The following is a 139,452-nucleotide window of genomic DNA, read 5'->3' on the forward strand; positions in this document are numbered from 1 at the left end:
ACAGGAGGAAAATGATTAATTTTCGTGCAACTCTGAAATTTGTAATTTTCCATATTCGTTTTAATCAACTACTCATAACGAAAAGATCTGATTATAATCTCTCGCTCTCTTCCTTCGTAATCATTTAAAAATTTGAACATTTTCTTGTAAAATAATTGATCAATACAGTAAATGTAGAAAAAAAAACATGCATACTTTTGTGTTAAAAAATACTATGTAGATTCTCAATAAATGAATGCCTGTTTCAGAAATAATGTTAAAAGGAGATAAAAGAGAAATGCGTTTAGTTATTATAAGTGAATTCAAGAAAATTTTATTATAGACCTGTTTTATATGTCTTTTCTTTAAAACAGTCCAATTCTTAGAAATATTCTACTTCTAAGGTCTGAGAAAGATTCAGCAAGTTATTTGTTTCCGTCATGCATAAGTAATTCTTATAGCTCGATAGTTAACTAGAGCAGTTGGTAGAAGTTGTCATAAGTAATTTGTAATTGGAAACAAAGTTTTAATTTTTTATGGAATATTTACAACATCAGATAATTTTTCTTCTTTAGCACACTGAATATAAAAAAAACTTCTGTTTAAAACACTGTGATCGGTTCAGAAAAAAAATTTCACCAATAGTAAAGAGCCACAGCACGTCGCCAGAACTGAAACTTTATGGTGCTCTGGACAAAATATTTTGCGGGTCCTTTAAATAATCTCGTTATGGGGGAGTCATAGTAAGATTAGATTTTCGTCTAAATATGAAAAAATCAGTTAACAATTTTTTTTTATTTATTTCTAAGAAGGAACAACTTTTTCATAAATAAATTCAATACTATCCTTTAATTTTTTATCAATGCTGTATCAGGTGAGGAAATTTTAAAAGTGTTTATGAACCACGTTGAAAAATTAATCCAAAAATGCACTGTATATAATACATTGTCCTTGAATTCTTTAAAGTTTCCTTGATGAAAGGTGGCATAAGTTTTATTACAAATTTTTCAATTATGTTTTATTCTTCTAAAATATTTTACAAAATACTTATATATATGTCTAAAAAGGATAAGGCATAACTTCGCCATGTTTTCTTTTTTTTGCTGCTTTAATCACTTCGATTTTCACCTTAGAGTTCAAAATAAAATTTAAAAAAAAATATTACAAGACCAATTTTTTGGAAAGGAATGCTGTATTTTTAAAATTTTTTTTTGGTCTTCTTTATTTAATTTCCTAACATTTCCCTGATTTTTATTATTTTTTTTCAGATACATAAAATTCCCAGTTCTTTTTGGCCACAATGATTACAATTTTTCATAATTTCTACAGTTCCCCCATTTATTTTATGTTATGGCGTTATTGTCATTTATTACTACAGATTTTCACATAGCCTTTAAAATCTGAGTGTTTCAATATCACATTATAGCCTACCGCTAATTTCGAGCCACGCATTTGAATGATCACTTGTAGTCCTGCTCGATTGGCGACGATTCTACCTTGACGCCACCGTGTCGATCGCTTTTTCGGCAGCTATTGCAACAATATATACTACAGTAGATAGTATTTTTCTTAAAAAAATCTCTATGTTTGAATATGTCATCATAACGTAATGTACCAGGAATTTTAAATCACGCACTCGATTAGCGACGATTCCACCGTAACATCATGTGGCTTTGTCGATCGCTTTTTTGGCAACTGCTGCTACAGATTAACAGGTCCCGCGTAAGACATGGGTCCTAATAGATCACCCAAGTCAAGCATCAGTCAGTGAACGAGTGGGTGACCACTTTGATCAGACTATAAAGGGACCAAGTGTGTGTGGTATTGGGCCTCGTTAAACTGTTCTACCATTAAGTGCTAGACTTTGAGAGCAGGTCAAGCTACTAAAGCGGGGAAGCCATCCCCTCTGCAGAGGATCAAAATTGCGATGTCACGTCTACGGACAGGGTGCGTAGCCAAATTATTCAACAAAAAATAAGCAAGCACCTTTTAAGCACTCAAAAAATAGTTTAAGTACTTGCACTTTTTAAAAACGCTACGCACCCTGTATGGATTATCCTCGACCATCAACAACAGCCCAAAGTGCAGCTCTATAACTACATATTAACAGATGTCTCTCCAAAATCTCGATATTTTAATGTGCTATTAAAATGTACCGCGAATTTCGAATATCTCATTTGAATAATAACATGCAATGCACTCGAATAGCGACAATAACACTGTTCACAATGTGATTTTGACGATCGCTTTTCTTGGCAAATATTGTTACAAATTTCCAGTTTTTTTTTTTTTAAATTCTCAGCGTTTTAAGACAGTTTAACGTATCGCGAAATGTCGAATCCTGCAATTAAATAATCCCTTTTTTAAAGCATTCGACTATAGACGATTCCACAATGAATTTTGCGAACAGCTTTCTCAGCAGTTATTACTTCAGATTTTCAAATAATTTTTAAAATCTCTGTTTCATTCCGATATTATTTTGTCCGACAAATTATACATCTTATTTCGCGATTCTATAATTTAGACTTCTTGGAAATCTATTCCCTTTAGAAGCCATGCTTAAATTATAATCTAATATCGCAGTTATAGATCTAATAAGCTTAAGAATTAAAGCTAATAAGCTTTATAATCAGAACTACTACTGATTATAACTTAACATCATCAACTACTTCCGATTATAACTTGAGCATATTAGAATAGTTATCTAATATGCTTAAGTTATAATCATAAAAAGTTGATGATGATGTGAAAGTGTAATATTTTTAATACAGAAAATAAATCTGATAAAAAAAAATTCTAAATTTTGAAATCAAATTTTTGTAAAAAAAATTATTTTAATATCATATCATGGTACTTTTCATTTGCCAGTGACGCATTTGTCAAGTTTGTCTACCCCTTAGGATGGCCCTGCATACAGCAAATTTTCCAGTATAAAGACTTGCAGACAAAGACAGATTTAACAAGTCAAATATTTTTTTACTTGGCGATAATTTTTTTTACCCTCTCACCTTCTGGAGCTACTTCAGTGTTGTACTGGACTGCAAGACGCCTTATATCTGAGAAGACGATGGCGGGGGTAATTTAAAAAAATATATATATATATTTAGATTTTCTACATTAGAATTTGTTAAAATGTCTCAAATCTGCAAAAATATTTTTAAAATTAATGATATTTGATTATTATTGTTTGAATATATATCAACATTTATTCCAAGTTCTAGAAATCATCCATATTTCCAAAATCCATATTTTTTTCTTACATGCCAATTGTTCATTTAATTGTATGTGTATCAGTAATGCTAAAATCTTCAGCTTTTAAAGTTTCTGTCAGTAATTTGACTTTTACCATAGAAATTTTTTTTAACATAATATGGATTTTAAAATCAAATGCCACAATTTTTCTTTGTAAAAAATAAATTAGGAAATATTTTTTCAAATTCGGGTATAATGTCACTTGTTCGATTCTAGAGAACTTACAAAAATCTAGAGAACTTAATAAAAATTTCATAAAGTAACAAACTTGCTTTTACAAATTTGAATTGAGCTGACCGCCAGGCTAATCATAGATTTTTTAATAACTGCCGTAAAAATGCTTATAAATGAAGCTGATGTGTGTCAGCATAGTTGGGAACTGAGCTTTTCAAAGAATGGTTACTTAAATATCATTATCATGAAGAACATCGCTATTTCAAAAGGACCATAAAAACAAAAAAAAACTGCCGAGAAAACAGTTGAAAAACAGTGTGGATGAACAATGAAATAGTCTCGAATAAAGAGCGTCAAAAAGTAATAACTTAAATTAGAAATTCAGGTATTGCAAAAATGTCACATTAATAGAGATTTGAAAAATCATGTAGAAATCACCCAAAAAGATTAACAATTGCCGAAAAATGACAGATTATTTAAATTCAAACTTAGAATATTGCAATAACATTGTATTAGCAACATTGGAATTTGGAAAACCATATAAAAAGGATCACAAAAACGAAAAATAACTTCCGAGAAAACAATCAGAAAACAACATGTATTAATAATTGAATAACGTGGACTAATAATGTAATATAGAATCAAATATAAAGCAAAAGTGAATGAATAGTTTCAACTTGAGTGAATAATATCAACTAAAAACTCATGTGTGGTAATAATACAGTTTTCAAGATATAAGAATTTGAAAAACCTCTTGGAAAGGAGCTAAAAATCAAAAACAAGACCTATAGAGGTGACTAGCAATTTTTGCTACTGCATACTTCTCCAACTAGCTTTTGATTTTTTAACTAACAATTTTCTGCTAGTCCACGAAATCGCGCCCTTCTCATAGTATATACTTTATAACTTATGAAGAACTACTAAGTTGCATACAAAATTTTTGGTTGGTTAATAAATTAAAAAGAATTTACTACAAAAATATTTTATTACCAAACTATACATAACTTATATTATTACTTATTTAAATAAAAATATTTGAAGAAACATTTTAAATTTGGTCTGCAGAAAGTCCACAGTGATTTAAACACACACAGCGATGAAACCTTAAAAACAAAGTTTTGAAATAAATATAAGATTACCTTTTTGTCTATGAGAAAATTTTATAATTGAATCAAAACAAATAAGTTAAATTATAATTATATTCCATTGGAACATAAAACAAATTAAGTCAGAGGAAAGATATTTAAAGGAGAAAAAAATTCAACCTATACAGTAAAAATGAGAATGTTACATATAGGGGTATAAAGCATTCCAAATTAATATTTCACTAAGAAAAAATCAACTAACAAACAGAATTAAATGCTAAATTTTCAAAGCACAATTAAAGCAGAATTACAAAAATTAACATGAGAGATATAACTGAAAGACTACTTCCGCGATTATTAATAAACTAACCAGTAATTAATAAAAATACTTTGTGGTTTCAAGCAACAAACTACTTTTCATACCTTTAATTTCGTCATGATGAATGATTAACCCTAATATTGATTCATGCAACATATATTTTTCTCAAAACATTGATTTGTGACTCTTAGCATGTATAAATATATTTTTGACAATGACCTAAAAAACATATATTAAGAGTTGAGTTACATAATATTGCCAAGTTAAAGTTCATTTTCGAAAATTCTTACACATTTACATAGTCTTGGGACGAACTGTTTATAAATCTTTTCACTAAATTCTAAATGGCTTATAATATTCATTCATTGATAAATTGAAAAATCTTTTAGATATATATAAATAAATTAGAAAGCATTTCAATTTTGAAATCAAAAGTTTACACAGTAATAAATTATAATTCCAAGAAAAATTGTAAGAAATGCAAATGCTCCCAGCTGACGTAATGAATATTCTTTACGAGTTTTAAAAGTTTCTGTTTGTTTCTTTCTTCTCTTCTTTTTTCCATCTGTTTTTCTTAGAAATTCTTTGAGTTCATTTTCTTGTTGTCGTTTTCTTTCTGCATCAATTTCACTTGCTTTTTTCATCTCTGATTCTTTTATTAAATTTTGATATTCAAAGCATTCTTGGTCACAAATTATTTTTGATTCATTATTTATGAGAGAAGAGCAAATAACTTCTTTCTTTATTCGTTTACATGGACATCGAAGTGAGACTTTTTTCTTACAGTTCTCTCTGCTTGCACATTCACCAGCATGACAGGATAAAATGCAACGATGGCTACATGACATCTAACAAAAAAAAATATAGTCAATTAAAATACATTCATGAGGCTAGAGATTAAAAAAATTATATAGGAGTTTTATAAATGAGTCACACACTTTGTGCATCTTTTACAAAACACATTTATTTATAGATATATATAACCACTATCCATTCAACTCAGTGAAATTAGTGATTATTTTTTAATTCCAAATGGTAGTCGGAGGGACAGGACAACCTGGTTGGTAGGGCACTGGGACCATGTCCAAGAGGCCATGAGTTCGATCCCCACCGGCCAAAGATAAAAAAAAGGTATAGAAAATGGTGACTGATGCACGTTGAATCTGTCGAGTCACAAAGTCCTCAATGTTCCCATAACAAATCATACCTCTGGGGGTACAGATTCAGGAGTTTCCTTGTCTTCAGGATTGGTTCAAAGTTTACATGACTACGGAGTTGAACATTAGTAGTTGTAAACCCAAAATTAGGTCGGCTGTTCAACGACGGTTATAATTATAATAAAAAATGCTAGTTGGAAGGGTAGTATTTAAAAGATATTCTATTTAGAATATCTATATTCTAGATATTCTATATTTTTTTGGCTCAAAACATTAAGCAGTGACTAAAATGTTTTTTTTTAATTATCTTTGTCTAAAATACATGTGGTTAGAACTGACAGGATTTTGAGAACAGTGAATATAAGATCTTTCTTGATAATAGGAGTGGCTATAGGTAAAGTGTCAAGACCATTGTGTTCTAACCTAAAGAGGTTGCTAATACCTAGAGATTCACAAGGTGTTGGAAAGAGATTTGCACAAATAATATTGTAATGTAAGAATCATAACTGTTTAAAAATTACAAAGTAAAAAGTTTACACACATGCATTCACTTCAATTTCTTAATAAATTTAAAAAAAAGTTGAATTTTCTTGTCTTTGATTTGCATTGCTCCATATTCAATATTCTTGAGCTATAAAAGCTAGCATTCTAACCTGCATTAAAATTGTTAATACAAGGTGCTAAATATCACCTTTTTTAGTGTGCATGGAACATTTTATGCTATGCTAAAAGTTATTAACCTTTGGAACAATGTCTGCTGATAAATGAGTGTTAATATTTAAACATTGAATTTATATTTAACAGAATTGGATGGCTTGGGCAATTAATTTTATACTAATTTTCTTTAAGATAACATCTTAATTTCGTAAATGTTTGTACTAAGATATTTTATAATTATGTTTTCACTTCTTTTATAAATTACTGTGGAGCATAAAAAAGTGAGCTCAACAAAACTTTATTTTCTTATCTGTTTCTGTTGATAACACAAGGATGCAAAAACTTTTGGAATTTTAAAAAGGAAGGGAGAGAAAAATTAACATATTTAGCCCACATTTTAGAGGTCAAAATGAAAAGGGTGTGAGTAAGAAAAGAAAATTGTAATCCATGCTGTGTTACATATGCAGTTTGTTTCTCTTTTCATTATATTCACATTATACAGTATCTAAACTAATTTATTTAAAAACTAAAAGTAGAGCATTTCTTACCTTTTTACAAGTATAAAATTTATATAAATACTATTGAAAAATGTAAAGTACAGTGCACAAAAAAATCCAGAAAAAATGGTACCAATAGTTTGGGTTTGGAAAGAGGTAGAAAATTTGGATCCCTTAATATTAATTTTACTTTATGCATAGCTCAAGAGTTTAAGTGAAATGAATTTTTTTTTGCACAGAGATATAAAATTTGTTGAGCCAAAAATAATTCTATGCAAAAAATAATTTGTAATTATTTTTATTTAATAATAGTCAAAAAATTTTGCTAGGTATACAAATTTTTAAATCAAAAAACAAAATTTGAATGTAATCAGTCAAATAGTTCCTAAGAAATGGAATTGTACAAAATAGTATATTTAAAAAAATCATTAATTAAAATTAAATTTCTCGGGAATTATTTGATCTCTTAGGTACAAATGTTGCATTTTGTCTTATTCGTTAAAATAATGTAAAAATTTATCAATTTAAAATTATTGTGACAATTATTAAAAAAAATATAACAAATAATAAATAAGTTAAACTCAGTGGTGCAACAGCCCATAGAGAGGCAAGGCCTATTGTGCCAATTTTCAGTTTTCTTGACCTTAGGCACTGGGGTGCAGGAGCAGATGTTTCGGTTGGGTGGTCAACCGAACGCAGAACCCCCAGTGTTTCATCCCCAAACATGTTTGGTACTCCATTTTATCAACCAACTGAAGGGATGAAAGGCTGAGTCAACCTTTACCGGTCCTAGGATCGAACCCAAGACCTGTAGAGTGCGAAGCGCTACCACTCAGCCCCCCTGCTTCAAATAAAAATAATTATTAAAAATTATTTTTTGAGTGGAATTATCTTTGGCTAAACAAATTACATAATTGCATGCAAAAGATTTTTAATTTGCTTAAAAAGTTCTCGAGATATAGCGAAATACACAAAAGTATAATCAACATAAAGGAGTTCAAACTTTTGACCACTTTACTAACCAACAATTTGGAGCACATTTTCAAAATTGTTCCTGCCCCCCATAATTTGAGGGTCACATATCTAAATCCACTGTTTTTTCAGAGAAAGTATGCTTTGGGGTCTGATATTTTAACTTGAAATATTGTCTGAGCTAATTAATTAGCATATTGAATGTACATGGATATAAAGCTTAGTGGGCAGCGATAGCTAACAGTGGCTTCAGTTTTTGACATTCACACATTATCCACAAAAAGTAGTGAACAAAGTTTAAGAATTTATCACAATGAGAATTCAAAACTCTCAAAATTTAGTTTCTTCAGTTTTGTATATCCAGAAATTATTTTTAAAGGGACAAACAACTATGTACCAAAGACTATTAATTTTGCAGTTGATACATGAAAATTAGTCCTTTGTGTGAAGATGATTAATTTTTAAGTTGTATTAAAAAACTTTGAAGCTTAGAGGCGAATATTTTTCTGTAATATATCTTAGAAAATTAAACAAATATCTCTGTTGAAAATTACTTTTTTTCTACAGCGAAAGTTTTGATTGGAAGATTAAATAACATTAAAATTATTTCCTATAAAATGAAATGTTCAGTTTTTTTTAAAAAAAACAAGTTTTTGCCATTATCTGAACTTCTCAGATGTTTATCTTTTAAATTTTAAACATTTTTGAAAGAAAGTTGCAATTAAGTTAGAATTTATGCGCAATCAGTTCACTTTTTCCATGTGCCTGTTTCAATAACACATTAATTTCAACCATAAAACATAACAAGTTGCCATGTTTAGACACAATGCTATTTGTAATGCATATTATTTAACTTTTAATTAAATGTCATTAATTTATAGTTTTAGACATTTCACAACTAAAAATTTTGTAACATTACTTAAATAAATGAAAAAATTTCTTAACTATTGTTACATTTTTTTCCAATTCAAACGAATTGATTTTGATCAATCTATCACTGAATTTTATTACTCTATGTTGGTATAGAACAATAACATTTTCATGGCCTTATACATTTTTGTTGTCTATGCATTTAAGGCAAAGAAGCACTTCTTGTTTTCCAGTGGCGCCATCTATAGCCGAGCATTAGTCTTCTGCCACACACATATGTCACAACTCATTTATAGGGCAGACCCATTCATCCATTCTTTCACCCACACATTGTAATTTTGACTTGAACCAGATAATGATCAATCTCCAATTCAGTACTACCATAGGTATCATGGCCTAAACATTATATATACATTTACAAACAGTGAATACCTTATAATAAATTTCTTTACCTGCTTAGGACAACGGTTTAAGCAACTTAGCATACTGATGCATTCATTTTCATTTTTTGAACTCCATTCATCACATAAAACATAAAGCTGAGTCATCTGACAATGGCATTTCATTTTTATGCGTTGGTTACAAGGTTTGCATTGACCTGGATGGCAAGGGAGTAAACATGGATGAATGCACTTTCTTGGCTTCTGGCAGATTTCAGAGCAACTCTCACAATTATCACTTTCCTACAAGAAATAAGAAATTGTTTCATACTATTAGGGTAACATTTTAATTACATTCAATACATTCTGTTTTATAATAACCAATTTTATGCTACATGAAAAGTCACTTTTCTACATTGTTTTCATAGATATTTGACATTGAAGGTGAACAGCTTACTAACACCTTCCTCAAATAAAAATATTGAGAGTGATAACAGCCATTTGTTTACAACTTTTTGTGAGTTTTTATCAGTCTGAAAGTGCTGACTTTTCATAGTCAATCGTTACATGCTAAAGCAAATTGTAGTCTGGCATACAATAAACATAAGCAGTGGAATGCACTTTCTTGGCTTCTGGCAGATTTCAGAGCAACTCTCACAATTATCACAAATTGTAGTCTGGCTAAAGCAAATTGTAGTCTGGCATACAATAAACATAAGCAGTGGAAAACTGTCTTAAGCAGTACAATTCTTGAATTTTAGGAAATTCATCAAAAAACAGGGATTGAATAAAGCATCTTTTCCTTCTAATTTGATTGCTAACTTGTCTTATCAAAACAACATTAAAAGCAGATAAAAGCCAGTTATATTTTGCACACTTGTTCTAGCCTAAGCAAATGCTTATAGTACTTCACTATAAATCTGAGTATATATATATTACAGATTGAATCTCACAATCTATGGATTCTACAAACGTCTTAAATCTTTGAAGTGATTAAAAGAAACTGAAAACATAAAATAAATAATTTATAACCAAGAGAGAGGAAAGACAAGGGCAAGGAAAACTACTCTGCATGCTCGGATAGCTCCCAGAAAACAGAATTTAAGGGGATGTTAGATCTTATCCTTAGTAAAGTATAAATATGTAGACATTTTATGCATAAAAAGTGCATGTCTATCGGCAGGTTTCATTCTCTGAATATTTTTCTTTAAAAAGATATTAGAATGATCTATAAAATTAGTGATCAAAAAAGTTAATGTGAACTAGAATTTTAAAATAAAGTTTGTATGAAATATTTTAAAATTATGTAGCATGGTAATAAAATAGATTTTAATGCTTGTGAACTTGAAACTTTAAAGCTTCTTGCTCAAATACATAAATTTAGTGCAAAATTATGTCAATCCATGATAAAGCTAATATAGAAATTGATTTCAATTATTGCTTGTTCACAGCAACTCATTATGAGAGAAATTTGTTTTTATCAATGCACATAAAGTTTGTTTATCTTTGATGCACATATATTCAGTATTAAGCAGGCATACATGTTTATACTAGCTTGTATACTTTGGATATTTTTAAAAATATTTTATATTCTATAAAATATTTTTCGAAGCAAGCTTTGCTTTCAAGTTTTATAAGGTGGATTTCGTGTTTGAAGAAGTATATCCACATCATGGACTTTAGTCTTTTCTAAGTTATAAGTTTTCAACTACATATCATGAAACAGTGTTGTCAGAATTACCTTGTTTGGAAGAGGTTGTTGGGAGTTCGGTAGTTGAACCAGAAATGGAAATGACTTCTAAATATTACTTTAAAGGGTAAATGTTGACTTATTATTCACTGAAAAATGTCTCTCATTGGTTGAAATTAGCTCAAAATTTGTTTAACAATTAATTGCAAGTTCAACTGAATTGGAATAATTTTAAGTTATAAAATAATAACAAAAGAATTGGTTACAAAAATTATAGCATATTCATGCCAAATATAGAATTGTTATAAAAAAAACAATAGTGTTGGGTATACATTAAATCTTTTTTTCAATTTTAGAAATGTAAGTTTTGAATTTAGTAGAATTTTTTTGTTCAACTTGATTTTGTAAACTGTCAGAGTACAATAATTTCATTTGTAAAGCTGGATTGAAAAAAGTGCTATATTGTATTTTTTTGTAAAGCAAGTTAGGGCATTCACTTGAATAGTTTGTACAAAGTTAATGCTTCTTTATAGAAGTTTTGTTACTAAAGATGTACTTGTAAAAAATTATTGGTTAAATTTTTTCCACACCCTGTAAATAGTTCAGCGAGCTTGAGAACAACAAATTCATTAAGTGGTAAAGCTGAAGGTGTGATCTAATTTTTTCTAAAATACGGGAATCTATTCACAATAAATTAACTCTCAACATCTGATGCCTTCCAGAATTTACTTCCAAGCTTATCAGGTTTGTTGGGCAGATATTATGTAAATCTGTATCTTGCTTTTGTTGCAAATAACTGTTTATCAACAGTAATATTTGCACAAGGTATGTAGCTGTTTTGGTTTTTTCTATAAATGTATTCCATACTTCAAACATGAGAACAAATTTTTAAGTCTGCTAATGTTCTACTCAGTTCACTTCTATCAAAGTGAATAAATCGCATAATTTCTGTAAAACAATTTCTGCTTGCTGTTAGTGAAAAGAATGCAGGGCTCCATTTCTTATTCTATAAATATGAAATGTTCTAAAATCTTGTTTTAGAAGCACCATGTGCATATAATATTGCGTTAAAAACACATAAATCTGATGCAGTTAGACTACATTCAGATCTTAAACCTCGACGTGCTTCTGATTCTGTGCACATTTTCACACAATTCAAAATAAACTGGTCAAGTTTTCAACAAAAATGCATTCCTATCTTTATCCTTCAGAAAATTGTGCATAAAGTATACTGTTGATCCTGATATTTCTCTTTAAATAGTATGAAATGAGGATCTTCCAGTTCCAAAACCATGTTAAATCTTTTGCTAAACAGTTCAATCAATTGAAGTTTCAATATTCTGTTCATTCTCTTCATATTTGTCTTTGGAACTAGATAAGAATGTAATTTTTGTCCCCTGCCTATTTATTTCCAAAATGTCTTCTTTAATATCCATGTTGAATGACTAACAGTCAGTATCCAATAGATCACATATATCACCTTGTGCCATGTGTTACCTTGCATTAAAAGTTGTCATTTGACCACCCTGTTAGTTTTATTGTTAAATAAAATGAAGTCATTATTTAAAAATAGCAAATAAAAATACATAAACAATGCTTGGGTAAAAAAGAATATGGCAAACAAAATAAATTAAAGTTACTTCAAAGTTAGTCCTATCTTTCACATCATGGCATTCAAGTTTACAACGATGATTTCCACAAGTCAAAGCCCGGTCACAAAGTTTTCCACATGACACTGACTTAGCATTATAGCAAGGAATAAAAGTATTCTAAAAACAAACACAAAATAAGTTTAATAATATAATTTTAGAAAAACACATTGCAACTTCTTTTAATCAAGCAGAAATGTTAAAGCAAGATATCAGAATATGTTTTGCTTTTATTGGACAAAAGTAGAGGAAAACCTCTATTTTTGTCCTAATAAAAACATTCAGTTTTAACACGTTGCTCATAAGATTTTATGTACACTCTGAATAGTACTGACCTGTTATTTTTTTCTTCCAAAAACGGGTTAGTTTTTTCATTGATGTTTTTATTTTAAATTGGTAACTGACTTATATGCTTTTAAAAAGATAAAATTTTCTTAAAACTTTTTATTTATAAATTAGAATATGAAACTTTTTAAATTAAAACTTTAAACTCAACTCATTCATGCCACACAATGATAATTATGCTATTGAAACTCAATTATACTATTGAAACAAACAATATTTCAGGTGAATACATTCAGGGGTTGTGATCTTTTTTTTCTTTTTTTTTTTTGGTGATTTTACAAAAAATTAAAATCAGCACAATATTCCTAGATAAATTTTAATACTCACACTAGTTTTAAAGAATTGATAATCAAAATAATAAATAAATAATCAACACGAAGAAAAATATGAGCAAATGTTACAAATACTTAAGTTTTTAAATAAAATTTATCAAAAACTATCTTTCAGAATATTTATATCACTTTAAAGAATAGTTTATTAATGCCATTCTTTAATTATAATTCAATTGAAAAACTATTTATGCTCTATTTTGGTTTGTTACAAATGATGTCAGAACTATTTATAATTATGTATTTTCGTAATAGTGAGTTCTGACAATCATATTTTTATGTTCATGTTTATTGAATTTACTTGTTTAAACCTATAATTAATCAACTCTTAATTTATTCAAGATATTTGCCAAAATAAGGCACATTTAAAATCACAAATGCACTTCTGCATGCAGTTGGGCAAAAAATTTTCTTATATCAAAAAAAAAAAAAAAAAAAAAAAAAAAAAAAAAAAAAAAGATGGATGGATGGCAAATTTAGGTAGTACTAGCCTTATTGTTTATATGTATATTTTTTTTTAAACCTAAAACAATAAGTTGTATTATATTATGTAGTTTTTCACCCAATTATCATTCATTATAATAAAACTTATTATATTGAAAACCAACTTTAAAGTCACAGAGATTCACTTAAAATCGAATCCATGCTTGCTAGTAAGGTTACTTTCATAAATAACCGCACTTTTTAAATATTATAAGCTTCAGCATATACAAAATGGAACTCCAAGTTAGGTAAGAGTATAGTGTATACATATTGGGAAAATGTATACAGTAACAAAAGTATTGGTCATGAATGTAAGAATTATAAACAACTTATTGAATCCAGTGTGAAGTTGGAAGGCGAAGAACAAACCACAAAAAAGTGCCTGCTCGGTTAAAATGAAGAATAAAATAAAAATGGACAATAAAAGCCGAATAATCTTAATTATTGAAACCTTAACAACAAATGCTTGAATAAAAAACTAAAGCAGACACTTCACACAAATAATGGAGTGAATCACAGATCTGTTGAAAGATTTTAGGCTTTTCACTAACCTCTGTAGCTCTGAAGTAAATTCAAAAGTTATTTTCTCTGGTAACTTGAAATTCTCCAAAATGCCACTTTTTAAGACGTCCTTGTGAAAAACTTTATGGATCAAGTTTGAGAATGAGCTCTAGGTGACAGAAAGAAAGACCCTGCATAGCAAATTCATGTGCTTAGAAAGGCAAAGACCAGATAATTTCACCAAGCTAGCACCCAATTATTGCTCATGCTTTGCATTCTGACTTAATATTGCATAGTGAACATAGTTTGGTTTGACAAGTTTTATCATCCCTTACAGTTGTGACCATTAGTTTTGCTATGCCCTGTATATGCAATACAGTGTGATGCAAAATTATACTCACCCAATCAATTTCTGATAAATTTCATTTTCTATGTTATCTTTATCAAAACTATTAACTGCTTTTTAGAAAAAGTATTCAATGAGAAAAAGTATTCAATGAGATAATTTAAAAATAAAACTATTCAATGTAAATTGGATAAGTCATGAAATAAATAGTTATTTTAAAACTAATTGACACAAAATACACACCTTTCAAGAAAATTTTTTTTTAAATTCACAATTTTCAACAAAACATATTAATAGTAACATGATCCACTATTTTGATTAATAACTCAAAATACTTTATTTGAGATACTATTAAAAAGTTACTTTAAGGTTTTTATATCTATTTCATTAAAAGAATTTTGTACTGCTAGTAGCAAATCATTTTTATTATTGCATTGACGACTGTTCACAAAATTCTTTTTTACTACCCCTCTAAGGTTCACCATTGGATTTAAGTCTAGGGAGCAAGCTAGTCAAGCCATAACTTCAATTTTAATTTGATTGAGCCAGCTACTTGTGCTTGCATTATAGTGTATATATGCATTGTCTTGTTGAAAACCAAGTTTACATTTTTTATACTTCCTCAAAAACAGAATGAGCCTGTCCTGTAGAATTATTTGATAGACCTTGCTATCCAAAATATGTAAAGCAAATGTTTAACTGCAGCCTGCCCAGATCATGAAGCATCTTCCTAAAAAAAAATTTTTTTAAAGATATTTTTTCCCCTGTTCGCAAATTCTTCCAATTATATAAATACTCCTCTGGACCATCTAATTTAAAACTTTTTATACCTATTTACTTTTTATTAACTATTTTACCTATGGTGACATACATTATTTTGAGAATGTTTTCACTGCAACAAAAAGTGATTTTGAAATCAGGGATCAGCTTACATTCTTAATTTTCTCTAGACAAAAATTTAATCTTGTAACTTCAGGATGTTTCAGACTTAAAGCACTCTTTGTTTTCGAAAGCACAATGCCAAAATTTTGCACAATTAAACAAAGAAATGCATGTTTGAAACAGACTTCTTTAGCATATATCAACTTCTTTGACATTTTTCGAATAATTTTTCTTCCTTCCTGAAGAAAAAGTTTGCTATGACACCCTGTACAGTTATTCAAGTCATAATTGCACTGTTTATTCCAAAGACCGCCACAACTGAATGAGTTATAATTTTATTAATTTATTAATGTACTTCTATCTTTACCCATGCTCTGGAAGGCAATCACTTGATACACATATACATACGTAGGTATATATACATATTACATAAATATATATGTATATGCATCTACACATATAGCTCTACCTTTTTTTACGAGGACTATTTTATTGACACTTAATGTAAAATCAAGAATATTTGATAATTCAACACACTCATCACATACGTACAACATACATGCACAAAAGAATGAAAATAAACAGAATCTAATTAGTTACTTCATGGCCACCTAAGCACTCCACTTGAACTGGTATTAGGCAAGATGGACAAGGTTTGGAAACTAATTCAAATCTAAAAGCATTTTGTAAATCCCAAGGCCCTTCCATTTTCTGTAATATAAATCAAATTATATTTAATTAAGAAAATGATGAGGATGTCATCACTTATATATTTAATGAAAGAAAATAGCTAAAAATGGAGAAAACATGAAACAAATTTAAGTTACTACATACAGCATTATGTAGAGTATTTTAAATTTATTTAGACAAACTTTATTTTATTGAATTTGCTAGTTAAATTTCCTGCATGCAGTATGGTAGTAAGCAAAATTATTTCCTTTTCTTTTTGGCAACAAATTTTAATATGAAAATTGCATAAATTTGAGTATTGAAAATCTTGTTCATCTATATTATTTTACTTTCTTAAAAATTGTCGTGCCTTAATAAAAAGAAAAGCTTATCAAAATTGGCATTGATGAAGGTAAAGAAAAAAAAACTATGATAGCTGTCCAGAAATATGATTAAATACAAAAATGACTGAAACTTTGAAGTGGTAAAAAACAAGAGTGTTCATAAAGTGAGAACATGGTGCAGCTTAAAACTGAAAGGTTTGGTAACAATAATTTAAAATTTAATTCACATAAGAAATTTTAGAGTTATTTTATAATGCTGTCTACTGACATTAAGTAACATAAATTTTTGAAAACATTTTCTGAAAATTATCTTAAAAATAACTTTTATTAACTGACTTATTTGGGACATTTATGGAGTCAACTGAGTCAATATTTTTTCATTAATTGTTTCCAGGTGTAAAAAAATAAAAGTAAGAAAATAAAGCTAATTACTAGCTAATATCTTTAACAAATGGCAGCATTACAAAAGTTGCAATTCTCTAAGTAAAAGAGTTCTAATTAGAAAAATATTCTAATGTTTGATGCATGTTCAAACATAATAAAAAATATGTAACTATTTTAACAGAAAAACAGATTAAGTTAGTACCTTAAATTTATTTATTCATTTTTAAAGTATTTCTTTGCTCTTTTACACATGAAATAGTGATCAGTCTTAATTGCATAACAAGTGCACTGCTGATAGGTTTCCCATTAATTCATTATTTAAGATAATGATGTGAAGGAATATTTTGAAGAATGAATTAATAACATAAGTATGCGTAGAATCAAAAAGTAACTGTAGTTTACATTATTGTTCACATCCCAACTTTTTGAAAGGTACCAAAATAAAATAATTTTTAAATCTTAATTCCTACTTTTTTTTATAATTTTTAATTAATAAAAGCTGAAATTCTAAATCTTTCATAATACTGCACTGACTGAAAGAAATGCTATGCCATATTATTTTTATAAGATCCTAAATATTTAACTAACTTGAGATTTACGGCTAATAAAATTTGGGATAGATGGGTATTAAATATTTAGTCTAAGTCAATGCTTTCTGAATCTTTATGATATTAACAATTTATGTGGTAGAATGTTTTGTAGACTTCTGTAGCACATACTTATTATCAAGGAATTATTTTACCGAAAAAATATAAAAAGTTGCAAAAATTATGTATTTCAATTAAAAAAATTCAAACTAAGTTGTATAATATAACAAATTTTTAAATTAACTATACAGCAATTATTAAATTCAAATGGTATTTGAAGCATTTAAAAATTATTTATAGTTTGATAATTAAGAGAACAGTGAAGCACATTCTACTATGATTATTTCTTTTATTTTTGTGACTATGACTAGAGATCACCTCAATACATGCCTTATTTTTTCTTAACACTTTTTCTTTTCGTATGTTACTGACAGACACTTTGATAATTGCTTTTATTGTTATTCATTACATTAAGCTGTCCATCAACTTATGATTGAATGCATGGAGAGGGATATAAGTTGAAAATTAAAATCATCAAAATTCCTTTTCTTCAGAACAGAAGAAAAACTTTTTTAGATTTTCGTAGTATTTTAATTTAAAACACCTGCAGGGTGATCAAGAAAGGCTCATTAATATCATATTGTATTTCAACTCAAATGCTGTGAAATAAAGTAAAAAATCATCTGGAAAATGTTTTTTTATAAAAGTAGATAACTATAATTTTTAAAACATATATTTCATTTTATTCTCTCTTTTTACTTTATCTTACAAATCTGCATAAAGTCAAGATGAATAATAGGTTCTCAATTTTATAATTAAATATATCTATAAAGGAGGACAATATTTGATATGCTGCTGCAAATAATGTACTGAAAATTACACTACTTTTGAAAATGATTTTCATGAAAAATTATCAACAAATGCCAATTTTAATGTATATGATAAACAATTGCATATTCAATTTTAAAAAAAATTTATTATTTAAATTTTACCTCTTTTGTATCAACTTTTGTAATGACAGCAGAATGACATTTAGCAGGACATGTATGACCACACTCTAAAACTTGACAGCAAGGTAAACGACAGGGAGGGCATTTTCCATAATGACATTTATGTGTATGTCGTTTAGAATGGTGGCAATCTGGAGGTAACCTAACATAATACATAGTTTGTTAATTTGTTTAATGTATGAAATAAATTATTTAAAAAAGGTGAGATTAATCAAAAAAAAAATAACAGAGTATGTATATAAAGTTAAACTTTTCTTAAAAACGTAAATCTCTTCTTAAAAAAATTAAATCACGATACAAAATAAATGTTTTCTAAATGTTTACATAATAAAAAGCAGAGTTGTTAGGGTTTCTGACTGGTTCAGTCAAAGTTAACTGTTTGTAAACGTTTTGAGTTAATGTTAAACATTTTGTTAATATGTACTGCTATGTCAAATACCAACCCCTAAAATTCTTAAATATTACATTTTTGTAATCTTATAAGTTTTTAAAAATTACATTACTAATAAATTTTTTAATAATTATAACTAATAAATTTATAAAGTAATAGAGTAAAACAGTATATTTTTCTAAGAAATATGAAGTCTTTAAATCAATTTTATTATTAATGAAAACATGCATACATATTTTTAAAAAATAGTAATTAAAAAATTGTAAACTATTAATGAGAATAAAAATTTGAATAGCTTTTATTATTATAAAGGGCATACAACTGATTTAGCTTTAATTTTAATAAAATATTTGTATTATAACTAAAGTTTCCCAAGACAGAATTTTTTCAGGCTAGCATCTGTGACAAAGCTACACTAAAATCCCTTTGCAAGATATTTATAATAGTAATAAATATATATGTAACCAATTTAAAATAACATGAGCACTTGGTGCTTATAAAGAAAAAGTCCCTTTAAAACAGAGTAAACTGTTTATTAACTTTTTTTTCTTGTATAACTTAATGTCTTAATTTTAATAGGAAGTAATCTTTTTCATTGAAAAATAAAGAAAACGACTCATCTTTCAATAATCAGTAATAAGGAGAACTAAAATAAATATAAGAAAAAAATTATGCATGCAGAGGCAGAAATGCAAACATTAACACAAGAGAAATTTACCTACTACTCACAAACACATACTTTAAAGGTAAAACCTTTAAGGTATGCTGATTTCTTAACCTTTATATCAAAATTCTGATAATTATTTTCAAATTTAAATTCCAGACATAGCTGTTACAAGTAGGATACAATTTACATGAAATTTCAAATTTTTCCAAAACATTGTTAATTTGTTGGAAATGTGTTGAAGTTTCAGAACTTTTGTTTAATAAAATTTGCCAAGTTGATCTAATTGCTTTATTATGCAGTAATTATCAGTTATGTTACATGTCAAATGCTTTACATTTAAATATAAGATGCTAAGTGTTATAGATTGATGTTTTATTCTTATTTTCTCAAAAAAAATGAGATCTGTTAGATGAGTGAAATTTATGCAGTTTTAGCTTTAAAAACTTGTACTAATTTATTGGACCCCTGTAACTTTTGTTCAGGAGGAGGACACTATGTTAAAACAAATATTTAAACTAATGTAAAAATTTATATATACATATAGTTATAAAGAGTGCCCCAAAATTAATGCAAGATTTGAATTCGCCGCCACTTTTGCAGTAAATTGTTGGAAACCCCGAAAAAAGAACAATTTGACAGCTGAGAGTTTAGAGTTAGTAAAAAAGGAGCGTTCAAGACGGTGCCACATGCCATACAGACAGTGAAACAATTCAATTACTGGAGGAGATATTTCTTGGTCATGTACTCTCTCGTTTCGGTGATCAGAATTGGTTTTCTAGATCATATGATTTAACACCATTAGATTTCTTCTTAAGGAGTTATTTGAAGTCAAAGGTCTTTGTCAACAAGCCCACAACCACCTGTGCATTACAAGAAATTAAAAGCTGCGTCAATAAAATTCAGCCACAATTATGCAGAAAAATTATGACAAAAGAGATTGTATGTGCCAGCAAGGCCTTGGAGGACATTTGCCGGATGTGTTATTCTATAACTAACTCTGTCCTATGTACTTTGTGACTCAATGAAAAAATCACAATCTAAAGACTAAAAACTGTGTTTTCTATTGAATTCAAACCTTATTAACTTTGGGACGCCCTTTATTTATTTATATATATATATATATATATATATATATATATATATATATGTAACATCTAAAATAAAAGCTTAATAGAATTAAATGGATTTTAAAATTGAACCTAAAAGGAATTATATTTTAATTGTAGACTAGCCCTTCTAACAGATGAGAACTTTAAATAATCTCTTTCACATAATTAACTAAACATAAATTGAACAGCAATGTAATCTTTATTTATAAAATGAGTCCATACTGCGCAGTAAAATATCTTAATGAAGCCGAATTCCCATTAAAATCAATAAATATTTTGAGATATTAATTCATCCTCATCCGGTCGTATGATGTTACAGCGTCAATTCTAACAAAGAAGTCTGGATATTATAGAGCACATGACATGAAAGAATAACTGTATGTTACTTGGAAAAAAACGAGCCCTTGTCTTTTGGAAATGGCCTAGTAAATTTGTGTCCAGGAGCTCTGCTCCATGTATATAATTTGTAAAAAGCTTTTCAACTTTTTTCCTCAATAAGAGCCTAGAAAAATTATTATGTTGTCATCCTTATAAAAAAGTATATTGAATTACAACTGAAAATATTATAGACTGCAATATTATGATAAAATGAACGACTCGACTCAAAAGTACTGTACAAATACACAGAGAGAAATCATTACAGGAAGAAGGCAAGACAGGAAAGACAGCAAGGATTTTCAGCCGGGAAACCTATGAATTAGAATAGAAGGAATTTTTGCCGGGAAACATATAAACGTGGATTTATAAATTATTGCAAGGATTTTTGCTTTGAACAAATGAACTGGAATTAAGAAATTCAATTTTAAAAGATTGATGAACTCCTGTTATTGTCCCCTTCTCTGGTTGGAACGGAAAGTCTGATGCATGGAAATCTGTTTCCTATTCTTGCACCCCGAAGTCCGATGGAGATCCGATAGTGAACTTCGCCGCCTCTCGAAAGCGAAAGGAAGGAGAGATGTCCTTACTTCCGCCCTGTGTGCTCGCCGAAGTGATGACCTTCGCCACCCCTGCCTGGACTGTTTTTGCTGCGCCCTAGGAAAAGGACTAACTTTCTTGCAGGAGAAAAATATTGAAGATTCGAGGATGAAGACAAATGGGTGTTTATTGTTAGGTGTTTTTTTTTATTTTGCGCTCGCGTTTTAAACCTTGAACAGATGAAGATTGGTAAGTTTTGAAAATAATTTTGTTGATGATAGTTATAAATAGAAATTATGTTTTATTATAGAGTGTGTTGGTATTTTAAAAATGTAATACTTTGATTTTTCTTTCCAATTGATTTTGATTTCTCTTATTGCAAAAATAAGTATCTTATTTTCAAGTTATTGATAATTAATATTGCGAAAAATGTCGTATCTTGGGAAACTACTTAAATCGGAACTGGTGAATTTAGTGAAAGAATTGGATTTAGAATTAAAGGAAAATAACACAGTTACAGTGAGAGGAAATAAAATTTTAACGCAAGAAAATTATGACGAATCTATAACTAAAGAAATAGTTAATAGAATTTTAGAAGAAAAATGGGAAAAATCAGAATTACAACTTTTAAGAGAAAAGGTTTTAAGTCTAGAAAATAATAACAAAGATATATCCTATTTAGGTAAATTAGTAAAAGCTAATTTAATTGTTTTGGCAGATGAGTTAAGAATATTAAGAAGTGATACCGAACCAGTTTCCGAAATCAGAAAGAAAAAAAAACATCAGATGAGAATTACAATGAGAGGTTAACCAAAGAAATTGTAAATCGTATGTTAGAAGAAAAGAAAGAAATTCAAGAACTAAAAACTTTAAAAACTAAAAATGAAAAACTTGAACTCTATAAATTAAGTTTTCAAAGTAATGATAAGGAAAAATGTTCAAGTGTAAATTCATCTAATGTAAACATTTCTTTAATGAAATTGTCACAACCATTTGACCCCCATAAGGATGAGATATTTGTGTATTTAAAAAATTTTGAAACTGAGACCAAATTACCATATATTCCAGCGCATAACGCGCACCCGTAAATTCCAATGTTATTTTTTGCATTAAAAGTGCGCGTTATACGCCGGAATATACGGTAGCTAATATTCACAAAACTGAATATGTTATTTATTTATTGAATCTGTTACCCCATGATATTGTTAACCAACTTACACAGGAATGGGGTGAATTGGCTCGTGATTATTCACAGATTAAAACCTTATTATTAAAAAGGTATAAACTTAATCCAGAGCAATTAAGATTTAAATTTTTTTCAACTCATAAAAAATCTCAAGATTCTTGGCACAATTTTTGCAATGAAATATCTGCTTACTTCAATGATTGGTCAGCTGAGCTTAAGATAGAATCATTTAAAGAATTGAAAGAATTAATTATTATTAACTAAATTAAAACTAGAGTACCAAATGAAGTAAAGCAACATTTTCTTGATACATGGAATTCTATGAATAGTTCTTTGAGTTTTGCAGAAAAACTAGATGAATTTCAATCTTTAAGATTTGGTATTAATAAACAAACAGGTACTAAACCAAAACAATTTTCTCCTACTTTGCAGAGACGTGTTGCACATAATGCACCACAAGTAAAAAGAAATTTTACAAATAATTATCAGAGTGGTCCGGGACAGTTCCGATATCAGACTGATCAACAGGGGGACAGCGCAGGATATGGGACGAAATTATAATTACCTATATAGAGCTGGTTTCAATCAGTATAGTAATCATTCTAAATATAATAGTAATGAAATGAAACGGCCAACTGAAAAAATTTACCATGGAACTGTTTCTGATAAATCTTCCCAAACCAAATATGACAAAAAGTGAGAAAATGTTAATGATAATTCTTCTCAAAATAAATGTGACAAAAAGGTTGAGCATAAACAATGACAATTAAATTCTTTATATTTTTGTGATACGATTATACAGTAAGGAACCGATTATCCGGAACGATCGGGACCATCGCTATTCCGGATAACTGATTTTTCCGGTTTTCTGAATTGCTACAAAAAGCCGTTTTTTTTTTATTGTTAAACCCAACTAAAAAAAAAAAATATTGGGAAATAATCTTAAAAAGAAGAAAAAACGATGAAGTAATACACTAATGATTATTTCCAAAATGATGGTAAGGTAAACATCTTTCAAAAAAGAAAGAAACATCCTAAAATCTTATGAGGAAAAAATTTTTTTTTTAAAGATTGCGGGATAATTTATTGATTTTCGTTCCGTTTTTTTGGTTTTCGGATTTCCGGAAAACGGGTCCTGTACTGTATCTGGAAGTGATGGCTCAAAAATTGAAATTCTGGCATTTTGTGATACTGGAGGAACAATATCAATTGCTCCATCAAAATTATTAAAAAATATTAAATATAGAAAAATTGAAGAAAAATATAAAGTGCCATTACAACAAACACATGGTAACAATTCATGATTTTGACTTAATTGAAATAGATGTTTGTATCGGTAAATTGACAAATAAAATTAAAATGTACGGTATTAATACAAATTTAGATTATTGTTTGCTATCACTACCTGACTTGTACTTATTTAATATTAAAACAGAGTTTGATAAAAGAATTGTTGTTCAAGGTGAAAATGAGCTCAAATGCTCTAAAAATATTGTAACTCATTCAATATGTTTGTGTCTCAGTGTAGTTAAGGATAGTCTTTGCTCATCACCAATGAGCAAACATTCTAAATCACTTGAATCTGTGGATTATAACTCAGCACAGGAAATAGTAGATAAGAGAATGTCTTTATTAAAAGAAAAGTATAAAGACATTTTTAGTGAGGATAGGTATCATGTTGGACTTATAAGATTAGAGCCTCAGAAGGTTATTCTTACTTCTGAATTGCCAATATCTTTACGCCCATATCGTTGCTCTCCTCAAGATAATTTAGAGATTGAGACACAAATTAAAAAGTTGTTAGAAAATGATATTATAAAACCTTCACATAGACCATATTCAGCTCCTGTAACAATGGTAACTAGAAGAGACGAGAGAAAAAGAAACAGACTTTGTATAGATTTTAGACATTCAAATTTAGTAACAAAACCAAAGGCGAACCAATTCCTCGAATTGATGATGTTCTTGATGACTTAACGAATGCAAAATATTATTCTACAGTTGATTTATGTTCAGGTTTTTGGCATTTGAAAATTAGAGATTTTGACACTGAAAAGTTTGCAATCACCACTAATTTTGGTTTATTTGAGTGGTTAAGACTCCCTTTTGGCTGTTAGAACAGCCTCAGTCTCTTTCAGCGTGCTATTCGCCAAATACTACAAAAACATAACATTAAATTTGCTAAAAATTTCTTTGATGATATTATAATTTATAGTAACTCTCTTGAAGAACATTTAACTTATTTAGGAAAAATTTTCGAAATTTGTAGGTTAGAAAATATCAAATTAAAAGGTTCTAAGTGTGATTTTTGTAAAACAAGTATTAAGTTTTTGGGTAATAAAATTTCCGAAGGTAAATGTTCTCCTCAGGATGCAAATATAGAGACAATTAAAAAAACTTCTTCCCCCTCATAATGTCAAGTTATTGCAGAGGTTTTTAGGAACGATTAATGTTTATCATCGTTTTATTCAAAATTATGCAAAGTTAAGATAGCTGGTAAATAAATTACTTAAAAAAGATGCTAAGTTTGCATGGTCTGAAGACTGTCAAAAAACGCGTTAATTTCCAAACCAGTTTATGTCTTTTCAACCCACAGAGAAAATGTCATTTGTATGTAGATGCTTCAGGTGAGGCTATAGGTGCAGTCCTTAAACAAGAGCACTCAGATGGAACACTACATCCAATATCTTTTCATTCGAGGCAATTAAGAACTTATGAAAAAAATTATTCAATTACAGAATTAGAATGTTTAGCAATAGTAGATGCTCTTGATAAATATCAACATTCTCTTCATGGAACACCTTTCACCATACATACAGACCACACAGCTCTAGTTTGGTTGAGAAATGTGAAACATCTGACAGGTAGGTTATTTAGATGGTCTTTAAAGTTATCAATGTATGAATATAAGATAAAATATAAAAAAAGGAAGTACTAATTATGAGGCAGATATGCTCTCTAGAAATAAAATTTCTCACCATAATTGCTATTCAACACATTCAATTCAAAAAGAAAAATTAATTGAACATCAAAGGCTTGATAATGTAAATAATCTAACTTTAAGAAAATTAATGATGTTTTAACTGTAAATAAAAAGGGCTCAATTAAAATTGTAGCCCCCTCTCCTTAAAAGAAGAATTAATTTCAAAATTAATTCTTATTTCTTATTAATAAAATTAATTCTTATTTAAATAATTATTTCTCCATACTATTATTGGTCAGATATTACTAAGGACATTAGTTATTATGTTAAACACTGTGAAACTTGTCAGTTGAATAAGATATCACACTTGAAAAAATATGGTTTGTTACAGTCAATGCCACCCTGCAAATAACCTTTTGAGTTAATATCACTGGATTCTGTAGGTGGTTTCAACTATTATAACTCTTCTAAAAAATATTTGAACATTGTAATTGATCATTGTACCAGATATATCTGGGCTTTTTGTAGCAAAAATATTACATCAGAAGTGTACTCAAATTTGTTGAGGCCTTTATTTACATCCTATGCTACAAAGGCTTTATTAACTTATAGGAACCCAGCCTTTACTTCTAGTCGATTTAAGAAATCACAATGTGAAACAATTGTTGACAACTAGTCACCATCCACAATGTAATGGAAAATCAGAAAGAGTAGGATAATCAATAGTTACTAGATTAAAGTGTAAAGTAAATAACTTCTCTAAAAAAATTCCTTGGACTAAAATTCTTGAACAGGTTGTGTCAGAATATAATAATACTCCTCATGCTGTTACAACTTTTCCACCTGCTCATTTAATGTTTGGCTTCTTGCCTTTTGATTCCCCTATCGATCAACCTTTTTACCCCCCAGTAGAAAAAGCCAGAGAAATAGCTTTTGAAGAAACCAAGGAACATCATTTGAAAAATAAACTTAGATATGATTTAAAAATGCTGCTTTTAAGGTAAGAGATTTGGTAATAATGGAAGAATATAAATATCCTAACACTAGAAAATTAACTTCTCCTTATTCAGGCCCTTACACAATATTAAGGAAACTTTCAAATGTAAACTTTGAAATAGATAAGTATAATAATCAAACTGAAATCGTTCACTCCTCCAAATTAAGATATTTTCATCCAGCTGAAGAATTTCATTTAACACCAGAAGGTAAAAATTAAGATTACATTTTATGTAAATTTTAGTCAATTTCTGTTGTGATATTTTTGTAATTTTATAATAAGGCAAAATTGAATTTTGTAATTTATTAAAAATAACCTTGAACTATCATAAATAATATTAGAGAGAAGAATTATTCAAGAAAAATTGACGAATTTTGTAACTTGTTAAAAATAATCCTGGACTGTCATACATATTGATGATGATGATACGAAATATTACCCCCTTTTTAGGAAGATCCGACCCTTAAATTGTGAAAACCAGTGTAGTGCTTACCCATACCTGAGATAACAGGTCATGCGGGCGAAGTTTTATTTTTTCTTATTCTTCTTTTGTTTTTGTGGAAATATTAAACCACAACTGCATATAATTAAAGATAACACACTTAAGGTTGCTAGGATCTTCCATAACACTGATTGCTGTGATTCGGGCTGTTTTCCTCCTGTTGAGGAACAGGGTCCCTTATCAAGCAAATTCCCTTTAAAAATATTGGAATCCTAAATTCCAAAATCAAGACACAGATGTGTCCAAGGTTAAGTGATATGAGGTGAAGTGGAATTTATGTTTTTGAATTGTATTTTTTTTTACTTCATATTTTGATGTTTGTATTTTATAAAGGTGTCTATACTTAATCAAGGTTATAGTGACATGTAGTCACAAAGAATGAGAAGTGACAATGATGCCAAAAATGTTTAAGAAAGTGAGTCTTTAATTTTTAGGCCTAAAAAATTAATATGTTTGTGGAAATGAGTACTAAAAATGAATATGTTTGTAGAAATGAGTATTAAAAATGAATATTTTTTGAAAATAAGAAAAGTAGTTGTAAAATATGTACTAGAAAGAGCAGTAATTACTGAGATTAAGAAGTATATTTGAGATTTATAGAAATGAAGAGGAGATTTAGTTTTTTTTTCTTCACATGAAGTATTTTTAAGGAGTTAAAGAAAATATTTTAGATGACTATTTTAAAGAATAACAGAAAAGAGAAAATATATGAGTATTTTAAAGTTTTGTAAGATGAAGATTTAAGAGTTTTGTAATGAAGTTTTTATAAGTATGCTAATGGATCCTCAATCAAGTGACTTATGTGACAAGGACTTAACCTAGGTAGCAATTTTTTAAGGCTTATTGTTTAGTTGCAACTACATATTTTAATATCAGATGTTATTTTAGCATCTTAAGAAGTAGAATATTGAGTGTTCTTATAAATATTTTTGTTTTTTAAATATGTTTGTTTTTTAAATATTTTTGTTTTTTAAATATTTTTGTTTTTTAAATATTTTGAGAGTTAGTATGAAACCATAGCAATTGAGGTAGTTTCATATGTTTTGTTAACACAACATTTGAATATTGTTTTAATTTTTAGATTGCTTTTGTAATTCAAATCATGTGATCTGAATCATCCAGATTAATAATAATTTTGAATAGTTTAAATAGAAGATGATAAGTAAGGATTTTGATCTTTCCTCAATGAGATGTGATATGGAGCCTGATCACCTCCGGGTCAACACCTTTGAGAGGGGGGATATTGTAACATCTAAAATAATAGCTTAATTGAATTAAATGGATTTTAAAACTGAATCTAAAAGGAATTATATTTTAATTGAAAACTAGCCCTTCTAACAGATGAGAACTTTAAATAATCTCTTTCACATAATTAACTAAACTCTTCGCATATATATTAACTTTAATTGAATAGCAATGTGATCTTTATTTATAATATGAGTCCATACTGTGCAGTAAAATATCTTAATGAAGCCGAATTCCCATTAAAATCAATAAATATTTTGAGATATTAATTCATCCTCATCCAGTCGTATGATTTTACGGCGTCAATTCTAACAAAGAAGTCTGGATATTAGATTACATGACATGAAAGAATAACTGTATGTTACATGGAAAAAAGCACGCACTTGTCTTTTGGAAACGGCCTAGTAAATTTGTGCCCAGGAGCTCTGCTCCATGTATATAATTTATAAATAGCTTTTTAACTTTTTTTCTCAATAAAAGCCTAGAAAAATTATTATGTTGTTATCCTCATAAAAAAGGATATTGAATTACGACTGCAAATATTATAGACTGCATTATTATGATAAAATGAAAGACTCGACTCAAAAGTACTGCACAAAAACACAGATAGAAATCATTACAGGAAGAAGGCATGACATATATATACATATATATATACAAAAAACCTTTAACCTTGTTTATGATTGCGTTATTATATAATCAAGTTCATAACTATACAATTAAATTAAAATTGATCTCCAAGTTAAATAAATATATTATAATCCGTAAAACTTTGCATTTATAATACACCGAATGATACTAACTTGCATTCTGAGTGACATTGTGGTGGGACTGTAGATTTTTTCCTTCCACAAGGAACAACAACTTTACTAGATCCACAATTACAAGAAACAGTTACTTTTTCCTTACAAGGATAACAAGGTCCTGAAAAGTAAAAGTTTCTGCATTTTTAAACAAACATTTTTATTTAATTAATTGATATAAGAATGATATAAATCCTTAAACTTAGTTCTAAACAATCAGCCCTTATCAAAGACAGAAAATCCTATTTATTTGGGACTTACTCTAGAGGCTGAACTACGTTTCACTGAACAAATAAAGAAATGTGACAATAAAGCCCTCAAAAAATTAAGAATCTTGAAAAGCCTTTGCGGCACAAATTGGGGAGCATGCCCTAAAATCTTAAAAACTACCTACACCACATTGATTCGACCAGTTATAGAATATCCTTCGTCCATCTGGTCTCATGCCTCGACTTTGGTCCTTAAGAAGATTAATAACATACAGGCTAAGGCCTCAAAGATTATAATTGGTGCTGTCTCTTCCACAGACAGCATTAAATCACAACAGGAATGTGGTCTGCAGACGTGCCAACCTAGCAAAATTAACATTCAGGAGTTTCCCTAACAAGAATTCAGGAGATTTCAGGAGGGGTAAAAAAAGGTGCATGGTATGCAACATTTAGCACTTCTAAGGAATTTTAAGTAAAAAATTTATTAAATATAAGAATGCAAGAAATTTTACACACTAATAGAGCAATAATTGTTTAAAAATATTAAATGGAAATAAAATAATTAAACACAGATTTAGCAACACAAAACTATATTAGGTAGATACTCTTTAAATAAATACCATTTCCTTAATAAAACATTATTCAAAAACCCTTGACACTGTAATAAAAATGCACAAAAACTTCTAAAAAATAAACAAATTGAATAACTATTTTATTTTAAAAAACCAATTCAATACTAATGTATAAAAATACTAATGTCTGTACAATAAAGAACCAATTATCCGGGATGCTCGGGACCATCGCTATCCCGGATGTCTTAATTTCCCGGTTTCCTGGAGCGACAAAAAAGTGTCGCTAATCGATGTTTTATCAAACCCAAATTACAAGGAAAAAATTTAAACACATTTTAAAGTAAGAGAAAAAAGAAAAGCACTCCTAAATCTAAAAAGGAAAAAAAATGTAGTAAAATAAAATTTAAAAGAATAAAAAAATTTGCAAGTTTAGACAAGAAAAACAAGTTTAAAAAATAATTACGATTCCTAAATCAACTAATAAACAAAATCAATGATTAAATAACGCAATATATTTCATGGGGGGGGCGAAAATAAAAGGAAAACCTATTAATCTAAATAAAAACACTTGAAAATTATCGAACCGAAACGATAGTTAAAAAACGGCACTAGCATAAATATTAAAACCTAGAACAAGGCAAGATCAACGGACTTTAAAAAAAAAAACCTAATGAAAAAATTTGGTAATATAAAAAATTTTATTGAGTGCAAAATTTATCATGAAAAAGAAAAAAAAGAAAGTGGAATCAGAAAAACGAAACTGCAATCTGCTTCATAAAATAATTGTATGCTTAAATTAATAAACAATTCTCCTTTTTTTTTTTTTATAAAAACGCGATTTTTAATTAAAGTAGGTGTGATTCCACATCAAGAAAAACTTGCGAATGATACCGCACTTCAAAAGAAAAACATTTTATTTTCATTAATCGATGTCAAATAGATAAATATATTTTTCTCTTTCATCTTCTGTTCACTGATATGCATGTGCAATGCATTTTCCCCACCCCCTCGTAAATCAAACAGCAAACGAAATCATCATGCCACTCCTTTGAGTTTAACGACCTAAAAGAGAATAAAGATCTAAAATCTTCAAGGTCACGGAAGAAATGACGTTTCTCTGGGTAAACGGGGAAAAAAATTCTTCCCTTCCTCACATTTTCCTCTACTCAACTTCAAGGATTAGTCCAGTTTCCGCTTTTTTTTCCATATCGTTTTAGTTCAAAATGGCGGGAGAACCGAGCAAATTTTTTTTCCGGATTATCTGGATACCAGATAAATGGTTCTCTACTGTATGCATGAAAAAAAGAGTTGCAGACTTAGCTCTCCGCTATTAAGTCTTGCTTAAGTCATTGGTACATGATTTGTTGAAATTGATCCATACTTCCGTTTCGACTTAAGACATCCTTGAAAAAAAAAATTTTTTTTTTTAAATATACGAAGACTAAACGAATAATTGTATCACGTTGCTAGTTTACGAGCTTGTTGCCAACCGTGGAAAAATACGCATTAAAAACTATAAAAACAGCAAGATACAATATCAATTCCAACTATCGAGAGTACGAGTTTCCCCACTCCTGAACGGACGTCACTCGATAACGACATGTGACGTCATTGCATTCAACTCCACACGAAAGAAGAGGAAGATTTCACCCGCCCCCAGTGTAAGGGGGCGGGTGAAATAGGAGTGTTAAGAGGTAACGTTGAAGAGGGGGGAAAATAAAGCATGTTCAGCTACGCTTCAGGCAGATGGTAGTTTGATAAGAGGGGATGGAATTCAAGCTGAAATAAAAACTTACTTTCGAGGAAAAATTAGGTAATTTTGAGTTTGGCTGTCGATCGCAGTAAAATTCGGGAGTTTTTCAAATCAATTCCGGAGGGCGGGAGAATAACTCAAAATTCGGGAGACTCCCGCAAAATGCGGGAGAGTTGGCACGTCTGGGTCTGAAATTACTCGATAATATAAGAAAATGTAGTGTCATCATCTTTACCAACAAGATAAGAAATCGTGAAGAGGAACATGGTAGCAAACAAACCTTTTTGAAGTGGAACAAAAATATAAAGCTCAAACGATCCTCCACCTTACAATATGACCTAACTGTCAGGCAGCAACTAACTGTTTGCCTTCACTGACGGTTCGTCAGATGAAACTCTTGACAACGGAGGAGCTGGTGTCAACTTTACTTTCCCAAAGAGTGGAAGCACAAAGCAATTTAAGATCTGAGGAGGCAAAATAGCTTCAAACTACACTTGTGAACTCACTGCCATCCAAAAATCCCTAGATGAGTATATAAATCTTGAAGAAAATGAAAGAACCAAAGGGTTAATCATCTTCAGCGACTGTAGATCTGCTCTTCAAGCAATTCAAAGAGGTTCTTCGGGGCTAACTATAAATATACACAGTACACTTTGTAAGATTTTCCATTTGAAGAAACAGTGCACCATGCAGTGGATTCCCTAGCATGTTGGCATTACTGAAAACGAGATGGCTGATGCCTTGGCAAAAGAGGCAAGGCAATTAAACACAAGCAAAGTTACTCTTGTCACTCTCAGCGATATCAATTCAGTGACTAAGGCAAAATTCACTGATAGGAAAATCCAAATCAAACAACAAATCCCTGAAATCAGTACCAATAGAACTCTCACCAGCACACTAACAAGACTCCAGACAGGACACTTTAGGGGATGAAGATTCATGGTGACGGGACAAGGACTTACTGCCTCTGCAAAAATTGCCCAGACATAGAACTAACCCCCATACATCTATCTTTTCAACTGTCCCGCTATACTGGCACAATTGCAGCAAATAAGTGACAATCCGTGGACGGACTTATATGAAGAAAATTACCTTCAAATAACAGATGTTGTATATAGGACCTTTGATCACATTTAAAATTATTTTCTGTCCATGACACGACACCAACCAACCATATAAGAATGATAAAATATAGACAGATATATTTTTTACATTATGTAAAAAATCTACAAACTTGTTACGTGTTAATTTACTTATTGACTAAATAGTTTATTATAATAAACAATAAAACCACTCAGTCATAGCAAAGCACCCAGTACTCATACTTTTTCATAACCTCAATCTTTTAAAAAGGATTCTTATTTAAAGGTAGGAATACTGCATAAATTTGGTTTGAGTTAGATGAAAAGGTGGGCACTTATGCTAATACCTTTATTTTAAAACTTCCCCACCACTGAAAAAGCTTTCATTTATAGCAGATTTAATGTGCACATTGCTGTATGTAAACACGCTCTCATTAGTTGGTTTAGTTTCAGCTTCAATTAAATAGGTGAGCAATACTCTAATAAGAAATGTCTTAGCATTAATAAAAATATGCTCTACAAAAGATTTCACCATCTTCAGAGAATATGTATCACATATATTTTTTTTTTAAAAAGAATATAGAGCCAGAAAATATTAGGTTTCACATGTATAATCACTTGAAATGAGTCAAGAATATTTAGTACTTAAAATTGTTGCAAAATATCTAAATGCTTGAAAAAATGATTAACTACAAATGTAAGGTGAAGAGAAAAATAATCGGAATCAAAGCATTTTTAACTTTACTTAGATTTCTTATTATATAGCCTGAAAAGAAAAACTTTTCAATGTTTTATGATACAATCCATCCACAATATTTGATTTTTTAGAGGTTTTACCAACATTTTATTGATGTGATTTTTTTTTGTTGCAACAACTCTTAGCCACGATAAATACCAAACATATATAAAATAGTTACACCTATTTGCAGCTAATTTCAAGTGAAATTTTCTTAAAGGTATTTTTGTTTTCAAATGGTGCAAAGCCTATAAAATACATTTCAGTAAACCAAGAAAATTTTACAATGGCTTTATAAAAAATAACCATTAGTTCAACAGGTTATTAAAATTTTATTAATAATACTGACTCTGTTATTGTAGTTGTTAATTTACGTCGCACTAGAGCTGCACAATGGGCTATTGGTGACTGTCTGGGAAACATCCCGGAGGATGATCCGAAGACATGTCATCGCAATTTTGATCCTCTGCGGAGGGGATGGCACCCCCGCTTCGGTAGCCCGACGACCTGCGCGCGAAGTCGAGCACTTTACGGTAGCACAGTTTAACGAGGACCAATACCGCACACCCTGGGTCCATATGCAGACTGATCCAAGTGGTCACCCACCCGCACACTGACCGCAGCCAGTGATGTTTGACTTCGGTGATCTACTGGGAACGGTGTCTTAACGATCAGTCCACTGCGGGACTAATACTGACTCTATTTAATGCGATTTAAAAATCAATGCAACCATTTTAAAGCAAATATAGTCCAAACTTATTAAACAAAATTTTTAATTAAAACATTATCTAAAGAAGTTGTAAACAGTTCAACTGAGGATTATAAAGCTTTTGGTATTAAAGAAAATGAAACTCTTGAACAGTAAAAAGATAAACTAAGGTTGAAGTTATCAAACTCAAATAAAGAATTTGCGAGTAAAAACTTCCTTCCTATACATAACAGAATGAGAGTGATCTAGATAATTTTTCAAACAGAAAAGAATTATTTACCTGTATGACACAAACTGGTACATTTATGTTTTCCACATTTTAGAGTCTTTCCACAAGGAACTTCACAAGGTGGACAATTACCAGTACAGCACTAATAAAGAATTTATAATTTGTTAATTTGTCTTTTAAAAAAAACAAATTATAATGCAATTGCAAAAAATAAAAAAATATTTTATCCTTTTTTTTTCTTTTATCAACCATAATTTATTCAGGGCACAATATCTTTATCTTGTCAGTAAACAATGTTTTTAAAATAATACAAATGGTTATTATATAAGCAACGAATCAACAAATGATAAAACAATATTTATTAAAAAAGATTAAAGTTTCAATTCTTCTTCGAACAATAAAAGTTGAACAGTGAAATGCTGAAACAACATTCGCAGAACAGAATATATTAGTAAGATTTGTTTTGATTTGAGACTTTGTTTTGAGTTAATTAAAAATAAAAATAAACCTTTATTTCACACCTCATAAATATATATAAGGAAAGAACAGTTCTTTTGTTTAACTTACATTCTTTAAAATTTTGTTGATAAATACTCTTTGATAAGATATCAAATAAGTTTTTCTGCGAATGAGACATTTAAAACAAAAATTAAATTTTCATTGCACTTTAATATATATGTCTTCAGGAATTTCTGTTAGCAACTTTTCATAAATTATTACTAACAATCAAGTCAAATTAACAAGAAATAGCATATGAGAAAAACAAATACTGTAGAATGTGGATAATTTGGCTCAGACACACACACACACACCTCATTTAGTAGCTCAGCTGTACTATCATATTTTCCTGAATGATATTTTTCATGAATATTGACGTTTGCAAACACTCAAAGTTTGTTGCCAAACTTTGGCACGTCAAACCGCAACCATCGAAAATTGAAAAAAAAGGTATACAATCCAATTCTGCGAGTTTTATGTTAGTAATATTCCAAAAGCTTATTTAAAGTAGAACAAACTTGCATCATTATTATAGATAAAACTTTTTGTTTGTAGTAATTATAAATTAATCAAATTTATCACAAACTGTCATTCGGTGAGGTAACAGTAACAATGTCAATGTTTCATTACCAGACGCAGATCTAAAAAGTAAATGTCAAAATATATCATAAATTATGAGCACACATTTGTCTAATTTATTTTCTGTGTTGTGTGCATTGCATTGTGTTGCATCTGAGTAAAGTTTTCGATCTATTCCCTAGGTTGTCCAGACCGTAACCCTGTCGCGAATTGCCAAACCATATCATAGATTATAAATTTGGCGATAGCAGGTGGAGTTGGCGATGGATTACGCGTAAATGTTGTGGGAGAACGAAATTCCATTAACCTAAACAGTGTAATTCGATATTCTTTTTCTCCTCCTCAACTAGCCATGATGAATAAAAATAACTCATTAATTCTTTTTAGTGAAGAATAAAAAAAGAAAATAACCTTTTTATTGTTAGGATCATTTTACAAATACACTGCATTTATATTTTATTAAACGCAATAATTTATATTTAATTAAACGCAATAATTTATATTTTATAAAACGATCTAGTTTTTTGATATAACAGATTCAATTTTTTAATTTTTTTTGCAAGAATTGTGTTTGCGAAGAAATAAAAATAATTTCTAGATGAACCAATCACAAAAAATAACGTAACATTTTAATACCATGTTTTATTGGAACGCTATTTTGAATAATTAATTCTATTTAACTTTTATTGTAAGAAAACATAACCTGTTTCATTTTAGAGATCTTCTCTATTAAATCAATATTCTCTATAAAAGAATAATGTAAGCTTTTTTATAGTTTTTTTTTTTTAGAAATTAATAAAGACATATTATTTACCAGAAAAAATTAGAGTATTCAAAAATGTTATCACGCTTTAAAGTAATAGTTTCTTGCAAACGAAATAATCGATATTTTTAAAATAAAGTTTGAAAGCGTTTGTTTCATTACTAGAAAAATAAAATATATTAAAAAAAAAATATATTAAATTACTTTTTTTGCATAATTTTATTAAATTACTATAGATTGCATACAGGTTATTCTGCAACGATCATACGTAACATAAATTCATAAATCCCTAAATACTGTTACATGAGTGTGGTAATTAAAAATATAATTAAAAAATAACGTAATTAAAAAATAACATAATTAAAAAATAACATAATTAAAAAAATAACATAATTAAAAATATTGTCAACCTTCAATTAAAAACTTCCTGTTGTGAAATATTAATAATAATTATAATTTTTAACAAATTTTTAGGCACAAATTTTTAATTCTTGAACTTAATACAGTCCTTCATATGAAAATATCAGAAAATTTATAAAAGAAAAACTATATTTTAAAATTGAGCCATTGGCAACAACAGGGGTTAGATGTATGTGCTAAGTTTAAATAAATTATATGTTATATAACTCACATTTAAGACTTAGATCAATTATCAGATCATAAGAGAGTTTTTTAATAAATAAATGTAGTGATTGTTTGATTTATAATTCTAAGTCCTGGGTGTTTAATGTTAAGTTATACATTTCTTTTGAAATAATTTTTGAAATATGCAAAGCAGGGCGGCATTCATTTCAACTTAAAAATCATCAACTTATCTTTAAATAACCATAGATAAATAAAAAACAAAAGTTAGATAAAAACTTTAAATGAAATACTTTTAGAAACATTCTTTCTAAATAATATTTAAATAAAACACAATCACTTCGCCTGAGTGATTTTGTAAGGAATTCTAAACTTTTTAATTTTACAAGTTAGGTGAAAATTAATTTCTTACAATAGTGGTAGGGAATTAAGGAAATTCTAAATCTAAAGTTTGAGTCCTGGAACGTAAACATCTGATCATTAGATCAAAAGTTAGTTTTAGATTTTTTGTTTACTGCTCACTGTACACTAAAACGTGATTTTTTTTTCTTTTGAAATTTTGATTTTAATACCCTTACTTCAACCTCCTTCAAGTTATGCTTACTTTATAAATTTAATCTCAACTTTATTTTTCTCTTCACTTTTAAACTGTAAAAGACTTTTTCTCCATTTGTAAATTATGAAAAAAGTTATTAATCTGATTGCGTAAACAGTTAATTCATTAAAATTGGACATTCTCAATTAATTCCTTTTAATAGTCATTTATATTTTTAATAATAATTATTTACGCAAAATTATAATAAAGGAAAGTTTGATTAGAAATTTAAAAGTTTCTGCTGCAATAATTAGGGAATTTCTATTGACAAAATTCAAGTAATTTTTTTTCCGGAGCAAAATGCATTTTTATTTAAAACGGAACAATACTGACTTAATATTTATACGATAAAAGACTCTCTAATCGCTAACACCGATGACAGGAAAAAATTTCGTTCTTTTTTCTTTCGCACAAAGAGTTTATAACTTAAATTATTGTTCTTTCATTATAAAGCAATCGTATAATATTCTCAAATCAAGTAAAACTTTATCAAGTAAAACTTTATCATGTAAAACAAGTGTCAAGTAAAACTTTATGACGAAGTTACTTACCTACCGTTTTACAATTATAAAATGAAATAATTATTGAATTCTACTTGCATTTTAAAATGTAATTCTCAATTGTTCAAATTATTATTATTATAAAACTGTGTATAATGAACATTTCAACTAAAATAATTAGTACAAATTAGCTGCTAAAAATTCTCTTAAACATTTATAAGTATTATGCATTTATAAATTTCAGCTTTTCGCATTATTGCTAAATAATCTCTGCGTCGAAAAATATTTGAAGAATTCCATAATAACTGAAAATTAAATAAAATTTTTAAAAAAATTGTAAATGGTTATCGAGTAGAACCATTAAGTTTAATTAATGAATATAGAATTGGAAATAAAGTCTCTGCTAAACAATAAAAAAAAAATTTATTTTTTAAGTAAACAAACTTTATTGTAATAATCATTTCATTATTAAGGATTAACGGTTAATGTGAAATTATTAATTTTAATTAACGGACGAGTAGGTAAAGAAGTTCACTACTCGAAATACATTTAATGAAAGTTATGAAAATATAGAGGGGGCTATGGAGGTATAATACATAATTTTTTTTATCTTAGTTTTATTACGACCTTCTAAAAAACGCTAATAAACACAATTATGTTAACAGATACAAACAATTATGTCGGCGCTATAACAAAAAAATACGCTTTACATTTAATTTAATGCAGAAGAATCTAATGAAGATCCACTTATTTGAAACTCTGAAATGTCACACCCATATATAACTTGGTGAATGATAGATACGTGATACCGAAAACAAAACAAAAACATAAGCACACAGCTGTTGGGCGATTAGCGAGAACGCTCCTTTAACGCCAATGGAAATTTTCGCCAACCCTTTTATAATCTATGGTATGGTTTGGCAATTCGCAACCCTGTCAAACCGTAACCTCAGGATTAATTAATTGAATTTAACATATCAGAAATTAGTTTTTTCCCTATGTTTTACTAATTGAAGATATTTTTTGACTGAAAATAATTAAAGTAAGCCTTTTTATACATTTTATAACTATTTAACTTAATATAAAAAATTTTCAATTTATTTATGATACCAATAATTTTTGATGAAAAATAAAGGGTAAATATGGAAAATTCAAAATTTTAAATTTTTTGTTTATACTTATAAGGGCATCAAAATTTTTGATGTTCACAATTATTTTCTGATATTTCATACATTTTCAAACAATTGTGGAGGTGTAAAAATAGTGTGCCTATTATTTTTATAAAATTTTTTTTAATTATCAAAAGTTAAAGTTTCTAGAGATTTGCCCATATATGAAATAAAATGTTTAGATAAATTTCTAGACATGAAGACATGACAGAATCGAGAAGTGAGTTGGTTATGATCTTACTCACTTCTAAAACCTGTCACTTATAACTTTCATCTTAAAGATTAAGTTTACCTCTCATTGAATATACATACTTCAATTTTCAATGCTTTGTGAAAAAGGTGTCATCTGATATTCTCTAGTTTCTTTTTTGAGAGCAAGTCAAGGGCTAAAGCAAAGTTTGAGGTATCTTTCAACGAGCCTGCAAAAACTGCTCCTGCACTGTCTGCATGGTCTGATCCCCAGACAAAGCTGCTGTGCACATTAGTACAGTACATTCTACCTTTTTACTGTGTTTTCCTTTTATTGCGTGTTAGTGTTTCAATGGATTGTTAAATTGTTATTTTGTCTTAATTTACATTGTCATCCTATATTTTTTCCAGATATAAAATTAGCAACTTGGGGCTCTTTTAGCTTGGAATTATTTGTTCTATATTTTTCAATTCTCTGTATATATAGTTCTATATGTACAAAGTGTAATAGTTTACTGTTAATATGGTTCTGTTATATTAAATAGTTCTGTTTCATATTAAATTATGTTTAATACACACACACTTTCCTATTATTATAATAATAATAATACATAACTTTTTTTTAAAAATTTATATAAAAACTGAACTTTTTTGTTCAGTTTAGAAAATATGCTAAAATTAATGAAGACCCTTACATATCTTTAACCATTTTTTTTTTTGGAAGATACTCCACCTTACTTAATTGATTTTGAAATACAGTAAAATATCTGAGAATTCTGTCTCAAAACATTTCTTTTCCCTTCAAAATTTTTCCATTAAAAATGTTTTAAATTTTTTTTTATTTAAAGAGAAACAAGGTAGTAAAAATGGGATTTTGAAGTTAAATACAAAATTTGAACTATACCTTTCTATTGCAATTATGCCGTCCGCAATCTCTACGTCCTTTGCATTTGGTGTCACATAGATATTCTTTACTACATGGTACTGACTTTTCACGCAGTCCACATCTGCATTTTTTAAACTGCATTTGAATACACTAAAAAGAGAAATATATAGAAGAAACAAGTATAAAATGTTAGCACACTATATTTCTTTAAGATTTTTATTTAAGAATTACTAAATTTGTAACAAAATTGATGATGCTGCAATAAAATTAAAAAATAAGAGGACCATCAACTTACAGTTAATTAAAAGCGCTAAGTACATTTTCAGTGTTTTTTTAAAAAAAAAATAATAGAATTTTTCTACCTTTTTAAAAATAGAGAAATTTTTAAGAACATTTTAAAACACCAATAGATTTTTTTCCAGGTGTAATGTATGTGAAGTGGCAGAAAAGTGTAAAATAACAAAATAACAATGGAAAATTTACTAAGAATAATAAAAAATTATACAATTTGTCTTTTTTTGTGAAAAGCTAATATAATATTCTAATGATACTTTGTTTGAAATATTTATTTTTTCTGATATACTTATACATTTGAAAATAATTCATTTAAAGAATATATTTCAGATTTGGTCAATTCTTTCCAGAACTACTGGGCATACTTTAATGAAATTTTTTATAAACATAGTTTGATATAATACAAATAAAAAAAAGCCATACAAGAGTTACAATACTCCCCAGATGATCTTACTTGACTCTCAGAGTCAGACGGCATGAAACAGTGGTCATATAAATAACAAAAAAGGGGGTTAAAACCTGGTATGGCTATCTCTTACAGAAAAGTAGGCCATATAATGTGACTTCAAATTGAAAATAAGGTAGTTTAAAAGTGAAAAAATTGTTCCCACTGGATCAGCAATACTATTTTCAGACTGTAGATAGTTTTCAGCAAGGAATTGCAACTCTCTTCCTCCAGACAGCTCTGTGAGGATGAGGTCTGGTAACAAGATCCTTCTGGCAAATACTCTCACTTTAAAATCATAGACCAGATGAACTCTATATAGTCCAACAATGTTGTCTATTAAAATGAACCGAGGGTCAACTGCACCCTTCAGAAGCAAACATAGGGCTCCAAACATATATCAACGTATTTTTAAGCAGGTGAAATGCTTGTCTGAAAAATATGGAAGGTATACTATCATTCAACAAGAAGCTTGCCCATAACACAAAAACTCAGTTTCTCAGATATTAGAAGGCAGAAAAAATCCCTGGTCCTCCTCATATGAAAATATGATCCATTTGAACTTAAAACTTTTTATCTGTCCTGAAGTATCCAATAAATCAAACATTATAAGAGAAGAGATGATGGTCAGGGTAGTATTTTTTGTTGAATAGTTGTACACCCTTTCATGTCTTTGGGAGAGGCGATTTGATTAGTTTGAAGCAAAGAGATAATGCTTTGGAGCCCTGGTTACAGTTAGCTGAGATTTTAAGTTAAAAGTATTCACCAGATGGACTAGATAGCAAGGTTTCCAGATTCCAGCTTTTTAATACATGCCTAAAAGTGTCTGGAGATTCCAACTTGCAATTCTTAATTGAAAATCATCTAGGGCAAGAAAACAGTGTTGCTGAACAAGTTTAAACAATTGCCACATAAACATCTAAACTGTCTCATTTCCAGATCCTCTTTACGAATATTATTAGTTAAACAGCTTCTAAGATATGAAAATTGGAAGGTTATTTATTTTTTCTGGAACTATTTAATTAGGTTTTCAATGATAACATAGATCATTTGTAACAATTAATTAAATAATTTTGAGTGATGTTTAAATTTTTGAATAGAAAGAAAAAAATCATTCAAAACACAATTTTGACACTTAAGTAACTGTAAGCTAGTGAATTGTATAAAAAGCAAGAAAACAGTTTTAGCGGAGATTTTTTGGGGGGGCAAAAACTTTGATTTTCCTTTCTTGAAGAAGATATAGTTGTTTTAATAGGTTTTCACTAGAATTTTTCTTGGAAAAAATCCTGTGAGTTAAGCTTTTATAAGAAATGGAATTTTTTCTGACAATAAATTAAATTAAAATTAGATTTGCAAAGCGCTTGAAAACTAGGAACACTACCCCTACAGTATTAAAAAACATTCTAATTTTTCAATTTGATCATGCATGAAAACTTGTTTTCTGAAATATTGTCAAGGTACATTTCGATCAGAAAATCAGCGAGAAAATAATATATTACATTCAGTAAGAAATATTTCACCTCTTCACAGGGACCAAAATGACATCTCTGACTGCATTGATGGATGGTGCAGAGTAACAATTTATTACAAGTATCACCACAGGGTAATACATTTTCAGTGCAAGGTAACATCATTTTCTTTTTTCCACATGGGCAATGCCTCTCCCCAGAATTTGGACAGGGAGAACAAGGTCCTGAGTGACATACCAGGTTGCAAAAATGATTACCACATTCCAAGGGTTTATTACAGACTTTATCACACTTCCAAATCACATCAGTACAAGGTCTACTCTGAGATTTAGCTCCACATTCACAGGTTTGAATTTTTTGTAATTTACATGGAGGGCAAAAACCTACACAAGAATATAAAAGGTTCATTATAAAATTTTTCTAAATAACACGTAGAAGAGGGTGCATATCAAACACTACCAAGTCCAAGTCAACGAATTTAATTACACATAGAAACACTCAAGGGAGTCTCTATTAAAGGGGTTTCAGACGTTTAGTACCAGAGCACATTCCAGAATAACAACCAGACAGCAGTCTGATAATGTCTGTAAGATAATTTTTATGTGATATTAAGGTGCGCACAACCAATTTGGTATTGCCAAGAAAAATCATGTACCTAAGAGTATAAATGATTTATAGCAATATTGGTATAACAATAAACTAACAAAACGTATTTAAAATACCCTTAAAAAACAAAATTATTATCAAGATACTTTTTTCAACTTAAATTCAAAAATAGACCAAGAACAAAAAGTGAGCACCAATAAATTAACTTCTAGTGATCAGTGACAACCAGATGAATTTTTCAGTTTCGCTCTTACTTAGAAAAATAGCATTAGGAAAATAGCATTTACTCAAGACATTCAATTCGAATACTCAAAGATTAACTTTTTCAAACTAAGTAATCTGATATCCCCCATGGCAGAATCACAGCGACACGACGACATTGCCGCAGTACGTTAGAGTTCTTGTAGAAAGATTTTTCTTTTGAAAAGCAAAATAAAAAATTGCTTTTCTTTTTAACAGAAATTTGCATGTAATATCCGAATTATGCATTCTATAATCACTTTTTCATGCATTTAGATGATCAAAATTTAATCTCGAACCGAAACACGCATTTCAGGAGTCTGATTTGTGTGATTTTGTTGTCTATCTTTTTTTCTGGCAATTACTACTACAGATTTCGTGATATTTCATTATTTCTTTTAATTGAGATGACTATTTACAAAATGCAAAGAAGGAAATAACTTGGGCACCCCCCCCCCCCCGACAAAATACAAGAATATCACCCATAATATTAGAATATAAATTATTACATGTTCAATTAAAAAAAATTATATAGTTTTTGTTACTTTAAATCAGTAACATATATGTTTGTTATTATTAAAAGTATCTTTTCAGAAAAATATTAGTGCTAGAAAGTTTTGTGGCAGATAGTTCAAAAAAATTCTGATACAGGGCTGATATCTACAAAATCAATTTTGTACAAGCAATTAAGAATGTGTTGTTCTTGCATGGATTAATATTTTTAAAATGATTCAAAATAGAAAGCTAATATTTAGACCGAATTTCACACTTCTTTCTAGACAGTTTGTAGTTTGCCTTCTTTTTAATACATATATTTTTTAAGTTTAATATTTTATGCAATTGCTTTAACCGTAAAGGTTTAAAGTTAATTTTAAGTTTGACATTTTATTAAGTTTAGTTATTAATTTAGCAATTTAATCATGTTATATTGAAAACATTATCAGAGGAAAAATAGGATTTCCAAAATTTCAAAAAAGATAGATTCAGATGTTATCAGATTAAAAAGCAACAATAAAAATTATAAAATTCCTAAAAAACCATATTTTTTCAATCATTATGCTGAACTAAGAAGATCCATTATAAAATTGAAAATCTTTTTAACAACATTCAATTACAAAATTATTTTAATTATATACAAACCTTTGTGACATAATTCCTGACAGTAATGTACATTACAAGGTAAAACTTTCTGACACTTCGTTCCACAAGTCCATTCTTTATAACTGCACCGTTTTAGAGCTGCTTTACTTTTAAGACAGCAACAAGAAATTGCAACAGTTTTAGGACATGGTGGGCATGGACCTATTACAACAGAAAATAATCTAAATTAATTAAATGTAAAAAGAAATCTTACTTTAACTACTGTGCAAAAAAAAATTTTAAAATCATAAAAAGGTATCACCATTGAGGTAAGAGAAAAAAACCTGTATGATAAAATTGAGATAAACATTACGTTTACAAGATACTGTATATTGGCTATGCTACACTAAACCAGAATTTAGTGTAGTATACAATTAGGGAAGTTATTCAAATAATTCTAGAAACTAAGTTTGATACAAAAATATGAAGACAAAAAAAAAATATATCTCAATTGCTCCAAAGCATCAAGGAACCTTTGTTTACCTAAAAATGGAACACCCTCAACAGATTAACAAAGTATATTAATAACATAAATTATGATTGGATCATTTGTAATCATTTTATAACAGTTCAAAGAGAAAAAAATAAGTTAAGAGAGTTTATTTACCTGGATGACATAACAAAGAGCAGGAATGACCACAATCTGGCACCAATCTTTTTTCACAAATTTTTCCACAAGAGTGAGGTACACCCCATGTATCAAATGAAGGATTCTCGACTTTTTTACAAAAACAAAAATATTTAGAAGGTTTGTCTGAAGGTAAGTAATCAAACCTACATTTTGGACTAAGGAAGAACAAAAAAAATTAATGTTACTCAGCAGTTACTAGACATAAAAATATTATTTAAAAATGAAAAAGAAAAGTAGTGTTGCTATTGGAAATTAAAATACATTAATTACATAATACAGAAATACACTAGAAAACAGTTGTTATTCATGTAAATTGTACATTCAACTATAAATGAAAGTAAAACAAAAATATTTTTACAGTAATATTTGCTATTTCAAATAAGAAACAAATTTTTTAATACATTTTCAACAATGAAATAACTTTAAAAAATTGATTAAAGCACAAAACAATATAATATAATGCAAATTTAAATCCTCAAAGCAGAGTAGAGATTTGGCAGGTTTCCCAGTAACTCATTGTAGCATTAAAACTTTTTATACTTGAATACAGAGTCACTGCTAAGGTAAATGGTTCAAAGTTAAATTTAGATCAGCTTATGAAATAACAGTGATAGATTTTATATATTATGTAAACACATACATAGGGGTCAACGTATCTTGGTCACCATGGCATCGAAAAGATTGTACAAGAAAAATAAATAACTTCGCACACAGTGAGAAACTCATTTATACAAAGATAATTAAGTGCAAAATATATATTGTAATACTTATTTATAATATTATTTAATAATAATCCAAAAATGTTTTAGTTGTTAAGCATATAATTAAGTAACCATAAAATTTGGGCAAAATTGGATAAATAGTTTCTGAGTAAATTCTAAGTTCTCAAGAGCTATTCCATTGATTCCATTTAAAATATATATTTTGTGAATTAAAATTACAGTTTAAAACTATGTAAATATTTGTGTATGTTATAATTTTAAAAAAATCACACCATTATTATATTATATGAAAAAAAATAATCAATAACGATATTTTTTTTTTTTTTTTTTTGAGTTTTGAATTATCTTTGGAAGGATGAGTTTAACAGTTAGTGTTCAAAAATTTTGAAATTCTCTTAAATAGTTGTAGAGATGTGGCAAAATAAGCAAAAATTGAAATTAACATTATGGGGAACTTTTGACCGCTGAATTGACTAAAACATTATTTTTTTATCCCATGCTTAGCTGCCCCAATCGGCCATGTGCTGTCTTGCAGTCTAATACAATGTGAAAAACAAAGAGAAGAAATTTCCCCAGAGTTAATATCGTTTAAGAGATGTTGTCTGTTCAAGGAGCCTTTAACATACAAAGGGCATGAGGCAGAGGCGGCTATGCCGATTCTATTGAGATGCTGATGGAGGTAACCTGTCAACATTTGAAAGCTGGAAATACCTTTATTCCAGGATAAATCATGGAAAATTCCGTTTTAAAATTGTAGAAGATACTTCCAACTTATCCAAGCAACTAGATTAGTATAAAGATGCTTCCTGGAGTTTTTAAATTTTGTCTTGTCAAGTGCTTTATAATTTCTTATGGAAAGAGGAGAGTGGCGTTGTGGCAAATGCATTTAGTTAGAGTATCTGTTACTTGCAACCAGGAATAGAGACATGGCTTGAGATTCACTGGGTTGCAATCCTTTTATTGTTTTCAAAGAGATTGCTAATAGCTTCTTTATTTAGAACCTCTTCAGAAGAATGTTTTCTATTTACCAAGACCTAGATGAATTACCTTTTTGAGTGAAGGGCCACTTACACAGCAGGTAGAGTAATGAGGGGCCGCATGCATATTTAGTCATGTTAGTGGCAAATATGATAATTTTTATAAAAACATTAGTATTCTAAGCAGTTTTTTATCATTTAGATTAATAACATATTTGCAGAAAATTAAATACCCTTAATTACTTGAATTTATTAAAAAATAGAAAAAAACTGATAGCTAAACTGCAAATATGATAATTTTTATAAAAACATTGGTGTTCTAAGCAGTTTTTTATCATTTAACTTAATAACATATTTGCAGAAAAATTAAAGTTAATTATTTAAATTTGTTAAAAAATAAAAAAATTTATACTTTTAAAAAATTTTCACATTATATATATATATATATACAGTCAAACCTCCTGTTATGGACACTCCTGCAAAATGGACGCCTCTCAATACGGACATATTTTTAATTCCCCGAGAATCTTCTATGAATAAACCATTACGTACATTCTCCGCAAAGCGGACACTCCCATAATCGGACGCGGACAGTCATTTTGATCCTGAAACGTTGTTTTTTATCTCTATAAACCGGACACTACTTTTTCTAAATAAATTGCAAGCTAAAAAAAATGCAACTTTTCTCCATTTTTTAAGCATTTATATGCTTTAAAAATGGAGAAAAGTTGCAGTTTTATTTATATAAAACTTTTTGCCCTATCCATAACTAAAAATATTGTTAAGCTATTTCACCACTGAAAAATCAATCTTTCTCTTGCCTTATCTTTGTAAAGAAAGGAGAGAAAATGGTACTGCACTCCTGAAATAATTCTGACATCGGCATCTTTTGATCTTTTCATCTGGACCACACAGGTTATGAGACCCCTCAAGTTGAAATGACTTCTCTCAATGCTTCTTCCCCATTGAAAATTTCTTTAATTTTCTTATCAATTTGAAGACTGTATTTAACACAACTGGGGTAAAAAAAGAGAACAGAAGTATAATCTTTGCAGTGTTTATATCAACGAAAAATTTATTCAGACACTTGATAGCTGATCAATTTTGAATAATCATCTCCATAGGTCCTCATGACTTACAGGTATGCATTACTTTTTCTTCTGTGAATCATGGGACGTTTATTTTCCAAGAAGGTATTAACCATGTTCCCTATCAAATGATAAGTAGGTGTAAGGGGATGTGAACCTAATAATTGAAACGGACTGAGGACAGTACGCTCCTATTTGGTATCACATGTCTAACTTGAGTATCTATGCTAATAGGAAAATTATATTTATTTATCTGTAGCTACATCCAGAATTATGTATTTATATCAAACTTCTTTATATATTCTTTTTTATCTTTCTCATTGTTTAAATAAATATTCTTGTGGATATTTACAGTATCCTTGTAGATATTATTTAATTATTTCTACATCTTTGAAAATATTCTAAAAACAATTTACGGTGTTAAATTTCGTTATTAGGGTACCTTTCCCGTAAACGGACAAATTTTTTGGTCCCATGAATGTCCGCTTAGCGGAGGTTTCTCTGTATATATAAGCACATCGGACAAAAAATTAGTCACCCCTAGAGAAATCATGAAAAACATCACTTAATAACGTGTAACACCACCTCTGGATTTGATAACCGCCTGGATTCGATTAGGAAATGAGTCCACAAGGTTTTGCAGGTATATAGAATCTAGTTTAAGCCTGTATTTGATCACTCAAATCCACTAAATTTCACGAATGCTAATTTCGACATCTTACCCGTTGTTCCAATATGTCTCGCAAATTTTCAATGGGGATCAAGTCAGGTGATTTTGCAGGCCAGTCGAGATGTAATTGAGTGTCTGAGTGTTCATAAAACCAGTCACATATTCTTCCAACCCGATGAACTTTGCTGCTGTCATTTTGAAAAATAGGGGTATTGACAGCATACTCTTCATGAAGATGACTGAAAGGCAACACCTGATCTTTCAAAGTGTTCAAATAAACATGTCGGTTCATTTTAGTGGCCATCTCAGTGAGGGGACCCAATCCATAATAAGAAAAACACCCTCAAAGCATGACAGACCCCCCTCCGTCTTGAACCTAAACTTGCACACAGTCAGGAGGAAATGCTTCACCTGGTCTACCGTGCACTCGATGATGTGCGTCATTTTAATAAAGGCAAACACGTGATTTGTCAGATCATATTACATTCCGCCAATCAGCAACTGTCCACGTTCGGGAACTTCTAGCCCACTGAATTCGAGCATCTTTATGCAATTGTGTGAGCAGTGGCCTCTTACGAGGTGTTCGACTCCAAATGTTCTTTGCATGCAGCTCCCCTCTCAATGTTTTCTCCCTAACAGGTTGGGATGGACTTTCATTCACTTACTGATGCAGATATATATAGATACACACATATATATAAATATTGGGGGGTATAAATTCTAACCAAAGGGGAAAAAAGTGTAGAGCTTACAGAATGGAAGTTCAAAACAAAAATAAAAAAAATACACATTTTAAAGAGTAAAATAAATTTTAATTACATATTTTTATTAAAGAAAATTTATAATATTAAAACAAATATCAAAGATTAAGACAAATCCAGTATAGTTAAAAATAAAATTCAATATTTATTTAGTATTATTTCCATATTGAATTATTGGATTATGAAGATTGAATTATTAGAGGTTTTAAGAATGTTAAATAGAAAACATTTTCGTTCTAGTTTTTTTCCTAAAAAAATGGCCCAAGTTAAAAAAAATTTAAAACAAAATAAATTCCAAACAGTAAACAGTTCAAAAACTCGCACTTTTCTCAAGCTTTAGAATTTTTCATTGAGCAATAACATTGTATTAAAATATCAGGATTCTAAATACAACGTACAAATGTAAGGTGCTAACTACCAAAACAACAAAAAAATGACTTTTTAAGATGAAATATACAGAAATAAATTGTATCAAATAGTGATGATTTAAATTCGGGATTAGAAATTTGCCTGTTGTATTAAAATCATAGTTAAATTAATGGGATTGTAAAAATCAAGAAGAAAAGCATCACAATAATTGCAAAAAAAATAAAGATTAAATTTAGGATGAAAGTAGCAGAAGTAAAGTGCACAAATAAATAATTATTGAAATACGGGATTTAAAATTCGCATGTTGTAGTATAAATCAGAATTTTTAAAGCTATGAGAGAATGCATTACAGAAACTGCAGAAAAAAATTGTTAAAAAACAACTGGGATTTACAGTGCAATTGGCACAAATTAAGTACGACAAAAAAGTGATCAGTTAAATGTGAGGTTTATAACTCATGAGTCGTAATATCGTAATAAATATATCTGGAATTTATAAACCATGTGGAAATTAGCAGTTACAGCTCTGCAGCAACAATTAGCAGCAACATAGATTTACAATAGAATCAGTGTAAATTGAGTGTATTAAGAAGTGACGACTCAAATATGCCATTAAAAAAAAAAATTTATTTTTCTAAAAAAAAATTTTATTTCATTCAAAAGTTCTTGCAGGCCGCAGGTTATGCACCCCTAACCTAAACTATAAGGACAATATTTTACGAATTTCGGCTACCCCTATATTTTGAAAGTCAAGAGGACAAATTCATTTTAATAAAAGCTATGTTTATCCAGAGTTTTTGTATCGGCAATTTAAACTTCAAAATATTATATGCATTAAATTATTAGCATATTTAAGTTAAGCCTCTAAAACCATTAAGATTGCATTTTAGAAAGTAACAATTCAATCATTAAATCAAAAGCTAGGGTGTTCCATTTTTTTTATCTTTTGCACTGTACTATATACATTTATTAACATGAAACAAAATATGATAGATAATTGCACATTTCTATTAGTTATTTTCTGATTCTTCTTAATGTATAGCATGCCCAGTAAGCACACACCTCACGGCAAACGTAAGGCCGTAAGCAGGCATTTTCGGAATGTTAACGGCAAAGGGCAAACACAATGGGGTCCGTTATCGTTTGTTTTGAGGCATTTTCGGAAGCGGCGGTATAACTCGTCCCTTATATAGGCCCGAAAAATAAAATTGCTGTTTGGCCGTTTGCACTCAATTGATTACAGGACCTTCATTGTATACCATAAATTAATTATTAGGTTACAATGAATTGTTTTATTAATAATGAATGACTGTAGAGTTGGAAAAAAAACTGGTTATTAACTCGAAAAGATGGGGATAAAAATAAATAAAATAATCGAAGAATAAAATATTTAGCAAATTTTATCGATTTTGTTTTTCTCCCATGTTTTATCATAAAGATGCGGCAATATAATTCATCACTTATACAGGCCCGAAAAATAAAAATGTTATTTGGCCTTTTGCTATTGATAGGTTACAGGACCCTCGTTGTATACCATTATTAATTGTAAGGTAACAATGGATTGATTGATTAATAATGAGAAAGTGTTGAGTTGGTAAAAAAAATTGTTATTACTCGAAAATTTGAAAAAAGATAGGAAAGGAATAGAATCCATAAAATATTTAGCATATTACGATTTAAAAAAATTTGTAGAACTTTAACATCGAATATTAAAAAATTAGAATTTTATTAATTTGCTATAACCTAAATATGAATTCTGGAATTGCTTATTAAATATTTTTAAAAAATAATTCGATTTAAAATAAATATTTATGCGAATTTTTTATTCTAAAAATCATTTCTCGAAGTATAAAATTTAAATTCGTATATATTCTTTGTTTTGAAGCATATATTTTCGATCAAACTTAATACTAATTCCCTGAAAAATAAAATGATAATAATTTATAACTAGAACAATTCTTAAATTTATTGAAAAATGTTTTTTTATTTAATTTTAATTGCTTATTATAAAATGTTTAATTTGTTATATTAAACATGTATTTTAAAATAAAGACTTTTCTTTTATTAGAAAAAAGATATATATATATTTTTTTAATGCTACATGATTCCTAAAAATTTATTATTTTAATAATAGATGGCAGAAACATGTAACATAGAAATTTCATGTAATAGCAGGAAAAAGCTAAAGGTCCGTTCTTGTTTGTATTAACAAACTTTAACTAGTAACTTTTTCTCCGAACTATATATATATATATATATAAATTAATATGCAATTCAGAAATGATGAACATGTTCAGAAACAATGAATATATTTATAGACAGAAAGAAAAAATACTGTAAATTGCTGAAATTCTTCTTTCAATCATACATTTTTTTAGTTCAAAGTAAAGATTTCTTATGAAACATACTTTATTTTAATTATTTGCAAACTTTAATTACAATTGAAGTATTGTGTTATAATAAATGTTAAAATAGAACATTTTTAAGTCATATAAATTGTTTTCAACTATTTAAATATTCAATATTTAATGTTTATTTTAACTTAAAATCTCAGTTTAATCACTTTTTAAAAACAGGATTCAAAATATTTCAAAGAGTTTTAAGAGTTTTGCATTAATAAAATCTGTTCAAGTTTTTTGAATAGTTAGAACAAAAGTCCAGTAAAATAAACTCAATATTTGTTTTTTTTTTTTTTTTTTTTTTTTTTTTTTTTAAATTTTGGGGTAATATTTGGAAATTGTAATTGCTGAAGAAACTCTGTTTTTAAAAATTCGTTTTTTAATAATAACAAAATATTTGGAACTTTTATTAATTGAATTTCAAAATATTAGTCATATTACAACAAAATGATTTACTGATAAAATGATTACTGATAAGAGGACTTTTTTATTTTTAATTTTAGTGCAGAATATAAATGAAAATCAAAATTATACTTTCAAAATGCTAAATATATTTATTTTTCATTTACACAGGAAAAATATTTTTTCATGTAGCATCATATTTATTTTCTAAATAATAATAAATAAAAAAAAAACGTATATAAAATCTTTTAAATGCCATATAGAGAGGGCGCTGTCCATTATTTTAGACGCGTTTTCAAAACCTTCCGATTGATGGCAGGGAAATTATTTTTCTAGCTTTCACACCATTACGAGCCAGAAATGAATAACAACAAAAAACTACCCTAAGGGAGAAAGAGGGTTTTATTTTCTTCACAATTCAAAACGATTAGAAATTCGGCTAACTAAAGCCCTTTTTATGTCTTTTTTTCAGTTACAGATGACTTAACACTATCAATAATACTCTAAAACACACCCATTATATATTTAATATGTTATATTATTAAAATTTAATGTTATTTTTATAAAATAAAATATGCAACAAAAATAATCATTTTTTAAGTATTAAGTATTTTTATTCTTTGCGAGTAGAAAGTTTTTTTTTAGTTTTTTCCCATGAAGTGGAAAAATACTTATTGAGTTCTAAAATCAAAAATTCGTTTTTTTTTTAATTTAAACTATAGAGTTGTGTAAGGAGGAACGTTATGATTTATGGGAATAGCTAATCCATGCTATCCACTACTTCAAATCTTACATTAACAAATTAAAATGTTATAGAGCAAATAAATAAAAAATTATTTTAATTAATTATAAACTCTTTTTTTATTTAAAAAATATTGATAAAGAAAGTTGATTTTTAATGCTTTAAACTTTTATGAAAAAATCTTTTTTATAAGTAACCCTTTCTAGTTCAATCGAAAATTACTTTTAAAATGAATGTTGTTTTTCTTATGGTACTTGATATTTATCTGGTAAGAGATTGAGTGTAACATATGAAAGAATCAAATAATGAGCTGCGTGTCACACAAATCTTTTCCTTATGTTGGGATAAATAGAATAATTTGAATTAATCTATTTTCTTTTTTATAATATTCTGTTTTTTATTATACAAATCTTTTAAAAAGAATTTCTTTAAAAAAAGAACTCAATAACTCGAAAAGAAATCTATGCCTAAATTAAAAAAAGTAAATTAGTTTGAAAATCAATCACTTAATTTATGGTGAGCTTCTTAAAAATTCCTGAGAAAAACATAATAATTGTACCAATGATAATCATTTTTTCTTTTTTTTTTACTAACCCTAAGTTGTACTGAACATACTGTTATTTAAAACTGTTATGTGTAGCATGAAAATAGTTTCCCCATGATGTTTTGATGATTTTTTCGCCTGCTCTTCTTTTTTTTTCTTTTTCTCATTTACAGTGAAATTTTCACTAGCGTTTTCTCGACTTATCACTAATTTAGGTAAAATTCTCTTTTATGAAAAGCTTAGCTAAAATATATTGATACACTTTTAAAGCTAAATAGCCTATCATTTATTACAGGGCCGTAACCAGGGAGTAGAATACGGAGGGGGGAAAGAAAATAATTGACGAAAAATAATTTCCCTTGTAAAATAGGGATATCTACAAAAATATTTTTTTTCAAATTTCTAAATAAATTTTAATTAAAGATATTTATCAAAAATTTAAATAAATCTATTTGCATTTCAAACTTTAAAGGTCCGGAAAATCGGAAGTATAATTCAAATATGGGAGCAAAATGCAGCTCTACTGCACAAACTTAAGTTAAATAAACCCTCAGGAAACTGATTTAAAAATTGAAATAGTAAATTTTTCCCTATGAGTTTTTATCAAACATTTCAATCATTACAATAAAAATAATCTTAAATACTTATGTGAGAACGTTGTCTAACAATATTTTCCTTTTATTAATTAATAGAAATAGGTTTGACAGAAGATGTAAAGCAAATATTTTGCATGTATTGATTTTCATATGGAGAAAAAAAAAATGTATGAGTATACCGTTATAAATTGAAGATAAATGCATAAGTTAATTACAAATTTGTAATTGTTAACAAATGCGATATTATGTATAACAAATTTAAAACTCTGTCGAAAGAAAATCTTATCTATGTCTTGATATAGTATATTAAAATGTATGAACGAAGGCTAAAAGCACAAAATTATTGACGAAAGACCAAAGACTTTTTATCTTGCTGTTAAAAATTTCTTAAATAATATATTTTTTTCAAGAAAACACAAGTTTCAAGAGAAAAATTCCAAACAGCATGCTTCTCTGAAGAGATAAGGTGTAGGGTTGCTTTGATTTTGATTCTCTAGAATCTCGCCAAAAAAATTTTACACGGTGTCTGTAAACTGATCAGTGTGGCTTTTGACCAGAGAGTGAAACAAAGTTGTTGTAGGGAGCCCCTCCTCCCCCTCCCCGGCTCGACCTTCAAATTTAAGTTTTCGCTATCCGTATCAAGCTAAGGAGAAATCTATAACTCATGTGTTGCGATCGTATTATAGCATAAAATGTATCAATCAGAAAAATCTTTAATACAAAAATAAGCAATTTAATTTACAATAACCAATTAAGGAGCACAATAGTTTTTTTTAAAAAACTACAATTATTTCATTTTGAAAAGTTTTATTTTAAAGTCAATTGTTTTATCAAATTAGACTGATAAAATAAACATTAAAATTTTCTCCCTTTCAATTTTGTTTTATAGTTAAATTTATCATATAATTTAATTCGAGAGTCACCCTAATTAAAGCGGAAAATAGTACAAGAGTCATAGCATAGTTTAGAAAAAGTTATCAATTTTTCTTCGCCTAAAACGATTTAATATTCAAATCGAAAGACATATGAAAAATTACTCCTTCCCTAGTAACTATTGAATAATGAAAGAAACATAACTTGCAGTAACAATGCAAAATTATAAACACATATTTAATTATTTTCAATGCTGATTTGGAAAAAATGTTTTCTATGCATGTGCATTAAAAAGATTTCTTGCAGCTAATTTTTTTGGGGTTAACAACTATAAGTATGTGTAAAATGTTTTAAATCTCTGGAGTTAGCGGGAGAAACCTGGTTGAAATCTAAAAAGAACTTTAAGAGTACCAAAATTTTGACTTTTATCCAGTTGAAATGTTAGTGTACTTTCCAATTTACAGTTGAAGATACTGAATCTCAATCTTCCAGAAAAGGTATAATTATTTAGATGAAATAAAATTATTTTTTAATTAAGACTTATTAGTGGAGCTTTTAAACCATGAACAGATGAAGAATAAAGCAGTATTTCTTGCTGCCTATAAATGGCAATTTTCATGCCACAAAAGGAAATCATTTTCATATCTCCCTTTTAGTTAGAGGAACTCTTTTACAATTAGTTGGTAAAATTATTATTAGTTTATTAGTAAAATTCGGATAATAATGTTTGATGCTAATAATAACCTTTTTCAGAAACACGCCTAAGTAGATAAATTACACATCATGCACATATTTCACAAATAAAATTATTTTTAGATTGCGACATAATTTATACCTTGACTGCAGGAAATTAATTGCCTTCTGTTCAGGAGCCTCCACAGTCCGATTCTTGGAATGATTCTAAATGTGCATCATTTTAACTCACAGATAATAGTTTTTCGTCATAGATTATTTTTTAGTATCCTTTTTTTTTCTTATGGGAGGCTCCGTTACCTGTTCGCTTCGCTCATCAACCCCAGTAGTTGCTTGTCATTCATGATTGTAGATCAAATGAGGAGAACTGTTTATGTCACCTTTTTTTTGTTTTTAAATAAAAATTACGATTTTATTGCCATTAGTTGTATTTTGAAGATTACTAAGTTTGGCAAATAAAAAAACAAAGGAAAAAAATCGGTACTCACAGAGAATTATTACACAGTAAAGATGCGTCGTGGAGTGGAAAAACAGTTTCTGTCTGTGCTCAATTTTTTTTACCAGAACCAGCTGCGGTGAACATAAACCGTTCTTTCCCTGTATTCTTAAAAGTTTTTTTGCTCTTAAAACTCTATTAAAAACCATTTTGTTTGTAAAATATATAACTATTATAATTTTCACGTAAGCATATTTTATTACATAAATCCTAACAAAAATTAGATGATAGCTGATTTAAAAACAATCAAATGTACTTGAATAAATAAATAAATTAGGAACAAAATGAGCGAGACAATAGCATTTAAAATAATGAATAATTTTTCGTGTTAATAATATGTAATGATCTTACATGATATACCGGATCATATTCGCAACAGTTTTTATCTCTCTCTTTTCTTAATATTTTTTAAAACGTCGATATAAATGTTAAGATTTATATTTGGCAACATTTATTAATTTATTTTCTTTCTTTTCGTAAATTTTTATGTCAAGGGAAGTGTGAGGTTAAGAAAAACGTGTAAAAGATAAATTTTTCTACATTCAAATGAGTGAATTTCCAATTGAAAAGTTATTATATTGGGAAAAAATCTTTAAGCAGTAATAACTTTTCAAGCAAATGGGAACTTCGAAAAAAAAAAAAACTCTGTGTTAAGTTTATAATCAAAGTTAGCCTTTTCAGCATACCCAATTTCATATCAATTAGTAGCATTCCTGCAGCCTGTAGAGTGGCTATGGTATATTTTCTCATCAAGTTTAGCAGTTACAAATTCTCAAATTAACTATCGAATGTTAATTTTTTTTTATTCCATTGTAATCCCTGTATAGTTTTCTACACACCTCAGTAATTTACAGTTAAGTTAGTAGTTGAGCAGAAATGCAAAATGAATAGCAAACGTTAAGTTAAACTCCCAAAACAAGCGGTGTCCCTTTCAATTTTCTGATATAAAGAAAAATTTATTTGATATAGAGAAAAAGCACGTATTAAGTTCGGTGAACACAGCAGCCTTTTTATTTCCAAGTTCATATGAAAAGAAATTTTTAGGATTGGTCAGAGGAAATGTTATTGTTCTTTGAGAAAATGGTGTTGTTCTACGTTTTACGTAACTGCACACTTTTCGACTAGAGCAACTTAATCAATTAGATCAACTTCAACACCATAGTCTCAAGTAAAAATTTGTTAGAGGCAAAAACAGAACAACAAAAAAAAAAAAAAAAAATCAGGTTAACATAAGCATTAATAAAATAACACAAGAAAATCAAATCAGGCAATAATTTTTTTATCTTATATTTGTACAGTAATTTCCGGTAAATAGGCCGCACCCGCAAAAAAAAATCGTTAAAAATTTCAATTTTCATCTTATAGGCCGCACCGTCATAAAGGCCGCACTTTAGTTTCTTCGATCGATCATCGATTTTTATCAAATATCACATGCGTGAAAATACACTTAAAAAATAATAATCTTTAAAACACAAACTCTATACTTCGAAAAAAGTTATTGATAAATATTTTTTTTTTATGTATACTCATTACATTATCATCATTTTTATGTATACTTATCATAAAAAGAAAGAATTGAGAATGATCTTTACTTACAGAAGAAACATGTATAACCAATTAAAATCATAAGTTGAGGATGTGTATGCGATAAAAAATAAACTAATCACAAAATAAATCAGCATTTATTTATTTATACTTTTCAAATATTTTTGAGCATATATCTATTCAAAACCATCAAAATCTGATTCTTGACTGCCCGATATTCGATATTCGGCACTTAATCTGATCTTTTTTTTTTCTTAGAAGAAATTTTTATTAATAAGAGAAAAAAAATCAGTAAAATTCTCTTTTTATTTGAATTTTATTCTGATTAACTTTACTTTATTTTATTTTATTTAATTAACTTTATTTTATCTTTTAAAAGTAAAAAAAAAAAAAACATGAAAACAAGTCTGAGTCAAAGGAAACATCTGTTTCTAAAAGCAATTTAAAATAAAGTGAAAGGGAAAAGTAAAAACATCTGTATTTCCAATGAACAAAATAAAGAAATGCAAGTTGGAAGAAACTGATCAATCAATCTTGACAGCTGTGCAAGTGCTCTACTCATTTGTCCTCATTTTCCCCCCTCGAGTTTGATTATAAATTAGCCACACCCTTTTGAAATTGAAACTACCAAGTGGGATACAAAATGAATTCTATCCCTTTTGAGGCTTTTTTTATTCAACGTTAATCAATCTCTTTTGTTTTTTATTAGTTATTAATTGCTATTTTTCTTTATTAATTGATAGCTAGTTTTTTTTTAAAAATCGTATTTAATTGTTAGCTTGTTTTTTTTTATCATTATTAGTTGTTAGCTTATAAAAAATATATATTGTTATTTCTATAATATAGATAATTATTTTAATTAATGAAATTTCTTAAGATGGGACATTTTTAAATTCACCCCTATTATAATCTATGATCAAAACTTAACTAAATTTATTGTAATTAATTAATTTTCAGAAATTAACAGTATTATTGAATTATCGTAATATATGGGAGCCATATTCGTCGAAATTCGTCAAATTCATTTAAAAAAATAAGAAAGAAAAACGTTTCCAGAGTAAACATTACGAATTAGGTTCATTATTTTTGAAAATTTTCGGTAAACATCTGTTTTTGAATAAATCTACCATGATCAAAAAATTCTCACGCGTGGGTTGGGATAAAAAAAATTCTACATATAGGCCGCATCGGCGTACAGGCCGCGCATCGTGACAGCCCAACTTTTAAACAAGTATAGGCCGCGGCCTATTTACCGGAAATTACTGTAGTTGATTGTTTCCCAGGCTGAATTTTTTTCTTTTTATTTTCATCAGCGAGTGATTTTAATATGTTTACACGAAATTACCTTAAAGTGTTTTTATATTCCTGTATGATTAATTTATGCATAATTACTGTCCTTAGTCTTGGCATCATTTCTTATATAAATATGAATTCTGAAAAAGGAAAAGAATTTAGTGACGTCCTAAGAAACATATACAGATTAACTCTTAAACAATAGCTGTAGAACAAATAACAATGTTGTTGATGAAAATGTTTGCAAGCTTTAATGATGCATTTTTATTGGTGTTTTTATTGGCAAGACTGGTAAATCATAGAGTATTTTAAAAACTTGAATGAAAATATTATTTTGAATTACTTACATAAAAACAGATACAAATTTTTCCCACTGCCTCCTCGTTGCTCAGACTAGTTAATGATACAATTATAATAATTTAAATATTTTTAGGAATGGATGCTCTAAAATTAGTAGTTGAAATACTTTTGTATGTGGTAAAAACTAGACATCTAAAATTGTTAAGTTTTTTATGTATCAATATGAATTAAACAGTATGTATTATTATTCTAAAGTAATTTCAAAATGAGAATCATAAGGATTTTAATGATCAATTTTACCCAATGCAATTTTAGGAATTAAAAAAAATTGTAGGTATACTAATGTGACCTTCATGATATTTAAATATTGATTACTAGAAGAAGTACATAGGTTTATTTTAGAATAAGAAGTTGCAGTTTGCTTTGCTTGGATGAGTTGTTGTTTGGGTGCAGCTGTGGATTCCCTTTCTGTAGGGTAAAAAGGAAAATTAATGATGTCCGGTTATGCGTTTTTCATCCCTCCCTATTGGTGATAGTTCTTTCAGCACTTTGTTTCCTTTTCGCATGGATCTCCACTAAGCATCAATTTCAGTTTTTACTTCTTTCCTTATATTGCTGATCATTTTAATTATTTAACATTTTAATGAAATTAATTTTTTTAAAACATTTGTGATTATCTTTCCATTAAATTGCTTATTTTTTTTCTAAATAAATAAACGAACTAATAAAAGTATAGCAACACAAAAACTCAAAATTCTTATATTTTGTAATTAACCTATAAAACAGTTTTAATGTAAGTAATACAGAGTAAAAATCTTTTACAGCTCAAAATTCAATTTCAAAAACAAAATGTTCTAACAAAAATGTTTCTATCGGTGGGGGAAAATTACAAAAGCAAATAAAAAAATAGGGACATTAATAAACTCTAAATTTAAAAGAAAATAATTTTAGAATTACTATTAAGATCTTATTTGATTAATTAGTAAGACAACTTTAATTGATTGAGGGCTTCAAAATGGAGAGAGCTTCACTTTAATGCTTTATACATTCCACTTATATGTTTGTACTGCTAAAATTAGTACGACTCTAGCCTAATATTTTTTGCGGTTAATGAAGGGACGATCGAGGCCACACAGCATCATAGTTTTCCCCTCTTTTTTGTATATTTCACCTCTGCCTCCCACCTGACCCCGGTTCGAATCCTGAGAATTGCTGGTTGATACAAATTACTAATACCGGCTGACAAAAAATATTCTAAGTGGTAGACATATCATGGATTAGAGAACCTTCTTCGTCTTACTAGCCTTGAGAGGTTTGTTGTGGTTTTTCTCACGATAAAACTAAACTAAACTCAGCGGCGCGACAGCCCATAGAGGGCCTAGGCCTACTGTGCCCATATCAGTTTTCTTGACCTTGGGCTCAAGTTTTCTTGACCTTGGGCTGTGCCGGTGACCTTGGGCTGTGCCGGTCTCATGATAAAACTAAACTAAACTCACCGGCGCGATAGCCCATAGAGGGCCTGGGCCTACTGTGCCCATATCAGTTTTCTTGACCTTGGGCTATCAGTTTTCGTGACATTGGGCTGTGCCGGTTAGGTGGTCAGCCGAAGGCGGAACCCCTAGTGTTTAGTTCCCAAGCATGCTTGGTACTCATTTATCGACCCACTGAAGGGATGAAAGGCTGAATCAACCTTGCCCGGCCCGAGGATCGAACCCAGGACCTGTGGCACGGGAGCGCAAAGCGCTACCACTCAGCCACTGGGCGTCTTTTCTCACCATAATGTCATGAAAATGCGGGCAATTTTCTCCTTATACTTTGTCTAGGTGTTCTCTTGATTTTTGAATTCGTTTCAAAATTACAAGGATACGAAGTTGAACTTTGATAGTCGTAAACTCAATTTTGGGTCGGCTGTTCAACGACAATTATAAAATAAATTTAAGAACGATTGTAAAAAAAATGCACCGGTAGTGCAATGAAATAGAAAAATAATTATTCGATTATTTGTTTGAGAATTATTAACTACAAAATTTGGTGCAAAAAATACCATACGGGCAGCTCTGCAGAACACAGAAATGCAAATACTAAGTTGAAGTTTAGTTTTGCTTATGAACTCAACACTGGTATTCAAATATGTTCAAAAATTAATTGTAATTTTATTATTGCTTTATATGCAGTTTTTTTTCTCTTTTTTTTACGTTTCATTTTGTTTTACTAAGAAAAAATTATATGATTTATTATTTAAAGTTATGATGAGTTGTAGAGAAAATACAGAGAAAATTTAGATTTGGAGAGTTCGGTTGAAAACTACTAACTGTTAAAATAAAATAATAATGCTACGTTTGGTCTATTTGTTTGCTAGAAAAGAAAAATTGATCAAAACTACGAAAATATTGTAAAACTTATCTTATTTCTGGCCCTATGGGAACATCACAAAGCTCAGTAATTTTTATCGAAGAGGTTTGGTTATGTTTTCAGTTAAAATAACAAAATTAGATTTTATAATGTGAGTTGAAATTCGATAAAAGTGGTAAAATTTGGTAATTTTAACATGATAGTTTTGAGAATGGTATAAAAACCCTTTATTCCGAAAAATTTACTAGTTTTTAGTTTTGTATTTTTTAATGAATGTGACGTTAAAAAAGCTGTAATTTTGAAAACTGGAATATCCGGTAAACTGTTACCATTTAAATCGAAAAATTACCAAATGAATGGTTTAAATAAAGTATATATTTTTGTTTTATTACCAGAGTTATGGTTTTGTTTAGGAGAAATATCATTATCATAGAGTGCGGTAATTTAAGCAAACTTTTTTCTTTGTGTAGTCAGCTGAAAGGTAACTTAGTTGAAATTTGATTTGCTGAAAGGGTGGATTTATGTGTAAGCTTAACAAGAATTTTGTTTTGAAATTCCAATTTGTTCGAAAGCTATTGCAAATTTAATACTCATTCGCAAATTCTTTCTTCAAGTTTTTTTGTTTCAAATATTGACTATTTATCAATTGCTGTAGAAAATTTATTTTTTCCTCGGGAGATCTTTAATTTACAAGCTCGCGCTGAAGTTGTTGTCAAGCAAAGGTAGCGAAAGAGAGAGAGAGATTTGTGTGTTGCCTGATATCACTCTTAATATTTATTTTGACATTTTTAAAAACTATAAGATTAATAAATAACGATAAAAACAGTTCTCTGTTTAAGCTTTAATAAGTTTCGCTAACGTGTAAAATTACTTATCATTATTTTTTCTCATTGAGTTACACAATTTGTATTCCTTAAGTTAAATATTTTTTTAAAGTTTAGAGTATACAAATTAATTAAATCCTCTATTTCATTACTATTAGCAAAATGCTCCAATATAAAGCTACAATACTTGTATATTTTGAAAATAAAATGTTCGGTATTTTGTGAAAAATATTGCCGTTTAAGAAAATAAAGAAAAAATCGATGATGATTGACAAGAAGTTACGGGAGTTGGTGAGCGGATTAAGAAAAAGGCAAAGCCTCCTAATTTTTATTTTTGTATAAATGAAAAGATTTTTAAACAGAAAATGGAAAAGTAGTTTCTAATTATGCATTGAATAAAGTTTCAAATGATAAAATAAAAAATAATAACTTTTCTTACAAGTTATGGTTATGCAAATAATAACAAAATAAAAACTGTTGTTACTTTGAAAAATTTCTATGTATATTTAAAAACTGCGTGCAAACTAATAATGAATTTCTAAAATCAATGTCGTTGCCTTAAACGCAAATAAAATAAAGTTTTAAAGTTAAAGTAACGTTAAACAAGTTTTTCTGTTAAATAAATTAAAAATCGTGAATTTTAACGCCATAGAAAAAATAAACTTGCGTAGCTAAATAGAATTTTGTAATCTAAATATCATCCGCAAGAAAATTAAAAGGACATCATTATTCTTATGAAGCAGTTAAATTAAATAAGTATTTACTAGTTGGAAATAGAGTAATCTCTAATTCTTGTATCCAAGACTATGAATTTGTTGCAATTGATATTGAGGCTTTTATATTTTTGTGATCATTAGCTTTCAAACAAAATTATAATTATCTTTTTGTAATGCAAATGCATAAAATTAATTAATCCAGTCTTCATTCATTAAAAAAAAGAAATTAAAACAAAATAATTTTCTTTCAACATGGGAAATAGTTTATAAATACTTTTAGAAGGAAATATACATTTTCTACGAACTCATAATGTGAAATACTAATATTATAGTATACACAGTCAGTTTGCTAATGTGAATAAATTTTCTGAATTAAAGACAAATGCTTAATTATTTATACAAAAAAATATTTCATAAAAAGAGAAAAACTTCTTTTTTTTTGTACTTTTTATGTAAAAAGTGGATGAAAACTAATAAATGGTCTTTTCACTTAAACGTGATTAATAACAGCAGCCGTACTGTTCATTATAAAGAAACGAGATTCTAATTTACTGCTCCGCAAATTATAATATTTATGTAAGCATTATTTCAAAGTATATATATATAAGACATTTTCTAAAGAAAGAACTCAAATAAGTCTTGACTTCAATAATTATTTAATTAAGTGAGCTTCCTTTATGTTAATGGTTAATAAAAGGTTTTGGTGATTGCATATTTATTGTTTATTATGAGCACCAGAAATTGTTTTTAATATTTCGCAGTCGAAATTGATTTTAATTTGAGACATATTACTGTTTGAAATCACCGGACACGTATTTTTGAAGTCCTTGAAGTCAAAAGAATGTGGGGAAGAGAGGGGAAGAAGCACATTTTCTTCCTTATCCCCCAATTCTGAGAAACATTCTTTTCAAGTAACAAAAAACAGCACCGTAGGTGGTCGTTGATTATTTACATGTGCCAAAAGACTCATTTGGAGGGAAAAAATTTAAAAAAGGAGATAAATGTAGCTCCTTGTCTCTAAAGGGGTCTTTTTTCTTTTTCCCAAGAGTAGGAGTCGTTGCTCCAAAGAAGAACAAGTAAGTAATAAACTTTTGCTCTTCAGATCATGTATTTTTTTTCCACTTATTTATTAAATAGTTTTTCATAATTAATTTAATTCGTTTTTATTTTATTAGGAAAGATTATAGTAATATGTTTTGTAATATTATATTCTAACTGAATATTTAATTTTATGCTCTCCTGTTAGCTGCTATTTTCAAAATTATGCTTTCAAATAATGCATTTTCTTAATAAGGGTAGAAAGATTTTGACTTCATATCAAACAAATCATAATAATTTTTTTAAAAATAATGTCACTTTTCAAAGAATATAAAATAGGAATTTTTTAAAAAGATGTGAATTTTTTAAAATAGTATATGCTTATAAACAATTTATTTGTTTTGATACTCAACATATTAACTTTTTTGTACTAAACTGAACGAACCGTATTTCTAATTTTTATTTTGTCGTTTCGCAAATGTTTTTCACTTTTATCATATTTAAATTTTTTTTTCTTGCATTCAATGAATTGATGTAAAGGTAAAATATTTCCAATTTTTATATTTAAGTATTAAGTTATTTTATATTAATTAAGTTTTCTTTTATTTTACGATTAAATTTATTATAAAATTAAGAAATTCCTTCTCTGTCTTCCTTCTCTAATAAACAATGCATATTCCAATCTATAAAAGTATTTTCATAAAATATATATTCATTCATTATTCATATTTTTTAAAAAACCAATTTTTTTTTAAGAATAGCATCATTCACTTATTAATAAATACTTTTATAACTAACGAAGAAAAAAAAGAGGAAAGTCCAAAATCAACAGAGAATTTGACTTTAGGAAAATAAAAAGAAATCTAGGAATTGTCAGGGAATGATGTTTCTGACAAAACATAGAAAAATCTTTCCAAACACCTAGAAATAATCAGTTATAAACAATAGGGTAGTAATAAGTGTACCGTGAGGGACAAAATAAATAAGATATACATCTCTTTTTATTGTTCCATGTAAAAAGTAAGCTGCAAGAGGGTTAACTTTTTCAAAATTAAAATTAGAATATTATTTCAAATTTATTTATAAGTATAATTATATTTTTAATATAATATTTTTTTTCTTCATGAAATGAAGCTTTTTGTATCAGCTTTTCAATAATTGGTCCTTATTGAAAAATAAAATCTATAATGAATGACAACTTTACTAATTCTTTTTTCCAGTTTCTGTGCAAAATCTATTATTTATCTCCTCTAATTTATCTTTTACTTAATTTATTATTTTCAGTTTCGCTCTATTTTTATGTGGTTGTTTATTCTAAATTATACTAGTTCGGTCTTTCGTTTAAAATTTTGTTTTTAAGAAAGTGGATACTTGACATATTTTCCATAAAAAAGTAACTTTAATTAATTGTTTAATGAAAAAATATATATATATTTATGATGATAACTACGTAGAGGAAATAAATAATCCAGAAATTGATTGAAACTTTCCTCAAAAAATCAGAGAATTTAATTTCCAAAACTGAATGGGAGCCCTGACAAGCAAAAGCTTTATTTTGAATTTATCTATTTCTTTTCTTTATTTATTTTTTTATTTCTAATTGGCTCCCATATCTTATTTTTTTCATACATATCTTATTCTTTTTCTAAATTAGAATCAAAAAATTTTTTCGCTTTAAAAACTACTTTATTATGTTAAAAAAATATTTAACTTATCATTTATTATTTTGTAATTTTGTTATAAATATTAAACATTTAGTAATTCCCATATTTTTTCCAACTTCAAAAAACGATGCATAATAAATTAAAATTTCAAGTCTAATTATTTACTTTAGATTTAGACTCGTCCTCCAAATATTCCCCTACGATTCCGGACAAAATTTCATGGTCTTTTCCAATGATAATAATTTTAGAAGCAAGATCATCAGTAGTTTATACTAAAATACAATTTATATTGAGAATAAAAAAGATAGTTGGCAAACATTCAACTTATTGACAGTTACAAAAAATAGAAATACTTGCCGTACTCTTAATATATGATCCTTCTTTCATTTAAATCAAAATTAATTTCATTTAAATCAAAAAAAAAAATGTTTTTAACATAAATTATAAAATATAAATTAGAAACTAATTAAATTATAAAATATAAATTAGAATATAAATTAGAAACCGATTTAATTTTGTTGATTTTTAACTGTTTTTATTATGATCATATTCTAATTCATTCTTTTTCTTTTATGGAAAGACAGGACGAGAGATCCAAGAAATGCTAATCCAGCGATCAGCAACAGAAAATAAGGTAAGAACATAGTGAAACGATATTTTGTCTTAGTGACATGAATTTTATTTAAATATTAATATTTTCTTATTAAATCACTTATTTTTTATTTGCAAAAAATAATTATGCTTATCAAAATTAAGTTTACTTTATGTATTTCTCTAACACAGTCTTTATTAATAACAGCAGGAGAAGTGCAACACTGTAAAAATTAAAATAACTTGTTTTTAAAAATTAAGCTTACAAGTGTTTTTATTACTCATATAGGCTTCTATATTGATAGTATTACAACATTCTTATAGAGTTAAGTAATTTTTTAATTAGGTTTTGTATTAAATGAGAAATGTGCTATATGAACGCATAAATTTTTTTTAAAGGTATAAAGATGTGCTAACAATTTTGCATGATATTTCAGTATTTGTTTCCTCTGTTTTCATTACTTGCCTGTCATAAAAAAAAATTTTATCATTCTATTTTTTTAAACTAGTTAGAAAACAAAATTTGAAAAGAAATTATTTTTTACTGTTAAAGTAACTATATAAGTTTAGAAATGAATAATTAAATATTTTGTTTTATTGAAAATGTTAATATTATGTAACATTTAGTTTTTCCATAAGTTTCGCCAGCACTAAATGTATTAAAGAAATTATTTTAACAAATATCTTTTTACTTAGAAAAATAAAACTTTTTTAAGAAATACATGAAAACAATTAAAAGTTTAAAGCCCACGCTAAGATTTTAATTTGTAAACACATCATGAATTCGAAATTTTTGTATTAAATTTGGGCTTAAAGGCTGATGCATTTTTTTACTTAATTAAATAGCAGTTTAAAAAAACTATCATACAAGGTTTTAAATCATTTCATTTTTTGTTCTCTCTTTTAAATCAGTTAATAAATAAGTCCTAAACATATCTTTAATTTAGTTTATTTTCAGAATTTATGTATTTCCTACTTTGTTCAATTATTTAAAGAAGTTTATCAGTATGTAATTAACTTCTAATATCATATTAACCTAAAAAATATCTTACTCTGATTTGATTTCTAAGTTTATTTCACTCAGAAGTAGGGCAATTCCATGAAAAGGGGGAAAAGCATTGGAAAATTCAGATGAGAATAATGTTATTAGTTTGTATGTTTTCTGAATTAGAAAGGTTTGAAGTTTGATAATTTATCATAATTTTTTTTGAGAATTCAGTTTTTTAGTATTGGCAACCCATTGAACATCGGCATTTGCTTGTTCTGATTTGGGTGAAGAACATGGTCAGATTTTGAAAATCAGTAAATTAACATTATTTTCATTTCAAAATGTTCCAAAGAATAAATATTGTTTATTACACTTAATAGAAATATTGTGCAGTGTAAAAATAAGTTTTTGTTGTTAAATTCACTTAATTATATAAATTTCAAATAAACATTATTGCATGTAACGTAAGTTACCAAAAACTAGGAAAAGTTTTTATGTGTAAAAAAGATCAAGTGATACAAAAGCAAGAATAATATTTTTTCTTTCTTAGAGGCTAACACTAAATAAGCAGCAATAGTTTTCTTTTCAAATATTACTTATTAATTGTTTTGTGCACTATTCAATATGTGTAACGTAAGTTACTGACATGCATGTAATGTAAGTTACCAATGTGAAATGAGTCGATTTCTCTTGAAAATTGGCATATAAACTAAATAAGATGTATCTAGTTACAATACCAAAGTTTAAATGAATTATCCACAACCTTAAGATATTAATTTTAATGAAAATCTTTGCATTAAGTTATTAATTTGGGTGTTGGCATTCATATGTTTTTAAAATTGGAGAAATCTCTCGACAAGCACCAGGATTTAAGGATATAGTTATAATTAGAGATGCTAATGGTATCCAAAAGAAAGTACAAAACACGGCATCTTCTTCATTCGGTTCGAGAAGTGCACCAAATGTTTATGGAAGAAAATCCAGAATGCAAAATTGGAAAAACTAAATTCTTTGAGCTCCGTCCAAAGCATGTCTTGCTTAGTAGCAAACTTCCAAGAAATGTTTGTCTTTGTAAGTATCATGAAAAGTTCGGATTGACTAAGGAAGCCTTCATCAAAATTCATAATGTTCCCTCTTTGGAAATTCCTTAAAAATTTATTTAATGTTTAGAAAATATTGATGAGTGCGAGACTCTAGAACAGATGAGTGGAGTGTCTAGTCTATTCTCAAAAGCATCACAGATTAAAAACATTAAGCAGATCCACCATTTATGAGTACAAGAAGGCATACTAGAAGAGTTTTTTTAATGAAAGATGTTAAAAGAGAAAATGATGAATCCAAGATAAAAGCTGGGGATTGATATATGGTGAGATACGAGGACATGTCTGTTGAAGAGCAAGAATTTAAAGTCAATGTAATAGCTGCTGTGGGAATCTGTTGTAAATGGCCAGAAAAAAGAGATGAAATATTCTACCAGAAGGAAAATATGGTGAAAAGAATTGAGCCCCCTGTACTAGTTAATAACAGAGGTCTTTATAAGTTTGCAGTTATGTGTGAATCAAAAATTTCTGAATTTGCTTCATGTACACTTTTTATCCCTTGTCCTATACTGTTTAAATATCTTAATTTGCATTTGTACATTATTGGGATAAAAGTTGGATACAAAGGGAATTTCGTAACGTAAGTTACTGTAACGTAAGTTACCCATTTAAAAAATTATATTTAATTTAATTTTTAAAATAAAATCTTAAATATGGGAATAAGAAATATTTAAACATATCAGGAAAATGATACTTATAATCTTAATCATGCAACATTTGTATAAGAGCAGAATTTTGCCTTCAAGCATATTGCAAATTTATGCCATTCCTTTTTCGGTAACGTAAGTTACCACACTAGTTTTAGGTTTTTACACTGTTTAAATTGAAAATTATTAATTATTTTAATTAGATTCCTTTTTGTTTTGATTGTAATTTTAAGAAATCACTATATTTTAATATGTTTATTAGTATTATTTGCGTGCTTTTAAGCTCTCAGTGCAATAAAGTTTATGTAAATGAAACGTAAGTTACCGTGGAATAGCCCAGTACTAAAAAGTATGGCAGTTGATTGCCTATTGACCTGATAACAATCTTAAACAACATCACTAATTTTTATTTAATTTCTTTTATAATTATTTAAAAAAAATTTGATTGAACATTTAGTTTAAACAGCAAAGTGATATGCTGAACTTATTTTACAAATCAAATCAAGTTCAGAACTTAATAAAAAAAAATTTATATTTAAGACAATATATCATATATATTTTATATGAATGATAATTAAAAAGTGTTTTGTTACACATTACATGATGCATTATAATTATTTGATGAAAAAGTAAAAAAATGATATGAAAAAAATATACCAAAATTAAGTTTTAATACTAATGGTTTAATTATAAATAAAGCATAAATTTCCCCCCATTTATTTTAACATAATGATTTATTAATGAGTTAAATAATATCAGAGCTAGTAGTCCTGAAATTCTGAATTCCTGATATAAAAAAATTTATTCTCATATTATTTTAACTTTTAGCTCAGATTTCTGATGTGCCTGTGCTCAGAACATCACATTTTCTACTAATACTCATGCAGTTCATAAAACTATTAGTTTGAATAATCGAAAGATTTGTATTTCCGATATATATATATAATTTTAATTAATAGTTCATACAGAAAATTACTTTTGAATATAAATGCTAAAACACATATATTTACTTTGCTTTCGTTTCAAAATTATTGAGACCCCACTTAAAAGTAAAGAGGTCGTGAATTTAATTGCAGATTTTAAATAAATATTGGTATAAAACAAAATTAAATAATTGATACTGGCTATTTTTTATGGAGCAGTACTATTAAAATTTCCGAATTATTTATCTCAAACTGTTACGAATTGCTCATTAAGAGAATTGGAAAAATTATTCAAAACTTTGTTTCTGGAATTAAAAAAAAAGTATATTTAGTTATTTTTTCATTAAAATTTGCTCTTATTGTATTTAGAGCAAATTAGACGTTTTTTTAAAAATTGTTTTTTCTTTTTTACAGTAAGCTGATAAATGTAAAATGTACCTGCTATTTGGTTATTAATATAATGTCACATTAAATAAAATAAAATATAAATATTGTTAATAAATTGCAGGGTTTAAGAAAATCTTTATGAAAAAGATATCTTATTTAAATTGTTTCTTTAATAGATATTTTTTCTACACCATTCAAGACGTCGAATGAATTGTTTTAATAACACTAAACATTACTTTAAAATATTATTACAGCTACAATAGTTAAAATTTCGAACTAAGAGAAATTTCTAACTTTCTAAAATTATTTATCACAAAACTAATAATTAAATAAATAGAATCATAGTTCTGTTTTTCATGCTCAACTTTCTAATGAATGTTATAGTTTGCTATTCTATTTCTCAATTAGATATCTAAAGCAGATTAAATTAGTTTTGGTCAGACTACATTGTTGAAAAAAAATGTTTTAAGTTACCTTGGGTAGAATGAGTCTTGATATCCATAAGCTATATATCTGAACTGCATTTTTATAATCGAAAAAATAAATGTGGATAATTTTAATGTTTCTTTGGCATCTAATCTATTTTATAAAATAATAATTTGCTTGCATATCCCTTTCATCAATTCTTAGTAAATAACCTTATTAATGAAAAAAAAACACTTTTAAAACATACTCTAAATAATGTTTAATGTTTAATTATATAGAAGAAAAATTTTTTTATACTTATAATAGTTAAATAATCAGTTTATTTAAGTAATTGATTTTTTCCAAATTTGCTTCTTTAAATCAATGCTTTTCTTAAGGGTAATTATTAAAGAGATGTATGACTATAATAATTTATACATGCATATCTCTTTTATTATTTCTTAGCGAAATACTATCATTATCACTGAAATCAGACCTTTAAAAAAAAGAATACAGTTATTAATTAAATTCTATAGCATATTTTTATAATCAAATTAATAATTTCTGTGAAAAAAATTCAGCTTGTCTTAATCAATGGCTTTTAAAAAATCAGTTGATTTAAATCAATGATTTTTTTTTTCGATATTTTGTTTCTGTAAACATTTAATCTATGTATAGTAAAATAAATTGCTTTATTTTTTGCAGGAAAACTGGATTCATTGAGAAGTACAGCTTCTGCAATGCACAATAAAATTCTTTTCCTAAGGTCATATTTTATTTTATGCTTTAAGCATTTTATTGTTGTTAAAATTCTTGCTTTATTTATTTAAAATTATGAAATGGGTATTTACAAGCACACTTTTTTTTTTGAAAAAATATTTAAGATATATTTATTTTATCTAATATTTAATAAAATTAATAACTTGATAAATGAGCTTATAGTTACAAGATAAATAAGCTTTAGTGTGTAAGCTTCTATCAAGAAAAGCTAGTTGTAGGTTTTAAATATATAAGCATTATTTTCAAAACGCAAATAATTTATATATGGAGTTGTATTATGTTAGAATAAAAATCTAGTAGAATAAAAATTTGTATTTAATTTCACCTATCTCATAATGTTTAAAGAAATTTAAGCACTCAATTCTAAAAAAAAATTTTTTTTGCTTTTACTTTTAGTAATTGCGCTTATAATTGATTAAAATGAAATTTTAAAAAGTCTATTTTATTGTAAGAAGATACATTGGCAAGATAATTGATTATAAATTTAAAAAAAATTTCCACCATTTTGCTTTTTATATTAGCATAAAAAATTTTGCATGGAATGACAGTTGTTGTTTTACTACAATATAAAAAGTTAAAATACAATAAATTGCTATCGCTGATATCAGCAGAGTAAAACAAAACACTTTAGGTTCCCTAAATAAGAATTGTTATCAACAACATGCAGCAAAAAGTCTTTCAAATTTAAAGCTATGAAAAGTTCTAATAAAAGCAAGTAAGTGACAAAAATAATTGCCGAGACACCTAAAATAAAGGTGTTGAGGTGAGTTAAGGGTGGTATATCAGCAAATAAGACAAAGAAGTTCGCTTAAGCACCTGAAATAAAGGTGCGATACGGGCGAAAACGGCATAGACGTTTTCTAATCAGCCTTCAGCAAAGGTGCCTTAACGGCAAGCGAGGCAACGAGGTGTGCCAGTGAACATATTCAGCTTTCAATAAAAAGGCAAAAAAGACATCATAAAGGTACAATAAAAGTCTTTACGGCAATTTTCTCTTTATTCTGTGAAATAAATTTTTTCTCCCGGTGTATTTAACAGGCAAAAATGGCAAAGCAATCCAGAGGTAACAAAGTAGTTCCGGTCCTTTAACGATTGCCAGAAGTTTGCCTGAACTGCCATGCACTGGCCCTCATTTTGGCCCAGATTTCACTTTATTTATGGAACCGATGCAGCAATGAAAAGCCCGCCGTAATGGCACTTTAGGTGAGTCGACATTGTCCCTTCACTAGCCCAAAAGTCTTGTGCTTGTTGGGTGGTTTCGCAAACATTACTCCATAATTTATTAGTTATGAGTAAATATTTACAATATTTTTGTGTTCACATAGTCTGATAACATCATGTTATAACATCCATTGTTGTTTGGATCACTGTGGCTGTTATAATGATCATTGATTGCATTGTCTTTTAACAGAAACTAATTTTAAAAATTTATTAAGCTACTGTTATTAGCAAAATTACATTAAAGTAATAAAACTATTATAAAACAAAGTTTACAAACCATGACCATTTAAAGGACTTTTTTTCATCTGTGTTGCTTGAGTATAAACTATCTTTAGCCCATTTCATGATACAACTTAAATGTAGTACACAATAACAATTTTGACAGTTCCAAATCTAAAATAAATAAATTGAACACACTGATAATTTTTCTAGGCATATCACTTTTAAAAATAACATTAAATTGTTAAAGGACTTCCATCAAAACATAGTTTCGACAAAAGACTGTGAGAAATAATTATTAATTTTTTAATTATTTATTTTTTAATTTATTAATTATTTTAATAATTTTTGCAGTTTGCATAAAAAAGAGTTGTTTTTTTTTAAATGTATATTATATTAAAAAATATTAGTCAAATTTTAGATGTTTCTAAAGTCTCAAAATTTCAGAAGTTATAGGTTTAAATGTCACAGATCAGATTGAACTAGTTAAAATCAAGACAGACAAAACTTTTTATAAAAAAACTGTTCCTTTGTTACTTTATTATCAATAAACTAAGATTTACAGAGAAAGTAAAGACATTTTTAATTCCTGCAAGTCATTAGTCATCACAGTATAAAGAGAAGTTAGAAATATTTTTTTTTCTGAAATAGGATTGTTAAACATTGTTTAACAATCTTAAAAAATTTCTTTGAGTGAAAGACATAAGTTGCAAAAATGTAAGACTAGAAGTATTGCTTTGCAACAAGAAAGAAATTGCATGGACTGATCCTAAAGGAGCAGATTATCTCGAGGAGCAGCTTTGGAGAACTGACGTCACGAGGTTAGGCTGAATTTTCCCAGCAGCGACACCAGTCAGCTGAGTTCCCGAAGTGCCACAGAATTCAACAAAAAGTAATGGCAGCGTGGGAGTGAGGGATTCTTTTCTTTCCCCCTGTTTTAAAACATTCATTCGAAGTTGATTTTGGGCCCCTTGATGTACGTTCGGTGCATCAGGGAGGCATGCAGTCCTGTTGTAAAAGATTTAAGATGCCGACAATTTCTTTTGTGAGAAGATAATCCTTTTTCATCTTTATTTGTGTAAAATTGAATCTACAAGTGATGGCCTGTGTGGCGATATTTTTGTTGATGATATTATAATTTACATTTTTTTTAATAATTTAGTGAGAATAAACATGGTGAGTTTGAACATTTCAGTATTTGTTTTATCTGTCTCATGTATTTTTTAACTCAAAGCAATCCATTTCTTTTCAGCATCTATTTATTTTTCTTTCAGGTTAATTATTAGTCTAGGCTTATTTCGACAACGCAATCTATTTACCATTATACTTTTTGGCCATTTTTCTTAATAAGATGTTACTTATCCGTTTACAGAATATTGTAATTCTAGTATTTTATAATTTATTCTAAATTAATCCTTTAATCTTTTGTATTACTTCTTAGACATTTTCCCCTAAGCTTTTAAGTAACAGTCATTAATAAGGATGTTTTGAAAAAAAGGTATAAAATTTTAAGAGGAAAAAAATAACATAACTACTAAAATTAAAATAATAAATAATAATAAATGTATATTTTTATGTTTAACAGACTGCTTTGGTGTTCAGATTGTATACACAAATTGAATAAGTTACTTAAACATAAAATAAATTATATCAACGAGGTGATTAAAATTTTTAGTCACACGGCGTTTAGTGGGTTTTACAGGTGTATAATAGGAAGAAAAAAAGTTCAACTTATTACCCAAATAATAAATTATTGATCTTGAGAAAACAAACTGAAAAAAAAAAAACAGACTGGAACCTTCATTTTTTTTTTTTTTTTTATCTCTTGGGTCTTTTTTTTTTTTTTTTTTTAAACGTCAGAAAGCAGTCAAAATGTAAAAACTTAGATAAATATAACTTATAACAATAATTAAAAAGCATTTAACTTGTATTAATATTAAAGTTAGTACAACTTGTATTGTATTAACGCACAGAAGTCTAGCTTCAGTTTGAGCACTCCAGCTTGTCTAAATGTCATACAAACAATTTAGCAATTAAACATAAAAGCATGTAATCCAGGTACTTAAAAAATTAAAATTGTTTATAATCAGTTTAATGAACCCTAATTTAAAGTTACATAACTTAATATAGGACAAATTTTTAACATATAGTAATAGTATAGAATATAAGTAGTATAGAATATAGTATAGAAATCAAGTTCAAAGATAGCTGGAAAAAACACAAGAATACAATATTCTTAAAAAGGCACTATTTTTATGTAATTTATCTTTTTCATTATAAGTTCAACATGCATTTTAAAATTTAAAAAATGCAAGAGACAATTTGGAAAACAAAACTCCTAATTTTCTGCATTAAGAATTGATGTTTGTCTAGTAAAAATTAAATAACTTGAATTTTTTAACATGTTAGTAAAACGATAGACGCTATTAAGAGAAAAAAATGTAGCAAAGTTTAGTTGGTCCCCATAATCAACGAAAATTCGAGATATTTTGGTTCAATTTCCAAAGGTGGCAAATGAAGCCTGAAATTGAGAATCTCTTGCAAAATGCTGAATTGCACATGGAGGGGGCAAAAATCAATCGCACTGAATCCTGCTCAGTACACACACATGCAGACTTGCAAGTATTTCATCAAACATACAAAATGATTGGCGTTTTCATACACTTTGCCAAAATAGACTGACGGTACACCAAAATAGATTGGGGTTGAATTAGTGATAACGTTGAGAAGAACAATGTCTTTTTGCATAATTTGTGGCGAAAATCAACATGATAAAGGGAAAATATCTCGTTTCGAAAAAGGGAAAATTAAGCACTTTTTAAAACACCCAAAGAAAAAAACACCTTTAAGGGCTTTTAAAAAAGTTAAAAAAAATAAGCATCTTTAAGCACTTTTTTAAAATGCTAGGCACCCTGTTCCTGTGATAGTCTGGAAATGCGAGAAAGAGTGAGGAGGGACAGTCTATTTTCCACGGACAAGCTTTGAGCAATAAGTTTAATACTTTTTTTACAAAATTTGTAATATAATATCTATAAGTTTTATTAGCTTTTAACTAATTTGTATTAATTTTAAAAATTTATCATTTTCTTATAAATATCAGGTGACTTTTCCTGAGAATGACTAAGCTCATTATGCGAAAGTTTCAGGTATATTTTTTAAAAAAAGGTTATTTTCAAAAAAGGTTTAAATTAAGTACACATAACTTCAAGTGAATTTCATAAGAACTTCATATTCACATAGTTAACACAGTTACAAGTAAAGCATATTTCCAGTTTAAATAAGGCATATGGTGTATAAAATCTGATGATAAAGTTTTAAGTGTAAAACTATATATTAGATTAATAATCACAAATACAAAACTTCTTAACACCATCAAAATATTTTATCTGCAATTCCTAAAAACAGGAAAAATAATTGGAGAAAAATTTTACTTTCCAATTATTTGAAAATTTTAATATATCAAGATTTTTATACTAGAAGTCAGTAAAATAATATTATTTCAAATACTTTTTCCTTTTTACCAACACTTTCAATACATATCAAACAAGTTATGGCTCCATGGGTTATGATCTCTTGAAGATAGTCCTTGACTTTTTGCAAGTTTTTGTGCTCATTATCTGTAATAATAGCTGTATATTAGTTTATTATATAGATATTGCTTGCTCTTAATGGAGCTCTATTTGTGTTGTAATAATAATAATAGTCCAGTTGTATATCACTTTTTTCCCTTTCTTTTTAGTCACCTTAATTCCAAAGTTAGGTGCTATGTAAGTATTTAAAAATTTTGAAGAAAATGTCATTATTTTACCATCTTAGTGGCTGCATGTCTACTCTCAATCATTAAAGCTATTTCACAGTCCCAGTCATATGTCAGCACTCAGCCACCACAGCAAAGAATAGTAATCAACAATGAAGTTAGAGTTGACAGTTACATATAAAATTCAAAATAATAATAGTTTACAAATTTAGTATGAGTGCTCCAACACTTTTCCTTATAAAATAAAATTATTTAATTATCTTGCATATTATGTTCGCCTAACAAAGACTAGTTCTGACTAGTATGATAACAATGGATAAACTTAACCACAAAAACTGTAAAGATGTTATCAAATCATTTTTAATGTTAAATATAGATAGAGCTATTAATTTTTTCTATTGCAATATGAAATTATTTAGCAGTAATTGATGTATTGGTGATTTTAATTAAATATATTGTCATTAATATTTAAAAAGTTAAACTAAAAGCTTTTAATATACTAGTAAGTACATAACAAAACTTACAATTTTCCTACAATGCAATTGTTCAAATTTTAATAACATTCAATTTTTGGGAATAAAATGAATTTCTGAACATGAGTAATAATATAGCAGGTATGATAATTTATAATATTTGTAAGCAGATAATTTAAGATTTGCTTGGATTCAATAAATTGTCAACCCAGTTGCAAAAAATTTAAACAATATGGAAACTAATTACATTTTAAAAGTTAAGTTATGCATACAATTCTAATACATCAGGTAAATAATAGGGAAAAGAAGGGCTAATGCAGAGATTTTTTGCAAATTTGTCAAAAATCCATATTTAGAATAATTTTAAATTCATGGAGTATTTTTACTAACATTAATTTAGGCACTTATCTGCATTCTGGTTTATTTCTCAAATCACAAAGTTTATAATTTTTCCATAATATTTTTTTTGAAAAAAAGTTTGTGTTCGTCCACACTAGCTCCGTTACACGGGGCTGATGAGGATAATGTGTATGTATAAAGCCAAAATGAAATTAATTTAAATTTAAGCCTTATTGCAGAATAAATATTAGTATATTTAAAACACTAATTTGCAAATGAGCATTTCACTACACTAAAAAATTTCACTACATAAAAGAGAAATCTGTACAGCTTGCTGCTGTTCTGCTTCAGTTTAATGTATGACAAAAATTGAATACACAATATAAACATTGTACTCTTCTTAAGTCATCTCTAATGAATAATATTCTTTTAATAAACTTGATAAAACATATTTCTTAAAACTTTTAAAACATGGATTAATAGAAAAATTTTACCCTAACTGTTTTACTTGAGATAAGAACTATTTCTAAAGGTTTAGCATTTTAATTTAGAAAATAAATAAGATCAAATGTGTTACGTTTGTACCCAATTCATATTTCTTCCATTGGAAGTTGAATGGGGCCAACATAGACATGTTCACGCTAGTTAGTTGAAACTATACAGAGAAAAAGTTAACATCAAAATAGGTAAAAAAGAAAAACAGTATAGTTTATAACATCACATCACAATTTTATTTAAATTCTGAAGTTAAAATATGCTAATAAGCAGAGTAAAGAGAGAATATAAGAATTACTTTTGCACTTTAAAAACCTTCTTTTACAAATTTCTACTAAAGTATTAACAGTGTGATTATGTAATTATACATGGAAGTGCACATCAATGATATTTCACAAAGGAAATTTGACCAATAAATAAAAAAGTTATTTAAGATGTCCCTCCTATCTATATTTTTACACTAGCCCCTTCTTCCCTATAATAACTAAATAGAATAACTAAAGTAAGCCTTATACATTAGTTTAAAAAATTCTTCACATTTCTCAAATCAAAAGAAAAATTATGATTACACGGAAATAATTTAGGCTTGCAAGAGAAAAAAAGGGTCCTGGTCTTTTATTGTAACTAAAAGCATATTTTTTATTGCAAGAACAGGATAAATTATGTTTTTTTATAATAAAATATTTTAGACATACCATTATAATTTAACCAAGTTTTTTGTAAAACAGATACATCAACCTCATCTTCTTCATCTGATGATGATTCGGCCCATTCTTGGTCAATAAATTTTGATGCATTTCTTTGTATCATTTCACATGCCTCTTCGAAACGTCTATGAGATTGTGTGGACAAATCGCCTGAAAAAGTATATTTTCAAAGTAAGTTTAAAATATTAATGTAAAATATTAATGTCACACATAAGTAAAAAAGAATAAAAAACTGTATCATCTTCATAAATACCTTATTAGTCATCCTAATAACAAACTAACTTAAGTATTTATGTCTAAAACAGTAAGTCTAAATTATATTTAGTCATAAAGTCTAAAAAAATAACATATGAAAGGAGTCAAGTGTAAGGCAATCTAGTAACAAAAATTAAATACATATCATACTAAATATATAGCAATGGTATAATAATCTTATATATATATATAGTAATAGTATATAAAAATAGTAATGGTATAGTAATCTTGTAACTATTAAAAATAAAATACAAAAACCTATGAAATATTTCCACAATGTAGTTACATTAAAAATGCATCAATAATGAAAAAAGTTGATTGAAAAAAAGGCTATGAAACAAGCTGATTTGTCTGCTGTAGTGATGTTCTATGACAAGGCTTTAAAATGTAATATATGATCAAATAGATCCAATATGTGTAGTGTAGATCAGGTATAAAAAAAAAAAAATTAACATTGAAGGTAAAATGAAAAATTATTTATTATATTCATTACAAATTATTGATATCGTATTATCACACTGTAAAACAATAAATATATTGTATATTTGCAAGTTTTAGGTTCATGATTCCTAATTGTCTGCCTCAAACCATTGCTTTTACTGCATAAATGATATTGTCTTTACATGGGATCATTCTCAATAACAAATTCAGTTGCACACATTGCATGCTCAGAACATTTAAAAGAAAAAGACAAATTTTTCTCCATATGCATAAGGGTACACAACCTACGACTCACCAACTGCTAATGTGGGGCCCGTGGAAGTTTCTTAACGCCATGAATTTTTTTCTTCCAAAAATTTTTAAAAAAAAACATTGAGAATTTAAAATTGCACTTTTTTTTCTAGATCGCTTTTATCATGGTTATTGCATGGAATTTCACATGGTTTAAGGAAACCTAATATTTTTAATACAATACACAAATTTCAATAATAATTTTTTGACTCCCTTTATTTTTACCGATTTCATCATAAATCCAAGCGACGTTTTATACAATATTATGACTCTCGAGTTATCAATTGCAATTTTCCGATGATTTATTCCTGCAGATTTCATCATAACATTCTCAATTATAATTCGGCAGTTATAAAACAGTATTATCGCAAAGTTTTAAAATTCTTTAAATTTTTAATACGATAATATTATCAATCTTGAAGTTGAATCACACATTTAAATCATCACTTTTCAATATGCTTTCTTTGTACCGATTTCATCGTAAATCTGAAGAATTTTTCTAGTTATTTCTATGTTTTTCCATATGATTTGGAAATCCTGTATTTTTACGTTGATATTATTACGACACTTGAGTTTAAAATCGCATATTTAAGTAATCACTTTTGATGTAATTTATTTGAGCTAATTTCATTGTGAATCCAAAGTTATTTTGTGGCTGTGAAAACATCGTATTTCCATATAGTTTTAACCTTAAAAATATATAAAACCTTAATATTTTAATATATTATGAATCTCGAAGTTGGATCTTGCCATAAAATAATCACTTTTTTGCCGATTTCTCGTAAATCTAAATAATTTTTTAAGCAGTTATTTCCGCTTTTCAGCAAGTTTCGAAAATGCCATATTTTTATTATTTGACAATCAAGTTTCAAATTGTCACTTAAATAATAACTTTTTGACGCACTCTGTGCCGATTTCCGCGTTATTTTAAGTGCTTTTTTTAAATCACTTTATGCAATTATTTCTTTCTATTTTTTGGCATTTATTGCTATGCATTCCCACATAGTATTAAAAATACAATATTTTTATTAAGGCACGCAGATTTTAAATTGTGCATTATCGTAGCTCTATAATTGTGCTGATTTCATTATAAAAAAAACGTTAATCTGGTAAATCTTGTTGATCAATAGATTGGAAGAAAAAAAAAGAAAACTCTAATATTTAGAAATAAGAAAATATTTTGAGGGAAAAATATCTGCAATAATTTTTTCTCCATATTGTAGAATAACATGGATCACAAATCATTGAATTGACAGCAGTTTTACAATTTAACACTGCCTCGGAATATAGCAAAAATCATTCCCTTTTACAGTAAAAATTATTATTGATAATTAATAAATACAGTATTAATAATTATGTTATCAGTCACATTATTTTTTACTACACTTTGTACAAATTCTTCTATAATGAATATTAAAATAATAAAAATGACAGACTGAATATGGGAAAAATATAAAACATTTTTGAAAAAATAGAATATGTACCATCAGAAGGGCAGTTGGCATTTCTATACTTTTTCATGTTTCTAATTATTTAAATTGCAGTTGACAAAACTGAAAGAAAAAAGATAACAAGTAATTATATAAAATGAAAAAAAAATTAAGAATTAATATCATTTGGTTTATTCTGAGGTTAAATGTAATAGTATTTAGAGTTTTAATGGTATCTAAGAGTAAATTTTAATTCTTTAGATTTTTTCATCGATACTTCCCTTTTTTGGTTAAATTATCTAAAACAAAGAATATAAAATATCAAAAAGACTTAATTGCCCACATTTGGAATTGATATCTAGTCTATGAAATCAAACAAAGAGATTGGTTTCAAAGTTGGCTTAAACAATTTTCAGAAAAAATATGACGAGACAAAAAATTCTCTCAAATTTGTTTTTAAAATTTGATTATAAACAGGGTAATAATAAAGACTAGGAGCCATAATTATATTAAATAGTTTTATTTTAAAAAAAATAAATAAACATTTGATTTAAATTAAAAAGGACTTCGGTAAATATATTAGTTTATTTCATTGAAAAAAATCAATTTTAATCATCTGATTGCATAGTTACAATGTTTATCTTAAAAACTAAACAATGCTTAATTTAACTTTTTTTTTAAAGATTTATTTTTTTAAAGAAACATATAAATATATTTTGGTAATAAATTTCAAAAAATTATTTTATTTCTTAAATTTAACAACTTTTTCAGCTAAACCTCTCAATGCTTGTCTTTTTACTTCCTTTATAGATTTAATAACAACTACTTGGAAAGAAGAATTCTTTAAGAGAATCGCTAAAGTATGGTACTTTGCAAAATAAAAGCACAAGAAATGTACAGATGCGAAATGATTGAAAAGTCTGCTGACTTTACAATAATGAATAAAAACTGCAAACTTTTGGTTATGACCACCATGCTAGAATCAATTTTGCAAATTCCTTGACCGCACACACATTTGACACAGAAATCTTGCGTCAGGCTACCCATGGGAGGATTTCAAGGTCTTCCTCTCCATGTAACGCATATGCAGGTTAGTTCCATCAAAAAGTCCTCCCCGAAGGCAAATTTCTTCCAATACTTGATCCAGAAGTTCCCTTGCCTTCTGGATTGGGTTCAAAATAACAAGGCTACGGAGTTGTACATTAGTAGTCGTAAACCCAAAAATTGGGTCGACAGTTCAACGACAGTTATAAAATACTTCCAGCTCAATGAAACAAATTTCCTAATTACAGCAGTTCAATAAATCTTTTACAACATTATATCAAATATAAAAAACTTATTATTATGGTATGTGGCTTATACAGGGTTCCCACTCTTTCAACAAAGCAAAAATTAAGCAAATTTAAGGACTTTTTTTTGAAAAAATTAAGTACTTTTTTGGAAAAATTAAGGACTTTAAAAATAGTATAATTGTTTATCATCGAATATACATATGCCACCAGTGACAGTGCAATATTTTACCTTCTAAAAAAATTAATAAATTAAAAAAAATACAAAAAGAACAATTTTATTAAAATGTAAGCACTGATATTAATTAACAGGGCTCAACAAAGTATTACCAGGCAATTTTTGCAAACCCGGGTCACTTTTTTTTTAAAAAAACATTTTCAGGTTGTTAAAAGTTACATTACAAAAAAACATTTTCAGGTTGTTGAAGTAATCATTCAGATTGCAAAAGTTAACGTATGAAACTAATCTGTATTACATTTTTAATGATTTCATTGAAATTGAATTGTAAAATTGTGCAGAAATTAAGATTTGCAATTTTTTTCAAGTACATTTGTGATGCCACAATTGGCATACACATATTTATTTTCTATCTTTTAAAATATCTTTCATTACTTAAGCTGATTTTTATTAATAGAATTACATTTAAAAATAAATCAAAAACTTAATCTTTTTAAACGAACATAAAATATTTATTTCTTCTCTTCCAGATCAATGTAACGGATACTTTCTTTTTATTATTCACTGCAGACATATTAATTCACTGTCGCCTCTAATCGAAAACAAAAATCTATTTATAACTTTTTATTCTAATTTTCCAACAGCTAAATGTTTCGGTTGCATGGTTGTAATAATTCACATAAGTTTGTTGGCGACTCGTGATCGCCAAGGTATTCTTTTAAACCCATACTAATAGGCTGGTTGGCTTTGTTTTGGCTATAATATTTTAATAGATCGCCAATTTTAGATCTCCTACCCATGCTTCTCCTGTGTCCGATCGGAACAAATTACACGTACTTTTTAATTTGGCTTTTGATTAGGCAGGTTGTGGGGGATTTGTCTCCCATGGCCTGTCCTTATTAATATTATTATGCAAAAATTGATTCAACTGAAATCCTTATGAATGATATTCATATATTGTAACTCGAGCTCTGCAAATATATTAAATTAAAAGCTTTTTATTAATTCTAATCCGGCTCAACTATTATTTTCATCATCTTCTGTTTTCAGCATCAATCTTCAATTTGTCAATATCTTCAACTAGTCCACTATACTAAATACAAACTCCACCTCACCTGATATTCTACCCATCATCACCACTTAAATTGGCACCCCTGAATATTCCTTCTTCATAACATTAAAAAAAAGAGTAAATAAAAAAATTTGTCTATAACATTGAGCAAATTATTTCAACAAGTTTTTATATTGTGGTTAGTGTGGGTCTTTTATTTAAGCACCTTAGAACTGCCCCCCCTCCCCCAATAAAACAATATCTCTTCCATGTGCAGTATTTCCCTTGTATACACTCTATTCTTTTCTTTTAGAATGCTTCATTCTCCTCATAGAGTATCAGTCTAGGCAAAAGGCAGAATATTATTATTAAAAGGACATGCTTTTTTCCCCCTGCCTATAGCCCTCTCTCACACACATCCCTTCCTGTCGCCTTATAAAGCTCTACCCTTGATGCACAGTCGAATTCTAGGTGATAAATAAACGACTTTTCATTTCAAAAAATTGAACTGAACAATTGTTTCGATCAGCTACAGTGATACTGAAAATTTAAGGACTTTTAAAAACCTTGCACCAAAATTAAGTACTTTTAAGGGTCCTTATTTTCCAAAATAAAAATTAAGCAGATTTTAAGGACTTTTCAGGACTGTGTTACATATCCCCTATTTAATTTTTCAAAACGATTCAGTTTCTAAAAAGTTAATACAATTAGTTCAAATTTTTCTTATCTAAATCACTTTTTTGATTCAATAATAAAATTTTTTTTAAATACAGCAGTACAATAAATTAATTCCAATACATTATCTAACATCATAGTGTGTGTATTATTAACCTTTACTTGTTATGCTACTTCTTTTTTCTTAACTAATTCATTTTTTCAAAAGAAAAACCTATTAACTACGCTTCTGCACATCTACGTCAAACTCAACTTACAGTTTAATAAATCTGATCTAAGGAAAAAGATACCCTTTCTTTTCTAACATAAAATTGAAATTAAATCCTAAAGTTAAATTATTAAGACATAAGATTATAAATCATGTGAGAAACACAAACTTATCAAAATATAATGCCTGATTCAATGAAATATTTACATAAGATAAGTTTATAGCAGAAACGGTATAAAAATAAAAAAAATTCAGTAATATACAGAGAAGATTTTCGTTCTGGTATTTGAATGAAGTTTTAAAAAACTTCTGGGTTATGACACGTGAGAAACTGAAAAAAACATCTCAGAAAAGAATAAACTCTAATGGCATGACTCTTTAGTTATCCCATTAGAGTTTGTTCCACTAACCACTCGCAAATCAAAACAAATTATTATTATTTTTTTTTTGAAAAATAGGTTTGAAAACTCAAAATTAATTTATCAAATTGATAACTGTACTTAATAGGCTTATTAATTAATGTTTCCCAGACCGTCGCCAGTAGCCCATTGTGCAGCTCTAGTGCGACGTAAATGAACTACAACAACTTAATAGGCGCAAACAGAAACAGAAATAACCCCATGTACCAATGAATTTTCAATAACAAATATAAAGTGGAAAAAAAAACAGACTTGCAGTGATAAATCAAATAAAAAAATATTGAAGATAACGTTACACTTCCATTCGCAAAAATAATGGCGAAATGTGATAAATTACTTCAAATATAACTTAAGTCAAAGGAACGCTTTGTTTTTTCAATTTCAAACCGTTGAATTTTCTAAAATAGAATATGCTAAAAAGATTACCATCAACCATTCATAAAAAAAATTAGTTCATCCATAAGATATAAAAATGCTTCAATTATTATTCAAGAAACTTTATTCTAAAATATGACACATCACATAGATTGAAACCGAATTGAAATATTATTTCAGCAGGGTTGCCAGCTGAATGAACAATTTGCCCCATACATGCAAAAAATTGTCGCCAAAGAAATACAAACAGTTCCCTAATCTTTCATATGATTAGTTGGTGACATCATTACGTCTTAAAACTGTGACTTTTATCACATTTTTTCACATCAAATTTCTAAACATTTTACGTGAAAAGTAATTTTGTTTCAAAAAACTAGCAGCACAAAACAATAAAAGATTCATAAAATATTTATAACCTAAAAGACTCTTATAAAATTTTTCCACTAAATAACCCTGGCAATCAAATTAAATCCACAATTTAAAGATGAAATTCAAAGCTGGTAACCCGGTGAATCAGAAAGGATGTGTTGATAAAGGAATTCTTTCGTTATGTTCTTATACGAGAGGTTTTAGCTTTTAGCTATCATAGTGATGTTCTAATTGTCATCACAATTAGCCCATTCTCACTGCATGCAATTAAAGCTCTTCAAGCGCCTGTGAACGTTTCGGCGCTTCTTTCGGTACGACTTTAAATAAAACATGAAATTTTTTTTTTAATTGTTTTAAATTTGCTGATAAATTTAGATGCATAATTAAGAAACCTTTTTTTATTATTTATTTCCTTAATTTTCCTGTTTTCAATGTTCCAAGAAAAAATTGTCCCGCAGTGGACTGATCGTTAAGACACGGTTCTCATCAGATCACCGAAGTCAAGCATCACTGGCTGCGGTCAGTGTGCGGGTGGGTGACCCACTTGGATCAGTCTGCGTAGGGACCGAGGGTGTGCGGTATTGGTCCTCGTTAAACTGTGCTACCGTAAAGTGCTCGACTTCGCGCGCAGGTCGTCGGGCTACCGAAGCGGGGGTGCCATCCCCTCCGCAGAGGATCAAAATTGTGATGGCATGTCTTCGGATCATCCTCCGGGATGTTTCCCAGACCGTCGCCAATAGCCCATTGTGCAGCTCTAGTGCGACGTAAATTAACAACAACAACAACCAAGAAAAAATTATTTATATTTCTAGTCCGCACTGTCTTGGATGCCCGCCCTTTTATAACCCTAAACTTTGGCGATCAGCTGAAATGGGTGATTGCCAAACGAAATCTACCGCCAACTGCTTGGATGCCCGCTTTTTGAACGTGATTGAAAATGGCGAAAATGTTTGAGCTGGAAAGATGTAACGAATACGCTAGGAAATACATATTTTTTACTACAATATTTTTATTCATGCAAAGTGATTTCTAGATACTGGACATTAGTATTGCACCACTTGCTGAATTAATATAAAATAGCTCTTGGTGTCGACATTTTTACTGGCTAGCATTGCATATTGCAGCTACCTCACTACTTGAAATCAGTAAAATTGCAGGTATCATTTTCATCACTTTTCTTAGCATTATTGTCGGATCTGTGTTTTTATTTAAAGCAAGAATTTTTGTTGTTAATTATAAAGATTATTTTTGTGTGTGTGTGTATTGAATATTATTTGAAGGGAAATATGAATGACAAATAAGTTATAACTGTAATAAAACAAGGTTGGATGGAAACCACTTTTTTGTTTCTTATGAGTAAAAGGTTAAATTAATAATATTTTGCACCGTGATTTTAAGGTACTCATTAAAATTATCAACTTTTCTTGTATGAATATGCTTTAGTGGTATTAAAATAAAACTATTGATTCACATTTTATTACATTGTTGGTTTTAAAAATTAGTTTACATGTGTTAAAGTTCTCTGTTTGCATATTTTATTATTTGTTTGATGCTTCTATGATTACATTACTACTATAAATGATTTTTTTAAAATTTAGAATAATATTGAAAAGCACAAGTTGTATTGTAACACAAATTGTGCTTCGTGATTTGTATATTCAGTTGCAATGCTTCTAGTTTAGTTCTAGGTTGTTATCATCATCAGTTACATGTGGAAATAAGGCTCCTGCATTTACTGAATTTCTCACAGTTCTGACCTGAGTATTGTCACGACTACCAGATCAGTCTTGTTGAAAATCCAGTTTTGATCCTTCAGTACCTACAGAAATAGAAATCTAGGTGAACCAAATGAATGTTATGAAGAAAGCTGATTGGATTAGTATACATTTTAATTTGTTTTAATGATGTAGTTAATAGTACTAGGGTAAATTAGATTTAATATATTATATATAGTTTACATTTCTTATTATTTGTGAGATTCTGCTTATTAAACATTACTATAAGTGACATTTTGAAAATTGATATTATAGTTTGGAATAATACGAAAAGACTAGAATAAAATTTTGATGGTTGATAGGAAGCACAAATATGTAACAATTGTAATGTAATGATGTGTTGTTTTGTTATAGGTTGACTTTCTTATCAACTCATAAAACACATTATTTTAAAGCTCCTTCAACAACCTCAGTGTGTATACTGTCTGAAGTGGGAGTTATGTGTAATTTGTTAAATTACTTCTGTGTATTGAATTTTCTTGAATGTTATTTGAAAGGAAAAAGGAGTGACAAATAAGTTATAACTGTAATAAAACAAGGTTGGAAGGAAACCACTTTTAAATTTCGCATGAGGTAAAGGTTAAATTAATAATATTTTGCACCGTGATTTTAAAATACCCATTAAAATTATCAACTTTTTTTGTATGAATATGCTTAAATGGTATTAAAATAAAAATATTGATTCCCATTTTATTATATTGTTGGTTTTAAAAACTAGTTTACATGTGTTAAAGTTCTCTGTTTACATATTTTATTACTTGTGTCTGTGGGTACAACCGGCTGAGCAACTGCGCATGCGCAGGGCGAAATTTTTTGACGCCTCAGCCAGTTGTAAACAGCGAAAAGTTGCCAAATGTTGCAAACCTATCTCTTTACAACTGGCTGCGAGATTTTCGGCTTTGGATAGAAAGTTTATTAAATCATTGTCAGATGGCGCTGAATTTCAACGAACAAATGGTGATAAGAGGAATAAATTTTCATTTAATAATGATATTAAGTTATTAATGAATTTTTAGAAAATACATGAGTTTTTAAAATTGTCTTATAATATTCATGACAAGAAAAAATAAGTGTGTGAAGTAATTAACTTGTAATATACTATTATATAATTAATCTTATATAATAGTATCTTTGGCTATACCCATATCTTTAAAAGTATGCAAACTCATGATAATTTTTTATTTAAAAGAATTTTTCAAACATATGTATGTATATATATGCATTCCAAATTCATGCGAATAGTTAGATAAATAGCTATATATTAACAAAATCTATTATTTAAGTGATATTACATATTTTTCTCATTAAGAAATTGTATACAATTCAAAAACAGAGTATTTGGTAATTCAGTTTCACTATCTTAACATTTCATTCTTTGTAAATATTAAAGATTGATACAAAACATGAATAAAATTAATTTGATCCTATTCAGAACACTCATTTAAAGTCTACTTCATACAAATAGGTAAAATTATTGTTATGTGTCATTATATGTAAATTAATTTTACATGATTAAATATTGTAATTAATATGATTAAATAATATAATTTCAATATGATTATGACAATCTTACTGCTTTAATTATTATTTCTCACATGATTAGGCGAAGCATAATTTGCCTTAAAATATGTATTTGTAACACAGAAGATTTAAAAAGATTCTTAGAATTGAAGAAACAAAAATAGACAAGTATATAATGGCACATTACTGAAATTATACATTTAGTTGTTAATTATGTGGTTTTGATCTTTTAAGTACAATTTAAAAACTATTGCCAATAATTGTTTCATGGAAATTCAGCCACTTAAACCCTTTGCATTCTGAGTACTTTAAAAAGATTTTTTTTTTCCCTTACAAGTTTATTTAAAATATACCACTTTCTAATAACTAACAATCATAAAATAATGTAATTAATATTAAAAAACATTTTTTAAGTGGTTACTTTTGATGTCACATCAGAATTAGAAAATTTCAAAATAGGTATATCCTTTCTTAAAATATAAGTTATCTTGCCATATTGGACTTAAGTCTATGCTGTTATTATGCCTTATACTTATTAAGTAATAAATATGTATCAAATAAGTAACACCAAGAGAAGCATATTTTATCTTAAAAACCATTTAACACACCACAAAATATTAAAATCATAAAACAAACATCAATTAACAAAATTAACTAACTCAAACTGTATATAAGCCCATGTACTAGTAAAAACTGAACAGTAGGCTTTATTATTTGGGAATTCATGTGAAAACCTTGAACAAGCTGTAAATAAAAAATTAGGCATGCTACGCTTGTAAATAAAAATGCACCCTCTTGCAATGATTGTAACACAGTACGTATAAGCACGAACATATTGATTCACGATTAGTAGATTAAATAATAAAAGTATTCCATTCAAATTGTCATTATTTTTCTTTATTTACCAACTGTCATTATTTCGCCACAAAAGGAGAGGCACTTTTGGTAATGTCCTAGTGTAAATTTTCAAAGCTAGTGAATCGGATAAGCTGACCTTTCCCCTTTAGCATTCATAAATGTTTTGCTCATGATTGGACATGGTAATTAAAACACATTGGACACCAATGAATACCGCACTAACTGTCCTACTTTGGCTCTTAGATTTAATAAGATAATGCAACACTTAATATGCACTATACAAAATTGTTAAACATCTAGGTATCCAAAATCCATAGGTTAAATGAACTTTTCATATTAGTTGCTAAAAGAACTTAAATATAATGCAGTACATGTCAATAAACATGGAATTCCACATACAACTTAATACAATATATATCCCTTTTTAAGAGGATGTAAACAAAAACTATATACATATAAGGTAATATACTCACCAATCACCATTATACTTACTAATACACCTATATTACCAGATTCCCAAAAAACTCCACATCAAGAAAATTGTTTGTGGAAATCAAAAGATGCGGCTTAGAAGGGGCAATAGAAAGAAAGACTTGATATCAAAATAATAAACAAGTTCCCTCACTAAAGCCCCACTGAGCCATTGTGCATCATAGATTATCGCTAAACTGCATCACTTCTCCACAGTTAAAGGTAATGCTTGCACAACCTCTGCTTAAGAAATCTTACAATACTTATATACATTCTGGTATTTCATCAATTATTGATGGGAAATATATATAATTATAAAATAATCTTAACTTTACTGGAATTTTGCACAAGTAGATTCAGTAGAAAATATGTCGCTAAATACATCATTTAGTAAAAACTACCCCAATAATAAAACAATGAAAGACTCAGATAACATTTGATAGATTTATTAGGGTGCTCTTTTATATTAACTTAGTTAAATTTACTTCAAAGTGATATACAAGTCTACAGTTACCACATTACTACGTAAGCTCAATCATAGTAGTCAAATTTTTTATCATAGAAATACAATAGGGATTATAAACACATCTAAAAATTTCAATAACTTCATCTTTATAAATATCATAATTTAAGAATCTACATACGGTTAAATAATCTTAAAGAAAAGTAATTATATTGTCAATATACCATCATTTACAGTTAATAACCTTTCAATTGTAAATGATGGTACATTGACACCTTTTAAAACCATATAATTACCATTTATTATATATTTTCTACACACATAAAAGAATTAGAACAGTTCAGAAATTTTTTATTGATTACAGTTTAAATATGCAAAAGAATAAACTACCGAATATTTAAAATAATACTCTTTTATTAACAGACATTTTATATTATATTACACTTCCTATTTTATCAAAGATAAAATAGGAAAACAAATATGTAACTAAGCCTAACTCAGTAACGTGGAAATCTTTAACTACTTTATCACAGATAATTAGAATTATAAAATGTCGTAAACGCTTCTAAATACATTGATACAATATTATAAACAGAAAAAAATAATATTTAAAACAATATATATATTGTTATATTATTTAAAACAATTAACTAACTTTATTTAATGAATCATAAATAAAGAGCTTAGTATAACACAAGCAATCGAAGCTACACTTAATTACACCTGTAAGCAATGAACAAACTATGTATACCTCCGCGCAATCTCTTCAACAGGGTTACTTTTCGAAATTATTTGGTGAAAATTAAATTCTAGCCAAGCATTTCAAGCGCATGCGCAGTTGCTCAGCCGGTTGTACCCACAGTAGTGACGTAGATACTCGCCCTAGATTAGAAGGAAGTGAAGGTCCTATCTTCCCGGTGGCAACAAAATTCCAAGAAATTACCCTTTTTCAGGTTTACCTTAGTCAATGGGCTTATCTCACTATTGGCGTATCTTTGGAGAGCGAAAAAATGTGAAATTTCTTGTCCTCTCTATGATTGGACAGATTTATTACTGTCTCTAAGGCCTTATAACGTCTTACGTCAAAGTATTTTGCACACTTGATAGTCATTAACGATGTATTTCTTAACTTGGAAATAGATTCGTATTTGCACAAAGATATTTTTTAGTCTTACTCAACTCATTTTATTATGTTATTGAACACAAAAAGATTGTATTAATTCACCATTTATGTCTTTTGTAATCACATTAAAACGGGAATTTTATTAAACATGATTTTAACATTCATATCGCTTGATTGTTATCGTTAAAAAAAAATTAAAAATAATGTTAAAATAAATTTAGACATTCTTTTAACAAACATTGAAGATGTTCGTTAATTAACCTCTTAGAAAAACAGTTGTTTATTTAAAAAAAAAGGGATAATATTTATTTCCAGGAAATTTCCAGGATTCATTATGCTATAAAATTTAACTACGCCAACTTCTCTCAGTAGCCGTGTCAAGAGTAAAAATCTAAAACACATTATAAATTAATGAAGATTTTTTTTAAAAAAAAGTGAAGGAAATAAAAAAAATAATAATAATAAATTTTAAAAGATATAACTCTGTAAAATGCTGTGGGCAAGAAACTTGATTACGCGTATATTACCAAAGATTTAAAATCCTTCTCCATCGAATTGAATTACTAAATTGCAATTAAAATGTAATTCCATCAAATAAAATTTCATTCGGGGAAAAAATCTGCTGGAAGGAGAAATGTTTGCTTCAATTTGTAAATTTTTAAGATACTTTTTATTTCCACAAGTACAGGTGATTTTTTTTTCTTCTTTTTCCAAATAGGAAAAAATCATATTAGTCAAAATCGTTGGCTTTTTAGGAAGAAGTTCTATTATACAAATAATTTAAAATGTTTTGTCCAACTTAAACGGATTTAGCCTTAATATTAAGAAAATCTCTGATACAAACATAAATAAATTCCCTCTTCAATAAATGAAACTTAGTAACTAAAAGAGCAATTTATTTAATGGGCTAAGTCAGGTTTTATTTTTGTTTCTTTTTTTCAGAAATAAGACATTTTAAAAATAATTGAGCTTTACACATGAGTACTTCGGAAAGAATTATGATTAAAGCCTGTTACCACTTACCGTCAGGCAAACCGGGGAAGGTTTTCGTGGTTTTCCTCTCCATGTAACACAAATGGGGGATAGTCGGCTGCTCAACAACGGTTATAAAATAAAATAAAATGCAACCTATGTTTAAATTATATAATTATTCGTATTAAAAATATATTAATTTAATTTAAATTTTGTCTATTTGAATAAATAAAAAACTGTTGAGAATAAAAAGCTATAATCAATTCTTAGTCCATTTTTTTAAAAAGGCCTTTTGTTTCTTTTATTTATGTATCAAATGTTCAGTTTTATAAGTTTAATTTATTTTGTAAACAAGAGAATTTTTTTAATTGTGTAGTAAATTTTGCATTTATTCTTCTGACAGCAAAAATTTTATTAATTCGTAGTTTAATTACATTTATGTTATAACTATTATATTTAATTCCCTTTTATTAGTTCAGTTGGGAAATGTGCAACTTTCTAGAGAACTTAATTTTTTTTCATTAAGTTTGATTGCTTAAGGGGAAAAAAGACAATAAAATTTGACTTGTTTATTTATTAAGGTTGGTTGGGATAAACTCTCAAACTCTCCATGTCTTGAAAAGGCTTTAAGAGGTTTTGTTTATCTTTAAATGCTTTAGCATTATCTTTAGTTTTGTGATAAACAGTGATAACGAGGGTGGTAATTTCAAATCTGTTAAAAAATACTGCACTTGAAAAAACTGAAAAGTTTAAGAACTTATTAATATTAATTTAGAAATTCATAACTTAATTTTTTTTTAATTGTAAAATGCACACACAAACAGTAGAATCCTAAATCAATGAATTTAACTACAATATATGACTTGAAAATTTATGGAACTGCTAGTAAGAAAAAAATGCTAGAAACTTCCTCCTCTTTCTCTTACCAGTTCCATTAATCATGCTTACATAATATATTTTTACATTTATCATAAAAACGAATCTTTTTGTATGTCTAAACAATTAAAGATGAACTAGTTATGCACGTTATTTTATATTTTAAAATTAAAAAAAATATCTGATCTGCACAACTTTTGCACTTTGAAAAGATTATATACATTTAATGCTTTTAAAATATGAGAGAAATCAAAATTTGCTTTGCTTTCAAAACACAATAGTAAAATTTATATTTGTATGTAAAAACATTACATCTTTAATAACATAAAAGAATTAACAATTTTAACTACTAATTAACTAATAATTAAAATTTCAAAGCATAAACTTATAAGTACGCATGTCGTGCGCAAGTTTAGTGAATAACTGCTTTAATTTCTTATTTTATGTGTTTTAATTTACATTTTTTTAATTTAATTTTTTTTTTGTTTAAACAAGTGCTGCGCGACTATTTTACTCAGATTTTCTTATACGTATTTTTGCTTGAGTAGAAAGTTTAAAATTGATGGACTTGTTTTTTTAGGTCATTAATGTAAATAACGGCCACATAAGGGCGACTAAGCATATGTATTGATTAAAAAATTGCCTGGCAGTTAAAAAATTGAGCTTTATGAAGAAGAAATACAATTGTAAATTCGATAGTAACTTTCCGTCTAAAATGTATCCCATTTTATTATTTTTAATTAAAAAAAAAGTTGAAATTGTCAAGAATACTTTATAATATCGCGAAATTTGGTTTATCTCCAGTTTAAAATTTTTCATTTTGCCAATACATCAACAATACATTTTGCCATACTTACTTTAATGAATGCTTGAAAATAAATGCCTTTCATCACTAATATGAAGTTTTTTTTTTAATCTTTTAAAACTTTTAAATTCTGAAAAAAATGGTAAAAAAACAAGTAGAATGTTAAAAATGTCACAACCAGCCACTGGAGTGAAATTTCCGAAATTCCACCTCATTATAGATATATAACACGAAAATTGACTAGAACCTAAAATAGCTATAAATGTCCCCCTCCCTCAAATGGTCAGACGAAATATAGCTCTGTCCATTTTATTGATTTTCTGACATTTCTATGTCCATCATGCTGATTGTTAACTTTGTCATATAGTTTCGAAATTTAGCTGAATTCCACCCTAAAAAGCCATGCGTTTATGAAGTATAGATTGCATTCATATGATAGATTAATGAAGAAGCTGACATAAAACTGATGGATTTTGCACTGTACTGATATTTTGTTTAATGTTGTTAATTTACGTCGCACTAGAGCTGCACAATGGGCTATTGGCGACGGTCTGGGAAACATCTCGGAGGATGATCCGAAGACATGCCATCACAATTTTGATCCTCTGTGGAGGGGATGGCACCCCCGCTTCGGTAGCCCGACGACCTGCGCGCGAAGTCGAGCACTTTACGGTAGCACAGTTTAACGAGGACCAATACCGCACACCCTCGGTCCCTACGCAGACTGATCCAAGTGGTCACCCACCAGCACACTGACCGCAGCCAGTGATGCTTGACTTCGGTGATCTTCTGGGAACCGTTTCTTAACGATCAGTCCACTTCGGGACAAGGAAAAGCTTAAGATAAGAAAGCTTTCAGTGTAAATTGTGAATCAGTGAGATGCAGCTTGAATTTATTGAGTTTTCTATCTAGCAATCATCTGAAGCAGTTGTTTCGAAACATGCCAAAGTTTTAGTTTTACAAATCATTACCCTAGAGCCAATTTCCAAAATTTCATGTATCATGCTCAAAAATCAGTGATATGTTTTCTTCATCTTATAAATGTGAACAAGAGTTTTAAACTATGAACCTTAAGAAAAAATCGATTCAGAAGTAAAGTAAACAGACAAGCATTTAGCCTCGGTCCTCAAAATAAGTACATCTCACTTCGAATCTCAACATAAGGATCTTTTAAAAATGAAATCGCAATATTATTCACCTCATTATAAATTCAAATCCCTTTTATTTATTTATTTTTTTTACAGAATTTTTTACTCCATCAAACCTTTTTTTCTCTCGATTTTTTGCCCTCGACCAAAAGAGTTTGCCCATCCCTGTTCTAGATTGAGGAGCAGTCTTTAAACAAAATCATTAAATTTTCATTTAATGGCCTGACAAAAGCTTTAGGTGATCATGTAGATAAAATTATCACAATATTTGAAAATGTTGCAAATTGCTGGATGACCATTAAGAAATTTTTTAAGCCATTTTTGAACTACATGGACCATTTTGTATCATTTATGATCATATGCTGGAAAATTTGTATATCCTTATATTTAAACAATAAAAAAGTGTAATCAATATGAGTAGCGTAATGTAAATTTTAATTAGTTGTTAATATATATGTGCATTAATTGTAATAGTGTCATGTTAAAAAGTATTGGTCATAAAGCGTTGTAAACAAGTATCTTAATAGTTTTTTATTATTAAGGTAAATAATTCCTTCAAAATAAATGGTTTATTTTCTTTTCTCTTATAATTTATTTAAAGTTGGAGTATATTGCCTACTAAATGTTGAATCTTATTTTGCCTTGCAAAGGTTTTGTTTTAATTAAACTTGCATTTAATTTATCAACTAGAATATTTAATTTTTTTTTAATTTAATTGTATGAACATTAAAAAATTTTAATGTTAAATGAACTTTATTATGTAATGTGACAAAAAAAAAAAAACATGAATTTTCTCATTATTTTGCAATTTATCTAAATTTTTTTCTGATAATTGATTCTATTTTTTCCCTAAGTAATCAGTTTTTAATTTTAAACACTTAAAGATATTTAATTTCATGCAAACATATTACATGGTTAACATGTCGTTCTAAATACTTGTCATGTGGCCTTTCAATGGTCAATCTGCTGTGAATGTGGCCATTCACTCAAAAAGGTTGTGCTGTTTGTCTACGATAGGTACTCTGTCCGCCATTCGTCTGGAGGGGTGGCGGGGACTATGGTAACGAGGTATGATTATTTCAAGTAGGGGTGCGGGGTCCCTCTTTAAGACTGGTTTCGGTGGGAGAAAAGGAGACTTCTTTCTTCGATCTATTGTATTAGCCCTAGAGTTAAGAGAAATGAGCATTCGCGCCTGAAACATCGTTTAGAGCGTGTGATTCCTTTTTTTTAAATCTTTTCTCTTTTTCAAAAGCTTCTGTTTTAGAAAAAAAATTAAAAAAATTTATATGTATGTATGGAATATGTATGGAAATTGTATAAAATTGTTTAAAGCAGCTCAATGTTTTATTAATAAATAACTCATCTATAAATTTATCATACATAGTAAATTGGTTATTAAGAAAAAAATAAATTTGCTAATAAAAACTGTTTTTAATAAATAGTGAAAAAAAACTGTACAGGTTACAATAAAATATGAATAAGAAAACGTAATTTAAGCAAAAAAAAAACTTCAGATAATTTCAGATGGTTTGATGGGTGCTGATAAAAATCATCGTTGATAGTTTTAGATTTCATCCTAGTTGCGGTCACTTGCTTTCAGTTTCAAAAATAAATAAATAAATAAAATATTTAAAAATTAATAATCAAAACAAAGATATTTAATATTTCTCCGGCACAGATAACGTGAACTATTTTTATTTTATTTATTTCTATTTATATTTTAAAATCAGAGTTATTAAGTTTAAGCTCTTCACTTTTTCCAGAAAATTCAAGTAATAAAAGAAATTAACTGCTTTAAAAAATGTGCAAGTTTAGAAATTAAACCATCTAACAATCAATGAACATTCATAATAAATATCGTAAAATTAAAAAGTAATATTTAAAAAACCTGTACTACCCTTAATGTCAGAATTTGTTCACTTTTTTTCCTTTGTATTTAAAAAATAACAACTGATCGAGAGAACTATTTTAAGTAAGAAAGAAATATTCATGCGAATCTTAAAAAAGTTCTTGAATCAGATTAAATAAGTCTCCTACTAGTGGCTGAGTTCAGCCAATCTGGTATACTCCCCATTCAAGCTATCATCGAAGGCGAAAGAAAAGGAGACCTCTTCATCGAAGCCACCCTCCCTAAAATGCTCTCTTCTTGTTTCCATAGCACCAGACTGCCGCAGACTTTGTGGCGGACAGAGTACCTATCGTAGACAAACAGTACCTATGCAATTTTTTTTTACATCTTCAAAAACAGAATCCCCCCCCCCCGTCTATTTATAAGAATTTGTGATGTTACGCATGAGAATTTTCTTAATTATGTCATGTTAAATTAAGCTTTATTCCAAGTAAATACAAGACCCTACTAATATCCATACATCTTAACTTGTTCTACTTTTTTTCCCACAAGTCCTAATTTAATATTTTTTAAATTCATTGCAACAAATATCTTATGAAACATTTTATAGGATTAAAGTACAATTAAGCTTGAGAGGCAAAGGGTTAACTAATTTTAAAGCAGCCATTTTCCATAAGGGGTACCATTTTAATCAAAAGAAGGAATTTATAAAAAAAGCAATACATTCATGAAAGGACATCTCTTCTTGTCTCTCTAAAATGCTCTACTCTTGATGCATGGTCTTATTCCAGGAGTTTCAATAACTATTTGTAAAAAAAGAAAAAAACTAAAAACAAGATTTTACAGGCGTGCACATTAGTTTACAAACCCTTTAATTACTAAGGCTATATAATCTTCAGAGTGCTATTTCTAAAAATATTTAAGACAAAAATGTTGGGTAATTTTGTTTAAATTTAATTAGTTTAAAAAAATTAATTGCTAAACCATAATTTTCAGCATAGAATGAAAATGTTGCATCTTTTTTGAAACATTACTTAAAACTGTCTATTAAGTTAAGTAGTATCACTTTGACATTTGAAATTCTAAATACATAATTTATGAATATAAAAAGTTTTTATACTTAGAATTCTGTAAAATCATGCATAAAGTTTCGATGAGATAGAATCTTAACTAAACATTCTCTCTTTTAAATTTTTTTTTTTTTGTAAAAATTATACAACTTGTAAAAAATAGTGGGTGCTGCTTACAGGATATATTATTAAAAGGTACATTAACTCTGCAGTGTGACAATTGGAAATTTATTAAAAAACATGCATGTGAACACAGTAATTGTTGAACAAAAACCAAACACAATAGTTTTATTATATACATGACATACAAATACATTCTAAAAACACTGGATTTGAATATACAGCTAATTGAACCAACTTTCATCACCTAGGACAGACAAGATGTTTAATAATGACAGGCTGCTCCAGCTTTCATCACCAGGCTAAGTAAATGCTTGTAAATTTGGCTCCGCGACCCTCCTCAGAATAATGAAAAGAACAGACCTGAAATTCAACTTTTAAAACAGGCATGATTGCAACCATTTTCCACATCACCCAAGAGCAGGGCTGTAAACTCTGTAAGTTTCTTTGAAGAGAAACTTAAAATTTTTACTTCCACAATTTTCTAAAATGAAACTCTTAACACTTTATAAATAAACTCTACAAGTATATACAGCTCTGCTCAAGAGGTACGGTTGCACAGATGCGTTGACCCCTTTTATTAGGCTGTTCCAAAAACTTATTTAAAAACTGATTGTTATAATTAAAATACTAAACACTCTATAATTATGCTAATTTCTTTTTATTTCAAATGATTAAATATCTAAAAAAAACTTTAAAACAACATTGCTTAGGGTTTACAAGTTTTATAATCCATTATTATAAATAGAAACAAGGAACAAGTAATAAGTACACCATAATCATTATGGAACAACCTAACAGCATATAGCAAGGCGGGTTCCCCAAGAGGCATATATTCCTTTTGTGTCATGTCCATTTCTCACTTAAATCTTTGAATTTCTTTATCCATAACTTGAAGAGAAGAAAGGTTTACATTTTATAGATATCTTAGGCCTTACATTACTTTGTTTTATAAAATTCTTAAACAAGAATGGCACACTCGTTCAAATTTATCAAAAAGGTGAATGTTACGGATTTTATAAAATCTTCAGGCACTCATTGTTGGTTAAAATGGTCATGACACTATACAATAGAACACCAATCTCCTAAAACAAGAATTAAGAGGCAAAAGCATTAATGAAAATTTTTTTTATAGTATACCCTTCTAGGATTGTTCAACAAAATTTCTTAATCCTTCATACTGGTATATAGGCTCTACCATTCACAGAGTAATCGATAGAACCTGAAAATAAAGTTATCAAGGCTATTTATTTACAAAATACTTAAAACGATTATGAAAAACTGATTCTACTACAGCAGTTTTAAATCTTTATATAAATAGTAGGAAAGAACCCCAGCAATATAAAAATAATATCTAAAGACATTAGTGAGTTTATTAACAAATTAAAGTAAATTTTATTTTGAAATCATAAAATAAGAGGAATGAAATTTTCTTGATTCATTAACAATTACAAATCAGAAATTTGTGTTCAGCAGTTAAATGCACATTCGTGGAGTTTTTGGTATAAATACAAAAGCTGAAAATTAAATAAATAGAGAGAAATATGGTTTCCATTGAAACGGAAGCTAGAAAAAGCATAAACATTGAAAAGATTGTTGAATCACATTCTTTCTTAACATATTCAGCTATTCTATTTTTTATTTTGAAAAGCGTAACAGAAAATGCATATATTTTCAGGAACCTTCTCATAATTTATTCAAGATATAACAACTAAAATATAAAAAAATTTTATTCATAGAAAACCCTTTTTTTAACACACCACTGAGTTCTATTAAAAGGTAATTGGGAACCACAGTTTCAGCCTATCAATAAATAGATAATAGAGGTTTATGTGAATTTAGACAAGGTACCTACTTACCAATATGTAGAACAATCACACCAAATCCACTAAACTCCTTAATTTTCTCCATTAAACATTTAATTTTAAATCCTGGAAAGTTTTCAAGGTGCACATTGCGACCCAGAATTACATCAGGAAGATGGGGTTTCAAATATTTCAACATTGAATCCCTGATTACTTAAGCCTTCATCTAAATGAAAATCTAGATTTAAAAAAAAATTATATATTACAAGAAATACTCGTAACATGCTTAAACAAATACTAGATCACAGAGTGTGTTAACTAATTAAATTCTTTTTGTTTATTTGTATATCTTTTTCAGACATTAAAAGTACTTAAATGTAGTTATATAAAACATATTTTTGATTTTAACAAATTAAACAAAATTAAGAGCTAAAATTACACCTTAATATTATTGAATTATGCATACAATATTACATGTATTATACAATACTGTGTTACAAATTACACCACGGGTTTTAATAGTTAAACAGATCACATGTTTTTTGTAAGCAAATGCATGCCTGCCACCTAAACACATTTTGCTATAACTGTCTAAATTAAGTTATCGGAAGATACAACACAGAAGATTTATGTACCATAATATATTGCAGAATTGTAGTCATACATTATTTACTGAACTGTTTACATGTATAGAACATACATGTACGTACATATACATTTATAGAAAAAAATACATAGTATTAACAATCAAGCGATTACAATATTTAACTCCAAAAAAAGGTAACACGTGATAAAATAAACAGATGAATAGTATAGAATAGAGTATTTAAAATTCAAAACTATAAATAAAACTTTTGAAAATAATAAAACCCTACAACATACCATAACAGATCTGATAACATGTTTGCGGAATTGAATATAATCACGGTTTCTTTATATTAGCTATACGTTGTTTATTCAACATTTACACTTGCATAGGCAAAAAAAAAACACTTAACTATATCAATAATCGAGCGATTGTAATATTTATAAATATAAGATTTAACACGTGATGTAATAAACAGATGACATAATAATATATGTAATAACATAATGATGTAATAACATAAAAATTGAATATTTTTTAAATTCAAAACTTATAATAAATAAACTTACCATAAGAGATTATCCAAGTCTTAATTACTAAAATTAATAAAATCTATGTATATCTATAGCTAATCTAACACGTGCTACAATGACTACGAATGGAGCCAAAGCAGAGCAAAAGCACTGACTGGCGACTACAGCAAATAATGTAGCCACGAGAATTAAAATAGTAACCTTTTAATCGTTGCCACCACATAAAACAGACCTTCACTTCCTTTTAATCTAGGGCGAAAATCTACAAAAATCGTACCCACAGACATAAGTATATTACATTATTTGTATGATGTTGCTATGATAACATTACTACTATAAGTGATATTTTTAAAATTTAGAATAATATTGAAAAGCACAAGTTGTATTGTAACACAAATTGTGCTTCGTGTTATGTATATTCAGTTGCAATGCTTTTAGTTTTGTTCTTGGTTGTTATCATCATCAGTTAGATGTGGAAATAAGGCTCCTGCATTGACTGAATTTTTCACAGTTCTGACCTGAGTATTGTTACGACTGCCAGGTCAGTCTTGTTGAAAATCCAGTTTTGGTCCCTCAGTACAGAAATAGATATTTCTAGGTGACCCAAATGAATGTTATGAAGAAAGCTGATTGGATTAGTATACATTTTGACTACTTGAAAGTAATGTTGATTAAAATAATGTTTTGAACATTTTAATTTGTTTTAATGATATAGTTAATAGTACTTGGGTAAATTTGAGTTAATAAAGTATATAGTAGCATTTTTTTATATCATCCCTTTTTTTATATTGTGATTGATTAACTCAACACCTTAGTACATTATCTCTCTCTTCTAATAATAAATGTTTTTAAAAAAGTTAATTAAAAATTTTTAAAGCGCAGAATATAGAAGTGATGGAAATATAAATATTATTCTATTATAAACTTAATAACTAGAGTTGATTTGTTATAAAAAGCAATTTTTTTCGGGTTTACCCTGATAATTATTGAACAACCCTGATCTCAGTGTAAAATCATTGAGATCTAGTCCTATGGCTCTGTTTTCCTCTACCCCTATAATGGCTCTGGTATTGCAATATAAATAGTATTTTAGAATGTTTTGTTTCATTTTATTACCTAAAGTGTCTTAACATTAAAAAGAAATACCAGCACTTTTGTAATTTCAAACATGATTGTTCTAAACTGTTGTCAAATTTTTGTCATTTTGTTTTCAAATTTTTGTAGCACGCCTATCATATTTATATCTTGTAATCTAAAACTTTCAAAAGTTAAGTAGGTGCCTAATAAATATTTAGAATTATGAATGAAATGTATGACTGTCACTCACATCGAAAAGTATTACTTTTGGTATTTTATTTATCTTAACTGCTTTTAAAGATCTGTAAAAGAAGAATTTTACATTTTGTTCATAGACTAAAAATTTAATTTGTAAAATGTACTGGATTTTTCTTATAATGTAGGTAGCTGTGGTATTTTTAATCCAAATGTATGTCTAAATTGTTTTCATTTTATAATAAATAAATGATTTTTCTACTGACTTAGTCTTTCTCTCTCTTCCTTTTTTTTTTCTCTTTGTGTTTACTAAAGAAAAATTTATAAAATGAAGAGGAATACTACTTTTAAACATAAATTGAATTTTTCTAAATATACTTAAAAGCTTAACTTCATAACTAATTAAATTAAGTTTTATAAAAGTAATCATAATTGAAATACACTATGAAAATTAAATTATAACAGAACATTTCATGCACCAAAACATGTAACTGCTTTATAGTAGTACATAATCAGGGCTCAAAGTAATCCTTAATTTCCTTTAAAAAAATAAAATAAAGAAAGTATTCTTAATTATTAAACATTTCAATAGATGTCCCGAAATTTTTGTGATTTTCAAATTTTATTGAAATTAATAGGGAGAAAAATTATTATTTATCTAAAAAAATATTGAAGAAATGTCATGAAACAAAGTAAATAACAAAATTAACTACGAAGTCTTCATAGCTCTCAAGTACGATATTAATCTACTTCCAGTATTAGAGACAATTACTCTTAATTTGATAGCATATTCGATGTGTGAGAGGAATATAGAAAAATCTCTTACCTCACTACTCCCATCGTACTCTACTGTTTCTCAAAAGAAAATCCTCGTATTTTGCTACAACTTAACGAATTTCTATATTTAGACAATTTTATTCTCTCTTTTGTGAGAAAGAAAACACATTTTTAAGAAATATTTCTTTTTTCACTTAAGTACAGGAACTACTAAAACTATTAACAATTGTATATCTGCGAATTCATGTTAGCATTGTACAGTGGACCAAAAAAAAAAAATTATAATAATTATAATAATAATAACTTTCCCTCATAACCACCCTCAATAACTTTCGTTCTAATGATCTGATTTTCACATACTAAGTGTCAATCTTAATGGTTCCTGAGGGTGACCTCATATATGAAAATTATTTAGTGCTAACTATTAAGTTTCGAAATCGGACACAGAAACGTACTTTCTCTGAATAAAAATTTTTTTTTTTTTTGCTTATTTGGATATTTATCCGTTTGTTTATAAATTATTCATAATTTTAATCCGGTTTTTTCTAAGTACTGAATGGTCAATACTTTACTATAGGTAAAATTTTACAACTCATCAAAGGTCTTAAAAACCAAATTACTTTTAGGCAAACTATAAAAAATAATAGGCTCCATGAACTTTTATTTTACAAAAAAATCTGAAATGTAGTTTAACGTAAATTTACAAAAAAAATAGAGGGTTCGTTTAAAGAGCTAATAATGCAAATAGTTTTGAGAAGCTAATTTTTTTTTGCAACAATACATGAAAAATTTAAAAATAAAATCAGATGCTGATTACAATTTAATACACTTAAGTAATAAGGAATTTATTTCGAAATATATACCTTTAAATTACTAATTTTCAACTTAAAAATACAATTTATTTGCCTCAAATGCCAAGTTCTAGCTGTATAATACGACATATTCAATACCCAACCAATTTCTGTGGTGGATTTTCCATTTTTATATAGTGCCAATATTTTTTCTTTTAGAATGTATGAGCAGTGGAACATTATTTTCTCTACTAAAATTAAATTCAATTAAAATTAGTAAAACTCCAATAAAAACTTGCCAATCTCTAAATAATCTACAACGGCAAAACTCAACGAAAAACTCTAAGTAAAATTTACTCTGCAATTTACTAGAACCTTCATGACGTAGACGTCAATTTTTGGCAAATTTTAATTTTTTCAAAGATTTGAAACTTTTTTTATTTATTTTCTTAAATTTGAAATTTCATTTAGAAAAATTAAGTTTTTATGCTTGTAGTAGTCTGTATCTTAATATTTTAACAGGACTTATATTGTCCTTAATAAATTAAGAAAACTGTAGCATTAGTGTCGCAATTATAAAGTTAAAATTAAAATTTGAAAAACCACACATTTCTCGTTACCACGAATTTACAAGTTTTTGAAATTAAATATTGAATGTTGTGGTGAATATAAACATAATAAAATACATCTTCTTAGTTTTGCTGCCACATGTTTAACTTCTTAAGGACCTAGATGGCTATTTAGCAAGAACTGAACAGGATAGTTTATCTCCATTACTATAGCCAACCAAATTAGCAAAAACTTATTTACACCCATTACCTATTTTTCGTTTTTAATATACTTTGAACCTATAGAAAATTGAAAATTATCTTATTTCCAATGTAACATAAACTTGTTCTATCTTTTAAAGAGAAAAAGAAATACTGAAATGCCAGCAAAATATGACATGTAAGAAGATGATACTGAATTTTATTGTCAAATCTAATTTGTTCCGACTTATAACAATTTTGTCAGAAAAAATCTGTTGAAATATTAAAATGTTGCAAGTTATATATCTCACATTCTGATTTTATAATTAAAATCAGAATTTAAAACAATATAATTAGCTTTCCAAAACATACTGGTTAATTGATTTAATAGCCTTCATTTGATTATTTGTGTAGATTAAATTACGCAGATTAAACTTATATTTAACATAGTAGAGGTAAGAAATCTCTACAGTTGTCAAAACTGCTATTGAAATATGTGAAATGTTGCAATAAGTTTTTACTGATACGTTATTGAACTAATAAATGAACACATGGTTTATTTAGTATAACAATTAAGGTTGTAATAAAAAATAAACTTCTCCAGATATCTTGACAATTTTATTTTATCCGTCTTGATTACTTTATGTATTATTTTTAATAAATTATAAACTGCTGTTTGTAGAAAATGCAACACCATGAAAGAATCATCAGAATCAAATGAAATTTAATGCAGAAACGACTTGTACTGATACAAATAAATGATGAAATTTTCAAAACAAAAGAAACAAATTAAGCTTCCGAAATCAGTATTTGGTGCAGCCACCACGCGCTGCAATAAGTGCTGCTATACGACGTGGCATGGAGTCAAACAGATGTTGAATATCTGCTTGAGGAAGAGAATTCCATATCGCTTGTATGCGCAACCAAAGTTCGTCTTTGGAAACTGCAGGACGCGGATCACGAGTGAGACGCCGACCAACCATATCCCACACGTGCTCAATAGGCGACATATCCGGCGAATAAGCAGGCCAAGGAAGAAGTTGCATGCGTTGTGCTGAACAGAAGTCTCTAACAGTCCGCGCAACATGTGGGCGTGCATTATCCTGCTGAAAGATAGCTCCAGGGATGCCTTGAAGGAAAGGAACGACTTCGGGCTGTAGCACTTCACGGACGTATCTGTTGCTATTGAGATTACCCTCAATTCGTATCAAATTGGATCGTCCATGATACGAAATCGCACCCCAGACCATAACTCCGGGTGTTCGACCACTATGTCGTTCAATAATACACTCAGGAAGGCAGCGTTGACCGGCATAACGTCTAACACGAACACGGCCATCATGGGTCCACAAATTGAAGCGTGATTCATCTGAAAAGACAACTTGGTGCCAATCAGCTCGCCAGTCTCTGTGCTCAAGAGCCCACTGCCGACGCAGCCGTCGATGATCCGCCGTGAGGGGAATCCTGTATAATGGCACCCTTGCACGCAATCCACGGCGCAGCAGACGACGACGAATTGACGAAGCCGACAATTGTACACCTGTAGCAGTAGACCAATGTGCTGCCAGCTGCCTGGAGGAAGCTGTGCGATCATTCACCGCCATGCGGAGCAGGAGTAGTAGGCGCCTCACTAGAGGGGACGGAAGTGACGTCACAGTCAACCGGTGCTTATTTCTGCCTCAACCGGAAGTTGCCTATTTCTGCCCGCCCATAAACCGGATGTGCTTATTTCTGCCCGCCCATAAACCGGAAGTTGCTTATTTCTGCCCGCCTGAAAATCGAAACTTCGTCTGCAGCGTCATGGGGAGCTTATTTCTTTTTTTCTTAAGCCTAATATATTTTAGTTTCGGTTTCTGTTTTTAATTTAGTTTCGTTTTTTTAAATATTATTTAATTTATTAGTTTTTTGAGGGCGGCAACACTTATTATTAGTTTTTAAGGATGGCAACACTTAGAAACTTTGTTATTTGGGGAGATATTGTATATTATGAAGTTATGACGTCATCTTTTATTACATAACACATAAATGATATCATGCTTTTGATCTAGTGGCGCCATCTATGTGGAATAAAATAACTTTAAATCTATTTTTATTATTTAAATCTGTTTTTAATATTATTTATTAAATATAATTAAGGCTGAGGATCGAACTCACGCCATTAAAAAGCCTTCGTGGGTCAGTAGTTGGATATCATAACCACTGACCCACGAATGCTTGGTTAGATATGTGTTAATAAGTTAAACTTTTGTATTCTGAACACGTGTATAAATAAAAAGGATTTGATATCGATATAATCATATAGTTTCATCGATATATTTTCACTTAACCTTTGACAGTTATTAAATAATTATTTCTGCCCTACTAAATGCTATGATAACTTTCTCTGGGTGGCAACACTACTGTCCATGCACGTGTTAATATTTAGTGTGTTCCGTGTGATAACACAACTACTGATTACAGAGCGAGTCATTCTGATAAGATAAAACATGCTAAATCTTGGTCTATGACGTGTGTGTTGAATTCAGTTCCTTTCACTTGCGCTGGTAAGTTGTTAAGCATGTGACAGTTTGATATTTTTCTGATTGGTTGTTAGAGTTATATTTCCTTTGTTGGCAACGATTAATACTGTGTTGGTAATAATTTCCTTATCGTATATCACAAGTCCCTTTGCTCTGTTGTGAGTAGTTACTTCTTGAAAAATTGTTAATATTTATTTCTTAAGTGTTGTTTTACAGTCTTTAGATAGTTATGGCAACCAACTCTTCATTAAAAAGAAAGCACATTGAAATTCAAGTAAGTACTTATTATTTTCTTTACCCTTATTTTATGACTGTTCATGTGTAATAATTAATTTATTTAATGTTAATAGATTTTCAGCCTAAACATAATTTTAAATTCTTTAACTACTTATTTCTTAACTAACCTATCTTAATCATATATTTTTACTCTTAAACTTTTATTTCAGATATTCATATTACTTAGAAATAATTTTTGAAATAATGTTCAATCATAATAACGTTTTTTCTTGGTGACTCAAAATATTTATTTTTTATTTTTAGGATGTACCAAAGAGAAAAGGTTTGTTTCAAGAGGGCTGCTATCCCGAACACTACTACCCAATTGGCGACAACTACTTTGTTTTGACCAGCACCTTCAAGGAAAAGACAGCTATTCATATTCGAAAGTTTAATCGCTACGGAGATGACTATTATCCATCAACAGTGGGGCTCACTCTTAAGCCGGAACAGTTCACTGTGTGTTTTCAACATGGCCCACCCACCTCCATTTTCGACATCGTTGAAATCAACTTAGCTCTTGAGGCGATCAATGAATACGATAAGAGGGAGTTTTATTTGCTCATGGCTGATGACGGCAAGTACACGCTCACTCACGAACACAAGTGTAGAAGTGGACGACTGTACAAGTTCCCCCTAGACATTAGCTTCGCCCAGTGGAACGCCATTAAAAATGTCCAAGAGGAAGTGATATCCAGCTACCTAACCCTGAAGTTTAAGTCTAGGGATCTATTGGAGACTTTTAAAATGATTTCCAAAAGGAATATACCTTTGGAAAAGCCGAACAGCAGCCGCTACGACGAAGTTGAACGGGACCTCAATAACTGTTTGACACTCGTCTTATACAGACATATAGGTGCGAAGAAAGGTCTCCAACCACCTATGAGAGTTGGGGACGAGGATATTGAAATTGGTGAACTAGCGTCCGTCAAGGATTTTAACGAGTCCTGCATGTTTTTAAACGTTGTTGGGCTAGTTCGTGATTTTGAAAAAGAACTGTGCGAAAACAGGATCTATCCGGAATGTGTTCCATTGATTGACTATCTGAGTGAACAATATTTGAAAGTCATCCGTCTGGATCTATGTATTGCTGCAGCAAGGAAGGATTTTTGTTCTTTCGAAATTTAAATAGTTAAGTTTTTATTATTATTATTGTCTTTGAAAATAAAATGTATTTAATAACGTTCACACAATTTGCTGTTGTTATTAGGTATTTGTTAAAAATTTTGTGTGAAACTTTCTTTTCCAGAGGAGAAAATGTTTTTCTATTTCAGCAGGCATGACTTTTCTTTTTCAGTATAATACTTTTTTTCTTCATATTCTTAAAATAAAATTCTTGCTTAAATTTAAAAAGGAAAAAAAAAAAAAAAATTCAATACTTGTATAGATATTACTATTTAATTTTATTGAAATTATTGTATACCGTTATTTTTAAGAATGTTTATGAGAGTTAATTTTAACTGTTAGAAATAAAACTGTTATTAGAGAAAAAAAAAATAATTTCTAAAAATTTTTTTAAAAATAGATTATGGATCATTTACTTTCATCAGTTTATACGAAACCTGGACATCCAGGAAGTTTTGGAGGTGTAAATGCTATTTATAATTCTGTGAAAGGTAAAGTGAAGAAAAGTGACGTTAAGAAATGGTTAGAGACTAAAGATTCTTATACTTTGCATAAACCAGTAAAAAAGATATTTAAACGGAATCGAGTGATTGTTGGAGGTATAGATGAACAATTTCAAATTGATTTAGTTGACATGCAATCTTTAGCGAAATTTAATAATGGATTCAAATATTTGCTAACTTGTATAGATTGTTTCTCAAAGTATGCGTGGGCTATTCCTATTAAAGACAAATCAGCCAAAAATGTATTGCCAGCTTTAAAAACTATTTTTAGAGAAAGAAAACCTGAGAAACTGCAATCAGATAAAGGAACAGAATTTACTAATAAACTTATACAGCAGTATCTTAAAAATTTAGGAGTTCATTTCTTTACAACGAATAATGAAACTAAATCAAGTATTGTTGAGAGGTTTAACCGTACTTTAAAAATGAAGATGTGGAAATACTTTACAGAATATAATACGAAAAAATATATTGACGTCATTTCTAAATTAATCGATAGTTATAATCATACCAAACACAGAAGTATAAAAATGGAACCAGCCTCAGTGAATATCGATAATCAAAAAGAAGTCTGGAATAATTTATATAGTGATAAGGTGAATAATGATAAGCCTGTCTTTCAAATCGGTGACACTGTTCGCATTAGTAAATCAAAACTTACATTTGAAAAAGGATATGAAAATAATTGGACACGAGAATTATTTGTTATAGATAAAATAATTCCACGAAATCCTATAGTTTATAAATTGAAAGATTTAATGAATGAATCAATCGAAGGTACCTTTTATGCAGAAGAATTACAAAAAGTAGTCGATTCTGGATTTTATCCAGTTGAAAAAATAATTAAGAAGAAAAAAATCAATGGAAAGATGCAATATTTTGTTAAATTTCTAGGTTATTCGGATAAGTTTAATGATTGGGTGACGGATGTTCATAAAGTATAAATAGTGAAGCGTATTCGTTAAAGGTTCATTTTTAAAAATGTCTTTCTACGTGACGTTACCTTCTGATAGCTCAACGCGATTCTTTCCTGATAATAAAATCTCTCATTTCAAAACTCAATTACCTATACCAGTGGATTTAAGAGGTGAATGGGAAGTAGGTTTATCTGAAATCATTTATCCGCATTCTTGGCTGAACGTTAATGAAACTAATAATTATTTTCAATACAAGATAAATAATGGTAATATCATATCGACTGTTAAGCAAGCAATTGATGTGGGGTGTTATGAATCAATGTTCGATATTGTATCAGCTATACAACTTGCTTTACCTAAAAATCCAAGTCGGTTTACAATAAATTACAATAAAGCTACGAAACGAGTTAAAATTAACGCCGTTCAAGGTTGCAGCCTTCATTTAGAGAAGTTAGGCGAATTGTTAGGATTTCAACGTGATGCAATCATTACGGGTAACCAGAAAAGCGAATTTGTGGCTGACGCATGGTCTAATTTTTCAGTTTTCTATGTGTACACAGATCTTATTTCCCCCCAAATTGTCGGAGATACACAAGCTCCTTTACTGCGGATCGTCCGAATAAAAGGACATGATGGTGAAACTATCAGTCAGTATTATGATAGACCTCAATACTTACCCTTAACGAGACATTCATTTCAAACAATTCAAATCGAACTCAGACTGAATTCAGGAGATTTTGTTCCGTTTGAAAGAGGTAAAGTGATGGTTGTGCTGCATTTCCGAATGCGACAAATACTATAAATATTGCGTGTTTTTTTAAAAAGGCTTCATTTCAAGATAAGCAGTCAAGATGAAAGTACCTTATGTTTGCTGTTCCAAGAAGTTGGAGGACCATTATGCTTCCCAAGCGGGAAACGGTTTACCTTATTATCGTGGTGTGTCGTATCAAAAAGGTTATGGTCTGGGCGGCATATTTAGACGTCTATTTAGAGCAGCCCTACCATACATTGTTCGCGGGTCAAAAACTGTTGGAAAAGAAGCATTAGTCACAGGATCACGTGTTATGTCCGATGTACTAGCAGGCCAAGATTTGAAAACATCAGCCAAAAATAGAGCAAAAGAGTCGGGTAAAAATCTGGCCAATAAAGCACTTGGGAAAATACAGTCAATGATTGGCAGTGGACGCTATAAAAGAAAACGCAAGACTAAGAAAAAGATCATTTCATCAAAGAAACAGAAAGTGAGAGGACGTGATATTTTCGACTCATCATGACGTTTCTTTTAAAAGGTTCCCCGGAATGTGTAAAGTCTGAACTGGAATTGTTTCAAATGCCCGGCACGCAAACAGTTATACAAAGTGGACAGTGGGTTGAATTTCACCCGTTATCGAATGTGTTTGATGGCGGACCCGTTGAATTTCATATATCTGGTTCTGGTGATGAATTTATTGATCTAAGCCAAACTCAGCTTCACGTACAAGCAAAAATTTTAAAAAACGATAATACCAATTTAACAGCTGATGATAAAATTGGTCCGGTAAATTTATTTTTACACTCATTATTTTCTCAAGTGGATATTTCTTTAAACGACCGCATCATATCTAATTCCAGCAATACTTATCCTTATCGATCTTACATTGAAACACTTTTAAACCATGGTTATGACAGTAAAACCTCCCAATTGACGGGCGAACTTTATTATAAAGATTCAAACGATGGTCTTAAAAAAAGATCAGATTATTTCAAGTTAAGTGCAACTGTGGATATGATTGGTTGTATTCATAGTGATTTGTTTCATCAAAACAGGTTATTATTAAACATGGTTGATATAAAAATTAAATTAAATCGTAGTAAACCCGAGTTTTGTCTAATAGGAAAGTCGGGATATAAAGTTGTATTGGATAGAATTTCGCTTTTAGTTAGAAAAGTACGTGTAAGTCCTGGAGTCATTCTAGGACACGCAAAAGCATTAGAAAAAGATACTGCAAAATATCCTATCAACCGAGTGCTCTGTAAAGTGTATTCCATTCCTAAAGGAAACATGTCATTTGTGCAAGACAATGTATTTGTGGGACAAATTCCTAAACGACTTATCATAGGATGTGTCGAAAATGATGCATTTCATGGAACATTTGAAAAAAATCCTTTTGATTTTAAACATTTCAATTTAAACTATATCGCCGTCTACGTAGATGGTCAACCAGTCCCCCATAATCCATTGGAACTCAACTTTTCACAAAAACAATATATAAGAGCTTATCAAAATTTATTCATGAGCACTGAGCATATGAGAAGTGAGGTAACTTTATTTCCAGAGAAGAATTTTGTGATGGTTACACTCTATATGCTTTTGACTTATCACCTGATTTATGTGATGGCGATCATTTCAATTTAATAAAGCACAGTAATCTACGAGTTGAAATGAAATTTGAGCAACCTTTAGAAAAAACAGTGTGCGTTATTGTGTTCGCAGAATTTGAAAACGTCATAGAAATTAACAAAGCACGTGACATTATATACGATTTTGGAAATTAAACAATGGATGGAAAAAAGATTTGTGAAATTTTATCAAAAGATCCAACAACAGCGTTTAGATTTAGAGGTGTTTACTCGAGAGATACAACACCCTTATTGCAAGAAAATGAAGCTATTATCGTCAACACTGATGAATCAACTTTACCAGGATCGCATTGGTTAGCTCTGTACATGACTGAAGGAAAAACACTGGAATTTTTCGATTCCTATGGCCATTCTCCAGATTTCTATGGACTTAATGTTTATAAATTATTTAATATTTCTAATGTATGTTGGAATTCTGTATCTTTTCAATCACTCACATCTAACGTATGTGGAGCCTATTGTATTTTTTTCATTTATAATCGTTGTCGCGACATATCTATGTTATCCATTATTAAAAATCTCAATGTAAATCGAAAAAATGATTTCGTCATGTATCAATTTGTGAAAAAGAAATTTGGAGTACGTTTTGCTTTCAAACAATAAAATTTTAATGTTTTAAAACGCTGTGATATTTTATTTTGTGTTTTTCTTTACATACCGTTATTTGAGTTATTTATTTTTAATAAATATTCTCGTTTATTAATTCTTTTCTATAAATTATGGAGTTCCCTAAACTTAGGCATTCGTTCACGTGCATTTTGGCTGGTCCAACAGGATGTGGAAAAAGCCAGCTCTGCCAAAAAATAATTGAATCTAAAATTATTGAACCTTTTCCAAAATCGGTTATTTGGTGTTATGGAGCGTATCAAGCTATGTTTGAAACAATACCGAATGTGACATTTCATGAGGGCGTTCCTTCTGATTTAAATACTATTTCAAATGCATTAATTATTCTCGATGATCTAATGTCTGAATTAGGCAGTAATTCCAAATTGACGCATTTATTTACTAAACATAGCCATCATCGTAATGTCTCCGTCATTTTTATCGTACAGAATATATTCCATAAAGGTAAAGAGATGCGAGAAATATCTCTAAATGCTCATTATCTTATTCTTTTCAAAAACCCACGTGATCAAAGTCAAATCACACATTTAGGCAGACAACTCTATCCAACAAAAGTGAAATTTTTCCAGGAAGTGTATCAAGACGCAACTTCGAAACCTTTTGGTTACCTACTAGTCGATTTAAAACCAGATACTGATGATAATATGCGCCTACGCACAGGTATATTACCGAAAGATAAAATGATCGTGTACCAACCACGATAGTCATTTGCCCATTAACCTTTCGTGCTAACTGTAATTTTAAGCACTTTAAATCACTTTGCCTTCATTAAAGCTCACAAAGAATAAAATAATCAAATGCGATTAGAATGTCGGACAGTAAACACTGTTGTCTCGAGGTCTTAAAAGCTGTGGCTAAATCAAAATCAAAGCGGAAATTTTTAAAACATTGTCCAGCAAAATCTATTAAACATATTTGTGAATGTGTATTTAATTTGTTAAAAGGTAATATTCCTCTCAATAAAAATCAAAAGAAGAAACTTTCACCTTTTAAAAGAAGCTTAAGAAAAATTGCAGACAAAAAAGTACCTTTATTCCGTAAGAGAGAAGTTCTTGTTCAACGAGGTGACGGGTTCTTAGGATTTCTGATTCCAGCGGCCATAACAGCTTTAACATCTTTGATCAATGGAGTACGCTAAAAAATTTATTCTTATGCCGGAAGATAGGCTGCAAACTAACACTGTAGAATATCTGTCAGAGTTGGATCAACAAATGCATGATATTTTAAAAAATAAAAATATTTCTGACAATGAAAAGGCAGAGTTATATGTACAAATTCTCCAAAAGTATGTTAAATTTCCTACTTTTTTGGAGAATAAAAATGAACCAGTGGAGGAGCGTTCAAATGAAGTGGAAGAAAAAACTAAAGATATTAAGGAAGAAAATATTTCAGAAAGCAGCAATTTAGTAGAAACGCAACTCATGAATATTGTACCCAAGAGTCAAAAGGAGAGAGCTAAAGAACTTTTACAATTCTTACAAGAGAATAAAGAACTGTTAACTTGGACTGAAAAAGGAGAAATTTTATATAGACAGAAACTTTTACCTGGAAGCAATATCACGCATTTGATAAATAATGTATTGAGAAATGAAAAGAAACAACCCAAAGGACAGAAAGAATTTTTCGAAGCATTAAAAGAAATGAAAATACCTGAAAAATTTGTAATTAATAAGAAATTACTTACCGAATCACCATCTGTAAATACTTCGCCTATGTTGTTTGCTAGAAAAAATAGATGGCTGAAATATTGAAAAATTTTGTAAAATATTTTTATAATGCGTTTTTTCAATAAATGACTTTTTTTAAAAAAAAAAAAATGTAACTCTCTCTCTCTTTCATTTTTATGAAAATATTCACTCACACACAGAAACACACACACACACACACACATCTCATTCAAAGATTAAAGAACCCCTTTTCCTCATCACCCGAGTGGGGTAAGGGTTAAGACGCGTTTTTTTTAAAGAGGTCAATCGCCAGGAGCCCTAATCCTCTCTTTGGTGGACAGATGATGTCAAAGGGATACCGTGTTAGGCTAACCCACAAGACATTGTTGTTGTTTTCAATATCCGTAAGGGAGCGTAGTCAGGTCTGGTTGAATCACCCGCTTGTCATAAACAACTTTGTACAGCTTCGTTTCAGGTTTGTTTATAACTTTTCTTCTTTTTGCGTCTCTGCAGATTTTGGTGGGGTTATGAAGGGAAATATGATCATCACTCAGCTCACAAACCATTTTCTTGACGGACTCGAAGTTTAACTTTTCAGAATTACGAAAATTTAGCGTAAAGCCTCTCACCTTGCAACATTGTTTACCATTAGCTGTTTCATACGCATAGTTCTTAGGCCCACCTTAATAAAAGAAAATAATAATAATTACAAAAATGAAGGGGAAAAAAAATCAAAAATTTCTAATGTATTATTATAGTTTGAATTGAAATTATATTCATTTTCCAAAGATATATCTAATTAGTATCTAAATGAAATAATAAATAAAATTTAAGAAAAAATCCTATTACCGGATACGAATGTTGTGATAACATCTCCATCCAACTCGTCCGTGAAATCCCCCAAGAAGTTTCCAATAGGAGGATCATTTTCACCATTTTGGGAATAGATGATGGAGTCTGTATCATGGTAAAGCACGCTCTCTCCCAATTTATCCATTTCCTCATACAGTTTCATCCTTGCCCATGAGGTTGTAAATGCGGCCAAGAAAATATTCGTTGATTTATCTTGCGGCACAAAATGTTTATCTGACTCCCAATGTATGGCAGCAACTTCTTCATTGAATAGATAGACATCTTTGATCTATTGGAAAAAAGTATACGGTATGTTAAATAGCAATGAAAATGTGTACAAACAATTTAATTAATTGAAAAAAGCTTACCTTTTTCGTAGTGTCAGCAAACATCTTATTGAAATCAGGAAGTGTATTAACATGCGTCAGTTGACTCTTATTACAGTTCATGCCCCATCTGAAAAAGGCAATAACTGCAATTAATGAAAATTGATACAATAGTCGTCATAGCAAAGTTGTTTAACAATAAATCTACGCTACCTTCCCCAAAAACTATTGAGTATCAGCTTTGCGACCTGCCGTCTTCCTAAATTTTTTATAATTTGAGAGTATTCAAGGGCAACACCTTCTTTTTCCATGTACTCTTCAATGTAGCGAAGACGATCTTCTTCTGATACACATTCAGCAGGCCAGCCACTAGACTCCTGCTTTATCTTCAAAAACAAGTCAATAAAGCTTTTGAAAAGAGAAGAAGAAGAGTTCTCAAAGTGGTACACTTCATGCAGAGGCGTATCTATGGAAAGAAGCGCCTATGGCAAATCTCTTACTGGCGCCCTTTCTAAAATATTGATATTCTCTTTTATTTTTCTTCCTTTTTTTATCCAATACAAAATAAAAGCATTGTTAGAAGTATTTAACTCTTTTGACAATATTGCAAAAAAACTGCATTGAATTTAAAATTAAATAAAAAAAAAACGAATTGATACATAAATAAATATAACAATAAAATCATCTCTTTTTAATTTACGTGTATTCGAAATCCTCATTGGTAAGTAATAAAGTACCTTTTTTTGTCATTTTTATAGAAGATTCTATTGCGTTTTCTCAATAGTCAATAAAAATTCTAACGAGCTGTTTAATTAGGCACAAATATATTTTAAAGTTTTAGAAATATAATTTGGTAACAAAAATATGCACACATAACAAATGTAGCTCTGAGTTACAGAAGAACCATAACATAACCGGATGATTACCCAACATTTTCCAAATTAAAACTGAAGGAAATAAATTTTTTTAAATAATCACGCTTTGCTAACATCAAAACAATAAAATCATCACGATATAATAAATTCATTAAAGATCACAGTGTAAATAATTTGCTAGGATAATTACAAATAAAACAGCTACAATCAAAAGATATATTTTGGTTAGTTTATTTACTGTTCAATAAAAAAACCGATGCTCTTAATATAATTAAGTTTTATAAACATCATATAATAAGAGATAACATAAAAATATATACACATAATTATATACAAAACACTAAACTTAATATCGACAATAATACATTCTTTATTGAGAAATAAATTAGAGGAAGTTGACGTTTTAGTTTTAAGGATATCTAGAAATAATTCTTCTGCTATCAGTAAAAAAAAGGCAAAAAGTAAAGAAATAGACCAGAATACATTCTGGTATGTGCAATTAAAAAACAAAGCAAATTATGAAAAATTCTCTTCGCATCACAATGGAACAAATTAAAGATAAAGCAAAACATTAAACAGATTTGAATTATAAATTTTTAGACGTTCAGTGCACACAAAAATAAATAAACGGACTACCCTGATAACTTTTGATCTAATGATCAGATAAACTTTATTCTCGTCTCAATGGTTCAAGGGGTGAATTAAAATATGATAATTAATAGGTCAGGTATGATAATTTAAGTTGCGAAATCAGATACCAAAACGTACTTTCTCTAAAGTTTCTGTTTATAGATGCCATTTCGCATTTTTACGACGAATTTGAATTTCTGAAACTCAAAATGTAGGGGGTAATCGCAATCTGAGAAGTACCTCGAGAAATTTTCAAGCAAAGTGAAAAAACATTTTTTGCACAATTATAAAGGTCAAAATAACTTTTAGTAAATATTTTTTATTTTATTTAATAATAGTCTTAAAAATTAGAATTGCAAGTAAGCATTATTTATATCGTTTTAAAAGAAGGTAATTTAACATGGGAAAATACAATAGTTCAGCAAAATTGGTCGAACAAATAATGAGAAATCAAATTTTAAATGTCCGACTTTTTTAAAATTCGATTTCTCGGGAATCCGAACTCCATATTCGAATTACATGAATTTTGACTAACCTGCAGAACGGTTTTAAAAAAGAAAAAAAAAATTAAAACTAATACAAATTAATTAGATATAAAAGTTGTTTTTAAGGAAAAAGAAATATATAAATCATTGAAATATTTGAGAAGATGACTTTTTGCATCTTTATGAAAATGCATTATAGGAATACACATGCTTCATAACTATACAGGCTCTAGTTTTTCAATGCATTGGATGCTTTTTTTATTATTTTTTTTAATTCTTAAAATAAAGATAATTATTTAATGAAAAAATATTATTGTGATTATATCTTTATTGATAACTTTTATTTTCAAGTTACTAAACTGTTGTAATGATTTGGTTATAAACTACATATTATAAACCTTAATATTATTTTGTTACTATTTTACTTTGATTATAAGAAATAAATATAATATATAAATAGAAGACACTTTATAAACCCATTTTAAAACAGTATACCATTTTTTTTTCAAGCAATATGATATGGAGTGACATAAATTTAATGAAAGTGATATATATTGTAAAAGACTTAAAAATTATAAAATTAGTATTTATATAAAATTGAAAAAGTAGTATTTATTTAATCTATTTTTTTTTAATGAAAGAAAATGGCAATTTGAAATAAAAGAAAAAATATAGGAGAAAGATTTGCAAAATTTTGTACCCGAGAAGTAAGGAAGCGTGCTCCATAACTCGAAGACAGTTTGATAAAATTTAATAATTCAAAACAAACATGTCTTCAAAAATTGAAAAGTTCTTTTTTTTCTTTTTAATTTGAAAATAGAAGAATTACTGAAATTCACATTTAAAAGCATTAAAATATAATAAAAATTGTGAGTGAATAATACTTCTGTAACTTAGAGTACAAAAAAAAATGCCAACAACTGACGATATGTTTCTTAATCTAACCATTCAAGGGAAAAAAGAAAAAATCGAAGTTTTACAAGTGGTAAAATTCAAAATTTATCCATTAATGAATAAAAATAAAAACATTTTTAGGTGGTTGGCAACTTGTGAACTTAATGAATGTTACAAACTTAATATACACAAAATTATTTATCTATCGCAATTAATTTTCAGGAAATTTTAAAAATTATGTACCCAATAACATTTGAAATATTAACATTTGTTGTGCTTTTATTACATATTAATTTTAATGATAATGCATTAACGAGTATTTAATCATAGAATGTATAATTATTAATACAAAACAATCAATGTGCATATTAAATGTTTTATCATAAAACAACAATAATAAAAACTAAAAAATATTATAAATATATATTATAGCAATTGGCATCCTTTTATATAAACATCATTTCTAGAAAATATAACGAACGTCTATAATACTAACCAATAATTTATGTATTTTAATTTAAATATTTAGGATTACATTTACAGGAGTACATTTATTTAAATATTTAGGAAATAATTACTTACAATCAAGGAAGAAAAATCCTACCACTTAAATAATTGAATGAATTTTGAAAGATGTAACTTATCAAATTAGATTATAAAATTCCAAAATAGACTTTAAATATTTATTTTCTTGAATTAAATTTAGAAATAACAACTAGTAGGAGCAGAATTTTTTATATGAGAGTGAACACCTAAGAACTTAACAATTACGTATGTCTTTATTTTTCAAAATAGTGGGGTGCATTGTGTATTCATGGTTAAATCGCGTCATTGGTTCAAATTAGTTGATGAGGCAGCAGAGGCACAGGCACCTCCTATTTTTAGTATTTCACACTTCTGTGGAGGTGATTCTCACCATGGGTGGCAAATATGTCCTGTTTTGCAAGGATTTACACTAATTTACAGCTGGGGTTCTTTTTGAAATCTATTCATCAGATCCCGAAAACGTTTTTCAAAGAGATTTTAACCCCTGATTAAACTAAAGATTTACAAGCATGAGACACCCCATGGTTTTTACATTTCTCTGTCCTCTGGTCATCACCAAAGATATCTGCCTGAAGGGGTTCCATCCTTTACTCCCGATTAATTGCCTTTTTAGAAGGACTACAGTCTTGCAATGTGATACGAAGAGGAGGAACGAATTGTTTATTTTTTCTCTTCGCTTGTGGTAGTGGAAAAATAAAGAAAATAAAAATTTATTGTGGATTCTCTGTATTCTGGTCTATCTTTTAAAATCTTTTCCAGTTTAAGAACAAGACACTTCTACAAAAAAGAGAATAAAGTTACAGGGGGATGTACTATGGGAGGTCTCACTTTCGTTTAGATAAGGGGAAAAAAAGTTTCTTTACATTTCTCACATACTTTTAAACATCTTAAGTTTCATTCGTTCGCCTTTCATTTTTTTAGTCTGTAATATTTTTGCATATGGATAAATATTTTAGATTTAAAAATTCAGTTTCTTTACTATAGTTTAATTTTAAAGTACGGTATTTTCAAATATGCATAAATAATATCAAATAATCTAAGTCGAAAAGCATTTTTTTAAGTAAATTATTTTAAATTGATTAGATTAAATTGATTGACAAATTAATTTTAAATATCAAAGTAAACTATTCTAAATAAAAATAAATAAGTATTTTTAGGATTTGTTTTCTGTTCTTATTATTGAAAAGTACATGATTTTAAATAAATACGTTATGCATAGCCGAAGAAAAAGACATTGATTTATATCGATATATTTACTACTCAAGAGCTACAACATCATACATAGCACAGGCTATATAAACCTTTGAAATATGGCATAATTTACATTAACACATAATAATAACATACATTCTTAATACTAGTACATATTCTATACTTTTGTAATTGAAATTATTTTATTTTGTTAATTATTTTATTTTTATATATAACCATGATTTTTTCAGGCTATTTCAGTGTTTTTCTTCCTTATGCAATATAATAGTTTGGCTATGAGTTAGTTTCAATAAAGTCTTATAAATAATGTCTTGTTTATTTAGAAGATTGTGAACTTTAAAACTCTTATGCGTGAATAACTCTTTTGAATGAACATTATTAAATTGCTTATTTTATGATCGCTTATACCAGAATTTTTTTTTTTTTGTTTCCTCAACTAATTTTACGTTTAGTTTATGCTTTATTTCTCATTTTTAATTGAAAAAATGAAATGCATAATACATTGAAAAGAGAAAAAAAAATTAAATTCTCTTAAATTTTCTATTATGAATAATGAGCTTATATTTTGTCTCTTCTTTTTTTTTCCGTATCGATAACTTAAATTCTTTCTATAACAGCTTTGACTTGTTGTGAAGCAATGATAAGCTGCATTTTCGAAAATTTTCAATTCATTTAAAATTATATATGTGGTTAAAAGCTCTTCGTAAATGGATTTTGATGAAAATTAAATGTGAATTATTTAGAAAATTTTCTAAAATCAAAATTTTTTTTATTGGAATGTATCAAAAAGTTAGCAAAGAGAGCAATAATTATAATTATTAAAAACTAAGCATTATTTTGGTTTTTGTTGAAATCGTCGTAAATATAGCAGCAGAAAAGAAAAAGTTATTTTTTTTTTCATTTGTTTATTTTAGTATTTATCGTGAATATATTCATGAACATTAAGAAATTATATTTAATCTGAATTGTTCGACGCTCGTCGCCTACTTTGGTTTTACGATTAGCGGTTCCCTTTCATACTTCACTCCCCCAGTGACAAAAAGAGTCCTTCAAAGGACGATGTCTTCTTTTCGACTCACATTATTTTAAAAAGGCGCATATATATATATATATATATATATATATATATATATATATATATATATATATATATATATATATATATATATGCGATATATATATATATATATATATATATATATATATATATATATATATATATATATATATATATATATATATATATATATATATATATATATATATATATATATATATATATATATATAAATATATATATATATATATATATATATATATATATATATATTTAAAAAAACACCTAATAAAATTTTTAAGTAAAAATATCGTTCATGTTCATCGATTTTGCGCCTTTCTGAATTAATGCGCCCATGGCATTCGCCATACTTGCCATACCCTAGATACGCCACTGACTTCATGAACCTGAAAAAAAATATACATATACATATATATTAGTACGACACAACATGTAAAAATGCATAGTTTTTACCGAATAACAATTTTTTTTTTACCTCTCTTATCTCATAGCCTTTCCTTAGAGCTAATTTCACCTCTTCTGTGACCCACGTTCCTGTTAGATTTCTTTCGTTCTCTGAGTGTGTACAGGAACTTTGTTGCTTAGTTTCAGCACAAGTCCTGCACAGCGGAAACATAAGTTTGTTGAGGCAGCGATATGGCAACACTGGTAAGTATAACTGCCTAGGAGGAGCAATGGTGCACTTTATCAGTCCAAAATAACTCTCCAATGAAGCAAAATCTTTGGTGATGATGGTCGGGTGTCCAACCGGATACTTACAGTATTTATTAACCTGTAAAGACAAAAAATAAATAAATAAGAAATTAGCAAACAACAATAATTATACATAAGAAATTACGCAAATAGGAAATGAAGCAAATTTAAAAATATATGTATATATTTACCCATGGATAAAGGGACGTGAAATCCACATACTTTGCATTTCCTTCATGATAAAGCTTAACGGCATTCGTACGTCCCCCATAAAACGCATCTCGAGGAACAAGGCGATCTCTCACCGTGTGTGAGAGCAAAAATTTCTTTACATCTTCATCATTTCTTTTCATTTTCACAAAGTCATGTTCCCAGCATTCTATGACATGGTAACCTAAGGAACGAAGATCCTCTGTCGTACGTTGCGTTTTTTGGAGTAGTGATGCCATCGTTACCCCTTTTAAAGGATGAGAAACATCTCGATCGAAACAAGTATCACATCCATGGAAAAAACATCCCTAAAAATAAATACATAGAGCACTAAGTTTCATCATTTTTAACAAAAATAATTAGCAATATTTAAAAAACTCAACTCACCTGAAATTGATACACTGTGTTCGTTTCAGAACAAAAGCCATCTACATAAATGCCTCCAACTTTACATTCACCGGTACCATTCAAAGCATGTTGTATAGCAATACCTTCTTTCTCTGCTGTAAAATCGAGCCACCGTATGGAATCTGGACTGTAATTTGTACTGGATGTATATCCCAATACCGGAACCATACCGATCGTGTCAGGTTGAATACAAGAGCTTCGAAACACAGCCATGCTTGATGATGCTATTGTAATGTACCTGTTCAGGGAGAAAAAAGTTAATACAAAATAATAACAACAATAAATTGTTCTATATTCACATTAAAAATATATATTTCACCTGAAAGGATCCACATTAGCTATGTCTAAAAACTGCTGTCTAAATTCCAAGCAACATCTCCTGAGTATATCAACATCAGATCTGAAAGTAAAAGAAAAAATAAATAATATATGTATATATGATTATATGTATAATATATGTATATATGATTATATGTATAATATATGTATATATGATAATATATATATATATATATATATATTAAGAAGAAAAATCCATTACATTCTGTAAATATAAAAAAATTTTCTTACCTACAGTATTCAAGCATTTCTTTTTGAAAATCAAATTCCAGGTGTTTATTTTCCTCATACCACTGGAGAAACCGTTTCCGGGCGTCACTCCCCATGCTGTCCGGGCTATAAAAGGAATGATCAGGCATCTGGCCTCTATATGCTTGATTTTCTGGTCGATTGAAGAGATGTGGGAAGTATCCTTTTTTTAATTCAGAAATACCAAAACATGAGGGCAATTTTGATAGTGCCATGGGCATAAAGTTTAAGGAGTCAATGATGCGGATGTTTAGAGAATTGTGACGTAAACTCATCAAACTAGATCCATTCGGTATAACATCCGGAGTTGTTCCTTGTCGGAGCAGCCATCCCATTATAAACTGTCCATCAAACCTAAGTATTCAAATAAAACATTTTGAAACACATTTTTTTTTTCAGATGAAACACAATTAAGAAAAGGATTTTTGAAACTAAAAAGAAAAATATTTTAAGTAAAAACTTACGCTTTCATATTGTGGGCGATTGCAGTGAATCCTTTATGCTGACGTGTAAAAAGCCAGGAACAAAAATCATCACAAGCCGAATAACCCTTAAATATGTTTTCAGCCCCGTCAGCATACTGAGCCACAGCAAAATTAACTATGTGCTCCCCTGTAGACTGATCAGTTTCAAAATCGAAAAAAATCAATTTATCAGAGGGCTCTTGTGGCTTGATGGTCTGTAAGAAACATCTATGCTTTGCAGCCTCCACAAAGGTTTTGCAGGAGGGACATTTTGTTGTCCAACATTGGTGAACCTCAGGTGGGCATTCTCGCCTTCGAATCACTTTACAGCAGGTGCGACATTGATAAAGCTAAAACAATAATAAAAGGTTTGTTTTATTTACTATAATATTTATATATACTCAGATACAATTTTTTTCTTCTTACTTACCCTATCACACAAAGAGTTTTCTTGCAATCCTATAGTAGACTTATGAGCATTAAGACATTCTCTAGATCTACATAGCCTGAAACAATCTACGCATCTTATTTTTTGTCCCTCCTCGCACTTCACTCTGCTGCAGATTCTACACGAATTCGGACAAAAATGATTCTCAATATGTGAAAATGGCTTTTCACAATGTTCGCAGTAAAATATGCTTCCATGGTAGCCTTTCATGCTTTTGATTACGTCATAGTGATTATTTGATAATAGCAGGTTGATTCTTCTTTCTCGATGCTCTCCTTTATAAGCAACCTGAAATGTATAGTTGTATGAGTTATTTATATAAAACAGTATTCTTTAATTTATTCTTAGTAGTTAAAGAAAAAAAATTAATATAGTTTCTTTTTTCTTAACAAAATATTAATTAACTCAATTTGTACTATACTAATTTTATTAATTTTATTAAATTAAAATGAAGATAATTTTTTTCTCTAATATATCAATAATTTTAAAATGATTTATATCATCTTAAATACACATAACATTAAAAAAGAGTAACATTCTTTTCAAATTATATATGAGATTAATGTATAAATATCGAATAAAGAAAATCAAAGTATATTACCTTGTTGTTGTTTTCAAGAACAGTAACAGATATCTGGATATTCAAAAACCTTTCAAATATCGCCACTTCGTTGAACGTACAGGGGCCTAATGGTACTCCAGCCGCCGCATGCAGTTCCTTAGCCTTGTTTAGAAGAGCTGGTCGATTTTTTCGCCTCAAAACATCAATCAGCTTTCGATCGTTATCCAAATGTGCTATAGCATATACAATGGCTTTCGCACAGCACAGCCCAAGATCATCTGGCTCAATGGCTAAAATGGAATTCTTAGATTTCCTATCCTTCAAAATATTTACTACTTTCCCTCTTCCAGCACCGACATCTCTTCGTATAGTTATAATGTCAACAAAAAATCCCGTGTCTAACTCTATTTGGTCCTTAGACTGCAAAACTTTAACAACACATGCTGTAACTTTCTCGGCAGTCATTTCTGATACGGGCATTAAACAGGTTGATATGGGCTTGTCCAGTCCTTCTGCCTGTATGCAGAATCTTATTAAATCTGTCGGGTTTAAAGGAGGTGATCCATCAGTCGGGTTACGTACTCTTTGAATTAGTAGTTCAAATAGCTGCATGACTGTGTCAACCACGGTGACTAAAGGGGTACCACGCAAACTATCAGGCAAGCGATCCGGATCCACACGGGCTCTGAAACAAACTTGGTCCGCATTATATTTCTCGTTCCTTCTCCCTGAGCGAAGTTCCAATATAATAGCAGAATTTAACTATAAAATAAAAACATTAAATAAGTATAAATTAAATATATATTAAATAAATATAAATTAAATACATATTAAATAAATATAAATTAAATACATATTAAATAAAATAAATTCATATTAAATAAATTAAAAACCTATAACATAAATAAAAGTTAAATAATTAAAAATACAAAATAAATAAATAAAGAAATAAATAAACAAATTATTTAAAACTTACTTCATTTGTTGGAACTGGAGCCGGTACACCTTCCACAAACACTGATCCTGCACTAGAAGGTCCTGGCTGATTCTGATATAGAAATAAAAAATACATAAAAATAAATAAATAAATGAATAAAAACAAATTTTCCACTGAAAGTTTTTTTAAACAGCTGAATTAAAAATATTATTACCTCAAATCCCGAACCCACTTGATAATAAAGAGGCAGATTTCGAAACACCTGAGTCGCCTCAACAAAACCTTGCGAGATTTCCCCAATTAAATTCTCTTCGTTTTCCAGAAATTGTTGCGTAAATTCTCCCAAAAGCTAAAATTAGAGTTAGTGATTGAAAAAAATATATATATTTATGTCAAATAACAGTTAATATTCTTTAACAAACAAATATTATGCAATAACAAATATAAATTATGAATAGCAAAAATTATACAACTATTACCTCATCATCTAATTCACTAAATTCAAAACCTGGTTCACTAAAATCCGTTCCCTCATCATCATCATGCTATAAAAATAAAAAAATATTTTTTTTCACTATCTTTATAAATAAAGTTAACAAAAAAAAGTTTGGTAAATTAATTCAAATATACAAGCATAAAAAATAACTTTGCGAATTTTATAAATGAAAGCAGCTTATTAACTCAAAAAAAAACAAACAAATGGACATTAAGAATAAAGTAAATATAAATAAAATCAAAACTCAAAGGTAAATAAATAAATTTAAAAAGCTCTAATGTAGCTCAATACTCGCTAACTTTTGAATATACAGAAAAATTACAACTAATAGTATGTAAAATAAAAGCAGCTTAAAGGTAGAACACAAATAAAACTTAAGATACTCCATATACTTTTAAGAATATAAGAAAATATAATTAAAAATGTAAAATATAAAAAAAATTAATAGTAAAATAAAAGAAAAGAATTAATTAAATAGAAATTGTTTAATAAAATAATGAAGGGAATATTACTTACTTTTTTTCCAGAATCTCTTGTTCTCTTAGACATGGCTGGTAATCCAAAGTTTAGGTAGTCCGCTTAATACGCAAATCGATAATTCAAAATAAAATTCTTGCTGCACAAAAATTACAAGCACAACATAGGGAATAATATTTCCAACATAATTGTCATCCGTGAAGCAGATCTATATATACTGATTGTTATCAAGACTATTGATATAGATAAGCTCTAACTATGTCCTTCCCATACCCTCGTGTATATAGATAAACTATATCCTTACAGTTGTGATTAACTAATAAAATAAAGATAAAACTCAAAGGATACGGAGTTCTATTTTGTTAAATTTTTGTGAGAAATAGTAATAATCCCACGCTCAATAATCAGTGATATGCTTTAAATTCTCACTTATTGATAAAATGTTCCACACAGATAAAACTCAAATGTCGCATAGTGAGATTTATCTTCTTAATTTTCATGAGAAATATTTGTATTCTCACGTTCTATAATAAGTATGAAGCACCATGTTATACTTGATATTATGACTAATTGATAAAACGTGTGTAAACCCCAAACGGCCTGGATAGAAATTATCGGTGTAAAATTTTGTGAGAAAGTGATCTGTTCAAGTTCCGTAATCAGTATCCGTTAAAGATACTTTTTATGTGTACTCTTAATTTAAAAATAAAGTAAGTTATTTGCATTATTATAACATTAAATAATAATAAAATGAATATGTTTTTGAATATAAATGAATTTATAGCGGCAAAAATTCCCCATTGTATGTATCTTACATTTAATTCATTTGTAATTTTAAGGAAAATTTAATATATAATTGATAATATAATGTAAATATGTCGTTATTCATTTTCTAATATAAATTATTTCAAATATTTTTCATGAGATTAAAAAATAAGTAATTTTATATTTCAATAAAATTAATTTAATTGATAAAATTATAAGTTTTAAAGATGAAACAAGTTTTTATTTAAATATATGATTGAATGAACACCGCAGATATATTGCTATATATTAGTTTTTTTAAATTAGATAATTTTTTTTCATTAAAATAAAATTTATATTCTTTAAATATCTATATTAATGCGTCTTTCAAAACTAAAAATTAGGTGCAGCCAAAGCCATCTGTTCAGTTTTCATGAACCTTACTTATCGTCGGACTAAGCATGGGAGATTTTCGTGGTTTTCCTCTTCATATAGGGTGGGCAGTCACAAAGTCCTGTTCGAAGACATGTATTGTCTCAAGATCTAGGAGTTCCCTTGTCTCCTGGGTTCAAAAATGACAAGACTACATTTGATAGCCGTAAATCCGAACGATGGTGATAAATATCTAATCTTATAAAATAATATTCATTGATTTAAAAATTAATATACCTTTAATTCTAATACTTTTAATATTCACAGTACTAAATAAATACAATTTTTTATTTTAATATTGAATCCATTTATTTAAAATGTTTTCATTATTATTGATTAGGTTAATAATAATTACAGTCATTTATATCAACTATACTTATATTAAAAATAAGCATTCGTGGGTCAGTGGTTATGATATCCAACTACTGACCCACGAAGGTTTTTTAATGGCGTGAGTTTGATCCTCAGCCTTAATTATATTTAATAAATAATATTAAAAACAGATTTAAATAATAAAAATAGATTTAAAGTTATTTTATTCCACATAGATGGCGCCACTAGATCAAAAGCATGATATCATTTATGTGTTATGTAATAAAAGATGACGTCATAACTTCATAATATACAATATCTCCCCAAATAACAAAGTTTCTAAGTGTTGCCATCCTTAAAAACTAATAATAAGTGTTGCCGCCCTCAAAAAACTAATAAATTAAATAATATTTAAAAAAACGAAACTAAATTAAAAACAGAAACCGAAACTAAAATATATTAGGCTTAAGAAAAAAAGAAATAAGCTCCCCATGACGCTGCAGGCGAAGTTTCGATTTTCAGGCGGGCAGAAATAAGCAAGCGGGCAGAAATAAGCAACTTCCGGTTTATGGGCGGGCAGAAATAAGCACATCCGGTTTATGGGCGGGCAGAAATAGGCAACTTCCGGTTGAGGCAGAAATAAGCACCGGTTGACTGTGACGTCACTTCCGTCCCCTCTAGTGAGGCGCCTACTACTAGCAGGTGTCGATCATCGCGCTCTGACGTCACCTTCTGTCGTCCAGTGCCTGTTTTTCGAGTTGTTCGGTGCTCGTCGGTCCACTGCTTCCAAACTCGCATCACTGTGGAACTGTTCCGCTGCATACGAGCTGCTATTGCGCGATAGGAAAATCCTCCTTCTCGAAGGCCGATTATCCTCCCTCGTTCAAACTCCGTAAGTTGCTTGAATTTCTTATTCTTCCGTCGTGGAGGCATACTCAGGTCTCACTAAACGTTTGCCACTAACAAATAATCATAGACTATTTTCAACGTCCCGCTACAGCACTTTATTTATACGCTTTCAGCATCAATTCAGAGGGCGCTGCGCGCGCCACGCACGCGCGATGGCTCTGAATCTTTATTAATTTGCATAATATCCTATAATTGACATTTGCTGCGAATTTCATTTGATTCTGATGATTCCTTCATGGTGTTGCATTTTCTACAAACAGCAGTTTATATTAATGTCTTGTTTGCAACCAATCTTCTCTTATTTTAATAGTCATTAAGTTGATTTAAGGAGAAATTTAAGAAGAAGACACGATGGATAGAAACAAAATTGACAAATGGGTTGCATGTAAAATTATCCTCATTTGTCCTGATATTTAGTTTTCAGTCATCTCTTCAGAACATCTTTTTCTGTATCAACACAAAGATTTTGTAATAATCGATTTGAAGAATCGAAAGATTTAGAATTTTGACCAAGCATCTTTTTATTTTACGAAATAATGCTAGTAAAAGAAGCAAAATCTAAGAAATCATACTTGTGGACCGTTAACTATTTATATACAAAAACAATTTAAGCAATTTAATTTTAACCAGTTTATGACATCACATTATTAAATTCACCCCCGCTATTAATATTTAATCCGATAAATGTTTCCTATCTTTAAGCATTATAAGTAGCACTCAAACTTAGGAGATAACTTTATTTCATTTTCATCACGTATAAAAAAGTACTTTTAAGTACTTGATTCATAAGATCAGTGGCGTACGCAAGGGGGGTTTGAACACCCCCCTTGAGCTCAGACAAAATGGCAAAAATAAACATTTTAGTAGAAATTTTTCGGGTATTATTTTTTAAGACTATACATTTTTATTTGCCTTATGCCTACCTTTTTATCTCACGGTATTTCTCAGAATACTGAAAAAAACATTTACTATAATAGGGTTGTACTTTTGAAACCAAATTCACGTGGTACTGTTATGGACTGGTTCCTTTCTGTTCTGCCAGTCGCGATAGTTTTCGAGACTGGCTGTCATTCGCGAGGTCTTTACGCGATGATTCTGGAATCTTAGACGTTCTGTCGTCTTTGAGACAATTCGAGAATTTTGGAGATGCGGTGAAAAATTATATAAAAAGGGGAACGGAGTACAATGTAAGTTTTTCTGTTGTACAGAAATGTGATACTTCCGTTGAAGAAAACGTTTCTAGCATAACAAAATCTGATGAATGTGAAAGTGGCCCTCAATCTCAAAGTGTTACTTCCCACCCATATGACATTGGACTTTTTTCAGAAGATATTACATGCGAGAAGATATTACATTATGTTCTTAAACTTAAAAAATCAAATCAAAATTTAACTAAACAATGTTGTCTAAATAAAAAGTCAAAACTGTCTAGCTGTCTAAATTAGAGAAATAATAGTGCTTTATTGCATACTCGAATTTCTTTTAGTAGCTTCAGTAAATTATGAACACCCCCCTTGAAAAAATTCTGCATACGCCACTGCATAAGATACATATACAAATTTTACTTAGTAAGTAAAATTTGTATTTACAGTACAGTGTAAGATACATATAAAAATTTTACTTAATTAAATATGTAGTAAAATTTTTGAGATATTTTAGCTTTACAAAAGGAATTTTAAGTCTCCCTTTTAGCCATGTTACTGAAAACCTTAAACTTTTAAATTACCGGGATAGGAATTTCCATTATGAGTATGTATTTTTCATTGTTCTTGGTAGTGCATAGAAGGAGTTACTCGGTCTTCTTTTAAAATCCTGAACTGTGCCTCAAGAACGATTGCAAAATCCACTTTTTACTTATGGCCGGGGTAGCATGGTCGGTAGGGCGCTGGGCCCATGTCCGAGAGCTCGTGGGTTCGAACTCCACCGGCCGAAGTCTCCCCGTGTAGTTGGTGACTGATGCACGTTAAATTCTGCCGTGTCGCAAAGTCCTCCATGTTCCCGTAACAAATCAAAACCTCTGGGGGTACTGGATTGGAGATCGATCGTTCTCGGATTCAGGTCAAAATTACGATCTGTGGATGAATGAATGGGTCCTCCTTATAAATGGGTGTTATGTATGGTGTGGCAGAAGTCGAATTCTTGGTCACAGATGGCGCCACTGAAAAATAAGAACAATCGCACCCCCTATGCCTAATTGCATACGTCAGCAACAACAACCTGTTCTTCGTATGGAGTAAAAAAGAGTAAACAATGAATATATCAGTGTTTAATTACACTGTGGAATACGCGCAAAACAGAAAGACATAACAACAAAATTGAAAAAGAAAAAATTATTTAAATTTTTTTATTTAGTATTTAATATGGCTCTAAAGTGTGACTTTACATAATTATAATGAGCGAAACACATTTTCAGTTGTTCATTATGATTAAACTTGGTCATGTAATACACGAAAAAGATTTGCTAGATTTTTAAGAAACATATTATTTTACATAAAATGGTTTGATTAAAAAATATAACTAAATGTGTTAATTTATATCAATTTATTTTAGAAGTTAAAACCCAATTTTCAAGCTGAAATAGTATAGCTGAATAGTACTCAAACTCAAAGAATATTTGGCTAGAAATTTTTTTTCTCCAGATATAACAGATATTTTAATATAACACACTAGAATAAGTTATTAGTAAAATAATAAAATCACAGGAACCCAAGTACTTAAGTTTTTGAATTTTAGCACTGAATAAAAAGTTCATGTTTATTTCATCATTCTGATATTTTCGCCATTGCAAATACAATACTATTTACTCTAATTTCATTCAGATGTTGACAAAAGACAATCTAATGACCCGTCAAAGTTTCTTACAGTAATGTAGAAGAGTCAGAAGATGTAAGAAGTTCTCATTTTTCACTTAAAACTGTAAGAAGGGAAGCAGAAAATAAACCAGTTTATTGAATCAAAATATACAGGCAAGTTCTTCATAATTCCAAATTTTCGGCGTATCAGTTTTATAATAAAGCGTTTACTCTGGTTTTTGGAGTGGTTAGTAGTGGTATTAATGTTTTTTTTTCTTTTCTTGCTTGAATGAAAGTTTGAGAAAACAATCATATTTTGCATTACACGTAAAGGGGAACCACGAAAATATCTTTCAGATTGCTTGATTCCATTTAAAAGTTTAGTAATCGCAATGAATTTTTTTATAAGGAATAATTTTTTTAAAATTATCTTTGAGAGACTTCTTTGTGAATATAACGAGATGTTCTTCATATTTTTGTAGTTCTTAACTCAACCCGAAAATCAGAGTAGCTCGCTATTTAAGTATCGGAATAAAACCATATTTATGAAAGTTATAAAAATAATTCATTATAATGAAGATTAAATTGAAATTAACATTATCAAATTTTGCGTTACACGCTAAGAAAAACAAACGAAAATGTTATTCAGATTGCTTTTATTAGTACATAAAATAAAATAATTTGCACTTTAAGCATCGTAGCAAAATTATATTTATGAAAATTAAAAGATTAGTTTCTTTTAATTAAGATTAAATCAAAATAATCGCATTTTGCGTTACACGCAAAGGAAAACCATGAAAATGTTTTTTAAATTGGTTGGTGATAGTAATAGGATTCAAGCAAAGTGTTCATCATCATCTCAATGAAAATATTTTTTACGAACAGCCATTTTTTAATTTTTATTAACTCTTATAGATAGGGTACCATATTTCTGAAAAGAACGAAAAGCTCTTCTTATTAACTGAACCCAGAAATTAAAGTAAGTCGAAAAGTGAGTTAAGTATCGAAGTACAATTGCTATAAAAATAACCTATTTTAATTGAAATTATAAAAATTTTTGTTACACGCTAAGGAAAACCACGAAAATGTTTTTTTAAATCACTTTTATCGGTAATGGGATTCTAGCTAAATGTTTATTATCTAAAAGAAATTATTTTTTAAAAACCAATCTTTTTTTCTTTTTTATCCTTATGAAGCTTATCATCTTTGTGAATGTAACGAAACGCCCTTATTATTTTTAATCCAATTCAGAAATCGAAGTAATTAACAATTTAAGTATCTTAATACAATCATATTCATGAAAGTAAGTAGAATAGTTTATTTTAATGAAGATATTATTATTTATTTTAATTAAATTAAAATAATCAAATTTGCGTTATATGCGAAGGAAAACCACGAAAAAATCTTTTAAATTGCTCAATGGTAATAGGTTTCCATCTAAATGTTGATTATCGCAATGAAATTTTTCTTTATAATCAATAATTTTTTTTATCATCTTTGAAAAACAATCTGTCATCTTAGTGAATATTCTGAAACACTCTTCTTATATTAATATTTTTCTACGCAACCCAGGAATCAAAGTAACTTGTAATTTAAGTATCAGAATAAAAGCATACTTATAAAAGCTATTGTAGTAACCAAATTCTGCGATACGAGCTAAGGAAAAGCAAGAAAGCGTTTGTCAAATTTTTCGAAATGCTCATTATAGCAATGAAATCATTTTTAATAATCAATGATTTTATTTTATCATCTTTAATATATAGCCATCTTTGATATGTAAGGAAATGTTGTGAAATGCTCTAAAAATTGTTTTGTACGTTTTTGTATTTTTGTACATAACCCAGATATCAAAGTTACTTGTAATTTAAATACAGGAATGAAATTATATTTTGAAGGAATTTTTTAAATGAAAATAATTAGAATTTACATTACGCACAAATGAAAACCATGAAAAAGTTTTAATAACAAACTGATTGAACGCTAGCAGACAATTATGAGACTCTATCTCAACAATTATTAACATTTTCCAATTTACTGTTCTTCATGAAATTAAATGTTTTGGTCAGCTTCGATTGCTTATAAAACTGTTCTTTATTTTATTTTAATTATTTAATTTTTAGTTACATTTATATGTTTCTAATAAGTACTTAAATTGTTTTTTTTTATTTATTTATTTCAAGTATTTGAATTTCAGAACAATATAAAAATCAATTTTGAAGAATATATTAATTTTTTCATTTTAAAATTTACTAACTATAAATCTTTAAAAAATTTGAAAACAATGTGTTCAGATTTTTTTGCTACAGAGACAGAATGTTAATTATTTATCATGACAATTTATAAAAATCAAATAAGAAAAAATAGAGTAGAGACCAATTATGCCAAAGTTCACCCTGACATCCGTTTGGTATAGTGATTGATCTTTATATCTTTGTCTGAGTACATACAAGGAAAGGAGGGGATACAAGCATCTATATTCATTGTCTACGAAGTGCTTTGATTGGTTCGAATAAATTATCAAACCGAACATGCGCAGTAGTAAAATTACGCCAAACAAAAATGCTAAAAAGGCAATTCTAGTAATCCTGACAATACAATTAAGCGATAAAGATGAAAACGATGATGTAATCGACCAATCAAATGCCTCTATTTATTAAAAAGGCGGGCAGCCAAGCAACAGCCTTTCTAGTCTTATCATTGGCGATCGCAACACTCGAATACGCCATCTGGGGAGAGACCGGTTTCATGCTTTTAGCCCTTCTCCCTCCCCACGCCTCCTCTTTTCAGTTGCATAGGAATGTTCTACGATATTTTCTCTGTTCTTAATATTTTACCTTTTTACTAAATAAAAATATTTTTTAAAATTCCTGTGATACTTTTCTTTAGAAATATGTTTAATGTAGTTTTCAGTTCTATATAGTTTTCCAACTTAAAAGATTTTAATCTGTATGAAAATCAAGAGAGAAACTAACGTACTTCCTTCCTCTATGACTTTCCACAGGCTAATGGGGAAAGCATGTGAAGTGTTGCCATAGGTAGAGCGTTCTGCTCTACGCCACCTGCAGCCCATTTCGATCGCCAATTATAACATCAAAATATACTCGAAAATTTGGTTTTTAAAAATTATGTAAACTGCTGTTTGTAGAAAATGCAACACCATGAAAGAATCATCAGAATCAAATGAAATTTAATGCAGAAACGACTTGTACTGATACAAATAAATGATGAAATTTTCAAAACAAAAGAAACAAATTAAGCGTCCGAAATCAGTATTTGGTGCAGCCACCACGCGCTGCAATAAGTGCTGCTATACGACGTGGCATGGAGTCAAACAGATGTTGAATATCTGCTTCAGGAAGAGAATTCCATATCGCTTGTATGCGCAACCAAAGTTCGTCTTTGGAAACTGCAGGACGCGGATCACGAGTGAGACGCCGACCAACCATATCCCACACGTGCTCAATAGGCGACATATCCGGCGAATAAGCAGGCCAAGGAAGAAGTTGCATGCGTTGTGCTGAACAGAAGTCTCTAACAGTCCGCGCAACATGTGGGCGTGCATTATCCTGCTGAAAGATAGCTCCAGGGATGCCTTGAAGGAAAGGAACGACTTCGGGCTGTAGCACTTCACGGACGTATCTGTTGCTATTGAGATTACCCTCAATTCGTATCAAATTGGATCGTCCATGATACGAAATCGCACCCCAGACCATAACTCCGGGTGTTCGACCACTATGTCGTTCAATAATACACTCAGGAAGGCAGCGTTGACCGGCATAACGTCTAACACGAACACGGCCATCATGGGTCCACAAATTGAAGCGTGATTCATCTGAAAAGACAACTTGGTGCCAATCAGCTCGCCAGTCTCTGTGCTCAAGAGCCCACTGCCGACGCAGCCGTCGATGATCCGCCGTGAGGGGAATCCTGTATAATGGCACCCTTGCACGCAATCCACGGCGCAGCAGACGACGACGAATTGACGAAGCCGACAATTGTACACCTGTAGCAGTAGACCAATGTGCTGCCAGCTGCCTGGAGGAAGCTGTGCGATCATTCACCGCCATGCGGAGCAGGTGTCGATCATCGCGCTCTGACGTCACCTTCTGTCGTCCAGTGCCTGTTTTTCGAGTTGTTCGGTGCTCGTCGGTTCACTGCTTCCAAACTCGCATCACTGTGGAACTGTTCCGCTGCATACGAGCTGCTATTGCGCGATAGGAAAATCCTCCTTCTCGAAGGCCGATTATCCTCCCTCGTTCAAACTCCGTAAGTTGCTTGAATTTCTTATTCTTCCGTCGTGGAGGCATACTCAGGTCTCACTAAACGTTTGCCACTAACAAATAATCATAGACTATTTTCAACGTCCCGCTACAGCACTTTATTTATACGCTTTCAGCATCAATTCAGAGGGCGCTGCGCGCGCCACGCACGCGCGATGGCTCTGAATCTTTATTAATTTGCATAATATCCTATAATTGACATTTGCTGCGAATTTCATTTGATTCTGATGATTCCTTCATGGTGTTGCATTTTCTACAAACAGCAGTTTAATATTTTAAAAAAAAAAAATTGTTAAAATAAACATTAAAAAATTTCTAAAATCACGCTGTTTTGAATATTTTGTTTAAAAATTGTACTAAAAAAATTCCAGACTAATGAAAACTTTTTATTTATTTCTTAAACTGTTGTTTGACATTTGAACTTTTGAAAATACTTATTGTTATTATTACAAATTTTAGGGTGAGAAAAAATCAAGCATAATTGTTTTCTCTGTTTTGAGATTTTTTTAAAAATATTAGCTAAGTATTAATAATTTGCTAAGTATTATTAATTTTTAAATATTAACTAATATATTCTGTTTTACCTGTATTCATTGGTCATTATTATACTAGTCTTTTTTTGGTATTATTCAAATAATATTTTAAGTTATCCTCATTGATGCAATTAATTCTAATTCAAAAAGTCTCTTACAAATTTATGTGGCACTTAAAACAAATATTTTTCCGAATTACTTTTTCATACATTTTTTACATACACAATGGTAAATAAGGGGAAAAAATAAAATCCAGCATCAAATATAAAAACAATTGAGGACATTTTGAAATTGAAAAAGTGTTTAATTGAAAGTATTAAAAATATTTGTAATGAGTTAAACTTTAAAAACGAATTTGTGATGTAAGAAAAATCACGAACTGCCCTTATGGTTAGAACGACAACAGTGAAATTGTGTAACTAATAACTCTAGCATGAAATTCTTAAATGAAGTACGACTACTTGGCATCCTTGTCTTCTGAGTTGGGTTTAATGTAAGAGGGTAATAAAAGGAAAAAAATTAATTGCAGAGAATTTTTTTCCAAATCTAGTTCAATATAACACAACAATTGAAAATACAATTTTCAAAAAAAGAGATAAATTATTAAATTTGAAAAATAAATATTGCATTGTTTGAGTTGCAAATTGTAATTTATTATAAAAAATATTATAAAAGAGAAGAAAATAATGTTTTTTTGAAAAAATAACTTACAATTATTAAAATGTATAAGTTTGCAATTGCGAAAAAAAAAAAAAAAAAAAAGAGGAATCATAACAAAAAAAGAAAGTTAAAAATTGAAAAAGCAGTTTCTTTTAAAATTGTAATGCAAATTTTTTTCAGATTATTTAAACTAATAATTATTTAAAAAATGCTAGTTTAAAGTTTATTTCATGCATTCTACCTATTTATTAAAGCTTATTTATTGCGCGTTATTTTGATACTTATTGTAGCTTTATAACTAAAAGATTTTAGTGGTATAAAGTATAAAGCTACACATTTTATCAATTGCAAATATTAAAAAAAAAATTATAAATAATAGAAGGTAATAAAGTAATCATAAATATAATAAAAATTTTATAAATAATAAAATAAGTAAAAATAGAAAATTGCAAAATTTTGTGAAATTAAATAACCTTTATTAATCATTAGTTAGCTAAATCTAAAAGCTCCCGGTAATATACATATAATTTCTAAAGTTTCATAATCTAGTGATAAAATTTCTGAATGAATCAATAACATTTATTTAAAACAACATTCAAAGTATGATTTTTAGAAAAGGTAATAAATAAAGATTATTTGATTTGTAATCTGAGGTTATTTTTTATTTTAAGAAAATTTTTTTTTTTGGCAAACTGTTAGTAAATATAGTTATAAATGAATCGATTCTCTAATAATAAATACAATAATGCAAAAAAGTTTA

General features: G+C 28.7%; 6 protein-coding genes and 1 long non-coding RNA gene across 11 annotated transcripts; 1 reads left to right on the plus strand and 6 right to left on the minus strand.

The window, feature by feature from the left end:
- Nucleotides 1–4,371: 4,371 nt before the first annotated feature.
- On the minus strand, nucleotides 4,372–86,413 carry LOC107450156 (NF-X1-type zinc finger protein NFXL1). 3 transcript variants are annotated; one of them, XM_016065894.4, is made up of 16 exons: nucleotides 86,299–86,413; nucleotides 81,742–81,810; nucleotides 79,259–79,420; nucleotides 77,007–77,116; nucleotides 73,558–73,673; nucleotides 45,152–45,330; nucleotides 44,545–44,706; nucleotides 42,610–42,941; nucleotides 40,369–40,500; nucleotides 34,641–34,731; nucleotides 29,300–29,420; nucleotides 18,544–18,703; nucleotides 16,168–16,278; nucleotides 12,673–12,801; nucleotides 9,415–9,645; nucleotides 4,372–5,657 (listed from the first exon to the last, which is right to left on the minus strand). In XM_016065894.4, the coding sequence occupies exons 2-16, from the start codon at nucleotides 81,776–81,778 to the stop codon at nucleotides 5,238–5,240; spliced, it is 2,493 nt and encodes an 830-aa protein (XP_015921380.3). In that variant the 5' UTR covers nucleotides 81,779–81,810; nucleotides 86,299–86,413; the 3' UTR covers nucleotides 4,372–5,237. The 3 variants fall into 3 exon arrangements, with proteins under 3 accessions (XP_015921380.3, XP_087010750.1, XP_015921379.3); XM_087154624.1 differs by having other exon boundaries at nucleotides 86,324–86,409; XM_016065893.4 differs by lacking the exon at nucleotides 86,299–86,413 and adding an exon at nucleotides 85,934–86,116.
- Nucleotides 86,414–99,441: 13,028 nt separating this feature from the next.
- On the minus strand, nucleotides 99,442–102,417 carry LOC147801194 (uncharacterized). 3 transcript variants are annotated; one of them, XR_015430274.1, is made up of 3 exons: nucleotides 102,263–102,417; nucleotides 101,162–101,345; nucleotides 99,442–100,524 (listed from the first exon to the last, which is right to left on the minus strand). It is a non-coding gene; the product is annotated as an uncharacterized LOC147801194 (long non-coding RNA). The 3 variants fall into 3 exon arrangements; XR_015430276.1 differs by having other exon boundaries at nucleotides 101,162–101,333; nucleotides 102,263–102,380; XR_015430275.1 differs by lacking the exon at nucleotides 102,263–102,417 and adding an exon at nucleotides 101,990–102,133.
- Nucleotides 102,418–108,231: 5,814 nt separating this feature from the next.
- LOC147801195 (uncharacterized) lies at nucleotides 108,232–109,981 on the plus strand. The gene is made up of 2 exons (XM_087154771.1): nucleotides 108,232–108,608; nucleotides 108,875–109,981. The coding sequence occupies exons 1-2, from the start codon at nucleotides 108,564–108,566 to the stop codon at nucleotides 109,736–109,738; spliced, it is 909 nt and encodes a 302-aa protein (XP_087010897.1). The 5' UTR covers nucleotides 108,232–108,563; the 3' UTR covers nucleotides 109,739–109,981.
- A 6,083-nt stretch (nucleotides 109,982–116,064) lies between these two features.
- On the minus strand, nucleotides 116,065–117,163 carry LOC147801196 (uncharacterized). Its single transcript, XM_087154699.1, has 3 exons — nucleotides 117,070–117,163; nucleotides 116,699–116,990; nucleotides 116,065–116,531 (listed from the first exon to the last, which is right to left on the minus strand). Exons 1-3 carry the CDS (start codon nucleotides 117,148–117,150, stop codon nucleotides 116,245–116,247), a joined length of 660 nt encoding a protein of 219 aa, XP_087010825.1. The 5' UTR covers nucleotides 117,151–117,163; the 3' UTR covers nucleotides 116,065–116,244.
- A 73-nt stretch (nucleotides 117,164–117,236) lies between these two features.
- On the minus strand, nucleotides 117,237–124,018 carry LOC147801197 (uncharacterized). Its single transcript, XM_087154700.1, has 3 exons — nucleotides 123,632–124,018; nucleotides 123,223–123,519; nucleotides 117,237–117,509 (listed from the first exon to the last, which is right to left on the minus strand). The coding sequence occupies exons 1-3, from the start codon at nucleotides 123,887–123,889 to the stop codon at nucleotides 117,237–117,239; spliced, it is 828 nt and encodes a 275-aa protein (XP_087010826.1). The 5' UTR covers nucleotides 123,890–124,018.
- On the minus strand, nucleotides 123,958–125,890 carry LOC147801198 (uncharacterized). The gene is made up of 4 exons (XM_087154698.1): nucleotides 125,111–125,890; nucleotides 124,629–125,000; nucleotides 124,378–124,458; nucleotides 123,958–124,296 (listed from the first exon to the last, which is right to left on the minus strand). The coding sequence occupies exons 1-4, from the start codon at nucleotides 125,116–125,118 to the stop codon at nucleotides 124,029–124,031; spliced, it is 729 nt and encodes a 242-aa protein (XP_087010824.1). The 5' UTR covers nucleotides 125,119–125,890; the 3' UTR covers nucleotides 123,958–124,028.
- Nucleotides 125,891–126,117: 227 nt separating this feature from the next.
- LOC147801199 (uncharacterized) lies at nucleotides 126,118–128,102 on the minus strand. The gene is made up of 5 exons (XM_087155182.1): nucleotides 128,070–128,102; nucleotides 127,537–127,602; nucleotides 127,272–127,406; nucleotides 127,097–127,168; nucleotides 126,118–126,882 (listed from the first exon to the last, which is right to left on the minus strand). Exons 1-5 carry the CDS (start codon nucleotides 128,100–128,102, stop codon nucleotides 126,118–126,120), a joined length of 1,071 nt encoding a protein of 356 aa, XP_087011308.1.
- Between the last annotated feature and the right edge of the window lie 11,350 nt (nucleotides 128,103–139,452).

Source organism: Parasteatoda tepidariorum, chromosome 11 (genome assembly GCF_982258835.1).
Source record: "Parasteatoda tepidariorum strain Cologne lab strain chromosome 11, Ptep-v5.0, whole genome shotgun sequence".
In the NCBI taxonomy this organism is placed as follows: domain Eukaryota; kingdom Metazoa; phylum Arthropoda; class Arachnida; order Araneae; family Theridiidae; genus Parasteatoda; species Parasteatoda tepidariorum.

Excerpts from the sequence above, each read along its gene's own strand:
- LOC147801197 (XM_087154700.1), bottom strand. The coding sequence starts at position 123,889 with ATGGCATCACTACTCCAAAAAACGCAACGTACGACAGAGGATCTTCGT. Across the intron at positions 123,520-123,631 it reads TCACGTCCCTTTATCCATGG|GTTAATAAATACTGTAAGTA; the intron begins GTAAATATATAC and ends TTGTCTTTACAG. Across the intron at positions 117,510-123,222 it reads AAGGCTATGAGATAAGAGAG|GCGCTTCTTTCCATAGATAC; the intron begins GTAAAAAAAAAA and ends GATTTGCCATAG.
- LOC107450156 (XM_016065894.4), bottom strand. The coding sequence starts at position 81,778 with ATGAAAAAGTATAGAAATGCCAACTGCCCTTCTGATG. Across the intron at positions 9,646-12,672 it reads AAGATAGGACTAACTTTGAA|GAAAGTGATAATTGTGAGAG; the intron begins GTAACTTTAATT and ends TATTTCTTGTAG. Across the intron at positions 5,658-9,414 it reads TAAACCGTTGTCCTAAGCAG|ATGTCATGTAGCCATCGTTG; the intron begins GTAAAGAAATTT and ends TTTTTTTGTTAG.
- LOC147801196 (XM_087154699.1), bottom strand. The coding sequence starts at position 117,150 with ATGAACTGTAATAAGAGTCAACTGACGCATGTTAATACACTTCCTGAT. Across the intron at positions 116,991-117,069 it reads TTGCTGACACTACGAAAAAG|ATCAAAGATGTCTATCTATT; the intron begins GTAAGCTTTTTT and ends TTTTTCCAATAG. Across the intron at positions 116,532-116,698 it reads TATCACAACATTCGTATCCG|GTGGGCCTAAGAACTATGCG; the intron begins GTAATAGGATTT and ends TCTTTTATTAAG.
- LOC147801199 (XM_087155182.1), bottom strand. The coding sequence starts at position 128,102 with ATGTCTAAGAGAACAAGAGATTCTGGAAAAAAA. Across the intron at positions 127,603-128,069 it reads CAAGAGATTCTGGAAAAAAA|CATGATGATGATGAGGGAAC; the intron begins GTAAGTAATATT and ends TTATTTTTATAG. Across the intron at positions 127,169-127,271 it reads AAGTGGGTTCGGGATTTGAG|AATCAGCCAGGACCTTCTAG; the intron begins GTAATAATATTT and ends TTTCTATATCAG.
- LOC147801198 (XM_087154698.1), bottom strand. Across the intron at positions 124,459-124,628 it reads GAAATGCTTGAATACTGTAG|ATCTGATGTTGATATACTCA; the intron begins GTAAGAAAATTT and ends TTTTACTTTCAG. Across the intron at positions 124,297-124,377 it reads GCTAATGTGGATCCTTTCAG|GTACATTACAATAGCATCAT; the intron begins GTGAAATATATA and ends CTCCCTGAACAG.
- LOC147801195 (XM_087154771.1), top strand. The coding sequence starts at position 108,564 with ATGGCAACCAACTCTTCATTAAAAAGAAAGCACATTGAAATTCAA. Across the intron at positions 108,609-108,874 it reads GAAAGCACATTGAAATTCAA|GATGTACCAAAGAGAAAAGG; the intron begins GTAAGTACTTAT and ends TTTTATTTTTAG.